The 144179-nt window shown below is 42.3% G+C and overlaps 1 protein-coding gene, 18 non-coding genes and 4 pseudogenes across 19 annotated transcripts; 13 read left to right on the top strand and 10 right to left on the bottom strand.

Moving 5' to 3' along the window:
- Positions 1-3762: 3762 nt before the first annotated feature.
- trnal-aag (transfer RNA leucine (anticodon AAG)) lies at positions 3763-3844 on the bottom strand. Its single transcript has one exon. It is a non-coding gene; the product is annotated as a tRNA-Leu (tRNA).
- Positions 3845-6606: 2762 nt separating this feature from the next.
- On the bottom strand, positions 6607-6688 carry trnal-aag (transfer RNA leucine (anticodon AAG)). Its single transcript has one exon. It is a non-coding gene; the product is annotated as a tRNA-Leu (tRNA).
- Positions 6689-27719: 21031 nt separating this feature from the next.
- LOC148807429 (5S ribosomal RNA) lies at positions 27720-27838 on the top strand (annotated as a pseudogene).
- Positions 27839-28375: 537 nt separating this feature from the next.
- LOC148807428 (5S ribosomal RNA) lies at positions 28376-28494 on the top strand (annotated as a pseudogene).
- A 537-nt stretch (positions 28495-29031) lies between these two features.
- On the top strand, positions 29032-29150 carry LOC148807427 (5S ribosomal RNA; annotated as a pseudogene).
- A 7219-nt stretch (positions 29151-36369) lies between these two features.
- On the top strand, positions 36370-36488 carry LOC148807426 (5S ribosomal RNA; annotated as a pseudogene).
- A 38052-nt stretch (positions 36489-74540) lies between these two features.
- Positions 74541-74622, top strand: trnal-aag (transfer RNA leucine (anticodon AAG)). The gene has a single exon. It is a non-coding gene; the product is annotated as a tRNA-Leu (tRNA).
- Positions 74623-75636: 1014 nt separating this feature from the next.
- On the bottom strand, positions 75637-75710 carry trnat-agu (transfer RNA threonine (anticodon AGU)). Its single transcript has one exon. It is a non-coding gene; the product is annotated as a tRNA-Thr (tRNA).
- Positions 75711-77388: 1678 nt separating this feature from the next.
- trnal-aag (transfer RNA leucine (anticodon AAG)) lies at positions 77389-77470 on the top strand. The gene has a single exon. It is a non-coding gene; the product is annotated as a tRNA-Leu (tRNA).
- Positions 77471-78484: 1014 nt separating this feature from the next.
- trnat-agu (transfer RNA threonine (anticodon AGU)) lies at positions 78485-78558 on the bottom strand. The gene has a single exon. It is a non-coding gene; the product is annotated as a tRNA-Thr (tRNA).
- A 1678-nt stretch (positions 78559-80236) lies between these two features.
- Positions 80237-80318, top strand: trnal-aag (transfer RNA leucine (anticodon AAG)). Its single transcript has one exon. It is a non-coding gene; the product is annotated as a tRNA-Leu (tRNA).
- Positions 80319-81332: 1014 nt separating this feature from the next.
- On the bottom strand, positions 81333-81406 carry trnat-agu (transfer RNA threonine (anticodon AGU)). Its single transcript has one exon. It is a non-coding gene; the product is annotated as a tRNA-Thr (tRNA).
- A 3842-nt stretch (positions 81407-85248) lies between these two features.
- trnal-caa (transfer RNA leucine (anticodon CAA)) lies at positions 85249-85361 on the bottom strand. Its single transcript has 2 exons — positions 85324-85361; positions 85249-85294 (listed from the first exon to the last, which is right to left on the bottom strand). It is a non-coding gene; the product is annotated as a tRNA-Leu (tRNA).
- Positions 85362-87350: 1989 nt separating this feature from the next.
- On the top strand, positions 87351-87422 carry trnaa-ugc (transfer RNA alanine (anticodon UGC)). Its single transcript has one exon. It is a non-coding gene; the product is annotated as a tRNA-Ala (tRNA).
- A 4388-nt stretch (positions 87423-91810) lies between these two features.
- Positions 91811-91884, top strand: trnah-aug (transfer RNA histidin (anticodon AUG)). The gene has a single exon. It is a non-coding gene; the product is annotated as a tRNA-His (tRNA).
- A 9094-nt stretch (positions 91885-100978) lies between these two features.
- On the top strand, positions 100979-101050 carry trnap-agg (transfer RNA proline (anticodon AGG)). Its single transcript has one exon. It is a non-coding gene; the product is annotated as a tRNA-Pro (tRNA).
- A 758-nt stretch (positions 101051-101808) lies between these two features.
- Positions 101809-101881, bottom strand: trnaa-cgc (transfer RNA alanine (anticodon CGC)). Its single transcript has one exon. It is a non-coding gene; the product is annotated as a tRNA-Ala (tRNA).
- Positions 101882-105353: 3472 nt separating this feature from the next.
- trnap-agg (transfer RNA proline (anticodon AGG)) lies at positions 105354-105425 on the top strand. Its single transcript has one exon. It is a non-coding gene; the product is annotated as a tRNA-Pro (tRNA).
- A 758-nt stretch (positions 105426-106183) lies between these two features.
- On the bottom strand, positions 106184-106256 carry trnaa-agc (transfer RNA alanine (anticodon AGC)). The gene has a single exon. It is a non-coding gene; the product is annotated as a tRNA-Ala (tRNA).
- Positions 106257-107541: 1285 nt separating this feature from the next.
- On the top strand, positions 107542-107613 carry trnap-agg (transfer RNA proline (anticodon AGG)). Its single transcript has one exon. It is a non-coding gene; the product is annotated as a tRNA-Pro (tRNA).
- A 2115-nt stretch (positions 107614-109728) lies between these two features.
- trnap-agg (transfer RNA proline (anticodon AGG)) lies at positions 109729-109800 on the top strand. The gene has a single exon. It is a non-coding gene; the product is annotated as a tRNA-Pro (tRNA).
- A 758-nt stretch (positions 109801-110558) lies between these two features.
- On the bottom strand, positions 110559-110631 carry trnaa-agc (transfer RNA alanine (anticodon AGC)). The gene has a single exon. It is a non-coding gene; the product is annotated as a tRNA-Ala (tRNA).
- A 5153-nt stretch (positions 110632-115784) lies between these two features.
- On the bottom strand, positions 115785-120147 carry LOC148807409 (uncharacterized). The gene is made up of 2 exons (XM_088909519.1): positions 119525-120147; positions 115785-117942 (listed from the first exon to the last, which is right to left on the bottom strand). Exons 1-2 carry the CDS (start codon positions 119892-119894, stop codon positions 116642-116644), a joined length of 1671 nt encoding a protein of 556 aa, XP_088765645.1. The 5' UTR covers positions 119895-120147; the 3' UTR covers positions 115785-116641.
- Positions 120148-144179: the final 24032 nt, after the last annotated feature.

Genomic DNA, 144179 nt, shown 5'->3' with positions numbered 1-144179 from the left:
GCTCCTATTCTTTTTATGCTCAGGCACTAAGTAAAAGGAGATGCTTCATATTGCTTGACTAATTTTAAAAACTAAGTTATAAATGCAGACGCTCCCTCGGTGCGCTGCTCTGGTGCGCCGGCTCTTACACAGTGCCTGTCTGCCGTAAGCGTTACAATATACATACCCAACACTGCTTGTACCCATCTGTCATGCAAATAAAACACCTTGAATTGAATTGAATTGAGGGGAGAGGGGGGGAATACTAAAGCCAATACTGCCGACGTGCTAATGCGTTGGTTTAACAGTCCGGGTGTGGCAGGCTTCCAATGTCAACTCGACTCGATTGGAAGACACTGAACGTATTTTAGCCCTAAATGAATTAATAGCAAACATGGTTTACATAAAATACATTTTTCCAAGAAAGTTTATAATAATACGATCTATAGTTGAAATCTGAGCCTACTTTAAAAATAAAGGAAAAGCATTTTCAGAGAGCAATCACGCTGTGTTTATGTAGAAAAAGTGATTAGGTTTATGAGCAATCTAATTACCTATTCGCTTAAAACGCTATATAAAATAAAGTTTATTTAGAGATGAATGATCAGTGTCGCAGTTTAAATAATGGGAGTCAGGAAACTAACACACAGCGCCACCGGATTTAATAACGCAATAAAAACGCTATAAAATAATGTGACTAGGCACAGAAAAAGTTTACAGCACAGTACAATAATAAATGCTGACCATGACTTTAGAAGCAAAAATTACCTTACACTCAATTTAAACACAAGCTGTCTTTCTGTATGAACCTCTAAGCTGGTTCATACAGAAAATGTAGAAATGCATTAGCCTGATTATGATTAAAAAACACATAATTAAACATGCGTTGGCGATTTAAATCAGAACACGATTTAAATCAATATAAATGTTTATATTGTAACGCATACTGTCCAGCCTCCATTTCTCTATAAAAATTTACTCTGTTGCACACACACACACAATAGAAGCAGGAACCGCTGTCAGAAGGGAAGATATGTTCAAAATATCGCAAATATCGATCATGTTGCGATATTTTGAAATATAAAAGTCAATTGATTGTCCATAATATCGCTATTCTATTTTTTCGAAGAAATGTTTGTTAACAGAAAAGCCCGGCACCAGCTGAATTCGAACACACAACCTGCCAGTTGGTAGTCACGCACCTAGACCAGTCGGCTACAAGACAGCTCACATGAACAGGCAGGCGAAACAGCCCTACACAGCCCTGTCGCAGCACACGAATACCGTTATTAAATTCTTTAGATACGCGATTCCATATTATATTAGCAGAAAAGCTTAAAACTACCACTTTTTCACACGCTATTTCACATGCTAGTTAAATACTTCGATGCTTAAAATCATTAGGGAGAAATGGAATACCGGTGTGTATTTTTCCTTTAAAGTGCCAATTCCTGGAATCTGACTGGCTGACACCCCTCTGAAGTGGTTCCATAAAATCTGGTATACGGAAAAGAAAGCGTTGATAAATACAAGTGTCTTTTAATACACTCTTTGCTGTGCTCTTGAGGATCCTTGTGATATTTTAAGCTCTAGTTGAATGATAGGTGTCGCATTTTAAATCATTTTCGTAGTTAGAAATTATGAAACGCCCTGTTAAAAGCAAGGAAGTTTTTATGCCCGTTGAAGTAAAACAAAATGCCTGACAAAGTATGACTTGGACAGATTCCAAGTGCTTGTACAAATGTGCTAAAGAAATTATACTTTGAGTATACAGCTTGTCCAAAGTCATCCATTATTAATACTATTAGTAATATCTTCAGTAAAGGCTTTGATGCATAAATATTTCTGATAAAGGTAGGTTGTGTACTTTTGTCCAACTGAGCAATCTTGCTTTCATAAACTATACCAACATTTTAATGACTGATGATTAACATGCTGTAATACACAGTTCAAAATTAAAGGCTCAAATGCTGTACATGAGAGGTTAAGCTCCCCCTGGCGGTTTTACAAGGCGACGCCGGATAGTTAACCACGTGACACCACGTAAACTGCGTCATACCGCGTGAAAATGCGACACGCCCACCGGGGTATGCCGCGAAATACCTCACGCATTTTGAATGGCTGCATCTGTAGACGAAGGAAGCTCTCTTATCTTGGGCTGCTGACTCCTGGATTTAAAGCGCTCTGGGTGCCAGCTAAGTCTCTAACAAGCACACTATAAAGACAGGAATTACACTTTGCTCACGTCACGCATGGAATGGCGAGGCTACTTGTTCCAATATTATCTAGTCACACCTCATATGGTGCCGATTCCTGGTTTTCATTTAAGAAAGAGCACGGCAAACACCGTAAACTGTGCAAAACGTGTGATGAAAGAAGTCTTTTCCCCCCTTTGTCTAAAGCAGAACACAGCGGAGTCATGCCGAGGGTTGTGAGATCAAGATTTCAGCGGAGCACTGTCGTCTACGTCTTTAGCTACATGAGTTGGACATCCTCTTGTACACGGAAAGCAGATTGAGATCCTCTGACATGAAAAGTGCCAGATAAAAGCCATTTCTCATCCTTTCTCTTAGTGCTGGAGCTATCGCACGTAAATGAGGCAACTTGCAAGGCGAGCAGGCTCGGTGCACCCCGAACGCAGATGTCTCAGAGCAGTTGAGAGGTGTCCAAGTGGCTGTCAAAGGACGGCACTTTGCTGGCGCCGTGGCTTAGTTGGCTAAAGCGCCTGGCTAATAAACAGGAGATCCTGGGTCCGATTCCCAGCGGTGCCTTTCTTCCTGTCTTACTGTACAGAATTTATCCTTATGGGCAAATCCCATGCCTTTTAATTCAGGTGAATGCAAGTGTTCGTTTCCTTTCTGGAACAACTTGTTTTGAAAGAAATCTATACAGCTTGCGAAAGATGAAACACAAATCTTGCTTATCAGTGAAGAAGAGGTACTCCCAGCAGGCCAGCTAATACCAGCAGTGTTTTTTTTCACCCTAACCCAGAGAATGGAGAAAAGCGAAGCGCCTGTGGCTCTGCAGTGTAATCAGTTCGCGAGTTCGGCGTTTAGCTGAAAGAGTGGTAAATGCAGCTCGCCCCAGCCCGTCCTTATTCTTTTAAAGAGGATAAAAAATTAACTTCGCCGCCATTACTACCAGCTCTAAAAGACTGCCATGGGCACGGAAAAAAACACACTACAGATGACTTTTCTGGAACCGAAGCAGAGATTCCTTTACGAACCAACTGATAAAGCTCAGCCAGTGAATACTGTTTACAGAATATGAAAGCACGATCAACTTTGTAACTGCAACCACAGGAAAAACAGCAAGAAGCAGGCTCCATTCCCCATTTAAATCTGTCGTGCGAGGCATGCTTCTTGAACGCATGAAGTAAATCCCACGATTGCTTTTGAACTTGGATAAAGTACTTCCAAAGGAGCGCTATGCGCAAAGATTTAACAAGCTCAACCCCCGCCAACGATTCGGTGTGAAGAAGCAGAACATTCAAGTTTCACAGACAGAAGCGGCACGCCAGCACAGCCAACATTAAAACGGAGGGCACACTACGATTTGCATTGACACAAAAGTGATCTGGGCAGACGTCGTTCCCTGCATAACGCAAAAAGTGGCAAAGCGCTTTTGGGTGGAGAGGACGCAAGAAGGTTTTTGTTTTGTGCCTTGATGTCAAGCTGAGAAAGTATCTTTAAACACTTTGCTTAGTTTCTCGAGAGACTGCCAAAAAGCAGTTCCCTCCCTTTCGTCTGAAGTCAGCTGAAAGGAGGTGGCGACAGAAGCACCTGGCAGCGGTGGGATTCGAACCCACGCCCCCGAAGAGACTGGAGCCTTAATCCAGCGCCTTAGACCGCTCGGCCACACTACCCGCTGTGCGCTGTCTCTTTGTCTCATTACTTGCTCGGAGGAGGTCGGGTGGGTTTTGCTCTTGTCGCCCGACTTAGTGGCGTTATGACCGTGGAACCGACTGCACCTGCTTTTTCTGAGATGCTTCCCCTCTCATGGCGAGATCTCGACTTCTTTAACACCTCTGGATAAAGATCTTCTGTGGAGCAGGTTTCAGACCTCTGCGTAAAGCACCCTTGATGTCATTTTATTTTTACAGCAGCCGCATCCGGAAAGTTGTGTCTTTTACGTTTTATTTGAACAACAAAACTACATACAATACAAACAAGAACACATATAACGTATCAAGAAAATCATCAGGGGCACATGCTATAATACAATTACACTTTATGAAAAACGATTACAAAAGGTAAATAAAGATAAGGTCCGCACAGCTTGTTCTTACATTTCGAAAGAGTCCGTAAATACCCCTTTACGTCTATTTTGAACTGTTCAAACGTAGGACTCTTCCCAGACCATTTCACTTTATACCACATTCCTAAACGAGGATGCATCTCCTGTTTTAGAACTATTTTGGCCGTGTGGCTTATACAACACACCCACAGTATTCTAATGGTGGACTGCAGATCTGTGCTATAGTTCAGTCGAATTCGAAGGATCCAGCAATCGTACTGGATTTGACTGGGATTCTGAAATGTCTCTTGCAAAAGTATTCGGGTTTGCTTGAACCTTTGATAAAAAAAGTGACCTGATCTGAAACTACCCAGCTTACAATCTCTGAGGTAGTTGTCACTAAACTCGGACGTGATGTGGCACACGTGCCGTGTGCCTTTACTTTTGTAAAAAACTGGTATCGGGAAAAGTTTCTTAATATTTCTTTTGATTAGCATGCAAGAAAATGTGATCATTACCTATGGAATTTCCCGCCAGCGTGGAGCTTGAATTCACAACCTTGAGATTCAGTGTTCTAGAGTCACAGAAGAGGTCGGCCTGGTCTTCAGTTTGCCAACGATAAGCTCCGGCAGTGCTCCTCTGTAAAGCAGATTGTTTGGATCGGTTATGTGGGACGGCACTTCGATACTAAGATCGTTTGCAGCACACGCACGGTTTCCCCCCTTCACGCAAAAAACAGAGACGAAGGAAGCTCTCTTGTCTTGTGCTGCTGACTCCCGGATTTAAAGCGCTCTGGGTGCCAGATAAGTCTCTAACAAGCACACTATAAAGACAGGAATTACACTTTGCTCACGTCACGCATGGAATGGCGCGGCTACTTGTTCCAATATTATCTAGTCTCACCTCATATGGTGCCGATTCCTGGTTTTCATTTAAGAAAGAGCACTGCAAACACCGTAAACAGTGCAACACGTGTGATGAAAGAAGTCTTTTCCCCCCTTTTTCGAAAGCAGAACACAGCGGAGTCATGCCGAGGGTTGTGAGATCAAGATTTCAGCGGAGCACTGTCGTCTACGTCTTTAGCTACATGAGTTGGACATCCTCTTGTACACGGAAAGCAGATTGAGATCCTCTGACATGAAAAGTGCCAGATAAAAGCCATTTCTCATCCTTTCTCTTAGTGCTGGAGCTATCGCACGTAAATGAGGCAACTTGCAAGGCGAGCAGGCTCGGTGCACCCCGAACGCAGATGTCTCAGAGCAGTTGAGAGGTGTCCAAGTGGCTGTCAAAGGACGGCACTTTGCTGGCGCCGTGGCTTAGTTGGCTAAAGCGCCTGGCTAGTAAACAGGAGATCCTGGGTCCGATTCCCAGCGGTGCCTTTCTTCCTGTCTTACTGTACAGAATTTATCCTTATGGGCAAATCCCATGCCTTTTAATTCAGGTGAATGCAAGTGTTCGTTTCCTTTCTGGAACAACTTGTTTTGAAAGAAATCTATACAGCTTGCGAAAGATGAAACACAAATCTTGCTTATCAGTGAAGAAGAGGTACTCCCAGCAGGCCAGCTAATACCAGCAGTGTTTTTTTTCACCCTAACCCAGAGAATGGAGAAAAGCGAAGCGCCTGTGGCTCTGTAGTGTAATCAGTTCGCGAGTTCGGCGTTTAGCTGAAAGAGTGGTAAATGCAGCTCTCCCCAGCCCGTCCTTATTCTTTTAAAGAGGATAAAAAATTAACTTCGCCGCCATTACTACCAGCTCTAAAAGACTGCCATGGGCACGGAAAAAAACACACTACAGATGACTTTTCTGGAACCGAAGCAGAGATTCCTTTACGAACCAACTGATAAAGCTCAGCCAGTGAATACTGTTAACAGAATGTGAAAGCACGATCAACTTTGTAACTGCAACCACAGGAAAAACAGCAAGAAGCAGGCTCCATTCCCCATTTAAATCTGTCGTGCGAGGCATGCTTCTTGAACGCATGAAGTAAATCCCACGATCGCTTTTGAACTTGGATAAAGTACTTCCAAAGGAGCGCTATGCGCAAAGATTTAACAAGCTCAACCCCCGCCAACGATTCGGTGTGAAGAAGCAGAACATTCAAGTTTCACAGACAGAAGCGGCACGCCAGCACAGCCAACATTAAAACGGAGGGCACACTACGATTTGCATTGACACAAAAGTGATCTGGGCAGACGTCGTTCCCTGCATAACGCAAAAAGTAGCAAAGCGCTTTTGGGTGGAGAGGACGCAAGAAGGTTTTTGTTTTGTGCCTTGATGTCAAGCTGAGAAAGTATCTTTAAACACTTTGCTTAGTTTCTCGAGAGACTGCCAAAAAGCAGTTCCCTCCCTTTCGTCTGAAGTCAGCTGAAAGGAGGTGGCGACAGAAGCACCTGGCAGCGGTGGGATTCGAACCCACGCCCCCGAAGAGGCTGGAGCCTTAATCCAGCACCTTAGACCGCTCGGCCACGCTACCCGCTGTGTGCTGTCTCTTTGTCTCATTACTTGCTCGGAGGAGGTCGGGTGGGTTTTGCTCTTGTCGCCCGACTTAGTGGCGTTATGACCGTGGAACCGACTGCACCTGCTTTTTCTGAGATGCTTCCCCTCTCATGGCGAGATCTCGACTTCTTTAACACCTCTGGATAAAGATCTTCTGTGGAGCAGGTTTCAGACCTCTGCGTAAAGCACCCTTGATGTCATTTTATTTTTACAGCAGCCGCATCCGGAAAGTTGTGTCTTTTACGTTTTATTTGAACAACAAAACTACATACAATACAAACAAGAACACATATAACGTATCAAGAAAATCATCAGGGGCACATGCTATAATACAATTACACTTTATGAAAAACGATTACACAAGGTAAATAAAGATAAGGTCCGCACAGCTTGTTCTTACATTTCGAAAGAGTCCGTAAATACCCCTTTACGTCTATTTTGAACTGTTCAAACGTAGGACTCTTCCCAGACCATTTCACTTTATACCACATTCCTAAACGAGGATGCATCTCCTGTTTTAGAACTATTTTGGCCGTGTGGCTTATACAACACACCCACAGTATTCTAATGGTGGACTGCAGATCTGTGCTATAGTTCAGTCGAATTCGAAGGATCCAGCAATCGTACTGGATTTGACTGGGATTCTGAAATGTCTCTTGCAAAAGTATTCGGGTTTGCTTGAACCTTTGATAAAAAAAGTGACCTGATCTGAAACTACCCAGCTTACAATCTCTGAGGTAGTTGTCACTAAACTCGGACGTGATGTGGCACACGTGCTGTGTGCCTTTACTTTTGTAAAAAACTGGTATCGGGAAAAGTTTCTTAATATTTCTTTTGATTAGCATGCAAGAAAATGTGATCATTACCTATGGAATTTCCCGCCAGCGTGGAGCTTGAATTCACAACCTTGAGATTCAGTGTTCTAGAGTCACAGAAGAGGTCGGCCTGGTCTTCAGTTTGCCAACGATAAGCTCCGGCAGTGCTCCTCTGTAAAGCAGATTGTTTGGATCGGTTATGTGGGACGGCACTTCGATACTAAGATCGTTTGCAGCACACGCACGGTTTCCCCCCTTCACGCAAAAAACAGAGACGAAGGAAGCTCTCTTGTCTTGGGCTGCTGACTCCCGGATTTAAAGCGCTCTGGGTGCCAGATAAGTCTCTAACAAGCACACTATAAAGACAGGAATTACACTTTGCTCACGTCACGCATGGAATGGCGCGGCTACTTGTTCCAATATTATCTAGTCTCACCTCATATGGTGCCGATTCCTGGTTTTCATTTAAGAAAGAGCACTGCACACACCGTAAACAGTGCAACACGTGTGATGAAAGAAGTCTTTTCCCCCCTTTTTCTAAAGCAGAACACAGCGGAGTCATGCCGAGGGTTGTGAGATCAAGATTTCAGTGGAGCACTGTCGTCTACGTCTTTAGCTACATGAGTTGGACATCCTCTTGTACACGGAAAGCAGATTGAGATCCTCTGACATGAAAAGTGCCAGATAAAAGCCATTTCTCATCCTTTCTCTTAGTGGTGGAGCTATCGCATGTAAATGAGGCAACTTGCAAGGCGAGCAGGCTCGGTGCACACCGAACGCAGATGTCTCAGAGCAGTTGAGACGTGTCCAAGTGGCTGTCAAAGGACGGCCCTTTGCCGGTGCCGTGGCTTAGTTGGCTAAAGCGCCTGTCTAGTAAACAGGAGATCCTGGGTCCGATTCCCAGCGGTGCCTGTCTTACTGTACAGAATTTATCCTTACGGGCAAATCCCATGCCTTTTAATTCAGGTGAATGCAAGTGTTCGTTTCCTTTCTGGAACAACTTGTTTTGAAAGAAATCTATACAGCTTGCGAAAGATGAAACACAAATCTTGCTTATCAGTGAAGAAGAGGTACTCCCAGCAGGCCAGCTAATACCAGCAGTGTTTTTTTTTTCATCCTAACCCAGAGAATGAAGAAAAGCGAGGCACCTGTGGCTCTGCAGTGTAATCAGTTCGCGAGTTCGGCGTTTAGCTGAAAGAGTGGTAAATGCAGCTCGCCCCAGCCCGTCCTTATTCTTTTAAAGAGGATAAAAAATTAACTTCGCCGCCATTACTACCAGCTCTAAAAGACTGCCATGGGCACGGAAAAAAACACACTACAGATGACTTTTCTGGAACCGAAGCAGAGATTCCTTTACGAACCAACTGATAAAGCTCAGCCAGTGAATACTGTTAACAGAATGTGAAAGCACGATCAACTTTGTAACTGCAACCACAGGAAAAACAGCAAGAAGCAGGCTCCATTCCCCATTTAAATCTGTCGTGCGAGGCATGCTTCTTGAACGCATGAAGTAAATCCCACGATCGCTTTTGAACTTGGACAAAGTACTTCCAAAGGAGCGCTATGCGCAAAGATTTAACAAGCTCAACCCCCGCCAACGATTCGGTGTGAAGAAGCAGAACATTCAAGTTTCACAGACAGAAGCGGCACGCCAGCACAGCCAACATTAAAACGGAGGGCACACTACGATTTGCATTGACACAAAAGTGATCTGGGCAGACGTCGTTCCCTGCATAACGCAAAAAGTGGCAAAGCGCTTTTGGGTTGAGAGGACGCAAGTCAGCTGAAAGGGGGGTCGCGACAGAAGCACCTGGCAGCGGTGGGATTCGAACCCACGCCCGCAAAGAGAGTGGAGCCTTAATCCAGCGCCTTAGACCGCTCGGCCACGCTACCCGCTGTGCACTAGCTCTTTGTCTCATTACTTGCTCGGAGGAGGTCGGGTGGGTTTTGCTCTTGTCGCCCGACTTAGTGGCGTTATGACCGTGGAACCGACTGCACCTGCTTTTTCTGAGATGCTTCCCCTCTCATGGCGAGATCTCGACTTCTTTAACACCTCTGGATAAAGATCTGTGGAGCAGGTTTCAGACCTCTGCGTACAGCACCCTTGATGTCATTTTATTTTTACAGCAGCCGCATCCGGAAAGTTGTGTCTTTTACGTTTTATTTGAACAACAAAACTACATACAATACAAACAAGAGCACATATAACGTATCAAGAAAATCATCAGGGGCACATGCTATAATACAATTACACTTTATGAAAAACGATTACAAAAGGTAAATAAAGATAAGGTCCGCACAGCTTGTTCTTACATTTCGAAAGAGTCCATAAATACCCCTTTACGTCTATTTTGAACTGTTCAAACGTAGGACTCTTCCCAGACCATTTCAGTTTATACCACATTCCTAAACGAGGATGCATCTCCTGTTTTAGAACTATTTTGGCCATGTGGCTTATACAACACACCCACAGTATTCTAATGGTGGACTGCAGATCTGTGCTATAGTTCAGTCGAATTCGAAGGATCCAGCAATCGTACTGGATTTGACTGCGATTCTGAAATGTCTCTTGCAAAGGTATTCGGGTTTGCTTGAACCTTTAAAAAAATCTGAAACTACCCAGCTTACAATCTCTGAGGTAGTTGTCACTAAACTCGGACGTGATGTGCCACACATGTGCCGTGTGCCTTTACTTTTGTAAAAAACTGGTATAGGGAAAATTAAAGTCGAAACCCAAAACAGTTATATACTTAAGAGTAAATGCCTCCTAATAGCTAGCAAGCGCTCCTAGTTAGTAAAGTTGTTTGTGTCCCTGCCTGTCACGCGGGAAACTGGGGTTTGATTACCGACGGGGAGACAGCTAGTTTTTTATGATCAGATTCCAATCTTTAATGCTGTGTGTGAGAGTTTACGTAACTTTCCTTTTCTCACATTTTCTGACGACTATTCCGAAGGAGCGCCCTGTCAACTCCTAATACTTTTAAAAAATTCTACCTGCATGTTTGATTATTTTTGTTTTATTTAGAAAAAGTTCAATATTGATCATAACTAAAGAAAATAATGATCAGAAACAAAAACAAAATGTTGAAGATGCGACTCAATCTTGAATCAGAGCTGGGTGACACGGGCTTCTGTTCTGATATGGTTGTACGAGAAACAGGAGAAATCTTTTCTCTCCTATGGAGCATGAGCTAAATCGGGAATGAGACATTTCATGTGTTTGTGCATATGTCAACGCATGACCTACATCGTAAAACTAAAACTAAATTAAAAACTAACATTAGATTTCAGAGACATTCATTTATATACAAACAAGAGATAGACAAAGCAATAATTCTACATTAACTTGTCCTGCACTGATCAGACTAATTGAAATGGTCTGATTCAGAGCCTGTGCAGCTCGTGCTAATACAATATTTTCCTTTGATTTCCTTTGAGGGCGGAGTTGTCTTTAAAATCTGGATTAAATAAAAAGGAGTGACGTCAGTGTAAAACAGCTTTCCTTCTTGGGGAACAACGGTTGTGTTCCATATTTCTAATTATTTTGGTTTCAAGATAGCAATTTAGTATGAAACATAAAAGCCAGCTGGATAAAGCTGTTACACGTCATTTACAATGGTCTTTCAACTAATAGCCCGTGCAGGGATCAAACCCCAGCTGTTGGTACGAGTTGCGTAAGGCTCTGCAACATGCAGATGAGAAACTAACCTCTGCTTCTTCATTATATACACAGTGAGCTATATATGCGGGTTTACTGCCCCCTACGGGCTCTGTATTTGATTGCGGTACAAGACTGGCCGTGGAGAAATGAAGTGAAGAGGGTGTGTTCATTAAAAGGCTCATTGCATCCCTGGATGGTCTCAAACCACCACCCTTTTGGTTAACAACCGAGCCACAAAGACTCATGTACAGCTTAACACTTCTCGCTCTCGGTGTAAGTGATACACTCCGTAAAATTTCTGGAGAATCATTTGTTTTTAAAGGAAAATCGCCAACAGTGGCCGAGATCTATTGGAGTTTTTTCATTCTATACTGCAATTTCTGAAGGGTACCCTGTGAAAATACGAATTTTGACGAGAAGGGACGGACATATAAGGTCAGTAGGCTTGGGGAATTGGACCTTATGGTGAAGGCTGCGGGCTCGGCATCAGCAGAACCTGATCAATATCGGTTGACTCCGATATACTTTGACAACTTAACTTCTGGATTTAGAGACATTTACCTTAGTGTCGGTATACTAAGATGTTTTGGTAACGAGGAAGGAGGGACAAAGCAAATTGGCAGAATGTGTGCTATTTTGTTGACTACAAGTCCTCACATGCCGGAGGGTCAATATTAAAAAAAAACGTAACAGTATAATCTCTTGTACTTCACAATTTAATAGTGTCTGTTACATTGTGTCTCACACCTCAGTGTCAGAATTGTGAGACGAGTTTGTAATCAGGAGGGAGGGCCATAGCAATTCAGCAGAAATTGCATTCACCTTTTCCCAATGCATTCTCACATGCCATTTTCTCACATGCCATGCTCAGAGGGTCATATTTTTAAAATGGTATCATAAAATGTCCTGAAGTTCAGGATTTTGACAGTCTGTTATATTGTGTCTCACACCTTGATGTCAGAAATATGAGACGATTTTAAAATCAGGAGGGAGGGCCCTAGCAATATAGCAAACATTGCATTTACCATTTGACAATGTATTCTCTCATGCCATGTTCAGAGGGTCGTATTTAAAAAACGGTACAGTACAATGTCCTGAAGTTCAGGATTTTGATAGTCTTTTCCATTGTCTCTCACACATCTGTGTCAGAATTTTTAGACATTTTTATAACCAGGAGGTAGGTTCGATCACCCTCTGCTCATCCTCAGTTAACCATATAGTCTCATATGCCATGTTCTAAATGTCCCATTTAAAACTGCTATATTAAAATTTCTTGTAAAATGCAAGAGTTTGAGACTTTTTATGATCAGAAGGCAAAGTCGTGGAAAATATGCAGAAAGTGCCAGTGAATTTATGTTTTGCCTTTGTCTTATTTACTCGTGGTATAACATGCCAGTTTGTTTTATTGTGAGTTGTGTTTCTGAAATGTGTTTCATACAAAAATGCAATTTGGACAGTCTCTACTTACATATTCCCCTTTACTGAGGAAATGTACAGTAAGACATCCGGATAAGTATTTTTAAAAATGACTGTAGAGAGCCATCTACAGGCGAAAGACGACATAACATCACAGCAGCAGCATTTAAGATGGAACGAAAAACGCAAAGCAGCAGCTGGCGAATAAGAAGCCAACTTCAGCCTCGTTAATGCAATAGCATTAGGTGAGGTGGAAAAATATTTCTTGCTCTGAATCTTAAAATTTTTATAGGAGGTGTTCTAGGACTTCTTGCCTCAGAAAAAAAAAACTGCCAGTACATCAGTTATTTCTACTCCATCAATAGCAGCAGTGTTATCAGTACTGAGCCCTAAATGTAGGTCCTATCATCACATAAAAAGTTGAAAGTATCGACTGCATTCAACTGATAAAATGTATCTTCTATGAGAGTTATATCTTTATCCAAAATACATCGGAAACAAATTTGCACGTTTTTTGGGGGGGATCCTGAAGACTGAGACTCAAAACTTTTTTTTCCTTCTTTCCAGGAGGAAGGATTATTCAGATGCAAACATTGTCCCAAAATCAATGTACTCTCCATTGATATTCAAATCCTCAAATTCTTCATCTGAACGTCGATATTGAAATATGATATCGTACAAATTGTGGTTTTCTTTTTAAAGCAAATTTTGTGCTTTAAATTAAATAAATTGTATTTATTATGAATGTGCCGGAAATTTTTCAGTACTTTAGAGGGTTCTGCCATTTTAGATGTTATGCTGTTCCTGTCTGATTTATCAAATGTGTCATTTAAATCACCAGTCATTTCTATATCAGTCTGAAGGCCTTGCAGTAAAGATTGCAATTCATCCAAAAATGCCAAGTTTCCCACTGGTGATACATACAAGGAAATGAATGTATATTTTCCCCCCAACTCAACAAATTTAAGATCAAATACCTCCCTCATCTGCAGGTGGAGATAATAATGTCAGAATAAATACAGGTTTAAAAGTCAGGAGCATTGATAGTCCTATTTTAAAATGACACTAAAATGCTCACAATATATTAAAAAGCTCTGTAAAATGCAAAAATAATAAAAAAAATATTAAAACAAGGTAAAAAGAAATAATACACAGTTATAAAGCTCAGGAATTATCAATGTGAAGTTACAATGGGTTGATTGTGTTTCATGTGATTTAAAAAATAAAATGTTTGCAAAAAATCCACTTACAATATGCTAAAAATGGCAAGAATACTTAACTTTTTACTACCAGTGACATATTTAGCCAATGTCCGCCTGGAATTTCCTTCCCCTTAAACATTTGTTATATCTCTGCAGCAGAACATAGCAGGAGCCTGGTTCAGGTCTTAAATTGAAGCTAACCCCCTTGGCTTTGAGTGTGAAAAGTCAAATTTCTTATATTTCTTAATGTGTCCACTCAGCAGACAAACATATGAAAAAAAACAAAAAAAACAGCTGGCGAACATTTTTTTTTTGATCTTCAGAGGTCAGATTTTTCAACTATATGCATGTCAAGGGCCTGGGAATGATTTGAAAACCTTGTTCTAGGTGGCTACAAGCTTGGATAAAAATTTGGGACAAATTGATCAATTAGAAAAAATTCTACATCATGTTTTGTGAAGACTGGACCTGGAATGAAATTTCACGCCTATAATAAAAAATCATAAAAATATTGAAAATAATAAGAATAAAAACCATTGCAATTGCTATAAAAACCTTAAGACACTGCTAGAGAGCCTTTACCTGCTGTTATGCAATGAAAAAAAACCTCAGAGTTGCCTTCTGGTGTGAAAAAAAGGAGCACAGATAAGAAACTGATAAAAAACTGATTGATTATCTCTTCTGAGTCAATGATTGACAGCTAAAAATGCAGCCTGAAGCTTCTAGAGGAAGTCTCACCCCCTAAGGGTGGCTGAAAATACAAAGAATGACAGCGGTTTTTACCAATCAAATCGCCTTATTTCTGGCGCTCGTTCTTCAAACATTTACTACGTAATCAGTAACGTTTACTAGTCTCTAGCTCTTGAGATAAACTAGTCTGGGTTATTTTGGATATATATCATGCTCCAGAATAAGGTAAAAACATGGGATATATATATATATATGCTGGTTTTTGCTTTTGCGGTTTTGTTGGTAAAAATGTATGATATTGACATGCTGGGCTGGCCAGGTGATCTGGTGTTTTTATTGGGATTCTGCTAGTTCATTAATTTATTGGTTTATTGCATAATAGTGTCATGTCTGTGGAAACAAACTTTATGATTTTGTTGTGGTGATATTTGAGAATACGTGCATGTGAGAAAATTTGTGGAGCGGTTTCAAACAAACGTTGTTTATCTCGCGTTTATCTTAAAAATAAAAAGTGTTATCTGGGGAGACAGGAGTGGTCCTCGGTGACCGCGATCCGGACTAAGTTAACAGGTGTGTAATTTAAAAAAAAAACAAGTTAAAAATAATTGCTAAATGGGTTTAACATTCAGGAATGTAATTGGTCAGATGCTTACGATAAGTGATGCTGGTGTTTCGTGTGATTTAGCGAATTCAAAAAAATATTCATTTTAAAAACGGCAAGAGCTCGTATGAAAAAAAAGTTCGTAAGTATCTTTGTTACAACAGCCGCGCCAGAACTATTCAGATACTGTACATCAGAAAAGTACCTGAACTTGACTGGTTTATATTCAGTTATGTGCATTAGGAACGAAAGGGAGACTTAGATGGATTTTATTAGGGGTTTAGTAATCAGAAAATTTATTTTTACACGTTTATGCCTACGAGCAGAAATAACTTCCTGCTTTCAGCGCTTTTTTTGTTTCTGCTTGTAACCTCGAACAGAGAAACCCAGTACTGACTCACAGAAACACCCCGGAGTTTCTGTGTTTCTGGGATTTAAGAGGGATGTATGCAGCGGTGTTACGAGTCTGGAAGGAGGAGACGCGCATTCCGCACGGGGAGCGTAGAGCAATGAGCCGCACCTGCTGCGCGCTGAGTCCTGTCCTACAGTATATAACCGCTGAGCACGGACACACAGAGTCTCCAGCCAGTTTTGGAGATTTATGATTTCAATGTTTTTTTTCCTTTTGAGCAGAAGCTGGGTTTCTTCCTCTAGTTAAAGTTATTGGAGTTGTGGTTACTGTGCTAGACCGTCGGGAATAGCGCTTTTATTTATTTTTTTTTGTCAAGCAGTCTGCTGTATACTGTACGTGAAATAAAGATAAGAGTGCTTTCTTGATACTTCACAAGAGTATATATAATTCACGAGCTGTATTAAAAAAAATGAACTGGAAGAAAAGCAATAGGGCTGGAGTTTATAGACTGTGATGCAAATACGAGAGTAGGAGAGGAGGGGACTAGTTCAGGAGCACAACCGGCCCTCTCCTGCCCATTCTCCCACCAGGGTCTGTTGTAACCCAGTGTGAAATTCAGCTCCTTGCAGTTCAGCTTTTGATCACTCAGCTGCTTTGCCCTGGGAATATGGGGCAAATAAAGGAGATAGCAACCAGACTAGAGGGAGAGTTTTTATTCCCAAGGGATGACTTGTTTTACAACAGCAGGCAACTTAAAGAAAAAGAAAACCTGTGTTCTGCTGCTCCAGGTTGGTTCCACTGGGAACAAGTGTGGCCAGGAGCTCATGAACAGTAATTAGGGGTTGTTTCCACAAGGGGGGCTGGAGTAAGTTAGATGTCAAGGGCAATAAAACTCATTAGACCTAATTGACCAGTTAAAGTGAGTTGTTCTGCTTTCCGCACAGAAACCAGTGCTCTCTTCTCAATGTGTGGGTGAGTCTGTCAGTGATATAACAGCTAGGCAGGACTGCCACTGTGGTCATCACCTTTCATCACCTGTGACCCCATCTTCCAAAGACAACAGTCCAATCTAGCATAGAGTGTCCCGGACTGCTCCGTCAGTGACAGTGAGAGGTTTATCTTGTCTCTTGTTCTGCCAGAATGTAACAAAAAGTGACCCCTTAATGGAGGAAACTTTAGCTTTTGTAGGTAATTATACCACTTGACAATGTTACAGGTGTTGGGGGGGGGGGGGGGGGAAACCCCTAGTGATTCCACAGTCTCACATAGACAATGGCCAGTCTACACAAACCTCCAGTCAACACAGCCCTGACCCCTGTTATGTCACCCAGGTCTACACTGTGAGACAATGATTATTTAGGAAAATTGTAAGGAATGCATTCCAAAGCAGTCAATGGAAGTATGGAATTAAAATAGTCAAGTCTTGTAAAATAGAGTATATTATCTATTTATTATACCTTAACATTGTGACAAAAACAAATTTCAAGTCCATTATGAGCACACACAGCATATTAAAGATGGGTCTCTGCACTGTAAAGGAATCTCAGTAACTTTAGCTAATAAACCTGAAATGTCATTTCTTTTACTGCTTGTTCTTTAAGGTACTAACTCATTGACATTATGTAGATTAAAATAAGACTATTCACAAAGAAAAAGCATTTATCACAAATGTATCATGCCAAATAAACTCTAGTAATCAAGAGGAATTAAGAAAAGGAAACAAAACCATCTTTTGAGGATGCCAGATAGAAATGTAAACACACACTCAAACGTGGGGCCAATCTTACCAGAAATCAATTAACACACCAATGATCTTGGACTGATGTCTGAAAACCAGAGCAAACAGTACAATATTAAGGTACTAAAGCTATTAGTAGAACAGATCTAGCTTCTCAACATAATACTTATGTCTGAACTTCATTGAATAGTGACACTTCAATCTTTCATATTCAATATTTTTCACAAAATCAACAGCTGAGAACAGACCGCCATATACAGTGCCTTGCGAAAGTATTCGGCCCCCTTGAACTTTTCAACCTTTTGCCACATTTCAGGCTTCAAACATAAAGATATAAATTTTTTATTTTATGTGAAGAATCACCAACAAGTGGGACACAATTGTGAAGTGGAACGAAATCTATTGGATTTTTGAAACTTTTTTAACTAAAAAAAAATGAAAAGTGGGGCGTGCAAAATTATTCGGCCCCCTTGCGTTAATACTTTGTAGAGCCACCTTTTGCTGCGATTACAGCTGCAAGTCGCTTGGGGTATGTCTCTATCAGTTTTGCACATCGAGAGACTGAAATTCTTGCCCATTCTTCCTTGCAAAACAGCTCGAGCTCAGTGAGGTTGGATGGAGAGCGTTTGTGAACAGCAGTTTTCAGCTCTTTCCACAGATTCTCGATTGGATTCAGGTCTGGACTTTGACTTGGCCATTCAAACACCTGGATACGTTTATTTGTGAACCATTCCTTTGTAGATTTTGCTGTATGTTTGGGATCATTGTCTTGTTGGAAGATAAATCTCCGTCCCAGTTTCAGGTCTTTTGCAGACTCCAACAGGTTTTCATCCAGAATGGTCCTGTATTTGGCTGCATCCATCTTCCCCTCAATTTTAACCATCTTCCCTGTCCCTGCTGAAGAAAAGCAGGCCCAAACCATGATGCTGCCACCACCATGTTTGACAGTGGGGATGGTGTGTTGAGGGTGATGAGCTGTGTTGCTTTTACGCCAAACATATTGTTTTGCATTGTGGCCAAAAAGTTCGATTTTGGTTTCATCTGACCAGAGCACCTTCTTCCACATGTTTGGGGTGTCTCCCAGGTGGCTTGTGGCAAACTTTAGACGAGACTTTTTATGGATATCTTTGAGAAATGGCTTTCTTCTTGCCACTCTTCCATAAAGGCCAGATTTGTGCAGTGTAAGACTGATTGTTGTCCTATGGACAGACTCTCCCACCTCAGCTGTAGTTCTCTGCAGTTCATCCAGAGTGATCATGGGCCTCTTGGCTGCATCTCTGATCAGTCTTCTCCTTGTCTGAGCTGAAAGTTTAGAGGGACGGCCAGGTCTTGGTAGATTTGCAGTGGTCTGATACTCCTTCCATTTCAAGATGATCGCTTGCACAGTGCTCCTTGGGATGTTTGAAGCTTGGGAAATCTTTTTGTATCCAAATCCGGCTTTAAACTTCTCCACAACAGTATTACGGACCTGCCTGGTGTGTTCCTTGGTCTTCATGATGCTCTCTGCGCTTTCAACAGAACCTTGAGACTATCACAGAGCAGGTGCATTTATACAGAGACTTGATTACACACAGGTGGATTCTATTTATCACCATCAGTCATTTAGGACAACATTGGATCATTCAGAGATCCTCGCTGAACTTCTGGAGTGAGTTTGCTGCACTGAAAGTAAAGGGGCCGAATAATTTTGCACGCCCCACTTTTCATTTTTTTATTAGTTAAAAAAGTTTCAAAAATCCAATAGATTTCGTTCCACTTCACAATTGTGTCCCACTTGTTGGTGATTCTTCACATAAAATAAAAAATTTATATCTTTATGTTTGAAGCCTGAAATGTGGCAAAAGGTTGAAAAGTTCAAGGGGGCCGAATACTTTCGCAAGGCACTGTACCTTTATCCAGTGGTTTTCAGAGCAGAGACATCCGTGTGGGCAAGAGTTCTTTCCCTGAGGTCCACTGCACGTCAGATAGCCACGTTCTGGCTGGGTCGTGTGTACTCCTGGGAACGTCGCCTGTAATGAATATTGGGGACTTTGTACAAATTAATAATGTGAGTATATTAATATGATTTGTGTTGAAGCCAAACATAGACAATCACTGTTAAAACTTGAATTCAACCTCCAGTGTCTGCTTTTGAAATGCTGATCATCACCCGTCTTCTGGCTTCTAGATGCACGTGTTAATGGATATTTCTTGTCTTCTTTTTTTTCCCCCCATATGCTCTTCTCTGTATCATTAAGTACTTCTGGGTCATTTCATGTACCTCGTGGCATCTTGGCTGGTGGTGAATGGCAGGCAGCTGCTCTAAAAATAACATGCCTATTAATATGATGTTGAAGACAAAACCAAAACAATACAACTTTGTTTTGCACTTTAAAATTTATCACAAGCTTGTCATATTTACAGTCATCAACTGATTTAGGCTGCTGTTCCTGTGAAAAATGTCCTTTGTTTAAGAAAGATTCAATTTAAAATCTTTAGGTTTTAAATATAAACCACTGGCAATATGGTAATCACTTTTACAACTTTTAAGAAGTTGCAAGATAGCTCTACAACTATGTTGTCCTTAACCTATTCAGAAACTACCACAAATATTGTAAGAAATTGTTCTCTAGACTCTAGATCTTGTGGGCTCTGTTCTCGATGAATTGGAAAGGTGTCGTTCATGAAGTCCAGTACTCTGTTGATCTCTCTCTTACCAAGAGACTACCCATCTAATGCTGCAGGAAACTCCAGTGCCTGGTCTGGGAATGCTGTGCTATTCAGATTCTGTCAATAAATTTCAATAATGGTTCACCTTTTTGTTTACACTGTGGCATTTCTTTGCAGTAACAATTGAGAGGGATAGTTATCTGCCTTCTATACTCTTCTAAAAATCATGTATCTTTTTAGCAGTCCCATATCCCTTCCTTATATCCTTGCTGATGAGAATGAGAAATGCTATTTTCAAGACATTAACACGAATATAATTTTTACATTAATTCCAAGGTACAAGAAAATGAATATCTTCAAAATATGCACTTTAATATACTTACTTAGTTTCTTTTTTGGAAATGGTCAGTGAACCAACCACTCCAGAGCTTGTCCTTCACCTTGAAATTATTTCCTGGAAATGCTGAAATCACAGAGGAGCTCTTCTCCCCTCAACAATGTCCCTTTTTGTCACAGACAGAATTATGACAGACTGTTCGTTGATTATAAATGACTTTCTTACAGCCCTTACATTGTCTTTTCTCTTTGATGGATTTATCCATCTTCCGATTTGCCTCCTTATCCGGGAGGCAGGCTCAGTGTTTTTCACGAGCATCAATGCACAGTTTTTGTGCAGGTTCATCTGAAAAGAAAAGACATCTCATGTCTCCCTCTGTCATCTGTGAGCTTCAGCAGTTGTCTTTGTGGTGACATTGCCATTGTAATCACACACCACCTCTCCCTTCTGGAAACACTTGGAAGTCACAAACTTCTTCCCCTTCACAGTGTAGTGTGCTCTCACGAGGCACCAGTTCTGTAGGGTTTGGGCATTTACGGGGACAATTATTAATTGTAGCCGTAAATCACAAAATTGATTCTTTTGATGGCTTTAGAATCCAACCATGCGATATAACTCAAACAACGCGCACACACACAGGTACTAATACACGAGGATACATTTATTAATACATAGAATATGCATGTAAACCTAACAGATCTTATCGAGAGGGTTATCAGAATACAAAAGGTATATATTCAGTCAGTTACGAAGAGTTACATATATCAAGAGGACATAAGTTCAGTATATCATTCATTTAGACCGTTTCGTAAATGAACTTGGTTATAACTTCTACATTAGATACTCAAAACAAGTACATAACTCTTAGGAATTAAATTGATATCAACTGGTTGGGATAACAATTGAATTCTCAAGCTGTAATGCATTGAAGTTGAATACTCATCCAATCTCTGGGGATTCAGATCTCCTGCGGGCTCTCTGGCTCCGTGCCAGGCTGTGCTGTGCTGCAGATGATCACTGACCGGCTAGTTAGTGTTGGCTTTAACTAGCAGAGTTTGTGCACAGGAGAAAAGATGAATGTGGGTCCCAGCAAGTCATGAAGCGCTAGTTCTGTATAGTGATTCAGCTGTCCACAGTTCCGACCTGTTCACGAGGCTTGCTGCTGATGCTAACCTCGGGTGAATCCTTTGGTTACTCTCTGTCAACCTCCGCTCTCGACTCTTACAACAGAGGAAAGTTCTGGCACTTGGACACACTGGCCGTTCCGTGGTTGTCCAGGCTCAGGATGGTCAGGAGGCGCGCTGCGAGAATGTCCTGCCCTTGGGAGCCTTCTGCTCCTGGGCCGTCCTGCCCTGGAATTCTCCTTTAGAATTCTCCTTAGAAAAGTCTTTAGAATAGTCTTGGAGCTCTGTGTTGCCTGTTTTTACCTGGAGGAACTTCAGCTCATTCATTGGCTGAAAGTTCCATGGGCATCAGAATCCCACGTGGGTTACTCGGCCCTACCAGTCCCTGATTGGTTGATCAAGGTGAGATATGAGTCACTTACTCCTGACACTTAGGAATGTAGTCCAGATGTCCATCTGGCACTCCCTAGACAGATAGGCGCCAATGGATGACCATTGATCATGATAGCCAGGCTTAGCTAAGTGCATCCCCATATGGGAGCTGTCCCTTATCAAAAGAAAACATCTTTAAATCAGCCTGCATGAATAGCTTCTCTGTGGCTGCACCACAGATTTGAAGAGAGAGATGGGGCCTCATTTGGGAAAGCACAGCAACACTTAATTCTGTCTTATTAATAAGCATTGCCGCTACATATCCCCCCTTTTTGAAGGTCACGAGGTCCTGAGGCGTTGTTGCCTTCAAAACAAAAGAGAGTTAAGTGATGTCCCTTGTCATTAGACCATTAACCTTAAATGTCCACATTACTCCTCGAGAATTCATACCGGAACCAGCATTGGGAACAAACAGGATGAATAAAATCTGGAGTATGTATAAACACGGTAGGAGACAACATCTCAGTCTAGGCATTACACATCAGGAAGTTCACTGTCAATATCTGATACCTCTGTAGGCAGATATTTGGGAAGAAGTAACTTCCTTTCTTTTGACATGCTACCTTTGACTCATTCATGCTACCCGGAGTACATCTTGATGTAAGAGTACAGCATTCAGAGTACACTGTCAGTCATGACCCAGCTACCCGGCAGTAGTGTTACAATAACAACAGTTCCTGTTCCCAGCCCCCCTGATAAACCACGACACCTGTGTTGGGCACCTGCCAGGGTGGGTTGGAGGTTTGTTCCATTAAAGCAAACGAACTACCTGTACCTCTTCAGGGCGTAGCGTTTCTTGGATTTCTATCCAATTCAATAGTGTGGCACCTGAAGGCATCCACGACCTCCAGCTTGGTCTTATGTTGTCTGGTTCCAGACCGTACAGTGTTAAGTTACCATGCTGTACTATGGCCTCCTTGGGAACTTGCAGGAAACTGTTGGTTAGGTAGCTGCATTGTGGTAGCTGTATCATGCCTGTCACAAGTCATAGTGACAGTTAAGTGTGGTGTGCTGACCAGCCATTTACTTCCCACCTGCTCTTCATGGGGTTCATTAACCTCCCTCTGCTCGTTAGTAGCTTTACACCCTTCATTGGTGAATAATTTAGACACAGCCAATGGATAGCTTTGGTAGCCATACCCATCTCAAGATTTGGAACCAAATTCAATCTTGGATTGCCTTCTGGGTGAGCTATGAGCGATGGGGTGGTTAATGTCACATACTCCTCTACTGAGAAGAGTGGAATCAAGTGGGTTGGGAATTGTGCCATGGCTAGACTGGCTACAGTGGCACTGAACTCCCTTAACAGGTCTTGTGTCAACATTCTGGCCTGTTGCACACAAGCATAAACCCACTGTATAACACCGGCAATCATGTCCACTGGTTGGGGGATAAGGTTTAACCCTGTTGCATAGGAAATTGCCTGTAGGGTTTTCCCTAGGCTTTCCAACTTTTGCTGCTGTTGATACAGTCTGTCACTACCCTCTGGCATCTCTGACACCTGCCTTCTTGGGGCAGTCAGGGTGAGAGTGCCAGTAGCAAACAAACCTACCAGAAATAGCAAATGCACAACATTGGGTGGCTGATCCCAGTCATCTCCTTCTGAGTGACTGTTGCCTTTCTAAGCTGGCGCAGCGTGTACATGGTGTCTTTCTCATTATGCCATGTGGCATTTTGGGCACCGACATCCTGGAAATCTGGGGAGATCTGACGCAGCTGCTGATGTTGCTCCTCCATTTCCAGGGCATCTAGTTTTTCGATTTGTTCATGCCTGTGCTCTAGGAACCCTGCAGGGGGCGGTGCAGCGGTGGAGCATGCCTGACCCCCGGCTGAGTGGTCATCTGGAGCACCTGAGTGATCTAGAATTGTTACCCCATTCTCTCTGTTCAGGTCCACCCTGCACACTTCCTGATTGAGGAATCCCTCAATCGGCATGTTTACAGTCGTTCGCTAGGGGCCGGTGTAGGACACCTGCTCGCTCCCCCCTTCCCTCGCTAGGGGTTCAGGGAGCTGCCCCAGCACTGGGATAGCCAGTTCACAGTCTTCGAACTCGCTATCACCCACCAGGCCCATGTCAGTGCAGGCGGGGATTCTGACACCCCACTTTTCCGTGTTCTGCACTGGCAGGCGGGTGGCTTGATAATCCAGCTCCAGTCTGGCTGAACCACTGTTGGTCAGACTCAGACTGACAGACTGAGCTGGTGGCTGTAGGAAAACCGGCTTGGCTTTCATTCCCTGTCCCTTCTGGGGGACTGGGTGTGTTGGAAACCCTGCTGTTGAGGCAGGAAAATCAGGTCGGTCTCACTCACTACCTGGTAGTTGTGAGAAATAATGTTACCTGTCTGCAGGTTCCCTGGGTCACAGCAGAGGGAATCGGCATCTGGGATCATGTGTGTCCACAGCGCAGTAGTCTCAGCGTCCAGCTGGACCTCCTGTCTAACCTGTGAATGTTGCACCAGGGGCACCTGGCGGTGGCCCTGTGACAGCTGCTCAAGCAGATCCTCACTAATATAGGACCTCTCAGGGCTAAGGGTGAGGGCTACATAACCTACCTGCTCTCCTGCCATCTGGATCCCTTCCACCACTGCAGGTTGGTGGTCCTGACCCCTCTTGGGTGCCAGGGTGCACAGGGAAAGCTCCTTTTCATCGCCAGGTGGGGAGATCTGCTCCTCTTTAGGGATGTAAAAGGCGTGTGCTTTACCTGGTGGATCAGGCGGCTGCTTGGAGCACCGCTCCTGTGGCATGGAGGCTGTTGTGACCTCAGCCGGGACATGACTTCCCTGTATATCCGGGGAACAAGAAAATATTTTTATTTCTTGTCCAGAGGGAACAGAAGGAATCTCCACATAGGCTTCTGTGTTCGGTGGGCACTGTGTGAGCACAGTCTGCCTCTTGGCCCCCCTTTCCTTCTGTACAGAAGGCTTAGGAGACTTGACCTGTTTCCACACCTTGCCTTTCTGGTGATCCACCAAAGGTTCATCTCTGAGTCGCATGCCCTTTTCTTTTTCTACCCGTTTGAGTTTGCTGTATGACATCAAACACCTTTCAACCTCAGTGTCAATCAGTGTCTCACTGTGTAAGACATCTCCCATGGCAGCCTTGAGGTAAAAGCTTCCTGCTTTTCCTCTCTGTTTTACTGCCTGCTCTGTGACTTCAGGGGTGGAGTCAGCACTCGCTTGGGAGTGGCTGATCTCATCCAGGCAGGAACCCTTCCGCTCAATCAGATAGACTGAGGGAGGGAGAGGGGGCGGGTCTCCGCCTCCTCCAGTGGAGAGTATCAGCTCATTCACACTTCCGGCAGCCTTGGGGAGCTGTTGTCTCTGTCCTAATAAAACTTGTTCAAGCCTGGCCAGGCGGGCGGCTACTGAATACTTTTGTTCAGCTTTATCTAGCTCTTTCCCTTCCCCAGTGTTCTCATGGCACTTAGGACGCTGGGTGCGGTCCTGTGTGCCTGCTTTGGAACGGGGCTTAGCCAGCTCAGGAGCCTGTGCTCCTTCGAGCAGGGGGGAATTAACCCTGCTGGCTCTGACGGCGAACACAGTCGCTTTAACAGCTTTTTGCTCAGAGTGACTTTGGACATCATACTCCCAGGCTTTCTGCACGAATCTCTTAATATCAGTCATTTTCATGGTCTGTGCATCTGTATGCATTAAGATCATCTTTCTGACTGACGGGTGGAGATTCGCAATGAATAAACCCTTGAAATGTGTGTTCTCTTCGCAACCCTCATCATTTCCCCTGCAAAATAAGTTCGTCTAAGTCTCTCGTACTATTCGCGAGGGGACTCTGCTCTCTCATGCTTAATGTTAAGGGCGGCGGCTATCGCGGCAGTCGTGTCAATAAACGCACTGTATTCTCGGATAAGTGCTTGACACAGCTCTTCAAAGTCATCACAGACTTTCTTCATCTGCCTAGCCATCCACTCATGTACAGCTCTGCTGCTAGTTTTCCTGACCAGAAACACTTTCTCCTGTTCTGTGGCGTTTGGCAGGTACTGCAGGGTATACCTGAGGTCTTGAATATAACTCTCGATATTATTCTCTGACACTGCAGAGTCAAATCTCTCCATCTCCTTCACTTGTCACTAGTCCTTCACTCTCAGAGAATGGAGGTTTATTCTCCTAGCTTCTCCGCTGACGGAGATATGACGGAGATCATGGTCAGACCTGTCGCTGCTAGAGAGAGTCCTTAATAGCGACTCGAATTCAGACCTTTTAGCAACCATCGTTAAACTTAAAGAGTATTACTTTTAAGTACGAAATCACAGTTCTACCACAGAAAACCACAAGATCAAGTATGCAATCAACCCAGTAGATCGCAAAAGATCACAAAACAATCAAGCACTGCTTAAAGAGCAAGGGGAACTTTTTTCCTTTCGGCTTTCAGCACACTGTATTGTCGAGTATGAAACCCGTGGTGTTTTATATTGAATTATTCCGCTTGGTTGACTCATTTCAGTCTTACCATAGCCCGTCCAGGGACGCCAATAAATGTAGTGTGCTCTCTGAAGGCACCAGCTCTGTAGGGTTTGGGCATGTACGGGGACATTTATTAATTGTAGCCGTAAATCACAAAATGATTGTTTTGATGGCCTTAGAATCCAACCATGCAATATAACTCAAACAACACACACACACGGGTACTAATACACGAGGATACATTAATTAATACATAAAATATGCATATAAACCTAACAGATCTTAACGAGAGGGTTATCAGAATACAAAAGGTATATATACAATCAGTTACAAAATGTTACATATATCAGGAGAACATACGTTCAGTATATCATTCATTTAGACCGTTTCATAAAGTGAACTTGGTTACAACTTCTACATTAGATTCTGAAAACAAGTACATAACTCTTAGGAATAAAATTGATATCAACTGGTTGGGATAACAATTGAATTCTCAAGCTGTAATGCATTGAAGTTGAATACTCATCCAGTCTCTGGGGATTCAGATCTCCTGCGGGCTCTCTGGCTCCGTGCCAGGCTGTGCTGTGCTGCAGATGCTCACTGACCGGCTAGTTAGTGTTGGCTTTAACTGGCAAAGTTTGTGCACAGGAGAAAAGATGACTGTGGGTCCCAGCAAGTCAGGAAGAGGACCAGTTCATTCCTGATGAAGCGCTAGTTCTGAATAGTGATTCAGCTGTCCACAGTTCCGACCTGTTCACAAGGCTTGCTGCTGGTGCTTACCTCAAGTGGATCCTCTGGTTACTTTCTGGCAAGCTCCGCTCTAGACTCTTAGAACAAAGGAAAGTTCTGGCACTCGGACACAGTGGTTGTCCGGGCTGAGTCTTAGGATGGTCAGGAGGCGCGCTGCGAGAATGTCCTGCCCTTGGGAGCCTTTTGCTCCTGGGCCGTCCTGCCCTGGAATTCTCCTTTGAATTCCCTTTAGTAAAGTCCAGGAAATAGTCTCTCAGGCCCTCTGTGTTGCCTGTTTTTACCTGGAGGAACTTCAGCTCGTTCATTGGCTGAAAGTTCCATGGGCATCAGAGTCCCACGTGGGTTACTCGGCCCTACCAGTCCCTGATTGGTTGATCAAGGTGAGATGTGAGTCACTTACTCCTGACACTTAGGAATGCAGTCCAGATGTCCATCTGGCACACCCTAGACAGATAGGCGCCAATGGATGACCATTGATCATGATAGCTAGGCTTAGCTAAGTGCATCCCCATTTGGGAGCTGCCCCTTATCAAAAGAAAACATCTTTAAATCATCTGCATGAATAGTTTCTCTGTGGCTGCACCACAGAGATGAACAGAGAGATGGGGCCTCATTTGAAAAAGCACAGCAACACTTAATTCTGTCTTATTAACAACCATTGCCGCTACAAGTGAAAGGCTGAAGTGAAATAGAGCGGGGACGAAGGCAGTGAAGAGAGAGAACGTGGGAAGAAGAGAAAAACGCAAGGGAAAAAAAGCAGCGTCGTAAAAGAGGTGACGGAGCTGTCCTCTCTATAAGAAGGGTGCCAGCGAACCTTGTTTTTGCTTATGGCCACACCCCCTTGAGCACGCCTGATCTTATCTGATCTCGGAAGCTAAACAGGGATGGGCCTGGTTAGTACTTGGATGGGAGACCGCCTGGGAATACCAGGTGCTGTAAGCTTTTAAGCGCAAGAGGCGCCCTATCCCCGCTCGCTCGCTCATTCCCCTGTTCACACGTGCAGTGCGGCTTTTCCGTCTGTTTATTTGTCAGCTTTGGCGAGACACGGGTGCTTGTGTATTGGCGTGAGCGTTTTTTATTCTGATTATGAACAGTTTTACAAGTCCGCAAAGGATCGAGGAAAGGTTTATCGCCAGCTGAAAAGAGACACAGCGCTTCGGCTGTGGAGACTTGTTCGGCTGGCGTTCGGGGAGTCGCGTTTTTCAGAATTGTATTGAGATCGTTTTCCACAGAGCTCAGATGTCAAAGCACAGCAGCAGCTCTCCACAGCGATCCTCTATAGCGCCCTTTCTCTCGCAGCTCCGTCCTCATTGGAAGGAAGCAAGAGTGAAAGGCCGAAGTGAAACAGAGCGGGGACGAAGGCAGTGAAGAGAGAGAACGTGCGAAGAAGAGAAAAACGCAAGGGAAAAAAAGCAGTGTCGTAAAAGAGGTGACGGAGCTGTCCTCTCTATAAGAAGGGTGCCAGCGATCCTTACTCTCGCTTATGGCCACACCCCCTTGAGCACACCTGATCTCGTCTGATCTCGGAAGCTAAACAGGGATGGGCCTGGTTAGTATTTGGATGGGAGGCTGCCTGGGAATACCAGGTGCTGTAAGCTTTTAAGTGCAGGAGGCGCCCTATCCCCGCTCGCTCGCTCATTCCCCTGTTCACACGTGCAGTGCGGCTTGTCCGTCTGTTTATTTGTCAGCTTTGGCGAGACACGGGTGCTTGTGTATTAGCGTGAGCGTTTTTTATTCTGATCATGAACAGTTTTTCAAGTCCGCAAAGGATCGAGGAAAGGTTTATCGCCAGCTGAAAAGAGACACAGCGCTTCGGCTGTGGAGACTTGTTCGGCTGGCGTTCGGGGAGTCGCGTTTTTCAGAATTGTATTGAGATCGTTTTCCACAGAGCTCAGATGTCAAAGCACAGCAGCAGCTCTCCACAGCGATCCTCTATAGCGCCCTTTCTCCCGCAGCTCTGTCCTCATTGGAAGGAAGCAAGAGTGAAAGGCTAAAGTGAAATAGAGCGGGGACGAAGGCAGTGAAGAGAGAGAACGTGGGAAGAAGAGAAAAACACAAGGGAAAAAAAGCAGCGTCGTAAAAGAGGTGACGGAGCTGTCCTCTCTATAAGAAGGGTGCCAGCGAGCCTTGCTCTCGCTTATGGCCACACCCCCTTGAGCACGCCTGATCTCATCTGATCTCGGAAGCTAAACAGGTATGGGCCTGGTTAGTACTTGGATGGGAGACCGCCTGGGAATTTCAGCTGCTGTAAGCTTTTAAGCGCAGGAGGCGCCCTATCCCCGCTCGCTCGCTCATTCCCCTGTTCACACGTGCAGTGCGGCTTGTCCGTCTGTTTATTTGTCAGCTACAGATGCAGCCATTCAAAGTGCGCGTTACAGACACGTACCGCAGGTGGCGTCGCTCAGTGCGACGCAAGATGACGCGTGGCACCGCAGTACGTGATTGGTTGACCAACAGGGGCACTCGTGGTCCGTTGGTCTGTCGTAGAAAGACTTACAGTAAACGTCTTTGCTGTGCCCGTTGTAGATATTGAATTTTACCACTGAAGGGAAATCTTAGTAGCTGAGCATAAAAAGAATAGGAGCATACTGCAACGGGTGTGAAGTCCATAAACGATATTAATTTTGGAACTTAAACATACAGTATATGGCTGGTCTCGGTACTTTAAAGAAAACATACACACCAGTATTCCATTTCTCCCTAAACATTTTAAGCATCGAAGTCTTTTACTAACGCGATACCGTAGTCAACAAGCATACTTTTAGAATTTGATTAAAAGGGAATATAATATGGAATCGCGTATCTCAAGAAATTAATAACGATATAATTATATTCATGTTGCAAAAGAACTGCAACGGACATAAAAACTCCCTTGCTTTTAACAGAGCGTTCCATAATTTCTAACTACGAAAATGCCAGGTGAAAGGATTTGTAAACATATTTTGTTAAAGCGAGTCAGTTTTTTCCGCAACACATAAAAGACATTTTTCCAAGAAAGTTTAGCCTTTGTCACTAATGAAACCACTAAATAAAGACATAAATATAGAAATCTTAAGATTTGTTTTATTTAATGTTGGTAGCAGGATGAACTGTCAGAGTGTATATTTTGTCGCAGAGTTGCTGCAAGATGTTAACAGTGAAAAAGGTATTTAGAAATGAGTTATTTCAAGATGAAAATTTTCAGAATAATTGCAAATCTAGCAGGATAGAGAAAGCACAGAAAACTGGCAGTTAGATTGATCAGATTAGTATGAAAAGTCATTTAGCAAAGGGAATGAGAAGAGTGACAAACTAGTATACTTTAGATTTTTTTAAATCTGATCATGTTTCCCTATAACAATAATAAAAAACTTTATTTGATATATCACCATTAAAGGTGGCATCTCAAAGCAATACAGTAGATGTAAAAACAGATAAAAGGACCACAGATTACAAAGTAAATGCATGTAAGAAAGACAAGCAGTTAGAGGTGCTACCAAAATTAGAAAATGAAGCAGATACAGACACTAAGTCTTCTGAAAAGAAAGGTTCTGAGGTTAGATTTTAACTGGCCCTGGTGTGTGTGTGTTTGTGTCTGTCTGTCCTGTGATGGACTGGCGCTATGTCCAGGGTGTATTCTGCCTTGTGTCCGTCGCTTACTGGGATAGGCTCCAAATCCTCTGTACTGGATAAAGAGATTAGAAATGGATGGAAGTAAAGGCACTGTGTGGATGGAACTATACACAGTGTTAGAAACCCACTATGAAATGGCAGCATCTCACTGAGAATAAAACATTTTATAGTGCTGGCTTAAGGAAACAGCCTTTCCACCTCTCTTGCACATCAGTATCCATACCTAGTTATTTAAACAAATTGCCTCTAATTATAAACATCTTAATATGCTGGCTCTGTGGATCCGCATCAGCTATGTTTGCCCATTCCTTCAATTCATGTGCATCCAACACAGAGTTCAACGCTAGCAACTACACAAAATCTAAAATATGAGCTCTACTTGCCACTTACAATACCAACAGTACCAGCTAACTTTAGTAGTGACATTTTCATGGATCTTTTTAACAATAAAATTTACAACATCAGACTTCAGACACAATTAAACAGGCCTCAAAAAAGTCTGGTACAAACATTTTCAGCATGGAATAAACCTTTACTTTAATGGTATAAACCTTAAATGGATTCATATTCTCAATAAGATTTGGTGCTCAGTAACATGACTTAGAAAATGACAGAAGACATACGTATCATGCTTATCCTTCTATTTTTCATAATCGTAAACTCCTTAAGGCAGTTACATTTTCTCTGTTCTGACCTGGAGTTACAGAGAAATTTAAATTCTAATAAGAGATTTGTAATGAGGAAAGTCATACCAATCACTCATACCAGGATTTGCAATTACAATACAAATACTTTCTTTCTGTATGTGTTTATTTTGCAGTTTGAGTCTATGGCATTCCTTTGGGGGTCTATACTCCAAGGCATGACTTTTTTATGGGAACATGACATTTTTTTAAAGTCTTTTAATGCAAGCTTCATATAAACCCTTAGCAGTGGTTACTGTCTGGAGCAGGTACTTGAATGGCACAGATTAATTGAAATGATTCAATTTCTTTTGAAAATATTTGGGATAATACATATTCCAGAAATCACAGCCGTTGAATTATCCAGAAATTAATTTCTCTCAGGGTGTATTTAACCCCTCATGGATGGCATTGTATGAAATGAGTTTGTAGTTCCCCATTTGCCTCTATTATGAGATGCTGTGGACACTATTTTATACATTTTAGGAGTGTCCATAGGAAGGTATGTTCTAGAAAGAGTGAACTTCTGTTTTGCCATTATTTTTAATAGGGGCATTACATGTTTACACTTGGTGCTCCTACTAGAGGAGAGGATATGATTAATCTAGGCTTATCACAGAAACTGAAACACATCTGGTTGGTGAGTCTACTGTGGGTAAAATGTTACTGGTACCGCATGTTGTAAAGCTCGGTATTTTCTCTCTTGGCCTGACTTTTTTTAATGTCTGAGTGTTAGAATCCATGTTGTTGCTGGTAAGGGAATGGTAGGTGCTGTGATTGACACAGTCAAAGCCTTGTACAGAGATACCATTGTAGCTGTTTGACAGTATTTTAGATGCCCTTAGTTAAAAGCATGGGAGGAAGTACTGCCAAGGGAAGGGGGGGGAGTAAGGATTTTTTCTTTGAGTTTGTGAGGTTATTTTTTGTTATATTGTGTTTCAGAAAGCAAGAAAATAAAATCTACTGTATGATAAAAAGAGAAAGAGCTGGAGTAGATCCTCAGATCAGTTTGCTACCAGCAATCAAACAAAAAAAATGGAAAGAATTGTCTCCTCCTGATTGGAACCTTTCTTACTGTCTTATTATAATTTATCAGGCTACCTTTTAATTTCCACTGAGAGAAGGAAGTCACTTGTCATGCAGCTATTTTATTCTTCATTGCACAATATGCTCTAAGTTAGCAAATGAAACATGAACACTTATTGAAATGAATCAAGAATACGATTAACATGAATGTATAAACATCCAAACTATACTTTATCACATTAAATTATTGGGTTAGCTTTTTATTGAGCCAAAATGTTATAAATGTGTGAACGTCTGTAAAATGGAAATATTTATATTTTTCTCTTTTCTGTTACCTGCCTGACAGCATTTTGTATCCCATTCTGTATATTACTGGAAAATATTAGACCCAACCTAAAGAATTCATGGGGGTAGTGGGACACAGTACTGCAAAGAGTCTCCTAAAGGGACAGAGCTATTAGTACTTATGTGTTTGAGTCTGGAGAATATAGTAAACTCTAAACATTAAGGGAATGCATGGAATCGGAAAATATAAATTGCATAGTACACAAGACTTAACTGGTTTTATTCTAGGAAAGCAGACAAGACTGAGTCATGGGACTCAGAGGATCCAAGGCTAGACTGAGTATAATAGGCTTCGGGCTTCTATTGTGACATCTACTGTAAATTACAGAAATGTTAAAAGTAAACAAAATAAAGTAACTAAAATGTAGTCTGAAATCACCCCTTTAGACACCCCTTTTACTTCACTGGTGTCAGATATGAAAGGCAATAGTCTCCCGTTCTGTCTGCTGTGTGTTGCAGCAGAGGGACTCCCTGCAGCTGAAAGGGGCAGAGTAACTTGCATGCCCTCTAGTACAGTTTACACATGCACGACTTTAAAAGCTAGCAAGACAGGTTTCGATTCATATTAGCTGGCGAGCCTTGTTAAAAAAACCAATGATAATGTAACATGCCACTGTTCATGAACAAAGTTATACTGAGATTTCCTAAGATACGCGATTAAAAAATAAATAAATAAAAATTTGAATCTCCTGCGGAACACATTCCATAAGAATCAGCGGTTTTACAGTATATATCGCCTTTAAAGGTGGCTTCTCAAAACGCTTTACGGGATAAAAACAACCAGAACAGCAGCAACAACAATATTGTATTTCGTTGCACTTTGAAAACCAAGTAATAACTTAACTATACAGTACGTGCAAACGTTTCGTATGTTGCTGTCGTGAATGCCTGCGTACCCATAAGTATCTTATTTGCCTTGAGTCTGTCTACAGTATCTCTGTCCCACTACCCCCCTCTCTCCCTCAATTCAATTCAATTCAAGGTGTTTTATTTGCATGACAGATGGGTACAATTCTTGTTGGGAATGTATACTTTGATATTTACACCCGGCGCGGCACCGAGGGAGCGTCTGCATTTATAACTTGGTTTTTAAAATTAGTCAAGCAGTATGAAGCATCTCCTTTTACTTTTAAGTCCCTTAAATACATTGAGCACAGCTTTCTCACCATCCTTACACAAAGCAGAAACTGTCCGATGACTCACAGTACAAGTGGAAGGATTACAGATTTTAATCGTCTTTAATTTTGTCTTTAATTTTGCCTGTGGAGTGTATCTTATTAAGCTCTAAATTGCATTTTGAGCGCGGTTTTTGACTTTTTTTTAATTGCATTTTGGGCGCGGACAGCACATACAAGGGTTAATGAACTGCGCCAAGAAATTTAAAATAGTATTCTTTAGGTGTGAGGGTAGGAGTGGACCGCAGCAGGCATAATCAGCAAACCAGGAAAACAAAGAACAGGACAGGTGAGATGTGTATCCAGAAAGCGAGTGATCAGAAAAAGGAAATGGAAAACGCAGAAAAAGGAAATGCTTTACAGGATAAAAACAATAACAACAGTAGTGGCTGGGCAAACGATTTTTTTTATCAAAATACAAATTGAGATACTGTACTGTATAATGATGTGCATGAACAAAGGTATACTGCAATTTTCCTTAGATACGCGATTAATGCTTCGTAGGAGGAGGCGGTCTTTTCCTCTTGTCTAACAGTCTGTCCACAAACAAAACATTCCTGTTAGACAAGAGGAATTGGAAAAAAAACAATTTTGTCAATGAAAACCGGTGTGTGTGTCTCTCCCTGCTGGATGTCCCTCTCACAAACTGCTGAATGAATAAAATAATTTTATTGAAAACGCGTTTGCGATTGTCTGGTATTTAATTTGGTCCCTTTTAACTGTTTTTCGATCTACTGTATTGCTTTGAGATGCCACTTTTAAAGGCGATATGTAAAATAAAGTTTTTTATTATTGTTATAGAGAAACATGATCAGATTTTCCCTGGTTCAGAAAAAAGATCTAAAGTGCTACACATAACTTTCTTAATTCGATGTATTTAAAGCAGTGAACTAATGTAGGTGTCACATAACATTCAGAAATACAATCACGTATTTGACAAATAAAAACGATTATAATCTAATCCTTCCACGTTTGTTCCCAAAATCCCAAGAAATATAAATCTTGATGGGTAGAAAGCTATGCTGAAAGTTTATTAAGATACTTAGAAGACAAAGATACTGTATCAATTTATGTTGCATTAGCCTGATTATGATTAAAATATATAAAACACATATAATTAAACACGCGTTTGCGATTTAAATCAGAACACGATTTAAATCAATATAAATGTTTATATTGTAACGCATACTGTCCAGCCTCCATTTCTCTATAAAAATTTACTCTGTTGCACACACACACACAATAGAAGCAGGAACCGCTGTCAGAAGGGAAGATATGTTCAAAATATCGCAAATATCGATCATGTTGCGATATTTTGAAATATAAAAGTCAATTGATTGTCCATAATATCGCTATTCTATTTTTTCGAAGAAATGTTTGTTAAATGAAAAGTCCAGCACCAGCTGGATTCAAACACACAACCTGCCAGCTGGTAGTCACGCACCTAGACCAGTCGGCTACAAGACAGCTCGCATGGACAGGCAGGCAAAACAGCCCTACACAGCCCTGTCGCAGCACACGAATACCGTTATTAAATTCTTTAGATACGCGATTCCATATTATATTAGCAGAAAAGCTTAAAACTACCACTTTTTCACACGCTATTTCACATGCTAGTTAAATACTTCGATGCTTAAAATCGTTAGGGAGAAATGGAATACCGGTGTGTATTTTTCCTTTAAAGTGCCGATTCCTGGAATCTGACTGGCTGACACCCCTCTGAAGTGGTTCCATAAAATCTGGTATACGGAAAAGAAAGCGTTGATAAATACAAGTGTCTTTTAATACACTCTTTGCTGTGCTCTTGAGGATCCTTGTGATATTTTAAGCTCTAGTTGAATGATAGGTGTCGCATTTTAAATCATTTTCGTAGTTAGAAATTATGAAACGCCCTGTTAAAAGCAAGGAAGTTTTTATGCCCGTTGAAGTAAAACAAAATGCCTGACAAAGTATGGCTTGGACAGATTCCAAGTGCTTGTACAAATGTGCTAAAGAAATTATACTTTGAGTATACAGCTTGTCCAAAGTCATCCATTATTAATACTATTAGTAATATCTTCAGTAAAGGCTTTGATGCATAAATATTTCTGATAAAGGTAGGTTGTGTACTTTTGTCCAACTGAGCAATCTTGCTTTCATAAAATATACCAACATTTTAATGACTGATGATTAACATGCTGTAATACACAGCTCAAATGCTGTACATGAGAGGTTAAGCTCCCCCTGGCGGTTTTACAAGGCGACGCCGGATAGTTAACCACGTGACACCACGTTAACTGCGTCATACCGCGTGATACTGCGACACGCCCACCGGGGTATGCCGCGAAATACCTCACCCATTTTGAATGGCTGCATCTGTATAGCGAGACACGGGAGCTTGTGTATTAGCGTGAGTGTTTTTTATTCTGATCATGAACAGTTTTACAAGTCTGCATAGATCCTCTATAGCGCCCTTTCTCCCGCAGCTCCGTCCTCATTGGAAGGAAGCAAGAGTGAAAGGCTGAAGTGAAAAAGAGCGGGGACGAAGGCAGTGAAGAGAGAGAACGTGGGAAGAAGAGAAAAACGCAAGGGAAAAAAAGCAGCGTCGTAAAAGGTCCTCTCTATAAGAAGGGTGCCAGCGAGCTTTGCTCTCGCTTATGGCCACACCCCCTTGAGCACACCTGATCTCGTCTGATCTCTGAAGCTAAACAGGGATGGGCTTGGTTAGTACTTGGATGGGAGACCGCCTGGGAATACCGGGTGCTGTAAGCTCTTAAGCGCAGGAGGTGCCCTATCCCCGCTCGCTCGCTCATTCCCCTGTTCACACGTGCAGTGCGGCTTTTCCGTCTGTTTATTTGTCAGGTTTGGCGAGACACGGGTGCTTGTGTATTAGCGTGAGCGTTTTTTATTCTGATCATGAACAGTTTTACAAGTCCGCAAAGGATCGAGGAAAGGTTTATCGCCAGCCATTTATTCTTATCATGAACCTTATATACTGTATCTCTACATCCCATAACCTTTAACGGCAGGTGCCTGGGTGTGGACATGTTGTGATGTAATATTTATTTTAAAAGTAAACATTTTAGTAAAGTCTGTTATATTGTTAAAATCTATAAGCGTTATAAAGATCAATTTTTGCTCGTGCTTATAAGTTATCGCTGCTAAATGTCTTATTCAATTATTTTAACACTTTTATGACCTATCCACTAAAATATAAAGACCCGCCCTACAATGCTCTTCTCAAAAGATAAAATAAGTTTTACATTTTTTGATTCAATGTAATTTCTTTTCTAGAGAAACACACATCATTTGAGGCTTGGGTTGCATGTTAATATTTTTAAGGTTTAAAGACTTTACGTTCACGGTACGTGGAAAATCATTTCAAACTTTTGAAAAGTTGTTGAGAATTTGTCATTGAAATAAGCTTACATATTTTAATTCAACGTGATTACCTTTCACTCTCGATAAAACACGTGTGATTTTGGGGCGGGGGGATATGGTGGGGAGTTCTAAAACATCACAACCATTTGAAAAATGTCTTGAGCATGGTTACAAATTTGGAGTTTATGCTTAAATTAGCCGACTTGCCAGTTTTGAAGTGTGACACCTGAGCTGTGAGGCCCCGATATTGACTGCTGCGAAGATGGCTTCTTTGAGTAGTGAATCATCGGATTCCTCTGCTATGCAAACTGAAGAAGTAGGTTGCTAAAATATTTTTTCTGATAGTGGAATTGTTGTTTCAATCTGCGTTTAGCGTATTTCGTTTTCAACACTTTGTCTTCTTTTTAGCAAAAGCTGACCCAGTACTCAGTGGTGTGTGACAGTGGCTGTCATGTGAACTCTGATGGTGATTCAGGTGTTGGGGGTCCGTCAACGACTGATGAAGAGTTGCTACAAATGGTAAATATTAAACCACAGCAAGTTCGAAGCAAACAAAGAACTCTAACACAAAAGAGGCATTACAATTTAAATATTTTAGGTAAAAAGCATGCCTATTTATTTTGTTAAGCCTTCCTTTTCTTTTTTCCTTTAATAGAATAACGAAGAGGTCGACGCATCAATCTTCAAACTACCATCAAGCTTGAATGTTTCTTGTCTGTTCATGTGTGTTCGCCAAAATGTGATTAATGATGATGTTCAACCTAGTTTAGCTAACGATGGCTCTAATGAGCCCGATGCTATGGATCAGATTTTAAAGTCGGTGGTATGTTGCACCTTCAACCATTGTTTAAAGGGGGTTGTGGTTGATGAATGTGCGGCCTGTTTGATTAATCATCCAGGTCAACGGGGTCACACATGCCTGGTTGTCGGGTGCGCGGATGGGTACTGTGGTGTCTCCGGGGGAAAGTTTATGTAAATGAAAGTAGTACTCACACCACACTTTTCTTTCCTGAGTTTCGTGGCTTTTCTTCCTCCAACTATCTTCCAAATACAGTCCGTAATCCGTTCCCTTAATCCTGATCCGATCCGAGTTCCAAAAGTCCGTAATAAAGCCAATCCGCGATGTATCCTTATCCAGTGTCCGTAATCCAAAAACCATAAACCTTTTCTCCTTTCAGTAGTCCGTTATTCTTTAGCCCGATCTTTAACATACACCTCTTTCCTCTCTTTTCCTCCAAACCGCATTCACCTTATCGGCTTCCGCCCTGTTCACTGCCTCCGGGGCACTTATATTTCGGTTCCTGATGCGGCTCAGCTGTGTCTCATTGTTTCTCAGGGTAGACCCTTTCCATGTACCGGTCAGCTGATTCTTTTTGGCAGCCATTTTGCTAAGGTCCATATCTAGTATTTTAAGTAGGTCATTCCGAAAATACCTGTTATGAATGACCCTTCCCCTGGTCATGTTACAGTACAAAGATGTGTTGTTTGCCGCATTAGAAATATTTAAGTGTCTCAGTTTAGCCCGAATTTTATCGGCTGTTCTGTACATCGCCAGTGGCCTGGGTGCCTATACTTTTACAGATGATACTGAGCGGAGTATAAAGCACTTGCTGAGAAAAATAATTGACGACCGCTCGCCATATGAGTATGTACGCTCCTTACTTGTAAAGGTAGATGGAAAAATACTACACGTGACTTTTGGTGCGTTGCAAAACTTGTATTTTATTTTATACTTATTTATACTTATTTATACTTATTTTTACAGAAAAGAAAAAAGATCTCTGTAAAACCAGGGCTGTGAAATACTCGCAATGTGAATAGAGCTTTCACTCTGTTTTATAGACACAGGTGTGCCATCGTGAGAAGAATGAAAAATTTCGAATGTATACGTAAGAATTCTTACAAAAAGTGCTTTACACTCTTCTTTCTGCAAAGCTTGAAATGAAAATCAATTAACTGAATGCTAATGTCCTTGAATTTGTTAAAGAGATAGATGTGCATGTAAAGAACATGAGTGAAATTACTGCGATTCTGATGTTTTCAGATCAGAAACTGAAGCCTGGCGGATTCAGCGGTGTGTATTCCAAAACTACAACGTATTTTACATAGAACCTGTGGTAACACCGTCCCTCTGATCACTCAGGCTAATTTATTTGCTCTGTTAGGGTCGCCCAGTTCGGTGTTCACGGCTATAGAAATGGCGAGAGAAAGGGCGTTATGAATGCTTTTTCAGATGCTGCTGAGTTTCTGAACAATGTTGGGGCGATAGCTACAACTAATTTTCTGCACCAACATTTAATTGGCGATTGCAAGCAGTAGTCTGTAATGTGTGTGAAAAGTTTAAAAGTGTATACTGGGATGTTTCTGTAATTTAAAACCTACTGATGAAATAAAGTGGTTCACATTTCACATGCTATTTGTCCTGCGAGTTCTTTCTGTGACACTTTACTCAGTCAGTCAGTCAGTCAGTGTGCGTGTGTGCGTGCGTGCATGCGTGCGCTCACATCCCAGAAACTCGCGGCACTCACCAGACTTCCCACACCGCCGATTCCCTAGGGTTATAATAGATTGCATTCAAACCTGCAGCAGACATGATCACCTTCCATCCCTCGTTGCTAATACGCTCTTTCACACACTTATTTATAAATCGAAGGGGATGTGGTGGTGGGCATTTGGACCCTGAGGCCTGGGGCTGCTAGGGGTGGAAGGCGGGACAACAACACTCATTATGACACACCATTGGCTCTCGAGGGGGCGGGACATCCGCCCATAACATTGCACCATTGGCCGATAAGGGGGCAGGACATCTGCCCATGGCGGCCTCCCATTGGCTGAAAAAGGGGGCGTGGTACCTGTCAAAATGTTTGATGAAAGGTGTCGCTTTATTCTACTCCCGGGCCAAAAACAGCCCTCGGATCATCAACTCAATCAGGAACTCCCAGTCTCACAACTGCATTCCCTCGGTGCTTCCCTACCACCCTAACCCAATTTCTATCCCCAGGACCATCATTAACAATGACTACATTTTACAGGACGATCCCTCCATTGGTACTCTTTTTTCCGACCGCCCAATCATCTCTTATCGCTGACCACCACATAAGCTTCTTGTTCACAGCTCCCTCACACTCAGCACCTTCCCCTGCAATAGCACTCGCTGCATCACTGGCAAATACATATCTAACGACATTCAGGGCATCACAGGACAATTCCAGATAACCCTGACAACATCCTGTATCTCATTTACTGTATCTCTTGCAAAAAATGCCCAGCTATCTACATTTGGGAAACCGAAAGGAGACTAGGAGAATGCTTCAGAGAACATATTAGGGCTGGGAAGGTTAAAGATTTCTCCAAGCCCATAGTTTTTCTTTTCACCTCAAATAGCCAGGATCTCTCAATGACTGACTTATTTTAATGTAATCTTCTCTATTCTCTTGCAGGTTTTGACTTCACACCTTTCTTCACCTCTCTCCATTTTGCACTTCCTGTGTGGCCTCTCTGCTGCTCCTGCCTCCTCCCCTCTCCCAGCTTTTGTTCTTCTGTGCTATTTAATCTTTGTAATCTGCCTTGTCTTTCTCACACCTGAAGAAGGCTTCACAGCCGAAACATTGAGTTTTCTCTCTTCTCTTTTCAGTATGGAATAAACCTATTACTTGTTCCTTTGCAGACTACACATGCTGACATAGTTTAGTTCAGGTGGGTAGCTGCTTCAATATACATTTGTAAATGTCAATTTAAAACTGTAAAAATAGTAAGATTGTAACTCCACTTTAAAACGTGGCAAGAAATAGACACATGGGAGGCTACACCCTGGAAAGGACATCAGTCCATCCCAGGGCAAAGATATAAAAAATAAACATATAGGCAGCACATATCAAGCCTTACAAGAAATCATTAACAGCCTCAACACACACCACAGGTCCATTAAACTCAAATACACCAAGCATGGTAGCCTGATAGACTTCCTAGACACCACCACATACAAGGTTTCTTCCTTCAACAACACAGACAAACTGGACATCAAGGTATTTTTCAAAGACACATTCACACGGCTTACTGCACAAGGATAGCTTCCACCCAAAACATACTTTAAAAGGACTGGTAAAATCACAACTCCTACACTTCCACAAAATCTGTACACAACAACAAGACTTTGAGGAAGCCAAATACACACTCTTCCCAGCTTTATGCCAGAGAAGATACACACAAAGTTTCCTCAAAAATGTGGCACAAACATTTCTAAATAGAAAAACTCCAGATGACAGAAAAATACCCCTCAACACATCATATTCTCAACTCAGCATAAAAACCAACCAAAAACCATGATATTAGAAAACACAAACATACTAAGGGAGCACAAAATCATATCTGCACACAGAAAAAAACAAAAACCTTCAGCATTAATTAGTCCAAAGCAAGCTAAAACCTGTACAAAACAGATCATATACACCAAGAGCCAAACATTTCATAACAGAAAACAATGATCCAAAACAAAGAAACTAAAGAAATCTTCCAGTTGCAAAGGGCACTCTCAGAAAACATCAATAACGCCATCTACAGCATCCAGTGCAAAAAGTGCGGGGTGACCTATGTGGGGGGAACGGGTAACTCCATCCGAACCCAGCTGACACAACACAGGTACATCAGGAACCACGGGACTGGAAAGCAACCCCAACTGGACAGAGATAGAAACAAAGAAAAAGGAAAGGGAGTGGATCAAAAGACTTAATACTATCTTTACACAAGACCTGAACATCAGAAAAACCGGGAGGGTTTTAGTCGTTGGAAGGAGAGTGCTCTCCTTGTCCCAGATGGTCCCCTCTCGGATAAAATCTGGGAGAAGGAGCTTTGTTCCCCTCTCCTAACTAGCCAGATCCTACAGGGACTGGAACTCTTCACCATACTAACACGCAACAAACAGAAGAATAACTGAAACCAATCAGCTATGGAAACTCGCACAGCTTGCACAGTCCTACTAGGGAGGAAAACAAAAGACCCTGATTGCCTATTGAGATGTTAATGGTCCATGCATAATCCCCACCAGGGAAAGCAGAAACCCATTCACCAACTGAAACTGCACCTACTCATACAGAAACGTACAGAAGGAACACAGACCATAGGATACAAACTAGCCCCCTAGGAGGAACTACAACACACTGCCCCTTACAAAACAGGATAAAAACAGGCCAGCATGGACACAGTGTTCCAGAACAATGCCTGAAGAAGACCCAGGCAAAAACATAGCGACACACAGAAAGGCAAGATTGTCTTCCTATGGAGCCACAGATTCTACAGAGGTAAAGCTGCCTAACAGTGGAAACCTAACGGTGTCAACGAAGCTTTAGGCATTTAAATGGTAAGTATGGATCAATCCAGAGTTGACAACGCACGCAACCGTACGGTCACCCTCCACACTGCCTACACAACAAACATGTCAAACAGACAGGATACCTTCCAACAAGGAACCAGGATCATCTACAAAATGATCCAAACAGTCCACCATTTACAAAACACAGCAGTTTTATTGGACGGGAGAACCGAGCACCCGCCAGCCTACGACGGAAGACCGAGGAACTCATAAAACCTGCCAAGCCACCCAAACTCACATATTTGAAGCTGGTAAGCAATGCCAAAAATTGGCTTCACACCACACTGCAGATCCTCGAAGAGCAAAATCTGTCATACAACTAGAGGATCTTGAGCTTCCCCACTGGGAGGAAGCTTTCACACTTGCTTCCAACTGATCAAAGAAACATTATGGGAGGAAATTGCAGAACACCACCTTTGGACCCTACAGTACACAAGCTATCAATACTGGGTTAGGGAAGGACACTCGGGCAGACCAAATTATCACAGCAGTTTTTAAATTCTACAACGACTTCTACTGGAAAGACTGCGAACAAGACCAAGTAAGAGTTAAGTTGTTTTATAAAGTCATTAATTTAGAGCAAGGTATAATTCTGATAAAAATACAATAAACAATATGGTGAAGCTATTGGAGAGAAAATTAAGGCTCGGTTAAGAAACTGAAACAGTCTTGACTTGTTCCTTTACACAAAAGTTATTTATTTTCAAAAGAGACCCATGAGGATTCCTCTGGTGTGCAAGACCTGCCTGAAGACATTTGACCAGTTTCCTCTTCACCTAAAGAGGGTGTGTATGAAATGAGCCTCAGCAGAGGAGATCAGCAAGTTCCTTCTCCAGGCCAGGAAGGACTTGTTGAATCACCTGAGGAATGGGCAGGTCGGGGATTGCAAGAGCATAGGGCTCATGTGTGGTGAGAATGTGAGACTGGCGGAATCCATGGACTGTTTTATGTGGAATCCTGAAGACACATCAGCAAGGTAAGATATTTATAATTTATAAGGCTTCTTCTGTTTCATTTCTAACCTTTACCTTTATGTAAGGGTATGTTAAAATGATATACCAGTGGTCCAGATGCCCGGAGCAAGAGGCTGCTGTCCAGGAGGAAGAGATGCCAGAGACTGAAGTGGAAGAGGAAGGGGAAGATGTGAGTTCTGGAGAACTTTCTATTTTTTCCAAATGTATCTTTTGTTTTATACTTGTATTCTAGTTTGTCTTAGAAGTAAAAATGTTTAAATGTGTATTTTGTATTCCTACTGTCCCCCCAGTTCTTAAAAGCCATCAGCAGGCTCTCAGGAAGACGGTGACCCAGGCTGGACTGGACAGAACGCACTCCCTGGATGCTCCTCACCTGGCTGGGTTTAAACAGGACCTTACCAAGGATCTTGGAGTGGCAGATTGCTCTCAGGAGGTATTTATTTTTAAAGGCATTTAAAATTGAGCAGTGATATTTCCATAGCACATGTTTTTACTCCTTAGCTTAAAATTCACCCATGTGAAATCTCAGCCATAAACATAGTGACTCTACATTTGTCAGGTAGAAAATGTTTCCAGATTCCTGTTTTTATGGATCCATCTGCATCTTCCTTAAACTTTGTAAAGGGCCTATCCAAAACAACAATTATTGTAACCAAATGAAGACCACTGGACTGTCTCACCAAATCATTGCTAATTATATTAAGAACATAAACCATTTTCCAGGCTACATCCTAAATGATATCAGTGTGAAAGTAGAGGATCCCAGCCTGGCTAACCTCATCATCAACTTCCAAAGTATCCTAAAGGATATTCAGAAGAAGAACAGTAAGAATGTTGCCAAGAGATTACTAAAAATAGGTCATTTTCATTTTAAAACTTCTTTCAGTTGTACTTTTAATCTGAATACAAAAAAAGTTGATGAGTATTAATTTCTCCCACAGATATAGACAGTTGCAGAGTCCAGAACCAAGTACGAAGGATTGCTGGAAGGTGTTGCAAAGTGTTGCAAAGAGAGATGTGTTGCACAGACTGGGCAAGACATCACCTTGCCTGAGCAGCTTCTTGTACTGTATTACCTGCAGGCCTTTCTCCAGCTGAAGCACCTGTAGCACCCAGGGGTGGTAAAGAACATGACAGTAAGAATACTTTCATACAACAAAAGTAAGAAATTCCATATATGGGATTTTTACAGTTTGGTGTATTCATTTTTATTTTCTCGCTATTACAGGTTGAGGAATGGGTGCAAAGAAAGTGTTGTTTCAACAAGTGGGCACAAAAATGGTCATAATTCCTATTAAAGAGCACAAAACCTCAAACAACAGCTGGCTTGAGTGAAGAAGAGGAACATGCAAGTTGATGGCTACATTGATATACCCATCCACTCAATTCAGGGTTGTGGTAGAACTGGAACCATCCTGGCAAGCAGTGGATGCAAAGTACTGTATCACCCATAATGTGACACCAGTCCATCACAGGACTCACTCACACCATGGCCAATTTTCATAGAAGCCAATTAAAATCCATGTTAATACCGAACAAAAGACCTCCACCTGCATAGCTCCAATCATGTACGGTATTTAAGAAAATCTGGAATGTACCTTAATTGCATTTTATTTGTGTTTTATCAGCCGTTTCATCTTTACTTCACTAAACTGCGCTGTACTGCCCAGGTCAGCAGCTGTGAAAGGAGACGGAGAAGATGGACTGGTCAGCCAATGTATCAACAGTGTCTGAAGTGCTTGAGAAGTGGAAGCCCAACACAGGACTGCCACCAAATGGCATGCAAATTAAAAAGTTGATAAAGTATCAAATCTGGGAAGGCCTGAGCATCACTGACGATCCTGTGAAGGGGAAGAAGTTTGTGACTTCCAGGTGTTTCCAGAAGGGAGAGGTGGTGTGTGATTACAACGGCAAGGTCATCACAAAGACAACTGCTGAAGCTCACAGATGACAGAGGGAGACATGAGATGTCTTTTCTTTTCAGATGAACCTGCACAAAAACTGTGCATTGATGCTCGTGAAAAACACTGAGCCTGCCTCCCGGATAAGGAGGCAAATCAGAAGATGGATAAATCCATCAAAGAGAAAAGACAATGTAAGGGCTGTAAGAAAGTCATTTATAATCAACGAACAGCCTGTCATAATTCTGTCTGTGACAAAAAGGGACATTGTTGAGGGGAGAAGAGCTCCTCTGTGATTACAGCATTTCCAGGAAATAATTTCAAGGTTGAAGGACAAGCTCTGGAGTGGTTGGTTCACTGACCATTTCCAAAAAAGAAACTAAGTAAGTATATTAAAGTGCATATTTTGAAGATATTCATTTTCTTGTACCTTGGAATTAATGTAAAAATTATATTCGTGTTAATGTCTTGAAAATAGCATTTCTCATTCTCATCAGCAAGGATATAAGGAAGGGATATGGGACTGCTAAAAAGATACATGATTTTCAGAAGAGTATAGAAGGCAGATAACTATCCCACTCAATTGTTACTGCAAAGAAATGCCACAGTGTAAACAAAAAGGTGAACCATTCTTGAAATTTATTGATAGAATCTGAATAGCACGGCATTCCCAAACCAGGCACTGGAGTTTCCAGCAGCGTTAGATGGGTAGTCTCTTGGTAAGAGAGAGATCGACAGAGTACTGGACTTCATGAACGACACCTTTCCAATTCATCGAGAACAGAGCCCACAAGATCTAGAGTCTAGAGAACAATTTCTTACAATATTAGTGGTAGTTTCTGAATAGGTTAAGGACAACATAGTTGTAGAGCTATCTTGCGACTTCTTAAAAGTTGTAAAAGTGATTACCATATTGCCAGTGGTTTATATTTAAAACCTAAAGATTTTAAATTGAATCTTTCTTAAACAAAGGACATTTTTCACAGGAACAGCAGCCTAAATCAGTTGATGACTGTAAATATGACAAGCTTGTGATAAATTGTAAAGTGCAAAACAAAGTTGTATTGTTTTGGTTTTGTCTTCAACATCATATTAATAGGCATGTTATTTTTAGAGCAGCTGCCTGCCATTCACCACCAGCCAAGATGCCACGAGGTACATGAAATGACCCAGAAGTACTTAATGATACAGAGAAGAGCATATGGGGGAAAAAAAGAAGACAAGAAATATCCATTAACACGTGCATCTAGAAGCCAGAAGACGGGTGATGATCAGCATTTCAAAAGCAGACACTGGAGGTTGAATTCAAGTTTTAACAGTGATTGTCTATGTTTGGCTTCAACACAAATCATATTAATATGCTCACGTTATTAATTTGCACAAAGTCCCCAATATTCATTACAGGCGACGTTCCCAGGAGTACACACGACCCAGCCAGAACGTGGCTAGCTGACGTGCAGTGGACCTCAGGGAAAGAACTCTTGCCCACACGGATGTCTCTGCTCTGAAAACCACTGGATAAAGTTATAGGGCGGTCTGTTCTCAGCTGTTGATTTTGTGAAAAATATTGAATATGAAAGATTGAAGTGTCACTATTCAATGAAGTTCAGACATAGGTATTATGTTGAGAAGCTAGATCTGTTCTACTAATAGCTTTAGTACCTTAATATTGTACTGTTTGCTCTGGTTTTCAGACATCAGTCCAAGATCATTGGTGTGTTAATTGATTTCTGGTAAGATTGGCCCCACGTTTGAGTGTGTGTTTACATTTCTATCTGGCATCCTCAAAAGATGGTTTTGTTTCCTTTTCTTAATTCCTCTTGATTACTAGAGTTTATTTGGCATGATACATTTGTGATAAATGCTTTTTCTTTGTGAATAGTCTTATTTTAATCTACATAATGTCAATGAGTTAGTACCTTAAAGAACAAGCAGTAAAAGAAATGACATTTCAGGTTTATTAGCTAAAGTTACTGAGATTCCTTTACAGTGCACAGACCCATCTTTAATATGCTGTGTGTGCTCATAATGGACTTGAAATTTGTTTTTGTCACAATGTACAGATGCAGCCATTCAAAATGCGCGGGCGATACCGCATTATTTTCCGGTATGCTGTACGCAGTCTACCGCAAGTTACCGGTAAATACCGCAAGTTACCGGTAAATACCGCTAGCAAAATAATAGTATCCGGAATTTCCGCAAGGTGGAGCTAATAAAGCTCAACCTCTCATGTTTGAGCTGTAGCCATCAAAGTCTTTAACGAAGATATTAATAATAGTATTAATAATAAATGACCTTGGACAAGCTGTAAACTCAAAGTATTGCCCTGGTCCACATTCTTTTTTTCATTGACCGTCTTTGTAAAAGTAACACCACAGCATTTCGCAATCACGCATTTGTTTCCAATCATGCAAAGTACAGTAATTTTTGAGAATCGATTCACCATGCCTTACACATGCTCATAAAAGAGATTGATTTAGGAACATAAGCATATTACCGTATGCAAACTGTACTGTATACCGTATGTATATGTATATTAAATGTCTTGATTTTGATTCGTGTTTTGATTTAAATCGCAAACCTTACAGCGTACACAGATTTCTAAACTGATCAGGATCGTTATCTTTGTCTTATGCATAATAATGTTCACCGCTCTGTCCAGCAAATTAATAATAAACTTTATTTTATATAGCGTTTTAAACGAATAAGTAATTAGATTGCTCACAAACCTAATCACTTGCTTTTTCTTTTTATTTAGGCTCAGATTTCAACTATAGATCGTATTATTAATAACCATAATAACAACCAACCAACAAAAACAACCATATAAACATAATACCAACCAAAAACATAGATAACGACCACAATACAAAATCAAATATATCAAACCATTATACTCTCGCAAATTCCTCCAATTATCATAATCCCGCCCCTTATGCAAAACCAAACCCTCCTCCCATCTCAGTTTCTCCTCTTTATCATAAACAAAATCCACTTCAATTTTCAACATAAAGCCTTACTGCTTGCTGGGTTTTTGAGGGGGGGTGTCTTTCGCTGGAAATCTCACCTGCTTCTACTTTACGAGTACAACCCCCTCTCTGCAGGAGTGCTGGCTGTGACGAATTAAACCGGTTTCACAAGTATTGTAGGAAGTACAGTGTTAACTGGTAGATGGGCACCTCAATTAAGTCGCTTTAACATGCTAATGCATTGGTGTAACAGTCCGGGAGTGGCAAGCTTCTAATGTCAACTCGACTCGATTGGAAGACAATGAACGTATTTTAGCCCTAAATGAATTAATAGCAAACATGGTTTACATAAAAGACATTTTTCCAAGAAAGTTTATAATAATGCGATCTATAGTTGAAATCTGAGCCTAAATATAAAGGAAAAGCATTTTCAGAGAGCAATCACGCTGTGTTTATGTAGAAAAAGCGATTAGGTTTATGAGCAATCTAATTACCTATTCGCCTAAAACGCTATATAAAATAAAGTTTATTTAGAGATGAGTGATCCGTGTCGCAGTTTAAATAATTTTCGTAGGAGGGCTTGGACAGATTCCAAGTGCATTTTTGCAATTTACGTTGTAATACAGTTTAGAATACAGTTAGTCTAAGCTTTATCAGCTTTATTTATGGGTTGCAATTTAGAAAAAGTCAAAAACCGCACTCAAAATGCAATTTAGAGCTTTCTGGCAAGGGGAGACACCCAAATTATAATGTAACATGCCACTGTTTGTGCATTAACAAAGTTATACTGCAATTTTCCTTAGATACACGATTAAAAAAAATAAATTTTTGAATCCCCGGCGGAACACACTCCATAAGAATCAGCGCTTTTATACAGTATATCGCCTTTAAACACATATATTTAAACACGAGTTTACGATTTAAATCAAAACGCAATTCAAATCAATATAAATGTTTATTTTGTAACGCATATGTGACTGTTCATTGTTATTAAAAAGACTTAAATTCGATCATGTTGTGATATTTAGAAATATAAATTTGTTTGGTGCGAGTGAGGTTTTATTTAATCTCTGACCAAGGGAAACGTTTAATTTTTTCAAAGAAATGTTTGTTAAAAAATAAAGTGATACACCAATGCATTAGCATGTTAAAGCGACTTAATTGAGGTGCCCATCTACCAGTTAACACTGTACTTCCTACAATACTTGTGAAACCGGTTTAATTCGTCACAGCCAGCACTCCTGCAGAGAGGGGGTTGTACTCGTAAAGTAGAAGCAGGCGAGATTTCCAGCAAAAGACACCCCCCCTCAAAAACCCAGCAAGCAGTAAGGCTTTATGTTGAAAATTGAAGTGGATTTTGTTTATGATAAAGAGGAGAAACTGGGATGGGAGGAGGGTTTGGTTTTGCATAAGGGGCGGGATTATGATAATTGTAGGAATTGCGAGAGTATATTGGTTTGATATATTTGATTTTGTATTGTGGTCGTTATCTATGTTTTTGGTTGGTATTATGTTTATATGGTTGTTTTTGTTGGTTGGTTGTTATTATGGTTATTAATAATACGATCTATAGTTGAAATCTGAGCCTAAATAAAAAGAAAAAGCAAGTGATTAGGTTTATGAGCAATCTAATTACTTATTCGTTTAAAACGCTATATAAAATAAAGTTTATTATTAATTTGCTGGACAGAGCGGTGAACATTATTATGCATAAGACAAAGATAACGATCCTGATCAGTTTAGAAATCTGTGTACGCTGTAAGGCTGTGTTGACTGGAGGTTTGTGTAGACTGGCCATTGTCTATGTGAGACTGTGGGATCACTAGGGGTTCCCCCCCCCCAACACCTGTAACATTGTCAAGTGGTATAATTACCTACAAAAGCTAAAGTTTCCTCCATTAAGGGGTCACTATTTGTCAGTCACTATCAGTCCGGGACACTCTATGCTAGATTGGACTGTTGTCTTTGGAAGATGGGGGCACAGGTGATGAAATAGACCACAGTGGAAGTCCTGCCTAGCTGTTATATCACTGACAGACTCACCCACACATTGAGAAGAGAGCACTGGTGTTTGTGCAGAAAGCAGAACAACTCACTTTAACTGGTCAATTAGGTCTAATGAGTTTTATTGCCCTTGACATCTAACTTACTCCAGCCCCCCTTGTGGAAACAACCCCTAATTACTGTTCATGAGCTCCTGGCCACACTTGTTCCCAGTGGAACCAACCTGGAGCAGCAGAACACAGGTTTTTTTTTTCTTTAAGTTGTCTGCTGTTGTAAAACAAGTCATCCCTTAGGAATAAAAACTCCCCCTCTAGTCTGGTTGCTATCTCCTTTATTTGCCCCATATTCCCAGGGCAAAGCAGCTGAGTGATCAAAAGCTGAACTGCAAGGAGCTGAATTTCACACTGGGTTACAACAGACCCTGGTGGGAGAATGGGCAGGAGAGGGCCGGTTGTGCTCCTGAACTAGTCCCCTCCTCTCCTACTCTCGTATTTGCATCACAGTCTATAAACTCCAGCCCTATTGCTTTTCTTCCAGTTCATTTTTTTTAATACAGCTCGTGAATTATGTATACTCTTGTGAAGTATCAAGAAAGCACTCTTATCTTTATTCCCGACGGTCTAGCACAGTAACCACAACTCCAATAACTTTAACTAGAGGAAGAAATCCATCTTCTGCTCAAAAGGAAAAAAAAACATTGAAATCATAAATCTCAAGCACTGGCTGGAGACTCTGTGTCCGTGCTCAGCGGTTATATAGGACAGGACCCAGCGCGCAGCAGGTGCGGCTCATTGCTCTACGCTCCCCGTGCGGAATGCGCATCTCCTCCTTCCAGACTCATAACACCGCTGCATACATCCCTCTTAAATCCCAGAAACACAGAAACTCCGGGGTGTTTCTGTGAGTCAGTACTGGGTTTCTCTGTTCGAGGTTACAAGCAGAAACAAAAAAAGCGCTGAAAGCAGGAAGTTATTTCTGCTTGTAGGCACAAACGTTTAAAAATAAATTTTCTGATTACTAAACCCCTAATAAAATCCATCTAAGTCTCCCTTTCGTTCCCAATGCACATAACTGAATATAAACCAGTCAAGTTCAGGTACTTTTCTGATGTACAGTATCTGAATAGTTCTGGCGCGGCTGTTGTAACAAAGATACTTACGAACTTTTTTTTCATACGAGCTCTTGCCGTTTTTAAAATGAATATTTTTTTGAATTCGCTAAATCACACGAAACACCAGCATCACTTATCGTAAGCATCTGACCAATTACATTCCTGAATGTTAAACCCATTTAGCATTTATTTTTACCTTGTTTTTTTTTAAATTACACACCTGTTAACTTAGTCCGGATCGCGGTCACCGAGGACCACTCCTGTCTCCCCAGATGACACTTATTATTTTTAAGATAAACGCGAGATAAACAACGTTTGTTTGAAACCGCTCCACAAATTTTCTCACATGCACGTATTCTCAAATATCACCACAACAAAATCATAAAGTTTGTTTCCACAGACATGACACTATTATGCAATAAACCAATAAATTAATGAACTAGCAGAATCCCAATAAAAACACCCGATCACCTGGCCAGCCCAGCATGTCAATATCATACATTTTTACCAACAATACCGCAAAAGCAAAAACCAGCATATATATATATATCCCATGTTTTTACCTTATTCTGGAGCATGATATATATCCAAAATAACCCAGACTAATTTATCTCAAGAGCTAGAGACAAGTAAACGTTACTGATTACGTAATAAATGTTTGAAGAACGAGCGCCAGAAATAAGGCGATTTGATTGGTAAAAACCGCTGTCATTCTTTGTATTTTCAGCCACCCTTAGGGGGTGAGACTTCCTCTAGAAGCTTCAGGCTGCATTTTTAGCTGTCAATCATTGACTCAGAAGGGATAATCAATCAGTTTTTTATCAGTTTCTTATCAGTGCTCCTTTTTTTCACACCAGAAGGCAACTCTGAGGTTTTTTTTTCATTGCATAACAGCAGATAAAGGCTCTCTAGCAGTGTCTTAAGGTTTTTATAGCAATTGCAATGGTTTTTAATCTTATTATTTTCAATATTTTTATGATTTTTTATTATAGGCGTGAAATTTCATTCCAGGTCCAGTCTTCACAAAACATGATGTAGATTTTTTTCTAATTGATCCATTTGTCCAAAATTTTTATCCAAGCTAGTAGCCACCTAGAACAAGGTTTTCAAATCATTCCCAGGTCCTTGACATGCATATAGTTGAAAAATCTGACCTCTGAAGACCAAAAAAAAAATGTTCGCCAGCTGTTTTTTTGGTTTTTTTCATATGTTTGTCTGCTGAGTGGACACATTAAGAAATATAAGAAATTTGACTTTTCACACTCAAAGCCAAGGGGGTTAGCTTCAATTTAAGACCTGAACCAGGCTCCTGCTATGTTCTGCTGCAGAGATATAACAAATGTTTAAGGGGAAGGAAATTCCAGGCGGACATTGGCTAAATATGTCACTGGTAGTAAAAGGTTAAGTATTCTTGCCATTTTTAGCATATTGTAAGTGGATTTTTTGCAAACATTTTATTTTTTAAATCACATGAAACACAATCAACCCATTGTAACTTCACATTGATAATTCCTGAGCTTTATAACTGTGTATTATTTCTTTTTACCTTGTTTTAATATTTTTTTATTATTTTTGCATTTTACAGAGCTTTTTAAAATATTGTGAGGATTTTAGTGTCATTTTAAAATAGGACTATCAATGCTCCTGACTTTTAAACCTGTATTTATTCTGACATTATTCTCTCCACCTGCAGATGAGGAAGGTATTTGATTTTAAATTTGTTGATTTGGGGGGAAAATATACATTCATTTCCTTGTATGTATCACCAGTGGGAAACTTGGCATTTTTGGATGAATTGCAATCTTTACTGCAAGGCCTTCAGACTGATATAGAAATGACTGGAGATTTAAATGACACATTTGATAAATCAGACAGGAACAGCATAACATCTAAAATGGCAGAACCCTCTAAAGTACTGAAAAATTTCCGGCACATTCATAATAAATAAAATGTATTTAATTTAAAGCATAAAATTTGCTTTAAAAAGAAACCACAATTTGTACGATATCATATTTCAATATCGATGTTCAGATGAGGATTTTGAGGATTTGAATATCAATGGAGAGTACATTGATTTTGGGACAATGTTTGCATCTGAATAATCCTTCCTCCTGGAAAGAAGGAAAAAAAAAAGTTTTGAGTCTCAGTCTTCAGGATCCCCCCCCCCCCAAAAACGTGCAAATTTGTTTCTGATGTATTTTGGATAAAGATATAACTCTCATAGAAGATACATTTTATCAGTTGAATGCAGTCGATACTTTCGACTTTTTATATGATGATAGGACCTACATTTAGGGCTCAGTACTGATAACACTGCTGCTATTGATGGAGTAGAAATAACTGATGTACTGGCAGTTTTTTTTTCTGAGGCAAGAGGTCCTAGAACACCTCCTATAAAAATGTTAAGATTCAGAGCAAGAAATATTTTTCCACCTCACCTAATGCTATTGCATTAACGAGGCTGAAGTTGGCTTCTTATTCGCCAGCTGCTGCTTTGCGTTTTTCGTTCCACCTTAAATGCTGCTGCTGTGATGTTATGTCGTCTTTCGCCTGTAGATGGCTCTCTACAGTCATTTTTAAAAGTACTTATCCGGATGTATTACTGTACATTTCCACAGTAAAGGTGAATATGTAAGTAGAGACTGTCCAAATTGCATTTTTGTATGAAACACATTTCAGAAACACAACTCACAATAAAACAAACTGGCATGTTATACCACGAGTAAATAAGACAAAGGCAAAACGTAAATTCACTGGCACTTTCTGCATATTTTCCACGACCTTGCCTTCTGATCATAAAAAGTCTCAAACTCTTGCATTTTACAAGAAATTTTAATATAGCAGTTTTAAATGGGACATTTAGAACATGGCATATGAGACTATATGGTTAACTGAGGATGAGCAGAGGGTGATCGAACCTACCTCCTGGTTATAAAAATGTCTAAAAATTCTGACACAGATGTGAGAGACACAATGGAAAATACTATCAAAATCCTGAACTTCAGGACATTGTACTGTACCGTTTTTTAAATACGACCCTCTGAACATGGCATGAGAGAATACATTGTCAAATGGTAAATGCAATGTTTGCTATATTGCTAGGGCCCTCCCTCCTGATTTTAAAATCGTCTCATATTTCTGACATCAAGGTGTGAGACACAATATAACAGACTGTCAAAATCCTGAACTTCAGGACATTTTATGGTACCATTTTAAAAATATGACCCTCTGAGCATGGCATGTGAGAAAATGGCATGTGAGAATGCATTGGGAAAAGGTGAATGCAATTTCTGCTGAATTGCTATGGCCCTCCCTCCTGATTACAAACTCGTCTCACAATTCTGACACTGAGGTGTGAGACAACGTGTAACAGACACTATTAAATTGTGAAGTACAAGAGATTATACTGTTACGTTTTTTTTTAATATTGACCCTCTGGCATGTGAGGACTTGTAGTCAACAAAATAGCACATATTCTGCCAATTTGCTTTGTCCCTCCTTCCGAGTTACCAAAACATCTTAGTATACCGACACTAAGGTAAATGTCTCTAAATCCAGAAGTTAAGTTGTCAAAGTATATCGGAGTCAACCGATACTGATCAGGTTCTGCTGATGCTGAGCCCGCAGCCTTCACCATAAGGTCCAATTCCCCAAGCCTACTGACCTTATATGTCCATCCCTTCTCGTCAAAATTTGTATTTTCACAGGGTACCCTTCAGAAATTGCAGTATAGAATGAAAAAAACTCCAATAGATATCAGCCACTGTTGGCGATTTTCCTTTAAGATAGATAGATAATACTTTATTAATCCCGTAGGGAAATTGACAAATGATTCTCCAGAAATTTTACGGAGTGTATCACTTTCACTGAGACCGAGAAGTGTTAAGCTGTACATGAGTCTTTGTGGCTCGGTTGTTAACCGAAAGGGTGGTGGTTTGAGACCTCCCAGGGACGCAATGAGCCTTTTAATGAACACACCCTCTTCACTTCATTTCTCCATGGCCGGTCTTGTACCGGAATCAAATACAGAGCCCGTAGGGGGCAGTAAGCCCGCATATATAGCTCACTGTGTATATAATGAAGAAGCGGAGGTTAGTTTCTCATCTGCATGTTGCAGAGCCTTATGCAACTCGTACCAACAGTTGGGGTTTGATCCCTACACTGCTATTAGTTGAAAGACCATTGTAAATGACGTGTAACAGATTTATCCAGCTGGCTTTTATGTTTCATACTAAATTGCTATCTTGAAACCAAAATAATTAGAAATATGGAACACAACTGTTGTTCCCCATGAAGGAAAGCTGTTTTACACTGACGTCACTCCTTTTTATTTCATCCAGATTTTAAAAACAACTCCGCCCTATCAAAGGAAAATGTTACACAAAAGTTGGAAAGCACACTCTGAATCCAGATGTATATTTGATTTCCGCAATCCGTTCAAGGCTGCCTATGTTAATCGTAAGTGTATAGAAGAAACATTTAATATATTGTTCAGTTTAAATCAAAATGCTTTACTACTACAAGAGAGAAGTATAGTATGGAGGATGCGACAAAAGTGTGATTTCTTGGAATAAAACTACTTTTCTTTGCGTTCGAAATTAATCGAAACAATTGACACACAAACCCTTTGTCTTTTTTAAAGAGATTATATCTTTAAGCAGACAAATGTATAAAATGTGTTTTTTTTACCTAGAGATTTTGGACAGGGGCGATGTATTACTAGTAGAGGCTGCTGACTAATTAACACTGTACTGTCTGGAGATCAGCTCCATTTGCAATAAAAAAACGTGCGTAACAAAGCTGGAGAGCAGCTGAACTTGTGCTCAGTAGTCAGTATGGTGCTGAGGGTTCAATACTGGCGTTGTTGTATTAGCACAAGCTGCACAGGCTCTGAATCAGACCATTTCAATTAGTCTGATCAGTGCAGGACAAGTTAATGTAGAATTATTGCTTTGTCTGTCTCTTGTTTGTATATAAATGAATGTCTCTGATAACTTAATGTTAGTTTTTAATTTAGTTTTAGTTTTACGATGTAGGTCATGCGTTGATATATGACATGTCTCATTCCTGATTCAGCTCATGCTCCATAGGAGAGAAGAGATTCCTCCTGTTTCTCGTACAACCATATCAGAACAAAAGCCCGTGTCACCCAGCTCTGATTCAAGATCGAGTTGCATCTTCAACATTTTGTTTTTGTTTCTGATCATAAATTTCTTTAGTTATGATCAATATTGAACTTTTTCTAAATAAAACAAAAATAATCAAACATGCAGGCAGATTTTTGAAAAGTATTAGGAGTTGACAGGGCGCTCCTTCGGAATAGTCGTCAGAAAATGTGAGAAAAGGAAAGTTACGTAAGTTCTCACAGCATTAAAGATTGGAATCTGATCATAAAAAAACTAGCTGTCTCCCCGTCGGTAATCAAACCCCGGTTTCCCACGTGACAGGCAGGGACACAAACAACTTTACTAACTAGGAGCGCTTGCTAGCTATTAGGAGGCATTTACTCTTAAATATGTTACTGTTTTGGGATTTGACTTTAATTTTCCCGATACCAGCTTTTAACAAAAGTAAAGGCACATGGCACATGTGTGCCACATCACGTCCGAGTTTAGTGACAACTACCTCAGAGATTGTAAGCTGGGTAGTTTCAGATCAGATCACTTTTTTTATCAAAGGTTCAAGCAAACCCGAATACTTTTGCAAGAGACATTTCAGAATCCCAGTCAAATCCAGTACGATTGCTGGATCCTTCGAATTCGACTGAACTATAGCACAGATCTGCAGTCCACCATTAGAATACTGTGGGTGTGTTGTATAAGCCACACGGCCAAAATAGTTCTAAAACAGGAGATGCATCCTCGTTTAGGAATGTGGTATAAAGTGAAATGGTCTGGGAAGAGTCCTACGTTTGAACAGTTCAAAATAGATGTAAAGGGGTATTTACGGACTCTCTCGAAATGTAAGAACAAGCTGTGTGGACCTTATCTTTATTTACCTTGTGTAATCGTTTTTCATAAAGTGTAATTGTATTATAGCATGTGCCCCTGATGATTTTCTTGATACGTTATATGTGCTCTTGTTTGTATTGTATGTAGATTTGTTGTTCAAATAAAACGTAAAAGACACAACTTTCCGGATGCGGCTGCTGTAAAGATAAAATGACATCAAGGGTGCTGTACGTAGAGGTCTGAAACCTGCTCCACAGAAGATCTTTATCCAGAGGTGTTAAAGAAGTCGAGATCTCGCCATGAGAGGGGAAGCATCTCAGAAAAAGCAGGTGCAGTCGGTTCCACGGTCATAACGCCACTAAGTCGGGCGACAAGAGCAAAACCCACCCGACCTCCTCCAAGCAAGTAACGAGACAAAGAGACAGCCCACAGCGGGTAGCGTGGCCGAGAGGTCTAAGTTGCTGGATTAAGGCTCCAGTCTCTTCGGGGGTGTGGGTTCGAATCCCACCGCTGCCAGGTGCTTCTGTCGCCACCTCCTTCAGCTGACTTCAGCCGAAAGGGAGGGAACTGCTTTTTGGCAGTCTCTTGAGAAACTAAGCAAAGTGTTTAAAGATACTTTCTCAGCTTGACATCAAGGCACAAAACAAAAACCTTCTTGCGTCCTCTCAACCCAAAAGCGCTTTGCCACTTTTTGCGTTATGCAGGGAACGACGTCTGCCCAGATCACTTTTGTGTCAATGCAAATTGTAGTGTGACCTCCGTTTTAATGTTGGCTGTGCTGGCGTGCCGCTTCTGTCTGTGAAACTTGAATGTTCTGCTTCTTCACACCGAATCGTTGGCGGGGGTTGAGCTTGTTAAATCTTTGCGCATAGCGCTCCTTTGGAAGTACTTTGTCCAAGTTCAAAAGCGATCGTGGGATTTACTTCATGCATTCAAGAAGCATTCCTCGCACGACAGATTTAAATGGGGAATGGAGCCTGCTTCTTGCTGTTTTTCCTGTGGTTGCAGTTACAAAGTTGATCGTGCTTTCACATTCTGTTAACAGTATTCACTGGCTGAGCTTTATCAGTTGGTTCGTAAAGGAATCTCTGCTTCGGTTCCAGAAAAGTCATCTGTAGTGTGTTTTTTTCCGTGCCCATGGCAGTCTTTTAAAGCTGGTAGTAATGGCGGCGAAGTTAATTTTTTATCCTCTTTAAAAGAATAAGGACGGGCTGGGGCGAGCTCCATTTGCCACTCTTTCAGCTAACCGCCGAACTCGCGAACTGATTACACTGCAGAGCCACAGGCGCCTTGCTTTTCTCCATTCTCTGGGTTAGGGTGAAAAAAAAACACTGCTGGTATTAGCTGGCCTGCTGGGAGTACCTCTTCTTCACTGATAAGCAAGATTTCATCTTTCGCAAGCTGTATAGATTTCTTTCAAAACAAGTTGTTCCAGAAAGGAAACGAACACTTGCATTCACCTGAATTAAAAGGCATGGGATTTGCCCGTAAGGATAAATTCTGTACAGTAAGACAGGAAGAAAGGCACCGCTGGGAATCGGACCCAGGATCTCCTGTTTACTAGACAGGCGCTTTAGCGAACTAAGCCACGGCGCCGGCAAAGGGCTGTCCTTTGACAGCCACTTGGACACGTCTCAACTGCTCTGAGACATCTGTGTTCGGTGTGCACCGAGCCTGCTCGCCTTGCAAGTTGCCTCATTTACATGCGATAGCTCCACCACTAAGAGAAAGGATGAGAAATGGCTTTTATCTGGCACTTTTCATGTCAGAGGATCTCAATCTGCTTTCCGTGTACAAGAGGATGTTCAGCTCATGTAGCTAAAGACGTAGACGACAGTGCTCCACTGAAATCTTGATCTCACAACCCTCGGCATGACTCCGCTGTGTTCTGCTTTAGACAAAGGGGGGAAAAGACTTCTTTCATCACACGTTTTGCACTGTTTACGGTGTTTGCAGTGCTCTTTCTTAAATAAAAAACCAGGAATCGGCACCATATGAGGTGAGACTAGATAATATTGGAACAAGTAGCCTCGCCATTCCATGCGTGACGTGAGCAAAGTGTAATTCCTGTCTTTATAGTGTGCTTGTTAGAGACTTAGCTGGCACCCAGAGCGCTTTAAATCCGGGAGTCAGCAGCCCAAGACAAGAGAGCTTCCTTCGTCTATTTTTTTTTGCGTGAGGGGGGAAACCATGCGTGTGCTGCAAACGATTTTAGAATCGAAGTGCCGTCCCACATAACCGATCCGAACAATTTGTTTTACAGAGGAGCACTGCCGGAGCTTATCGTTGGCAAATTGAAGACCAGGCTGACCTCTTCTGTGACTCTTGAACACTGAATCTCAAGGTTGTGAATTCAAGCTCCACGCTGGCGGGAAATTCCATAGGTAATGATCACATTTTCTTGCGTGCTAATCAAAAGAAATATTAAGAAACTTTTCCCGATACCAGTTTTTTACAAAAGTAAAGGCACATGGCACATGTGTGCCACATCACGTCCGATTTTAGTGACAACTACCTCAGAGATTGTAAGCTGGGTAGTTTCAGATCAGATCACTTTTTTTTTATAAAAGGTTCAAGCAAACCCGAATACTTTTGCAAGAGACATTTTAGAATCCCAGTCAAATCCAGTACGATTGCTGGATCCTTCGAATTCGACTGAACTATAGCACAGATCTGCAGTCCACCATTAGAATACTGTGGGTGCGTTGTATAAGCCACACGGCCAAAATAGTTCTAAAACAGGAGATGCATCCTCGTTTAGGAATGTGGTGTAGCGGCGAGGCTTAATAATAAGGCAGAATTAAGTGTTTCTGAGCTTCCCAAATGAGGCCCCATTTCTCTGTTCATCTCTGTGGTGCAGCCACAGAGAGACCATTAGTGCAGGGTGATTTAAGGTCCTAGGACAGCTCCCAAAGGGGGATGCACTTAGCTAAGCCTGGCTATCATGATCAATGGTCATCCATTGGCGCCTATCTGTCTAGGGAGTGCCAGATGGACATCTGGACTACATTCCTAAGTGTCAGGAGTAAGTGACTCATATCTCACCTTGATCAACCAATCAGGGACTGGTAGGGCTGAGTAACCCACGTGGGATTCTGATGCCCATGGAACTTTCAGGCAATGAATGAGCTGAAGTTCCTCCAGGTAAAAACAGGCAACACAGAGCTCCAAGACTATTCTAAAGACTTTTCTAAGGAGAATTCTAAAGGAGAATTCCAGGGCAGGACGGCCCAGGAGCAGAAGGCTCCCAAGGGCAGGACATTCTCGCAGCACGCCTCCTGACCATCCTGAGCCTGGACAAGCACAGAACGGCCAGTGTGTCCAAGTGCCAGAACTTTCCTCTGTTCTATGAGTCAAGAGCGGAGGTTGACAGAGAGTAACCAAAGGATCCACCCGAGGTTAGAATCAGCAGCAAGCCTCGTGAACAGGTCGGAACTGTGGACAGCTGAATCACTATTCAGAACTAGCGCTTCATGACTTGCTGGGACCCACATTCATCTTTTCTCCTGTGCACAAACTCTGCTAGTTAAAGCCAACACTAACTAGCCGGTCAGTGAGCATAAGCAGTGCATCGTCGCAAGCCGCACAGCACAGCCTGGCACGGAGCCAGAGAGCCCGCAGGAGATCTGAATCCCCAGAGATTGGATGAGTATTCAACTTCAATGCATTACTGCATTACCCAACCAGTTGATATCAATTTAATTCCTAAGAGTTATGTACTTGTTTTGAGTATCTAATGTAGAAGTTATAACCACGTTCATTTACAAAACGGTCTAAATGAATGATATACTGAACGTATGTCCTCTTGATATATGTAACTCTTCGTAACTGACTGAATATATACCTTTTGTATTCTGATAACCCTCTCGATAAGATCTGTTAGGTTTACATGCATATTCTATGTATTAATAAATGTATCCTCGTGTATTAGCACCTGTGTGTGTGCGTTGTTTGAGTTATATCACATGGTTGGATTCTAAAGCCATCAAAAGAATCAATTTTGTGATTTACAGCTACAATTAATAATTGTCCCCGTAAATGCCCAAACCCTACAGAACTGGTGCCTCGTGAGAGCACACTACACTGTGAAGGGGAAGAAGTTTGTGACTTCCAGGTGTTTCCAGAAGGGAGAGGTGGTGTGTGATTACAATGGCAAGGTCATCACAAAGACAACTGCTGAAGCACACAGATGACAGAGGGAGACATGATATGTCTTTTCTTTTCAGATGAACCTGCACAAAAACTGTGCATTGATGCTCGTGAAAAACACTGAGCCTGCCTCCCGGATGAGGCAAATCAGAAGATGGATAAATCAATCAGAGAAAAGACAATGTAAGGGCTGTAAGAAAGTCATTTATAATCAACGAACAGCCTGTCATAATTCTGTCTGTGACAAAAAGGGACATTGTTGAGGGGAGAAGAGCTCCTCTGTGATTACAGCATTTCCAGGAAATAATTTCAAGGTGAAGGACATGCTCTGGAGTGGTTGGTTCACTGACCATTTCCAAAAAAGAAACTAAGTAAGTATATTAAAGTGCATATTTTGAAGATATTCATTTTCTTGTACCTTGGAATTAATGTAAAAATTATATTCGTGTTAATGTCTTGAAAATAGCATTTCTCATTCTCATCAGCAAGGATATAAGAAAAGAAGGAAAGATGGCGATGGTTTACAGAAAGCTCTCTCGTTGTGTGTCTGTTTTAATGTTTATTTATACGTTAATACTCTTGTTTTGTGTTGGACGCTCAATGTCTGTCATTACTTATGATAGACAAACGCTTTTAAACCTGAGGACAGACTCCTTAATGTCATCAAACAACTTTTTTCACGTACCGGACCCCACCTGCTTGATCGGACAAAGATGCGGCAAACAACAACAACACGTGGGCAGACGCCGGGGGAGACGAGGCGGCGTACTAGCGCGACTACGAAGGCGTCCGCACAGACCACCGCTGCCGTCTATTTTGTTAGCTAATGTTCAGTCACTGGACAATAAGATAGATGAGCTACATTGTCGGATCAACGCGGAAAGGGACCTGAGGGACTGCTGTGTTTATGCCTTCACTGAAACCTGGCTGAATGCATGCGTCCCGGACACCGCCATCCAGCCAAAGGGGTTCACCGTTTACCGCATGGACAGAAACCACCAAGCAACCGGCAAAAACAAAGGAGGAGGTGTCTGCTTCCTGGTCAACAGCAAGTGGTGCACCGACGTGAAGGTAATCTCTAAATCCTGCTCGCCGAATCTAGAACACCTGACCATAAAATGTCGACCCTTTTATTTGCCGAGGGAGTTTTCCGCCACTATCATCACAACCGTTTACATTCAACCTCAAGCCTGCGTGGAAGCAGCACATAGCGAACTCCACGACATTATCAACAAGCACGAAAACTCCCACCCAGAAGCCGTCTCAATTGTAGTTCGCGACTTCAACCACTGCATTCTGAGGAAAGTACTGCAAAAATACATTCAGCATGTCACAGTACCGACAAGAGGAGGCAATATTTTGGATCACTGCTACACAACAATAAAAGGAGCATACAAAGCGCTTCCCAAACCGAGTTTCGGTAAGTCGGACCACATCGCTCTCCTGTTGCTTCCTGAGTACAAACAGAAGCTGAAGACCTCCCCCATTGCGAACAGGTCAGTGCGTTGTTGGTCTGAGGAGGCGGAAAGCAAGTTAATAGACTGCTTTGATAGTATAGACTGGGACGCATTCAGAGCTCCCGACACAGATTTTTATGAGTATACGGACGCGGTCACCAGCTATATTAAATACTGCACCGACATTTGTGTACCAGAAATGAAAATTAGGTCATTTCCCAATCAGAAACCGTGGTTCAACAACGACATTCGCAATAAAATAAAAGATAGATCCATCGCGTTCAAATCGGGGGACAAAGAGCTGTACAAGAAATCACAGTATGCATTAGAGGAAGCCATAAAAAACGCCAAACGGAGCTACAGAGTGCGGCTTGAAACGCAGTGCGCTGACACCCGGAGGCTGTGGCAGGGATTACAGTCAATCACAGGCTACAAGGGCTGCAGCCAGGAAATTGACACGAACAACGCATCCCTGCCTGACGAGCTGAACCATTTCTATGCCCGCTTTGATGCTCTGAACACGGGCAATGCTGAGAAGACCCCAAGTGTGCAGGGCGAGTTTGTTCTGAAACTCTCAGAGCAGGACGTGCAGAAGACTCTGAGCAGGGTGAAAATCCGTAAGGCTGCAGGGCCTGATGGGATACCACCTCGAGTCCTAAGGACATGTGCAGCCCAGCTGACCACAGTGCTTACGGACATCTTTAACTCCTCCCTGTCACAGTCCATGGTCCCCACCTGCTTCAAAAAAAACACTATTGTTCCAACCCCCAAAAAGGCAAAAGTGACATGCCTGAATGATTACCGCCCAGTAGCATTAACATCTGTGGTGATGAAATGCCTGGAGAAGCTGGTGTTGTCACACATCATCCATCACAGAGTCCCTGGACCCCTTGCAGTTCGCCTACCAGAACAACAGATCGGTGGATGATGCTGTCTCCCTGGCTCTGTATACAGCCTTGGAACACCTGGACACTAAGAACTCGTATGTGAGAATGCTGTTTGTGGACTACAGTTCAGCATTCAATTCCATCATACCCAGTCAACTGGTGACAAAGCTCAGGGGATTAGGTCTGTGCAACTCTGTCTGCAACTGGCTGCTGGACTTTCTTATCGAGAGACCACAGGTGGTGCGGATAGGCAATAAAACATCAACACCACTCACCCTGAGCACTGGAACCCCACAAGGCTGCTTGAGTCCAAGGTTGTACTCCCTATTTACTCACGACTGCACAGCAAGACACAGCAACAACCGCATCATTAAGTTTGCCGATGATAATCCACTATAATAGGACTGATCAGTGATGATAACGAGTCCACTTACATGGATGAAGTTGTACAGCTGCTTAGGTGGTGTCATAGCAATAACCTGGACTTGAACATAAAGAAAACGAAAGAGCTAATAGTGGACTTTCGGAGACACAAGCCATACACTCACAGCCCACTCAGTATTGATGGAATGGAAGTGGAAACAGTCACCAGCTTTAGGTTTTTCGGAATTCACTTCTCTAAAGATCTAACCTGGACTGTGAACACTGACTCTATCATGAAGAAGGCTCAGCAGCGCCTTTATTTCTTGAGGTGCCTCAAGCGATGGGGGATGCCAATACATGTGTTGGTGAACTTCTACCGCTGCACCATCGAGAGCGTCCTCACCAACGGGATCACCGTGTGGTATGGCAACACCTCTTCGCGAGAAAGAAAGGCACTGCAGAGAATGGTCAATATGGCCCAGAAGATCATCGGCTGCGGTCTCACCGAGATTAAACAGCTCTATGAGGACCGCTGCCGTGGTAGAATTCTGGCAATCACAGAGGACAGTCACCACCCCGGGTATGAGCTCTTCACCCCACTGCCCTCAGGCAAGAGATATAAGAGCATACGGACACTTACCACCAGATTCTTCAATAGCTTCTATCCACAAGCAGTGAGACTGGCGAACACATTTAGCCATCCCCCTCGGACCTCACCTACACCATCACCATCTACCTCTTTATGATTTCTTATCTATTGCACATCTCCAGTCATTGTTTACACGTCTGTATTGTTTACATTCAAACTGTCTACATGTTTACTTGCACATTGTCTATTGTTTGTTTGTACATTGTCTTGTTGCACTGTTTGCACTTTGTCTTGTTTTTTACACTTGTTTTACAATCGAGAGACTTTCTGTAAGTAAGAATTCCATTGTACCAGTACCGGTTACATATGGCAATAAAGTTCAAGTTCAAGTTCATAAGGAAGGGATATGGATCTTGCAACTTCTTAAAAGTTGTAAAAGTGATTACCATATTGCCAGTGGTTTATATTTAAAACCTAAAGATTTTAAATTGAATCTTTCTTAAACAAAGGACATTTTTCACAGGAACAGCAGCCTAAATCAGTCGATGACTGTAAATATGACAAGCTTGTGATAAATTTTAAAGTGCAAAACAAAGTTGTATTGTTTTGGTTTTGTCTTCAACATCATATTAATAGGCATGTTATTTTTAGAGCAGCTGCCTGCCATTCACCACCAGCCAAGATGCCACGAGGTACATGAAATGACCCAGAAGTACTTAATGATACAGAGAAGAGCATATGGGGGAAAAAAAGAAGACAAGAAATATCCATTAACACGTGCATCTAGAAGCCAGAAGACGGGTGATGATCAGCATTTCAAAAGCAGACACTGGAGGTTGAATTCAAGTTTTAACAGTGATTGTCTATGTTTGGCTTCAACACAAATCATATTAATATGCTCACATTATTAATTTGTACAAAGTCCCCAATATTCATTACAGGCGACGTTCCCAGGAGTACACATGACCCAGCCAGAACGTGGCTAGCTGACGTGCAGTGGACCTCAGGGAAAGAACTCTTGCCCACACGGATGTCTCTGCTCTGAAAACCACTGGATAAAGGTATATGGCGGTCTGTTCTCAGCTGTTGATTTTGTGAAAAATATTGAATATGAAAGATTGAAGTGTCACTATTCAATGAAGTTCAGACATAAGTATTATGTTGAGAAGCTAGATCTGTTCTACTAATAGCTTTAGTACCTTAATATTGTACTGTTTGCTCTGGTTTTCAGACATCAGTCCAAGATCATTGGTGGGTTAATTGATTTCTGGTAAGACTGGCCCCACGTGTGAGTGTGTGTTTACATTTCTATCTGGCATCCTCAAATGATGGTTTTGTTTCCTTTTCTTAATTGCTCTTGATTACTAGAGTTTATTTGGCATGATACATTTGTGATAAATGCTTTTTCTTTGTGAATAGTCTTATTTTAATCTACATAATGTCAATGAGTTAGTACATTAAAGAACAAGCAGTAAAAGAAATGACATTTCAGGTTTATTAGCTAAAGTTTTTATAAGTGAACTGAGATTCCTTTACAGTGCAGAGACCCATCTTTAATATGCTGTGTGTGCTCATAATGGACTTGAAATTTGTTTTTGTCACAATGTAAAGGTATAATAAATAGATAATATACTCTATTTATCAAGACTTGACTATTTTAATTCCATACTTCCATTGACTGCTTTGGAATGCATTCCTTACAATTTTCCTAAATAATCATTGTCTCACAGTGTAGACCTGGGTGACAGAACAGGGGTCAGGGCTGTGTTGACTGGAGGTTTGTGTAGACTGGCCATTGTCTATGTGAGACTGTGGGATCACTAGGGGTTCCCCCCCCCCCGCCCCAACACCTGTAACATTGTCAAGTGGTATAATTACCTACAAAAGCTAAAGTTTCCTCCATTAAGGGGTCACTATTTGTTACATTCTGGCGGAACAAGAGACAAGATAAACCTCTCACTGTCACTGACGGAGCAGTCCGGGACACTCTATGCTAGATTGGACTATTGTCTTTGGAAGATGGGGTCACAGGTGATGAAATAGACCACAGTGGCAGTCCTGCCTAGCTGTTATATCACTGACAGACTCACCCACACATTGAGAAGAGAGCACTGGTTTCTGTGCAGAAAGCAGAACAACTCACTTTAACTGGTCAATTAGGTCTAATGAGTTTTATTGCCCTTGACATCTAACTTACTCCAGCCCCCCTTGTGGAAACAACCCCTAATTACTGTTCATGAGCTCCTGGCCACACTTGTTCCCAGTGGAACCAACCTGGAGCAGCAGAACAGAGGTTTTTGTTTCTTTAAGTTGTCTGCTGTTGTAAAACAAGTCATCCCTTAGGAATAAAAACTCTCCCTCTAGTCTGGTTGCTATCTCCTTTATTTGCCCCATATTCCCAGGGCAAAGCAGCTGAGTGATCAAAAGCTGAACTGCAAGGAGCTGAATTTCACACTGGGTTACAACAGACCCTGGTGGGAGAATGGGCAGGAGAGGGCCGGTTGTGCTCCTGAACTAGTCCCCTCCTCTCCTACTCTCGTATTTGCATCACAGTCTATAAACTCCAGCCCTATTGCTTTTGTTCCAGTTCATTTTTTTAATACAGCTCGTGAATTATGTATACTCTTGTGAAGTATCAAGAAAACACTCATCTTTATTTCACGTACAGTATACAGCAGACTGCTTGATAAAAAAAAATAAATGAAAGCGCTATTCCCGACGGTCTAGCACAGTAACCACAACTCCAATAACTTTAACTAGAGGAAGAAATCCATCTTCTGCTCAAAAGAAAAAAAAAAAACATTGAAATAATAAATCTCCAACACTGGCTGGAGACTCTTGTGTGTCCGTGCTCAGCGGTTATATAGGACAGGACTCAGCGCGCAGCAGGTGCGGCTCATTGCTCTACGCTCCCCGTGCGGAATGCGCGTCTCCTCCTTCCAGACTAGTAACACCGCTGCATACATCCCTCTTAAGTCCCAGAAACTCCGGGGTGTTTCTGTGAGTCAGTACTGGGTTTCTCTGTTCGAGGTTACAAGCAGAAACAAAAAAAAGCGCTGAAAGCAGGAAGTTATTTCTGCTCGTAGGCATAAACGTGTCAAAATAAATTTTCTGATTCCTAAAACCCTAATAAAATCCATCTAAGTCTCCCTTTCGTTCCCAATGCACATAACTGAATATAAACCAGTCAAGTTCAGGTACTTTTCTGATGTACAGTATCTGAATAGTTTTGGCGCGGCTGTTGTAACAAAGATACTTACGAACTTTTTTTTTTCCATACGAGCTCTTGCCGTTTTTAAAATGAATATTTTTTGGAATTCGCTAAATCACACGAAACACCAGCATCACTTATCATAAGCATCTGACCAATTACATTCCTGAATGTTAAACCCATTTAGTATTTATTTTTAACTTGTTTAATTTTTTTTTAAATTACACACCTGTTAACTTAGTCCGGATCGCGGTCACCGAGGACCACTCCTGTCTCCCCAGATGACACTTTTTATTTTTAAGATAAACGCGAGATAAACAACGTTTGTTTGAAACCGCTCCACAAATTTTCTCACGTGCACGTATTCTCAAATATCACCACAACAAAACCATAAAGTTTGTTTCCACAGACATGACACTATTATGCAATAAACCAATAAATTAATGAACTAGCAGAATCCCAATAAAAACACACGGCAACCCGGCAAGCACAGCATGTCAATATCATACATTTTTACCAACAAAACCGCAAAAGCAAAAACCAGCTAACCTGCTATCACAGGGAAGGGCGGTGACGTCACCTGCTCTGGTACGCCGGCTCTTACACATTACCTGTCGGCCGTAAGCGTTACACTATATATATCCCATGTTTTTACCTTTTTCTGGAGCATGATATATATCCAAAATAACCCAGACTAGTTTATCTCAAGAGCTAGAGACTAGTAAACGTTATTGATTACATAGTAAATGTTTGAAGAACGAGCGCCACAAATAAGGCGATTTGATTGGTAAAAACCGCTGTCATTCTTTATTTTCAGCCATTCAGAGCCCTTAGGGGGTGAGACTTCCTCTAGAAGCTTCAGGCTGCATTTTTAGCTGTCAATCATTGACTCAGAAGGGATAACTAATCAGTTTTTCATCAGTTTCTTATCAGTGCTCCTTTTTTTCACACCAGAAGGCAACTCTGAGGTTTTTTTTTTATTGCATAACAGCAGATAAAGGCTCTCTAGCAGTGTCTTAAGGTTTTTATAGCAATTGCAATGGTTTTTATTCTTATTATTTTCAATATTTTTATGATTTTTTATTAATTTTTTAAAAAATAATATTTTTTTATTATAGGCTGGAAATTTCATTCCAGGTCCAGTCTTCACAAAACATGATGTAGATTTTTTTCTAATTGATCAATTTGTCCCAAATTTTTATCCAAGCTAGTAGCCACCTAGAACAAGCTTTACAAATCATTCCCAGGCCCTTGACATGCATATAGTTGAAAATCTGACCTCTGAAGACCAAAAGAAATGTTCGCCAAAAATTTTTTTTTGTTTTTTTTTCATATGTTTGTCTGCTGAGTGGACATATTAAGAAATATAAGAAATTTGACTATTCACACTCAAAGCCAAGGGGGTTAGCTTCAATTTAAGACCTGAACCAGGCTCCTGCTATGTTCTGCTGCAGAGATATAACAAATGTTTAAGGGGGAGGAAATTCCAGGTGGACTTTGGCTAAATATGTCACTGGTAGTAAAAGGTAAAGTATTCTTGCCATTTTTTGCATATTGTAAGTGGATTTTTTGCAAACATTTTATTTTTAAGATCACATGAAACACAATCAACCCATTGTAACTTCACATTGATAATTCCTGAGCTTTATAACTGTGTATTATTTCTTTGTACCTTGTTTTAATATTTTTTTTATTATTTTTGCATTTTACAGAGCTTTTTAATATATTGTGAGCATTTTAGTGTCATTTTAAAATAGGACTATCAATGCTCCTGACTTTTAAACCTGTATTTATTCTGACATTATTCTCTCCACCTGCAGATGAGGGAGGTATTTGATTTTAAATTTGTTGATTTGGGGGGAAAATATACATTCATTTCCTTGTATGTATCACCAGTGGGAAACTTGGCATTTTTGGATGAATTGCAATCTTTACTGCAAGGCCTTCAGACTGATATAGAAATGACTGGAGATTTAAATGACACATTTGATAAATCAGACAGGAACAGCATAACATCTAAAATGGCAGAACCCTCTAAAGTACTGAAAAATTTCCAGCACATTCATAATAAATAAAATTTATTGAATTTAAAGCATAAAATTTGCTTTAAAAAGAAAACCACAATTTGTACGATATCATATTTCAATATCGACGTTCAGATGAAGAATTTGAGGATTTGAATATCAATGGAGAGTACATTGATTTTGGGACAATGTTTGCATCCGAATAATCCTTCCTCCTGGAAAGAAGGAAAAAAAAAGTTTTGAGTCTCAGCCTTCAGGATCCCCCCCCAAAAAACGTGCAAATTTGTTTCTGATGTATTTTGGATAGAGATATAACTCTCATAGAAGATACATTTTATCAGTTGAATGCAGTCGATACTTTTGACTTTTTATATGATGATAGGACCTACATTTAGGGCTCAGTACTGACAACACCGCTGCTATTGATGGAGTAGAAATAACTGATGTACTGGCAGTTTTTTTTTCTGAGGCAAGAAGTCCTAGAACACCTCCTATAAAAATGTTAAGATTCAGAGCAAGAAATATTTTTCCACCTCACCTAATGCTATTGCATTAACGAGGCTGAAGTTGGCTTCTTATTCGCCAGCTGCTGCTTTGCGTTTTTCGTTCCATCTTAAATGCTGCTGCTGTGATGTTATGTCGTCTTTCGCCTGTAGATGGCTCTCTACAGTCATTTTTAAAAATACTTATCCGGATGTATTACTGTACATTTCCTCAGTAAAGGGGAATATGTAAGTAGAGACTGTCCAAATTGCATTTTTGTATGAAACACATTTCAGAAACACAACTCACAATAAAACAAACTGGCATGTTATACCACGAGTAAATAAGACAAAGGCAAAACGTAAATTCACTGGCACTTTCTGCATATTTTCCACGACCTTGCCTTCTGATCATAAAAAGTCTCAAACTCTTGCATTTTACAAGAAATTTTAATATAGCAGTTTTAAATGGGACATTTAGAACATGGCATATGAGACTATATGGTTAACTGAGGATGAGCAGAGGGTGATCGAACCTACCTCCTGGTTATAAAAATGTCTAAAAATTCTGACACAGATGTGAGAGACACAATGGAAAATACTATCAAAATCCTGAACTTCAGGACATTGTACTGTACCGTTTTTTAAATACGACCCTCTGAACATGGCATGAGAGAATACATTGTCAAATGGTAAATGCAATGTTTGCTATATTGCTAGGGCCCTCCCTCCTGATTTTAAAATCGTCTCATATTTCTGACATCAAGGTGTGAGACACAATATAACAGACTGTCAAAATCCTGAACTTCAGGACATTTTATGGTACCATTTTAAAAATATGACCCTCTGAGCATGGCATGTGAGAAAATGGCATGTGAGAATGCATTGGGAAAAGGTGAATGCAATTTCTGCTGAATTGCTATGGCCCTCCCTCCTGATTACAAACTCGTCTCACAATTCTGACACTGAGGTGTGAGACAACGTGTAACAGACACTATTAAATTGTGAAGTACAAGAGATTATACTGTTACGTTTTTTTTTAATATTGACCCTCTGGCATGTGAGGACTTGTAGTCAACAAAATAGCACATATTCTGCCAATTTGCTTTGTCCCTCCTTCCGAGTTACCAAAACATCTTAGTATACCGACACTAAGGTAAATGTCTCTAAATCCAGAAGTTAAGTTGTCAAAGTATATCGGAGTCAACCGATACTGATCAGGTTCTGCTGATGCTGAGCCCGCAGCCTTCACCATAAGGTCCAATTCCCCAAGCCTACTGACCTTATATGTCCATCCCTTCTCGTCAAAATTTGTATTTTCACAGGGTACCCTTCAGAAATTGCAGTATAGAATGAAAAAAACTCCAATAGATATCAGCCACTGTTGGCGATTTTCCTTTAAGATAGATAGATAATACTTTATTAATCCCGTAGGGAAATTGACAAATGATTCTCCAGAAATTTTACGGAGTGTATCACTTTCACTGAGACCAAGAAGTGTTAAGCTGTACATGAGTCTTTGTGGCTCGGTTGTTAACCGAAAGGGTGGTGGTTTGAGACCTCCCAGGGACGCTATGAGCCTTTTAATGAACACACCCTCTTCACTTCATTTCTCCATGGCCGGTCTTGTACCGCAATCAAATACAGAGCCCGTAGGGGGCAGTAAGCCCGCATATATAGCTCAATGTGTATATAATGAAGAAGCGGAGGTTAGTTTCTCATCTGCATGTTGCAGAGCCTTATGCAACTCGTACCAACAGTTGGGGTCTGATCCCTACACGGCTATTAGTTGAAAGACCATTGTAAATGACGTGTAACAGATTTATCCAGCTGGCTTTTATGTTTCATACTAAATTGCTATCTTGAAACCAAAATAATTAGAAATATGGAACACAACTGTTGTTCCCCATGAAGGAAAGCTGTTTTACACTGACGTCACTCCTTTTTATTTCATCCAGATTTTAAAAACAACTCCGCCCTATCAAAGGAAAATGTTACACAAAAGTTGGAAAGCACACTCTGAATCCATCTGTATATTTGATTTCCACAATCCGTTCAAGGCTGCCTATGTTAATCGTAAGTGTATAGATGAAACATTTAATATATTGTTCAGTTTAAATCAAAATGCTTTACTACTACAAGAGAGAAGTATAGTATGGAGGATGCGACAAATGTGTGATTTCTTGGAAGAAAACTACTTTTCTTTGCATTCGAAATTAATCGAAACAATTGACACACAATCCCATTGTCTTTTTTAAAGAGATTATATCTTTAAACAGACAAATGTATAAAATGTGTTTTTTTTACCTAGAGATTTTGGACAGGGGCGATGTATTACTAGTAGAGGCTGCTGACTAATTAACACTGTACTGTCTGGAGATCAGCTCCATTTGCAATAAAAAAAAACGTTCGTAACAAAGCTGGAGAGCAGCTGAACTTGTGCTCAGTAGTCAGTATGGTGCTGAGGGTTCAATACTGGCATTGCTGTATTAGCACGAGCTGCACAGGCTCTGAATCAGACCATTTCAATTAGTCTGAGTAGTGCAGGACAAGTTAATGTAGAATTATGGCTTTGTCTGTCTCTTGTTTGTATATAAATGAATGTCTCTGATAACTTAATGTTAGTTTTTAATTTAGTTTTACAATGTAGGTCATGCGTTGATATATGACATGTCTCATTTCTGATTCAGCTCATGCTCCATAGGAGAGAAGAGATTCCTCCTGTTTCCCGTACAACCATATCAGAACAGAAGCCCATGTCACCCAGCTCTGATTCTAGATCGAGTTGCATCTTCAACATTTTGTTTTTGTTTCTGATCATAAATTTCTTTAGTTATGATCAATATTGAACTTTTTCTAAATAAAACAAAAATAATCAAACATGCAGGCAGATTTTTGAAAAGTATTAGGAGTTGACAGGGCGCTCCTTCGGAATAGTCGTCAGAAAATGTGAGAAAAGGAAAGTTACGTAAGTTCTCACACACAGCATTAAAGATTGGAATCTGATCATAAAAAAACTAGCTGTCTCCCCGTCGGTAATCAAACCCCGGTTTCCCACGTGACAGGCAGGGACACAAACAACTTTACTAACTAGGAGCGCTTGCTAGCTATAAGGAGGCATTTACTCTTAAATATGTTACTGTTTTGGGATTTGACTTTAATTTTCCCGATACCAGCTTTATATAAAAGTAAAGGCACACGGCACATGTGTGCCACATCACGTCCGAGTTTAGTGACAACTACCTCAGAGATTGTAAGCTGGGTAGTTTCAGATCAGATCACTTTTTTTATCAAAGGTTCAAGCAAACCCGAATACTTTTGCAAGAGACATTTCAGAATCCCAGTCAAATCCAGTACGATTGCTGGATCCTTCGAATTCGACTGAACTATAGCACAGATCTGCAGTCCACCATTAGAATACTGTGGGTGTGTTGTATAAGCCACACGGCCAAAATAGTTCTAAAACAGGAGATGCATCCTCGTTTAGGAATGTGGTATAAAGTGAAATGGTCTGGGAAGAGTCCTACGTTTGAACAGTTCAAAATAGACGTAAAGGGGTATTTACGGACTCTTTCGAAATGTAAGAACAAGCTGTGCGGACCTTATCTTTATTTACCTTGTGTAATCGTTTTTCATAAAGTGTAATTGTATTATAGCATGTGCCACTGACGATGTTCTTGATACGTTATATGTGCTCTTGTTTGTATTGTATGTAGTTTTGTTGTTCAAATAAAACGTAAAAGACACAACTTTCCGGATGCGGCTGCTGTAAAGATAAAATGACATCAAGGGTGCTGTACGCAGAGGTCTGAAACCTGCTCCACAGAAGATCTTTATCCAGAGGTGTTAAAGAAGTCGAGATCTCGCCATGAGAGGGGAAGCATCTCAGAAAAAGCAGGTGCAGTCGGTTCCACGGTCATAACGCCACTAAGTCGGGCGACAAGAGCAAAACCCACCCGACCTCCTCCGAGCAAGTAACGAGACAAAGAGACAGCGCACAGCGGGTAGCGTGGCCGAGCGGTCTAAGGCGCTGGATTAAGGCTCCAGCCTCTTCGGGGGCGTGGGTTCGAATCCCACCGCTGCCAGGTGCTTCTGTCGCCACCTCCTTTCAGCTGACTTCAGACGAAAAGGGAGGGAACTGCTTTTTGGCAGTCTCTCGAGAAACTAAGCAAAGTGTTTAAAGATACTTTCTCAGCTTGACATCAAGGCACAAAACAAAAACCTTCTTGCGTCCTCTCAACCCAAAAGCGCTTTGCCACTTTTTGCGTTATGCAGGGAACGACGTCTGCCCAGATCACTTTTGTGTCAATGCAAATCGTAGTGTGCCCTCCGTTTTAATGTTGGCTGTGCTGGCGTGCCGCTTCTGTCTGTGAAACTTGAATGTTCTGCTTCTTCACACCGAATCGTTGGCTTGGGTTGAGCTTGTTAAATCTTTGCGCATAGCGCTCCTTTGGAAGTACTTTGTCCAAGTTCAAAAGCGATCGTGGGATTTACTTCATGCGTTCAAGAAGCATGCCTCGCACGACAGATTTAAATGGGGAATGGAGCCTGCTTCTTGCTGTTTTTCCTGTGGTTGCAGTTACAAATTTGATCGTGCTTTCACATTCTGTTAACAGTATTCACTGGCTGAGCTTTATCAGTTGGTTCGTAAAGGAATCTCTGCTTCGGTTCCAGAAAAGTCATCTGTAGTGTGTTTTTTTCCGTGCCCATGGCAGTCTTTTAAAGCTGGTAGTAATGGCGGCAAAGTTAATTTTTTATCCTCTTTAAAAGAATAAGGACGGGCTGGGGCGAGCTCCATTTGCCACTCTTTCAGCTAACCGCCGAACTCGCGAACTGATTACACTGCAGAGCCACAGGCGCCTCGCTTTTCTCCATTCTCTGGGTTAGGGTGAAAAAAAAACACTGCTGGTATTAGCTGGCCTGCTGGGAGTACCTCTTCTTCACTGATAAGAAAGATTTGTGTTTCATCTTTCGCAAGCTGTATAGATTTCTTTCAAAACAAGTTGTTCCAGAAAGGAAACAAACACTTGCATTCACCTGAATTAAAAGGGATGGGATTTGCCCGTAAGGATAAATTCTGTACAGTAAGACAGGAAGAAAGGCACCGCTGGGAATCGGACCCAGGATCTCCTGTTTACTAGACAGGCGCTTTAGCCAACTAAGCCACGGCGCCGGCGAAGGGCTGTCCTTTGACAGCCACTTGGACACGTCTCAACTGCTCTGAGACAACTGCGTTCAGTGTGCACCGAGCCTGCTCGCCTTGCAAGTTGCCTCATTTACATGCGATAGCTCCACCACTAAGAGAAAGGATGAGAAATGGCTTTTATCTGGCACTTTTCATGTCAGAGGATCTCAATCTGCTTTCCGTGTACAAGAGGATGTCCAACTCATGTAGCTAAAGACGTAGACGACAGTGCTCCACTGAAATCTTGATCTCACAACCCTCGGCATGACTCCGCTGTGTTCTGCTTTAGACAAAGGGCGGAAAAGACTTCTTTCATCACACGTTTTGCACTGTTTACGGTGTTTGCAGTGCTCTTTCTTAAATGAAAACCAGGAATCGGCACCATATGAGGTGTGACTAGATAATATTGGAACAAGTAGCCTCGCCATCCCATGCGTGACGTGAGCAAAGTGTAATTCCTGTCTTTATAGTGAGCTTGTTAGAGACTTAGCTGGCACCCAGAGCGCTTTAAATCCGGGAGTCAGCAGCCCAAGACAAGAGAGCTTCCTTCGACTATGTTTTTTGCATGAAGGGGGGAAACCATGCGTGTGCTGCAAACAATCTTAGTATCGAAGTGCCGTCCCACATAACCGATCCGAACAATCTGTTTTACAGAGGAGCACTGCCGGAGCTTATCATTGGCAAATTGAAGACCAGGCCGACCTCTTCTGTGACTCTTGAACACTGAATCTCAAGGTTCTGAATTCAAGCTCCACGCTGGCTGGAAATTCCATAGGTAATGATCACATTTTCTTGCATGCTAATCAAAAGAAATATTAAGAAACTTTTCCCGATACCAGTTTTTTACAAAAGTAAAGGCACATGGCACATGTGTGCCACATCACGTCCGAGTTTAGTGACAACTACCTCAGAGATTGTAAGCTGGGTAGTTTCAGATCAGATCACTTTTTTTATCAAAGGTTCAAGCAAACCCGAATACTTTTGCAAGAGACATTTCAGAATCCCAGTCAAATCCAGTACGATTGCTGGATCCTTCGAATTCGACTGAACTATAGCACAGATCTGCAGTCCACCATTAGAATACTGTGGGTGTGTTGTATAAGCCACACGGCCAAAATAGTTCTAAAACAGGAGATGCATCCTCGTTTAGGAATGTGGTATAGAGTGAAATGGTCTGGGAAGAGTCCTACGTTTGAACAGTTCAAAATAGACGTAAAGGGGTATTTACGGACTCTTTCGAAATGTAAGAACAAGCTGTGCGGACCTTATCTTTATTTACCTTGTGTAATCGTTTTTCATAAAGTGTAATTGTATTATAGCATGTGCCACTGACGATGTTCTTGATACGTTATATGTGCTCTTGTTTGTATTTTATGTAGTTTTGTTGTTCAAATAAAACGTAAAAGACACAACTTTCCGGATGCGGCTGCTGTAAAGATAAAATGACATCAAGGGTGCTGTACGCAGAGGTCTGAAACCTGCTCCACAGAAGATCTTTATCCAGAGGTGTTAAAGAAGTCGAGATCTCGCCATGAGAGGGGAAGCATCTCAGAAAAAGCAGGTGCAGTCGGTTCCACGGTCATAACGCCACTAAGTCGGGCGACAAGAGCAAAACCCACCCGACCTCCTCCGAGCAAGTAACGAGACAAAGAGACAGCGCACAGCGGGTAGCGTGGCCGAGCGGTCTAAGGCGCTGGATTAAGGCTCCAGCCTCTTCGGGGGCGTGGGTTCGAATCCCACCGCTGCCAGGTGCTTCTGTCGCCACCTCCTTTCAGCTGACTTCAGACGAAAAGGGAGGGAACTGCTTTTTGGCAGTCTCTCGAGAAACTAAGCAAAGTGTTTAAAGATACTTTCTCAGCTTGACATCAAGGCACAAAACAAAAACCTTCTTGCGTCCTCTCAACCCAAAAGCGCTTTGCCACTTTTTGCGTTATGCAGGGAACGACGTCTGCCCAGATCACTTTTGTGTCAATGCAAATCGTAGTGTGCCCTCCGTTTTAATGTTGGCTGTGCTGGCGTGCCGCTTCTGTCTGTGAAACTTGAATGTTCTGCTTCTTCACACCGAATCGTTGGCTTGGGTTGAGCTTGTTAAATCTTTGCGCATAGCGCTCCTTTGGAAGTACTTTGTCCAAGTTCAAAAGCGATCGTGGGATTTACTTCATGCGTTCAAGAAGCATGCCTCGCACGACAGATTTAAATGGGGAATGGAGCCTGCTTCTTGCTGTTTTTCCTGTGGTTGCAGTTACAAATTTGATCGTGCTTTCACATTCTGTTAACAGTATTCACTGGCTGAGCTTTATCAGTTGGTTCGTAAAGGAATCTCTGCTTCGGTTCCAGAAAAGTCATCTGTAGTGTGTTTTTTTCCGTGCCCATGGCAGTCTTTTAAAGCTGGTAGTAATGGCGGCAAAGTTAATTTTTTATCCTCTTTAAAAGAATAAGGACGGGCTGGGGCGAGCTCCATTTGCCACTCTTTCAGCTAACCGCCGAACTCGCGAACTGATTACACTGCAGAGCCACAGGCGCCTCGCTTTTCTCCATTCTCTGGGTTAGGGTGAAAAAAAAACACTGCTGGTATTAGCTGGCCTGCTGGGAGTACCTCTTCTTCACTGATAAGAAAGATTTGTGTTTCATCTTTCGCAAGCTGTATAGATTTCTTTCAAAACAAGTTGTTCCAGAAAGGAAACAAACACTTGCATTCACCTGAATTAAAAGGGATGGGATTTGCCCGTAAGGATAAATTCTGTACAGTAAGACAGGAAGAAAGGCACCGCTGGGAATCGGACCCAGGATCTCCTGTTTACTAGACAGGCGCTTTAGCCAACTAAGCCACGGCGCCGGCGAAGGGCTGTCCTTTGACAGCCACTTGGACACGTCTCAACTGCTCTGAGACAACTGCGTTCAGTGTGCACCGAGCCTGCTCGCCTTGCAAGTTGCCTCATTTACATGCGATAGCTCCACCACTAAGAGAAAGGATGAGAAATGGCTTTTATCTGGCACTTTTCATGTCAGAGGATCTCAATCTGCTTTCCGTGTACAAGAGGATGTCCAACTCATGTAGCTAAAGACGTAGACGACAGTGCTCCACTGAAATCTTGATCTCACAACCCTCGGCATGACTCCGCTGTGTTCTGCTTTAGACAAAGGGCGGAAAAGACTTCTTTCATCACACGTTTTGCACTGTTTACGGTGTTTGCAGTGCTCTTTCTTAAATGAAAACCAGGAATCGGCACCATATGAGGTGTGACTAGATAATATTGGAACAAGTAGCCTCGCCATCCCATGCGTGACGTGAGCAAAGTGTAATTCCTGTCTTTATAGTGTGCTTGTTAGAGACTTAGCTGGCACCCAGAGCGCTTTAAATCCGGGAGTCAGCAGCCCAAGACAAGAGAGCTTCCTTCGACTATGTTTTTTGCATGAAGGGGGGAAACCATGCGTGTGCTGCAAACAATCTTAGTATCGAAGTGCCGTCCCACATAACCGATCCGAACAATCTGTTTTACAGAGGAGCACTGCCGGAGCTTATCATTGGCAAATTGAAGACCAGGCCGACCTCTTCTGTGACTCTTGAACACTGAATCTCAAGGTTCTGAATTCAAGCTCCACGCTGGCTGGAAATTCCATAGGTAATGATCACATTTTCTTGCATGCTAATCAAAAGAAATATTAAGAAACTTTTCCCGATACCAGTTTTTTACAAAAGTAAAGGCACATGGCACATGTGTGCCACATCACGTCCGAGTTTAGTGACAACTACCTCAGAGATTGTAAGCTGGGTAGTTTCAGATCAGATCACTTTTTTTATCAAAGGTTCAAGCAAACCCGAATACTTTTGCAAGAGACATTTCAGAATCCCAGTCAAATCCAGTACGATTGCTGGATCCTTCGAATTCGACTGAACTATAGCACAGATCTGCAGTCCACCATTAGAATACTGTGGGTGTGTTGTATAAGCCACACGGCCAAAATAGTTCTAAAACAGGAGATGCATCCTCGTTTAGGAATGTGGTATAAAGTGAAATGGTCTGGGAAGAGTCCTACGTTTGAACAGTTCAAAATAGACGTAAAGGGGTATTTACGGACTCTTTCGAAATGTAAGAACAAGCTGTGCGGACCTTATCTTTATTTACCTTGTGTAATCGTTTTTCATAAAGTGTAATTGTATTATAGCATGTGCCACTGACGATGTTCTTGATACGTTATATGTGCTCTTGTTTGTATTGTATGTAGTTTTGTTGTTCAAATAAAACGTAAAAGACACAACTTTCCGGATGCGGCTGCTGTAAAGATAAAATGACATCAAGGGTGCTGTACGCAGAGGTCTGAAACCTGCTCCACAGAAGATCTTTATCCAGAGGTGTTAAAGAAGTCGAGATCTCGCCATGAGAGGGGAAGCATCTCAGAAAAAGCAGGTGCAGTCGGTTCCACGGTCATAACGCCACTAAGTCGGGCGACAAGAGCAAAACCCACCCGACCTCCTCCGAGCAAGTAACGAGACAAAGAGACAGCACACAGCGGGTAGCGTGGCCGAGCGGTCTAAGGCGCTGGATTAAGGCTCCAGCCTCTTCGGGGGCGTGGGTTCGAATCCCACCGCTGCCAGGTGCTTCTGTCGCCACCTCCTTTCAGCTGACTTCAGACGAAAAGGGAGGGAACTGCTTTTTGGCAGTCTCTCGAGAAACTAAGCAAAGTGTTTAAAGATACTTTCTCAGCTTGACATCAAGGCACAAAACAAAAACCTTCTTGCGTCCTCTCAACCCAAAAGCGCTTTGCCACTTTTTGCGTTATGCAGGGAACGACGTCTGCCCAGATCACTTTTGTGTCAATGCAAATCGTAGTGTGCCCTCCGTTTTAATGTTGGCTGTGCTGGCGTGCCGCTTCTGTCTGTGAAACTTGAATGTTCTGCTTCTTCACACCGAATCGTTGGCTTGGGTTGAGCTTGTTAAATCTTTGCGCATAGCGCTCCTTTGGAAGTACTTTGTCCAAGTTCAAAAGCGATCGTGGGATTTACTTCATGCGTTCAAGAAGCATGCCTCGCACGACAGATTTAAATGGGGAATGGAGCCTGCTTCTTGCTGTTTTTCCTGTGGTTGCAGTTACAAATTTGATCGTGCTTTCACATTCTGTTAACAGTATTCACTGGCTGAGCTTTATCAGTTGGTTCGTAAAGGAATCTCTGCTTCGGTTCCAGAAAAGTCATCTGTAGTGTGTTTTTTTCCGTGCCCATGGCAGTCTTTTAAAGCTGGTAGTAATGGCGGCAAAGTTAATTTTTTATCCTCTTTAAAAGAATAAGGACGGGCTGGGGCGAGCTCCATTTGCCACTCTTTCAGCTAACCGCCGAACTCGCGAACTGATTACACTGCAGAGCCACAGGCGCCTCGCTTTTCTCCATTCTCTGGGTTAGGGTGAAAAAAAAACACTGCTGGTATTAGCTGGCCTGCTGGGAGTACCTCTTCTTCACTGATAAGAAAGATTTGTGTTTCATCTTTCGCAAGCTGTATAGATTTCTTTCAAAACAAGTTGTTCCAGAAAGGAAACAAACACTTGCATTCACCTGAATTAAAAGGGATGGGATTTGCCCGTAAGGATAAATTCTGTACAGTAAGACAGGAAGAAAGGCACCGCTGGGAATCGGACCCAGGATCTCCTGTTTACTAGACAGGCGCTTTAGCCAACTAAGCCACGGCGCCGGCGAAGGGCTGTCCTTTGACAGCCACTTGGACACGTCTCAACTGCTCTGAGACAACTGCGTTCAGTGTGCACCGAGCCTGCTCGCCTTGCAAGTTGCCTCATTTACATGCGATAGCTCCACCACTAAGAGAAAGGATGAGAAATGGCTTTTATCTGGCACTTTTCATGTCAGAGGATCTCAATCTGCTTTCCGTGTACAAGAGGATGTCCAACTCATGTAGCTAAAGACGTAGACGACAGTGCTCCACTGAAATCTTGATCTCACAACCCTCGGCATGACTCCGCTGTGTTCTGCTTTAGACAAAGGGCGGAAAAGACTTCTTTCATCACACGTTTTGCACTGTTTACGGTGTTTGCAGTGCTCTTTCTTAAATGAAAACCAGGAATCGGCACCATATGAGGTGTGACTAGATAATATTGGAACAAGTAGCCTCGCCATCCCATGCGTGACGTGAGCAAAGTGTAATTCCTGTCTTTATAGTGTGCTTGTTAGAGACTTAGCTGGCACCCAGAGCGCTTTAAATCCGGGAGTCAGCAGCCCAAGACAAGAGAGCTTCCTTCGACTATGTTTTTTGCATGAAGGGGGGAAACCATGCGTGTGCTGCAAACAATCTTAGTATCGAAGTGCCGTCCCACATAACCGATCCGAACAATCTGTTTTACAGAGGAGCACTGCCGGAGCTTATCATTGGCAAATTGAAGACCAGGCCGACCTCTTCTGTGACTCTTGAACACTGAATCTCAAGGTTCTGAATTCAAGCTCCACGCTGGCTGGAAATTCCATAGGTAATGATCACATTTTCTTGCATGCTAATCAAAAGAAATATTAAGAAACTTTTCCCGATACCAGTTTTTTACAAAAGTAAAGGCACATGGCACATGTGTGCCACATCACGTCCGAGTTTAGTGACAACTACCTCAGAGATTGTAAGCTGGGTAGTTTCAGATCAGATCACTTTTTTTATCAAAGGTTCAAGCAAACCCGAATACTTTTGCAAGAGACATTTCAGAATCCCAGTCAAATCCAGTACGATTGCTGGATCCTTCGAATTCGACTGAACTATAGCACAGATCTGCAGTCCACCATTAGAATACTGTGGGTGTGTTGTATAAGCCACACGGCCAAAATAGTTCAAAAACAGGAGATGCATCTTCGTTTAGGAATGTGGTATAGAGTGAAATGGTCTGGGAAGAGTCCTACGTTTGAACAGTTCAATATAGACGTAAAGGGGTATTTACGGACTCTTTCGAAATGTAAGAACAAGCTGTGTGGACCTTATCTTTATTTACCTTGTGTAATCGTTTTTCATAAAGTGTAATTGTATTATAGCATGTACCGCTGACGATTTTCTTGATACGTTATATGTGCTCTTTTTTGTATTGTATGTAGTTTTGTTGTTCAAATAATAAATAAAGGACACAACTTTCCGGATGCGGCTGCTGTAAAAATAAAATGACATCAAGGGCGCTGTACGCAGAGGTGTGAAGCCTGTTTCACAGAAGAACTATATCCAGAGGTGTTAAAGAAGTCGAGATCTTGCCATGAGAGGGGAAGCATCTCAGAAAAAGCAGGTGCAGTTGGTTCCACGGTCATAACGCCACTAAGTCGGGCGACAAGAGCAAAAGCCACCTTGTTTTGTCCGGGCAGGTAATGTGACTCAGTGGTTTATGTCTCTGGCTTAAGGCTTCAGTCTTTTCGGAGGTGTGGGTTCCAATCCCATTGCTGCCTGGTGTTTTTGTTTTAGAACCACCTTCCTACTGTTTAGGAATCCAATGGGGGACATGTGTTTTTTGATAAATGGAGCAAAAGCTATTTTATCAGCTTTACATCAAAGCAGGGAAAAAAAAATGTTTCGTCTTCTCAACACAAATTCTCGTTTCCACCTTCAGCAGGGAAGTTTGTCTACCAAGATCACTTTTGAGTCAGTGCAAATCACAGTGTGCCCTCAATTATGATATCGGTTGTGTTCCTTTTATCGTTCTGCGTCTTCAAGTCGAGTCGTCCTCAGAGGTAGAGCTGATAAAGTCTTTCTGCATAGCGCTCTATCAGAAATAACTTGTCCAAGTTCAAAAGAGATCGTGGGTTTTACTTCAAGCGATCACAAAGCATACCTCACATGTCAGATCTAAGTGTGGAATTGATTCTGTTTTTTTTTATGTTCTGCTAGAGTATCTATTGGCTTGCCTTTATCAGCTGTGTTGGAAAGATAATCTGTGCTTCGTCTCAGGAAAAAATCATCAGTACTGTCATTTTATTCTGTGCGTATGGCCGTTATTTAAAGTATATAAAAATCACGAGTTCATAGATTTCTCCAAATATCAACGACACCTTGTAAACCTGTGATAAGAATTCCTTCAATCCTATAGTTTCACTCCAGGGAAAAGGCAGGGAAACATAGAGAATTCTTATTTAAAGACAACATCCGTATTGGATTGCATGTAAGCAGGCATCACTCAGAATTCCTAATATGATTCTGAATTCAGTTTTGCAGTTCTTTAGTGTTTTACTACTTTCAGAGAGTCCTTTATTGACCTTGCTGAAGCAGAGAAGCGACATAATCACAAATGTGACCAGTTTTTTTGCTGTTTCTGGTTAATAATGATTATTATTTTGTATTTTGATTAGTATTTTTTGTAGCATTCTTCTTCAGCTTTTAAGTTATTTGGTGAGCAAGAACCACTGAGAACGAATCTGAATGTGTGAGCCCATTTCAAAAAATAAAAAAAATAAGTTATATAAATCAAACCTTTTCTTCTGTAGTAATTTCATTTGATATTAAAATTAGTCCTGATTTACAATTTTTGGACATGGTTCATCTTAAATAATTTTGTAATAAGTTTCAGTTTAGGAAAATCATGCCCAGAAGCTACCAAAACTGGTAATGTTCACATAATGTGTAATGCAATAGCAGCAGTTGGGGTGGGAAACAAAAGGCATCTTTTGGTATGAATCCTAAAACTTCATAGATGGCGTTCTAGGATTTCTTGCTTCAGATAAAGCTGTCAATACAACATAGATTTCTACTCAGTCAATATCAGCAGTGTTATCACTACCAAACGCTAAATATAGATCCTGGCAATACTTCATGAGTTGTTCATTAGAAAATTGTTTATGTTTTTTTTTAACATATTTTCAATACCAGACAAAAAGTCGAAAGTTTCAATTTCATGCAACTGATGAAATCTCTCTTCGATGGAAGTTATAAGTACAGTACATCCAAAATACTGCGGAATCAATCAAATTTACATGTTTCTTGTGGATCCAGAAGATCATTTTGAGACTCAAAACATGCCTGTCTTTTCTTTTTTCGAGGACGAAGGAGTAGCAGCAGGAGTAGCAGTAATGGCAAGAACATGTTTAGAGTTCAGCACTTCTCATTTCTAATGCGGAGCCATCGACTTGCAAAGCACCAGCCCCGATAAAAGAAATTGCAGAATTGCTGCCTACACGCTTTGAATTGCTGGCATTCTCTGAAAGCGTTCCTTTTTGAGGGTTCATGAAATTCCTCACATTTGAGCCAACACTAAAATATTTCATTCGGGGTCGCCTAATTCATAGTGCAAACCGAATCTACAGGGGAATGCTGTGGCACATGAAGCCGTTTGTTATTCTGTTGCGAGGTGTGAGGGGCGGAATGCAAATCGAGTTGGTGAATAGAAAATGAAACAGGAGTCACTTCTTGAGCTACAAATTCCAAAAAGTATGAAAACCTGTGCATTTTAACAGTGCAGAATACTCACAAATTGCACTGAGTTGCTTCCTTTCTTCTGCTGCTTTTATATTTCAGTCATTCACTGTCAGCTAGCACTGGAACAATTCAAGAGAGGTAAAAACAGAAGCAGTCAGGAGTGGGATTTGAACCCACACCTCCATTTGGAGACCAGAACACCCAAGCCAGCTGAAAAAACACACATCTTTGAGTCTGGCGCCTTAGACCACTCGGCCACCCTGACAAGCAAAAGCAAAGGGTGTGCTGAATGCACCAGTAGTTGACTAAACTGAGATTCTTCCCTGAAATTATTTGCTTGCGAAGAGCCAAGTTGCCTTGAATGGATCTTGGAAATCAAATATACGGATGGATTGTTATTCGTTTGTGAGTTTTGAGGGGCGTATTATAAATTGAGTTGGTGAAAAGGCGCTTTTTGTTAGTCTGTCGGGAGGCTGCACAAGGTGTTTAGAGGGAGAACTTCTAAAAGACCGGCTCTCTATGTTTAACGTCAAGGCAGATTTTTTTTTTCTCAATGGAAATGCTCTTTGGCGCTTTCAGCTTTACGTAGGGAACAACGTCTGCCGAGATCACTTTTGAGCCAGTGCACATGGTAAAGTGCCACCAATTACATTTAATATTGGCTGTGGTAGCGAGCTGCTTTTGTTTGTGAAGCTTTTACTTCTTTAAGCTGAATCATCGGCAGGACTAGCTTATTAAATCTTTGCTCATAGCGCTCCATCAGAAATACCTTGTCCATGTTCAAAAGAGATCAGGGGATTTACTTCATGCTTTCACATAGCATACCTTACACGAAAGATTTAAATGGGGAATTGATTGTGCTTCTTGATGTTGTTCCTGTGGTTGCCTTGGTTACAATGGTGAACGTTCTTCCATGTTCTGCTAGAGTATCCACTGGGTGGGCTTTATCAATTGGCTCGGATAGGTCATCAGTGCTCCGTCTCCAGAAAAATAATCAGCACTGTCTTTTTTCTGTGCACATGACTGTCTTTTAAAACGTGATTATGAAATCACGAGTTCATTGATTTCTCCAAATAACAACAATACATTTGAACCCAGCGGTTAGCATTCCTCCAATCCAATAGTTTTACTCCAAGTAAAAAGCAGCGCAATATATAGAGAGATGATATTCAAAGATTTCAACATTCTTATTGGATTGCCTGTATGCAGATATCGCTCAGAATTGCTAATATGATTTTAATTCAGTTTTTCTCTACTACTTTCAGAGTCTTTTATTGACCTTGCTGAAGCAGAGAAGTGACATAACCACAAATGCGACCAGTTGTGCAGCTGTTTCTGGTTAATAATGATTAATGCGGAAAAAAAACAGCTCCTTGCATTAAGAGCAAGAGCAACCAACGCGCTTGCTTGTTGAGTTGGGTATTTTCCGAGCTACTCTTTTGCTCCCTTTTTGACCAAGACACAGATGTGTGCTGATTGGTTGAGAGTTTGGCGGGCATTGGAGACCCACGTGGTGTTACCACGCCCTGGCAATCCCTGATTGGTTGATGAAGGTGAGATATGAGTCACTTACTCCTGACACTTAGGAATGCAGTCCAGATGTCCATTTGGCACTCCCTAGACAGATAGGTGCCAATGGATGACCATTGATCATGATAGCCAGGCTTAGCTAAGTGCATCTCCGTTTGGGAACTGTCCCTTATCAAAAGAAAACATCTTTAATCAGCCTGCATGAATACTTTCTCTGTGGCTGCACCACAGAGAGGGAGAGTGAGATGGGGCCTCATTTAGGAAAGCACAGCAACGCTTAATTCTGTCTTATTAACAAGCATTGCCGCTACAGCTGTAAACTTATTTGGCGAGCATGGACCTCTGAGAAGGAGTCTGAATCCATCAAGAAGACAGGAATTCTAATATCGCACTGCCGTCTTGTGTACAAAATATTTGTTCAGCTCTAACGTCTGTGTGCGTTGACAAGGCATCTCAAAAGGATGTATTAAATAAGAAAATGATCCTTTCTGTTACCATTCCTGTAGTTGGAGCATTGTTTCACCCTTTTACGTTCTACAATATTTACAGACAAGGTTTTATCACTGGAGTTGTACAGAACAAGTGTGCATCAGTCCATGAAAATCATCAGTACTGCTGTTTTTCTATGCATAGTTTAATCAAGAGCACTTAAAAGATACAAAAGATGGATTGTGTTCTGTGAGCACCTGCACATCTCTAAGTCACTTCCAGGGCTTTTTATGTGGGGGATGTAGCTCAGTGGTAGAGCACATGCTTTGCATGTATGAAGTCCTGGGTTCAATTCCTGGCATCTCCAAGTGCTTTATGTTACTGTGCTCACATCGCAGTCTTCTGTTGAATGAGAACTCTTTGCTCGTGCTCATAGAGAGCCAGGTTTACACAATTAAGCTCGAAGTGCTACAGTGTTCTCTGCAGTTTCAAATGTACCTCCAAAGCATTTAGTTCTGTTAACTACCAAAGAATGTGAACTAATTTAAAGTCACATTCAGGAAATCCAGAGAACGTCTTCACACTTGTCATGGCTGTTGCAGAAAAACCTCACCCAGGATGTTGAATCTCACCCGGGATTTCCTGAGAGATCATTCACCGAGCGAGTCTTCCCTCTGGACTCCGCACTGAGCTGAAAGCTGTGCGAATTCGTCCTTGCGTGTCCTGTACTGTGTAGCACAGTGACAAGAACGCCTTGAGTTTTTTTCCGTATGTGAAGGAAAATGCAAAAGAGCATGAAAAGTATTGATGGCATAAAATATCCATGGTACAACTCGAGAAGGAACTGACGGACAAAACAATGCCATTTGATGATTACAAGAGAAACACAACCGTCCGAACATGGGCTTGGATCCTGAATGCTTGCGTTAAAAGACAAAGCAAAGGATATAACCTGTAAATGTCTTCATGTCTTACAGTTTATGAAATAACACAATTGCTTCCTTTCTTAATAATTTCTTACTATTGATAGATGCTTTTTTGAATTTTAACAGAATCACAATTACAGACATTTGGGGTTAAACTGTTATTCACATACTCTAACGAAGAGAAACGTTAGTGTCTTCCGGTTTGTGAGCCCATTTCTCAAAAAATAAAAAATAAGTTATAAATATTGAATTGTTCTATTTTGTAGGCTTGCATAGTCTTATTCATATTTCAGTTAAACATTTTCTTCTGTAGTAATTTCATTTGATATTATATTAATCCTGATTTACAATTTTTGGACATGGTTCATCTTAAATAATTGGTAATTAGTTTCAATTTTGGAAAATCGCGCCCAGAAGCTACTAAAACTGGTAATGTTTGCATAATGTGTAATGTAATAGTAGCATTTTGGGTGGGAAAACAAAAGGCATTTCTAGGTATGAATCCCAACACTTCATAAGCAGCGTTCGAGGATTTCTCGCTTCAGATAAAGCTATCAATACATCATAGATTTTTACTCAATCAATATCAGCAGTGTTATCGCTACCGATCACTAAATATAGATCCTGGCAATACTTTGTGAGATCTTCGTAAGAAAATCCAAAAAAGTACAGAAGCAATCAACGTTTCTTTTGGATCGAGAAGAGGATAATTATGAGACTCAAAATATGCCTGTCTTTTCTTTTTTTGAGGACAAATGGATTATTGAGGTGTAAAGTTGGGTTCAAAACCAAAGTCATCTGCTATTGCTGCTGTTTCTTTGATAGTTTCTTCAAATCCTTCAATTGATCATTGATATCGAGGAATAATATTATACAAATTGTGGTTTTCTGTTAATTGCCAATTTTATTGTTACATCTTCGTTTACAGATGTCTTCCATGTATCACAAGGTATAATAGTCGCCGTGTGTCCTCAGCTAAAATGTTTTAAAAAGTACGACAAAAGTACATGCTTAATAACATTTATGGTTATATCTATATTAAAATGAAGGTAAATATACCAAGATATTAAAATACAATTTTACAGTCCTAACCTAATTATGCTTGTGAAGTTTTCCAATAAATCCGAACTGTAATTTTGAAATATTATTGCTGAGAATGCAACGAGAATACAAAGATCAAATTCAATAAGTGAAAATACAAAAGTAGTTCACTAAACTGAGTTTCTTCCCTGAAATGATTTGATTTGCTTGCAAAGCACTAAGCAGCTTTGAACGGATCACGGGAATCAAATATACAGATGGGTTCAGAGTGTGCTTTCCAACTTTTGTGTAACATTTTCCTTTGATAGGGCAGAGTTGTCTTCACAATCTGGGTTACATAAAAAGGAGTGACGTCAGTACAAAACAGCTTTCCTTCTTGGGGAACAACGGTTGTGTTCCATATTTCTAACTATTTTGGTTTCAAGATCTCAATTTAGTGTGAAACATAAAAGCCAGCTAGATAAATCTCTTACACGTCATTTACAATGGCCTTTCAACTAATAGCCCGTGCAGGTATCAAACCTCAGCTGATGGTACGAGTTGCGTAAGGCTCTGCAACATGCAGATAAGAAACTAACCTCTGCTTCTTCATTTTATACACAGTGAGCTATATATGCGAGCCTACTACCCACTGCGGGCTCCGTATTTAATTGTGGTACAAGACCGGCCGTGGAGATGAAGTGAGACGGGTTTGTACATTAAAAGGCTCATAGTGTCCCTGAGAGGGCTCAAACCACCACCCTTTTGGTTAACAACCGAGCCACAAAAACCCATGTACAGCTTAACACTTCTCAGTCTCGGTGAAAGTTATACACTCCGTAAAATTTCCGGAGGTTAATTTGTTTTTAAAGGAAAATCACCAACAGCGGCCGAGATCTACTGGAGTTTTTCATTCTATACTGCGATTTCTGTAGGGTACCCTGTGAAAATACGAAATTTGACGAGAAGGGATGGACATATAAGGTCAGAAGGCTTGGGGAATTGAACTTTAAGGTGAAGACTGCGGGTTCAGCAGCAGCAGAACCTGATCAGTATCAGTTGACTCCGATATACTTTGAAAATTAACTTCGGGATTTAGAGTCAGACGTGCTACCGTTGCACCATGGGGTATTTAATTAAAAAAATAGAAAAACAGTCAGTGTTCCTGGATCTGTTATCGAGAACAACACCTGCACAAGAGCTGCGCAGGAAGAATGAAATGTGTCTGGGATGAAGAGACTCTCTTCGGAAGAGCGGCGCGCTTCACAGGAGAATTTTTTGTGAAGCTGATTTGTCTCCTTTGGGGAATTCAAAAGTGCTAATTGTTGTGGCGCAAAGGTAGCATATCTGACTCCACATCAAAAGGCTGCGTGTTCAAATCACGTCGAGGTCTGCTATTAGTTTTTCAGGTTCTGCTGGTCCTGAACACGGAATTCACACCATGTAGTTGAGTTCTATCTGTACACCACATAGATAATCTAAACAAAACAGAGCCCTACTGGACATGCAGTTAGCATCTCACACAGCGAGTACCCTTGAACACAAGAGAGAAGGCACAGTTCACATCTGCGAAACATCACCTCTGTCTTTAGAGACAGCTACATCAGAGAATGGAATCCCGGAAGTTTAAAATAACTTCTTTTAATACAGGTTCAAGCAAACCTGAAAGTTAGGGAGTTTCCGGACACTTTTGTTTTATTAAAAAGTGTCTGAAGCCTGAAAATGTAATTTGAAAAAAAAACCGCTATTGGACAATAGCAGGTACTTTTTGTAACGATTTGCTATTTCATGCTGGAAAACAAAGGAAACAGACCCAATGTTTGCTTTCAGGTGCGGTTCATTACATAAAAGATATTACTGAGGAGCTCGAATAAAATTTAAACGAGCCAATCTTACGATCCGAAATCAGATGCGTTATTTATTAAATCGCTGGCATTTCACATAACCTGAATTCCCTCATAGTGTGCTCAGCGTCGCTACTAGTAATCCACCGCCACGTCTAAAATTTCGATTCCGATTCCGAAATTCCGATTGATTGAGAATTCAAAGAAAGACTGTTTTCTTCCACAACACCGTATAATTATCACATCCCCCAGACTCTCCAACTTCTCCAGACCTTGCTGGGTGAGCATTTGCTCCGATAAATTAGGTCACGTATCATGTTAAATCACTTCTTCTCAACACAACATTTCCTGGTGCACATTTTCTCTATGAAAAAAATACATTTTTCCCTTGCACGATTTTTCGTTTTTTATCAAAACGTACAGCAAGAAAAAAGAAGAAGAAATAGTGTCGCAAAAGAACTCTGTCGCCCTTGGGAGATGTCAAACGCATTGGACATGAAAAATGCCCAATAAAAGCCATTTCTCTTCGTTTCTCAGTGTCGGGGCTGCTACTGTATGTAAAAGAGGCAATTTTCTCTGAGAGCAGTTTCAGCGCTTTCTGAACGCAGATGTCTCAGAGCGGTGTGTCCAAGTAGCTGTTAAAGGTGATGGTTATCTTGTCACCATAGCTTCGTTGGTTAAAGCACCTTTCTATTAAACAAAAGAACCTATGTTCAAATCCCAGCCGTGTATTTCTTCCTATCTTGTAGTATAGATCTTACCATTTTGGGCACTCACAAAGGGCTTGATTTCGTTAAATGCATGTGTTCATTTCCTTTCTGGAAAACTTGTTTTTTGATGAAATTCACACAGCTTGCGAAACATGAAATTCAGTTCTTGGTTATCAGTGCAGAAGAAATATTACCGGCTGGCAAAAAGAACGGTAAGAGATTTTTTTTTGATTCGAGAAAAGACTCCACCAGTCAGTCTCTGTGGTGCAATCGGTTAGCGCGTTCGGCTATGAACCGTAAGGTTGGTGGTTCAAGTCCACCCAGGGACGTGTTTTTTTTTGCGATGTAAACATTGTTTTTGCATAGGTCGATTGGATTTCTCAGCTAAACCATAGCCATTTTAATATTTGTAGGAGATGCGACTGTTCAACACGTGTCAAAAATGTCCAATAATGCCCAACATCGCAACTCCCCAGAAAACCATATTCACCCAAGGAAAATGATCGTCTAATCGTCATTTATACTCCCCTCACATCCTCTGCTGAAATATTTTAAAAATACAACGCAGATTTGTTTGAGAGCTTGACAAGCATTGTTTTGTTAGCACTGTGCATCTGGATTTTGATATTTTGACATATTTACCCTAATTTTAAACTGTAAATACTGTACAATCTGTTGTAATTGTGTTGTAATATTAAAATATGTTAGCTGAGGATGCAAAGGGGTGAAAGGGAAAGGTCAGAGGGTATAGTAACAACAAGGTTAGGATTGGTGGAGGTGGTAGGGGTGTTGATGGTTTTTCTCTGTAGAGGATGATTGAGTTTTTTATCCTTCTCTGAAGTGAGAAACTGGAAGAGTTGGGAGTTGAGAGATCTGATGAGGTTAGTTATAGAAGGAAGTTGATGTGGAGCTGTTAGCCGTAAGAATTCCTTAATGTCTTTGATGTTGTCATCAAAGATAAACTGCAGTCAGCAAAGATAAAAAGAAAATGATCTTTGCATACTGCCTTGTCTTTCTCACACCTGAAGAAGGCTCCACGGCCAACACGTTGTGTTTCCTTTCTTCTCTTTTCAGCATGGAATAACCCTTTACTTGTTCCTTTGCAGCCTACGCATGCTGACGCAGCTACTCACCTGATATTTAAATTTCCTATAATCACAAATATGAATGTCTACTGTGGGTATTTTTTCCATGATTATTTATTCTGTCATTGAAGCATATTTTATGTCATACCGAAGTGTCATAATCACTGAAATTTTTTTTTTTTCATTTAGAAAGTAAGAAAATGATAAATCACTATGAATTGCATTTAGCCTGTTCTGATCTAGATTTTCTATATACTTTAACATGCCATGTTCACAATGTCACAACTCAGAAATGCAACAGTGAAGTGTTGTAATTACCAATGTACATAGTGTCGGAACATTGAGATGTTTTGGTAATGAGGAAGGAGGGACATGCCAGGTTCACAGGGTCATATTTAAAAAAAGTTCAGGATTTTGATAGTCTGTTCCATTGTCTCTCACACCTCACTGTCAGATTTTTTAGATGTTTTTATAACCAGGGGGTAGGTTTATAGCAAGAAGCAGAAAGTGCCATCACCCGTTGCTCATCCTCGGTTAACCATATATTCTCATATGCCATGTTCTAGACGTCCCATTTATATTAAAAAGTTCTTGTAAAATGCAAGATTTTAAGACTTTTTATGGTCAGAAGGCAAGGTCGTGGTAAATATGCAGAAAGTGCCTGTGAACTTCTGTTTTGCCTTTGTCTTATTTACTTATTGTGTTTGTGTTATTATGAGTTTTGAAAATTGGTTTACAATTTTCTGAAATGTGTTTCACACAAAAATGTTATTTGGATAGTCACTACTTACATATTCCCATTTACTGAGGATAAATACAGTAATCCATCCCGATTAGTACTTTTAAAAATTACTGTAAAGAGCGATCTACAGGCGAAAGGCGGCATAACATCACAGCAGCAGCATTTAAGGCAGAAGAAGAAGCTGGTGAATAAGAAGCCAGCTTCAGCCTCGTTAATGCAATACCATTGGGTGAAGTGGAAAAATATTTCTTGCTCTGAATCCTAACATTTTTATAGGAGGTGTTCTAGTACTTCTTGCCTCAGATAAAATTGCCAATACACTTATTTCTACTCCATCAATAGCAGCAGCGTTATCGGTACTGAGTCCTAAATGTACGTCCTGTCATCATATAAAATGTCAAAAGTTTCAACTGCATTCAACTGATCAAATTTCTCTTCGATGACAGTTATAATTTTATCCAAAATACATCCGAAACAAATTTGCACTGTTTTTTTTTATCCAGAAGAGCATCATCATGAGACTCAAAACATACCTGTTTTTTCTTCTTTCCAGGAGGAAGGATTGTTCAGATGCAACCATTGATCCAAAATCAATGTACTCTCCTATCGCTGTTGCTTCTTTAAATCCTTCATTTGAACGTCGATATTGAGGGATGATATCGTACAAATTGTGGTTTTCTTTTAAAGCAAATTATATTAAAGTATGAGCCTCTGTTATACTGTAGTTGTCTTGGAAGTTTCGGAAGGTATAATATACCCCCCTGTGCCCTCAGCTAAAATATGATAAAATACAACCAAAATTTATTTACATAGAACAGCACTTATGGTTACATGTATATTAAAATTAAGATAAATATACAAAAGTATTAAAATACAAATGTACAGTCCTAACATAATCATGCTGTCCAACTGTCTTTTTTGCTTGTCAAGTTCTCCAACAAATCTGTGTCGTAATTTTAAATATTCTAACTAAGGATGCATCGAGAGCATAAATGAATTCTTCTGCCAGCCGTTCGAAGATCAAAGTCCTTGGCTGAATATGATGTCCTTGAATGTTGGTCATTATTGGCCATTCCCAGTGATATTGACTTACGTACTTAATTGTTTAACAAAAACATTCACATTTCTTGCAAATATCAAGTGGGTTAAGGTTTTGCTAAGAAATCCGAATAAGTAGAGATGAGGTTTACATTGAAATAATGAGAAGTGCATTTCTGGGTGGGCTCAAACCACTAACCTTTCAATTAACAGAGACTCACGTGTGTCCCTTTTCTCCATTTGCAAGCTTAAAAAAAGAAAATAATGCTTTTTTCTTACCAGCCTGCGATATACAAGGCAAGATTTGTATTTCATCTTTCACAAGCTGTATGAATTTCATGAAAAGCAAGTTGTTCCAGAAAGAAAATAAAAACTTGCGTTAAACAAAATCAAGCTGTACGTAATCATCCATAGTGATTCATTTTATAAGACAAGCACTACTGGGATTTGAACTCAGCATCTCCTGTTTAAGAGGAAAGCATGTTAACCAAATCAGCCAAAGTGCCATAAATGGATCAACACCATGTCTGAGTCAGTGATTGCAGCTGACTGTCACTGGAGGACAGTTCATCGTTCAACAAGTCAGCCTGCATAATGAGGGGGAAGAGACTGACTTCTGTGATGCAGTATCGACAAATACTAAACTCTGTCCAACTGTTCTCTGCTGCATTCTGGATTAGCAGGTAAATATTGGTTTCCATGAATGTGTAGGGGTTTTGTGTATTTACTGGGACAATTATTAATTGTAGCAGTAAGTCACAAAATGATTCTTTGATGGCTATTAGAAAACCGACCTTGCGGGTTAACTCATTAACGCACACACACAGATACTAATACACTTATTAATACATAAAATGTGCATATAAACATAACAGATCTTAAGAGTGTGGGTTAGCAGAATACAAAAGGTATATATTAAATCATGAAGAGTTCCAAACCAAGAGGGCCATACATTCAGTATACCATTCATTTAGACTGTTTCGTAAATGAACTGGGATTACAACTTCTACACTAGATACTCAAAAGCAAGTACATCACTCATAGGTATTAGATTGATATCAATTGTGGTTGAGGTAACAATTGAATTCTCGAGCTGTAATGCAGAATGTTGAATACTCATCCGATCTGTGTGGATTCAGATCTCCCGCAGACACAAAGAAGCAGTGGCAGGCTGTTGCTGTGTGCAATCGGCGCTCTCTGGCTCGGTGCCAGGCAGTGGCCGGTGTGGCTGGCGAGAAGGAGAGGAGGGAGAGGTTCCTGCTGCGATGCGCTGCTGATGCTCTTTGAAGACCGGCTAGTTAGTGTTGGCTGAAACTAGCAGAGCTTGTGCACATGGAAAGTGACTGCGGGTCCAAGCCAGTCACACTCTTTAGATGGGAAGAAGACCAGTTCGTTCCCAATGTAGCGCTAGTCCTGAATCCTGAGATTCAGCTGTCGACAGTTCCGACCGTAGTTCACTCGTTGATCAGGCGACCTTTGGCGGTGGAGTACCGGTGGTTCACGAGGCTGTCAGCTGGGCTAACCTTGGGCAGATCTTTTTGTTAGGGGCACCTTCTGGGCATTGTGCTGCCTGTTTTATCTGGAGGAACTACGGTAGTTCAGTGGCTTAAAGTTCCGCGGGCATTCGAGACCCACGTGGGGTTACCCTGCCCTACCAGTTCCTGATTGGCTGATTGAGGTGGAGGATGAGTAACAGTGACCTCTGACCTTAGGGTTGTAAACCTTGGGATGAGCCTCTCCCATGGAATCTCCCAGACAGTAAGGCGCCAGAGATGACCATTTATTAGGGTGGCTGGTGAATCTCAGCCTTGGGAGCTGTTCCTTATCAGGAAACTCTATCAGCTAGCAAAACACCTTAAATGTGAACCAGATGGAATGGCCTCTCTGTATCCAGCTGCACTGAGATGAGGGAGAGAGGGACTGGCAAGGGAGCAGCAAACTTAATTCCTGTATTTTAAATACGCCTTGCCGCTACATAAGTGTCCTTAGAAGAAAAATATCTTCTATGATAGTGGTACAGTCCATCAAACCCCTCCTATAGCCTTTCAAAGAGAAAAAAAAACTGACAACAAAGTATGTCTATGTGTGGTAATCAACCAGGTCTTACAAACATTCTTAAACCCTTCCACCTCCTTTCACTGCAAATGATTTGTACATGTTAGAAGGTTAATTTTGGCTTCTGATATTATGGTGGATTAAGAGTCCTGAAATCTTTGTAGAAGTACAAAGATGAAAGAAAGGGCAGTGTAATCATGGCCAAGAAAAGGCAAATGTTGGACTATCTGCTTGGATTGAATGGAGCAAAACGTAGGCAACTCCTTGAGCAGAACCTGCTTCATCCTTCAGACTGGGGTTTCTGAAGATCTGTACATTTGAACTTTCAAAGTGACTAAAGTAAAGGAGTTTTCCCTTTTTACCACATAATTCCCACAGATCAACACTAACAGAGAGCCTAATTCCAGCCAGGATTCAATCACTGTCTCTCAGGCATCCCAGCAGTGGATTTCATGACTTCAGAAAGCCATCTTCACCAGTGGAGAACTCAATGCTCTGAGGTTTACTGGCAGAGTCTCACACTGGGTAATGTTAGATGTTGATAAATAATGTCCTATGGAATTCTACTGTTGATAAACACTACTATGGAACTGCGATGTGTCTTGAAAAAAATCTTCTATGATAGTGGTACAGTCCAGCACAGCCTTTAAAAGAGAAAAAAAAACTAGCTAAGTCTGTGGTGTAATCAACTAGGTCTTGCAAACATACTTAACCTCTTCCAGCTACCAACATTACAAATGCTGTTTACACATTAGATGGTTATTTTTGGCTTCTGATATTATGGTGGATAAAGAGCCCTGGAATCTTTGTAGAAGGACAAAAGATGGAAAGAAAGGGCAGTGTAACCATGGCCAAGAGAAGGGAAATGTTGGAGAGATCTTTTTTCATTCACTTTTTATCATTGTTTTTACAGCCCAACAAAGATCAACATATATGAGCAGGCGTCCTGTGCCAAATCCAATCTGCCTTCCTTCCAAGCATAAAGGAATGTGAGTGAATTAAATATTGACATATGAAAATACACAAAAATATGCAATCACACTGTAGTGTGCTCTCTGAAGGCACCAGTTCTGTAGGGTTTGGGCATTTACTGGGACAATTATTAATTGTAGCAGTAAATCACAAAATTGATTCTTTTGATGGCTTTAGAATCCAACCATGCGACATAACTCGAATAACGCACACACACAGGTACTAATACACGAGGATACATTTATTAATACATAGAATATGCATATAAACCTAACAGATCTTATCGAGGGGGTTATCAGAATACAAAAGGTATATATTCAGTCAGTTACAAAGTGTTACACATATCAAAAGGACATACGTTCAATATATCATTCATTTAGACCGTTTCGTAAATGAACTTGGTTATAACTTCTATATTAGATTCTCAAAACAAGTACATAACTCTTAGGAATTAAAGTGATATCAACTGGTTGGGATAACAATTGAATTCTCTAGCTGTAATGCAGTGAAGTTGAATACTCATCCAATCTCTGGGGATTCAGATCTCCTGCAGACTCAAAGAAACAGTTGCAGGCTGTTGCTGTCCAATCCGCGCTCTCTGGCTCGGTGCCAGGCTGTGCTGTGCGGCTTGTGATGGTGCGGTGCTGATGCTCACTGACCGGCTGGTTAGTGTTGGCTTTAACTAGCAAAGTTTGCGCACAGGAGAAAAGATGACTGTGGGTCCCAGCAAGTCAGGAAGAAGACCGGTTCGTTCCTGATGAAGCGCTAGTTCTGAATAAACACTGTCCACAGCTGTCCACAGTTCCGACCTGTTCACGAGGCCTGCTGCTGGTGCTAACCTCGGGTGGATCCTCTGGTTACTCTCTGGCAACCTCCGCTCTAGACTCTTAGAACAAAGGAAAGTTCTGGCACTCGGACACACTGGCCGTTCCGTGGTTGTCCGGGCTGAGTCTCAAGATGGTCAGGAGGTGCGCTGTGAGAATGTCCTGCCCTTGGGAGCCTTCTGCTCCTGGGCCGTCCTGCCCTGGAATTCTCCTTTGAATTCCCTTTAGAAAAGTCCACAGAATTCTCCTGAATCTTACTACAGGCTCTCTGTGTTGCCTGTTTTTACCTGGAGGAACTCCAGCTCGTTGATTGGCTGAACGTTCCATGGGCATCAGAGTCCCACGTGGGTTACTTGGCCCTACCAGTCCCTGATTGGTTGATCAAGGTGAGATATGAGTCATTTACTCCTGACACCTAGGAATGCAGTCCATCTGGCACTCCCTAGACAGATAGGCGCCAATGGATGACCATTGATCATGATAGCCAGGCTTAGCTAAGTGCATCCCCCTTTGGGAGCTGTCCCTTATCAAAGGAAACCTTAAATCAGCCTGCATGAATAGTTTCTCTGTGGCTGCACCACAGAGATGAACAGAGATGGGGCCTCATTTGGGAAGGCTCAGAACACTTAATTCTTTCTTATTAATAAGCCTCGCCGCTACAACACATATGCAGTTTGAGCAAACATAAGACAATAACCAAGTACCACAAACTACCAGGCATCTAGTATCATTAGCAGTTCAGGTGGGGAGCTGCGTCACCATGTGTAGGCTGCAAAGGAACAAGTAATAGGTCTATTCCATGCTTAAAAGAAAAGAAAGAAAACACAACATTTCAGCCGTGGAGCCCTCACACCTGAAGAAGGCTCCACGGCTGAAACGTTGTGTTTTCTTTCTTCTCTTTTCATCTAGTGTCATTAGCCTTTTAACAGTTCCTGTCAAAATAAAATAGAAATGGATAACATTCTAGAGAGAGTTTGAAATACCAAGGTACAATTTAAAACATATCTCTTCCACTACAACCACAATATTTTGGAGAGATCGTTGAACCTCACTGTTCTGACATGTCCGTTAGCCTACGTCCTGCTTCAGCAATGAATGTGGCGGGGCATATTCTGAGGGAGATGAGGTCAATCAGGTGGCAGGAAATCCACGCTATGCTTTTTGCTTTTTTTGAGATCCTGAAAAGGACAGAGGGGCCATGTATATGTGTGCAGCTGGATATGTAATTGCAGGTGGTGTAGCAAATTCTGCTGAAGCCCCACTGCCTGGTGTGGACGGTAGCTGTGCATGTTGCAGCAGAATTGTGCATGTGAGATCAAGGGGGCATGTCATGTGTTTCAGCACTTCACTTCCTTCAGTAGCACATGATTCCCTGAGTTCTTTGGATGACCTTTGGACCGATCTTTCACGATGAAGAATTCCTTAAGAAGAATAGGTCTCAGCCCACCATCCCAATGCCTCCGTCTCAAAACAGCAACCTCCCACTGCCCTTAGTCTGCAAGGCAGTCCTTTCAAGTGTGATGACGACGCTGGGACCTTCGTTGCCTATTGTACGAGCTGAACTTTTGTGCTCATCAATTCAACGCTCTTTCCATCAACTCATCTTGTCTTTTGACGCTTCGTGTTTTGCGCTCCTTTGACTATCGGCATATCGGGTGACTGCAAACACTGAAGTTCTTGCTTACGGAGTGTGGAACATTGTTTTCAAGTGATCGCTGTTCTGTCATGTTGACGCCGAGTGAATCTTTCTTTGGCAACATGGGCAGGCCGACAGCAGCGCGAGCGAAAGTAATGGCAAATTTCTTGACTTATTTCTGAATGTGAATGTTCTTTAGGAAAGGGATGCGGCGTTGCTTCTCGCCCGTGTAAAGGTCACGCATTCCAGACGTGGTTATGAGTGAACAGTTGGCACAAGTGTCTGAAAAGAGCAAGAGAGGAAGCAACCCTGCCCCATGTGAGGAACAAACTCACGACCTTCAGATTATGAGATTGACACACTACCTACTACGCCAATGAGGCCGGCTGCAGTGCATGTGTCGGAAAGTTTGCCTCACGTGAATTACAGTCACCTGTACACTAATCTTGCGACGCCCTCTGCTGGATGTTGCATTTGCCTTTTGATCTCACCGATACTATTTTGGTCTGTTTCTGTTGCGAGTCCGTCTTTCAGATCTCACCTAGCACAAGTCTCTCTGGCTGAAGTGGCCTCTCTGCTTCAGCATCGTGCCCTCACTCAGCCATTAAAAATGTCACTCGGACTTCTGACATGCTGACATGAAATGTCAAGAGAGAGTGGCGGAGACGCTTAAGCCAGAGAGAAGATGAAAAGGGGGCATGGCTGCGAAATGCTTGACAGCTGCACGATGCTCTCCATGAAAGGCGTGACCACAGGCTAAAAGACACCTTTCAGCACATCAAGCTCTAAGCACACGCCTAGAGGACGCAGGAATTGATGCTGCTACTTCCCACATGCAAAGCAAGCGCTGTACCATACAAGCCAAACCCGCTTGCTGGGGCTTATGCCTCGGCGTCACCTAGTGCCGCTTGTTCCCCTCTTACCAGGCAAAGTTCACTGCCCTTCGTCTGCAAGGCAGTCGTGTAATTGCGGCTTTCTTGACTTATTGATGAAGGTCTGACTGGACGAGCGAATGACGCCTCTCCCCCATCCTCAAGCTCGCTGACAGATTGAAATAGCCAATGTTGCCGTGGCTCGTTTGTCTAGTGGTATGATTCTCGCTTAGGGTGCGAGAGGTCCCGGGTTCAACTCCCGGACGAGCCCTCGTGTGCTCTTTTTCTCCTCTTCCACAAGACTGGGAACTGATATCCACATCACTTCGCAGCGTCTGCTTATGGCAAATGATGGAATGTGACTAATGACTGAACGAGCCTGGCGAATTCTCATCACGTGGCACAATGAGAGCGTGCAGTCAGCTGTCCAAGGCGGCAACCTCATTGCTCGTTCAAAAGAACACGTACTGAAAACTCATCACCACTATGTTGTAGATGAGCACCGCGATCGCTTGTTGTCATACGTCCTTACTTGGGAAATGCAGAAGCAAAAACTGCCCTCTCTCAGCCACCGAAACGTGTGCGGCTCGCCTTGCGCTCTCTGCGCCTCGCATATTTGTGGAGCTGTCTGCTCTTCTTTCTGTTGAAGTACTCAAGTTACGGGACGTCCTGCAGCCTATGATGTTCTCACTGAGAGCTTTCAAGATTTGAAGGAAAACTACGAGCTTGATGGCTCAAGTCGAACAAATGTGATTGTTAAGCAATCGATGATCAAAAGCACATCTTCTAACAATTTGTGAGAGTATTATCAGCACTGTTTTCACTCGGATATACTTCTCACTTGCTAAGCTGACAAACTGGACGAGAAAATGCTGGAGACGCACTCAGTGCAGACTGAGGTTGGGAAGGAGGTGTGGCCCTTCAACGCTTGACAACTGAAGGACATTCTCTCCACAACGGAGGAGCACCTATCAGAAGTCGCAGAGGCTAAATGAGAGCACTGGGCTCCTAGAGCTCCAAACTCAGACCTGGAGGATGAGGGAATCGATCCCGCTACCTCTCGCATGCGAAGCGAGTGCTCTACCATTTGAGCTAATCCCCCTCGCTTCATGTTTCTCGGCATCACGTCTTACCGTCCCTGCCCCTCTTGCCAGGCACCGCCCACTGCCCTTGGTCTGCAAGGCAGTCCTTTCAAGTGCGATGACGACGCTGGGACCTTCGTTGCCTATTGTACGAGCTGAACTTTTGTGCTCATCAATTCAACGCTCTTTCCATCAACTCATCTTGTCTTTTGACGCTTCGTGTTTTGCGCTCCTTTGACTATCGGCATATCGGGTGACTGCAAACACTGAAGTTCTTGCTTACGGAGTGTGGAACATTGTTTTCAAGTGATCGCTGTTCTATCATGTTGACGCCGAGTGAATCTTTCTTTGGCAACATGGGCAGGCCGACAGCAGCGCGAGCGAAAGTAACGGCAAATTTCTTGACTTATTTCTGAATGTGAATGTTCTTTAGGAAAGGGATGCGGCGTTGCTTCTCGCCCGTGTAAAGGTCACGCATTCCAGACGTGGTTATGAGCGAACAGTTGGCGCAAGTGTCTGAAAAGAGCAAGAGAGGAAGGAGCCCTGCCCCATGTGAGGAACAAACTCACGACCTTCAGGTTATGAGACTGACACACTACCAATTACGCCAACAAGCCCAGCTGCAGTACACACACTGGAAAGTTTGCCTCACATGGATTTCAGTCGCCCGTTCCCTAATCTTTAGACGCCCTCTGCTGAATGTTGCATTTGCCTTTTGATCTCACCGATACATTTTTGGTCTGTTTCTGTTGCGAGTCCGTCTTTCAGATCTCACCTAGCACAAGTCTCTCTGGCTGAAGTGGCCTCTCTGCTTCAGCATCGTGCCCTCACTCAGCCATTAAAAATGTCACTCGGACTTCTGACATGCTGACATGAAATGTCAAAAGAGAGTGGCGGAGACGCTTAAGCTAGAGAGAAGATGAAAAGGGGGCGTGGCTGCGAAATGCTTGACAGCTGCACGATGCTCTCCATGAAAGGCATGACCACAGGCTAAAAGACACCTTTCAGCACATCAAGCTCTAAGCACACACCTAGAGAACGCAGGAATTGATGCTGCTACTTCCCACATGCAAGGCAAGCGCTGTACCATACAAGCCAAACCTGCTTGCTGGGGCTTATGCCTCGGCGTCACCTAGTGCCGCTTGTTCCCCTCTTACCAGGCAAAGTTCACTGCCCTTCGTCTGCAAGGCAGTCGTATAATTGCGGCTTTCTTGACTTATTGATGAAGGTCTGACTGGGCGAGCGAATGACGCCTCTCCCCCATCCTCAAGCTCGCTGACAGATTGAACTAGCCAATGTTGCCGTGGCTCGTTGGTCTAGTGGTATGATTCTCGCTTAGGTGCGAGAGGTCCCGGGTTCAACTCCCGGACGAGCCCTCGTGTGCTCTTTTCCTCCTCTTCCACAAGACTGGGAACTGATATCCACATCACTTCGCAGCGTCTGCTTATGGCAAATGATGGAATGTGACTAATGACTGAACGAGCCTGGCGAATTCTCATCACGTGGCACAATGAGAGCGTGCAGTCAGCTGTCCAAGGCGGCAACCTCATTGCTCGTTCAAAAGAACACGTACTGAAAACTCATCACCACTATGTCGTAGATGAGCACCGCGATCGCTTGTTGTCATGCGTTCTTACTTGGGAAATGCAGAAGCAAAAACTGCCCTCTCTCAGCCACCGAAACGTGTGCGGCTCGCCTTGTGCTCTCTGCGCCTCGCATATTTGTGGAGCTGTCTGCTCTTCTTTCTGTTGAAGTACTCAAGTTACGGGGCGTCCTGCAGCCTATGATGTTCTCACTGAGAGCTTTCAAGATTTGAAGGAAAACTACGAGCTTGATGGCTCAAGTCGAACAAATGTGATTGTTAAGCAATCGATGATCAAAAGCATGTCTTCTAACAATTTGTGAGAGTATTATCAGCACTGTTTTCACTCGGATATACTTCTCACTTGCTAAGCTGACAAACTGGACGAGAAAATGCTGGAGACGCACTCAGTGCAGACTGAGGTTGGGAAGGAGGTGTGGCCCTTCAACGCTTGACAACTGAAGGACATTCTCTCCACAACGGAGGAGCACCTAGCAGAAGTCGCAGAGGCTAAATGAGAGCACCGGGCTCCTAGAGCTCCAAACTCAGACCTGGAGGATGCAGGAATCGATCCCGCTACCTCGCGCATGCTAAGCGAGCACTCTACCATTTGAGCTAATCCCCCTCGCTTCATGCTTCTCGGCATCATGTCTTACCGCCTCTGCCCCTCTTGCCAGGCACCCCCCCACTGCCCTTGGTCTGCAAGGCAGTCCTTTCAAGTGCGATGACGACGCTGGGACCTTCGTTGCCTATTGTACGAGCTGAACTTTTGTGATCATCAATTCAACGCTCTTTCCATCAATTCATCTTGTCTTTTGACGCTTCGTGTTTTGCGATCCTTTGACTATCGGCATATCGGGTGACTGCAAACACTGAAGTTCTTGCTTACGGAGTGTGGAACATTGTTTTCAAGTGATCGCTGTTCTGTCATGTTGACGCCGAGTGAATCTTTCTTTGGCAACATTGGCAGGCCGACAGCAGCGCGAGCGAAAGTAATGGCAAAATTCTTGACTTATTTCTGAATGTGAATGTTCTTTAGGAAAGGGATGCGGCGTTGCTTCTCGCCCGTGTAAAGGTCACACATTCCAGACGTGGTTATGAGCGAACAGTTGGCGCAAGTGTCTGAAAAGAGCAAGAGAGGAAGCAGCCCTGCCCCATGTGAGGAACAAACTCACGACCTTCAGGTTATGAGACTGACACACTACCAATTACGCCAACAAGCCCAGCTGCAGTACACACACTGGAAAGTTTGCCTCACATGGATTTCAGTCGCCCGTTCCCTAATCTTTAGACGCCCTCTGCTGAATGTTGCATTTGCCTATGATCTCACCGATACATTTTTGGTCTGTTTCTGTTGCGAGTCCGTCTTTCAGATCTCACCTAGCACAAGTCTCTCTGGCTGAAGTGGCCTCTCTGCTTCAGCATTGTGCCCTCATTCAGCCATTAAAAATGTCACTCGGACTTCTGACATGCTGACATGAAATGTCAAGAGAGAGTGGCGGAGACGCTTAAGCCAGAGAGAAGATGAAAAGGGGGCGTGGCTGCGAAATGCTTGACAGCTGCACGATGCTCTCTATGAAAGGCGTGACCACAGGCTAAAAGACACCTTTCAGCACATCAAGCTCTAAGCACACGCCTAGAGAACGCAGGAATTGATGCTGCTACTTCCCACATGCAAGGCAAGCACTGTACCATACAAGCCAAACCCGCTTGCTGGGGCTTATGCCTCGGCGTCACCTAGTGCTGCTTGTTCCCCTCTTACCAGGCAAAGTTCACTGCCCTTCGTCTGCAAGGCAGTCGTGTAATTGCGGCTTTCTTGACTTATTGATGAAGGTCTGACTGGACGAGCGAATGACGCCTCTCCCCCATCCTCAAGCTCACTGACAGATTGAAATAGCCAATGTTGCCGTGGCTCGTTGGTCTAGTGGTATGATTCTCGCTTAGGGTGCGAGAGGTCCCGGGTTCAACTCCCGGACGAGCCCTCGTGTGCTCTTTTCCTCCTCTTCCACAAGACTGGGAACTGATATCCACATCACTTCGCAGCGTCTGCTTATGGCAAATGATGGAATGTGACTAATGACTGAACGAGCCTGGCGAATTCTCATCACGTGGCACAATGAGAGCGTGCAGTCAGCTGTCCAAGGCGGCAACCTCATTGCTCGTTCAAAAGAACACGTACTGAAAACTCATCACCACTATGTCGTAGATGAGCACCGCGATCGCTTGTTGTCATGCGTCCTTACTTGGGAAATGCAGAAGCAAAAACTGCCCTCTCTCAGCCACAGAAACGTGTGCGGCTCGCCTTGCGCTCTCTGCGCCTCGCATATTTGTGGAGCTGTCTGCTCTTCTTTCTGTTGAAGTACTCAAGTTACGGGGCGTCCTGCAGCCTATGATGTTCTCACTGAGAGCTTTCAAGATTTGAAGGAAAACTACGAGCTTGATGGCTCAAATCGAACAAATGTGATTGTTAAGCAATCGATGATCAAAAGCACGTCTTCTAACAATTTGTGAGAGTATTATCAGCACTGTTTTCACTCGGATATACTTCTCACTTGCTAAGCTGACAAACTGGACGAGAAAATGCTGGAGACGCACTCAGTGCAGACTGAGGTTGGGAAGGAGGTGTGGCCCTTCAACGCTTGACAACTGAAGGACATTCTCTCCACAACGGAGGAGCACCTAGCAGAAGTCGCAGAGGCTAAATGAGAGCACCGGGCTCCCAGAGCTCCAAACTCAGACCTGGAGGATGCGGGAATCGATCCCGCTACCTCTCGCATGCTAAGCGAGCGCTCTACCATTTGAGATAATCCCCCTTGCGTCATGCTTCTCGGCATCATGTCTTACCGCCTCTGCCCCTCTTGCCAGGCACTGCCCACTGCCCCTGGTCTGCAAGGCAGTCCTTTCAAGTGCAATGACGACGCTGGGACCTTCGTTGCCTATTGTACGAGCTGAACTTTTGTGCTCATCAATTCAACGCTCTTTCCATCAACTCATCTTGTCTTTTGACGCTTCGTGTTTTGCGCTCCTTTGACTATCGGCATATCGGGTGACTGCAAACACTGAAGTTCTTGCTTACGGAGTGTGGAACATTGTTTTCAAGTGATCGCTGTTCTGTCATGTTGACGCCGAGTGAATCTTTCTTTGGCAACATGGGCAGGCCGACAGCAGCGCGAGCGAAAGTAACGGCAAATTTCTTGACTTATTTCTGAATGTGAATGTTCTTTAGGAAAGGGATGCGGCGTTGCTTCTCGCCCGTGTAAAGGTCACGCATTCCAGACGTGGTTATGAGCGAACAGTTGGCGCAAGTGTCTGAAAAGAGTAAGAGAGGAAGCAACCCTGCCCCATGGGAGGAACAAACTCACAACCTTCAGGTTATGAGACTGACGCACTACCAATTACGCCAACAAGCCCAGCTGCAGAACAGACACTGGAAAGTTTGCCTCACATGGATTTCAGTCGCCCGTTCCCTAATCTTTAGACGCCCTCTGCTGAATGTTGCATTTGCCTTTTGATCTCACCGATACATTTTTGGTCTGTTTCTGTTGCGAGTCCGTCTTTCAGATCTCACCTAGCACAAGTCTCTCTGGCTGAAGTGGCCTCTCTGCTTCAGCATCGTGCCCTCACTCAGCCATTAAAAATGTCACTCGGACTTCTGACATGCTGACATGAAATGTCAAGAGAGAGTGGCGGAGACGCTTAAGCCAGAGAGAAGATGAAAAGGGGGCGTGGCTGCGAAATGCTTGACAGCTGCACGATGCTCTCCATGAAAGGCGTGACCACAGGCTAAAAGACACCTTTCAGCACATCAAGCTCTAAGCACACGCCTAGAGGACGCAGGAATTGATGCTGCTACTTCCCACATGCAAGGCAAGCGCTGTTCCATACAAGCCAAACCCGCTTGCTGGGGCTTATGCCTCGGCGTCACCTAGTGCCGCTTGTTCCCCTCTTACCAGGCAAAGTTCACTGCCCTTCGTCTGCAAGGCAGTCGTGTAATTGCGGCTTTCTTGACTTATTGATGAAGGTCTGACTGGACGAGCGAATGACGCCTCTCCCCCATCCTCAAGCTCGCTGACAGATTGAAATAGCCAATGTTGCCGTGGCTCGTTGGTCTAGTGGTATGATTCTTGCTTAGGGTGCGAGAGGTCCTGGGTTCAACTCCCGGACGAGCCCTCGTGTGCTCTTTTCCTCCTCTTCCACAAGACTGGGAACTGATATCCACATCACTTCGCAGCGTCTGCTTATGGCAAATGATGGAATGTGACTAATGACTGAACGAGCCTGGCGAATTCTCATCACGTGGCACAATGAGAGCGTACAGTCAGCTGTCCAAGGCGGCAACCTCATTGCTCGTTCAAAAGAACACGTACTGAAAACTCATCACCACTATGTCGTAGATGAGCACCGCGATCGCTTGTTGTCATGCGTCCTTACTTGGGAAATGCAGAAGCAAAAACTGCCCTCTCTCAGCCACCGAAACGTGTGCGGCTCGCCTTGCGCTCTCTGCGCCTCGCATATTTGTGGAGCTGTCTGCTCTTCTTTCTGTTGAAGTACTCAAGTTACGGGGCGTCCTGCAGCCTATGATGTTCTCACTGAGAGCTTTCAAGATTTGAAGGAAAACTACGAGCTTGATGGCTCAAGTCGAACAAATGTGATTGTTAAGCAATCGATGATCAAAAGCACGTCTTCTAACAATTTGTGAGAGTATTATCAGCACTGTTTTCACTCGGATATACTTCTCACTTGCTAAGCTGACAAACTGGACGAGAAAATGCTGGAGACGCACTCAGTGCAGACTGAGGTTGGGAAGGAGGTGTGGCCCTTCAACGCTTGACAACTGAAGGACATTCTCTCCACAACGGAGGAGCACCTATCAGAAGTCGCAGAGGCTAAATGAGAGCACCGGGCTCCTAGAGCTCCAAACTCAGACCTGGAGGATGCAGGAATCGATCCCGCTACCTCTCGCATGCTAAGCGAGCGCTCTACCATTTGAGCTAATCCCCGTCGCTTCATGCTTCTCAGCATCATGTCTTACCGCCTCTGCCCCTCTTGCCAGGCACCCCCCACTGCCCTTGGTCTGCAAGGCAGTCCTTTCAAGTGCGATGACGACGCTGGGACCTTCGTTGCCTATTGTACGAGCTGAACTTTTGTGATCATCAATTCAACGCTCTTTCCATCAATTCATCTTGTCTTTTGACGCTTCGTGTTTTGCGCTCCTTTGACTATCGGCATATCGGGTGACTGCAAACACTGAAGTTCTTGCTTACGGAGTGTGGAACATTGTTTTCAAGTGATCGCTGTTCTGTCATGTTGACGCCGAGTGAATCTTTCTTTGGCAACATTGGCAGGCCGACAGCAGCGCGAGCGAAAGTAATGGCAAATTTCTTGACTTATTTCTGAATGTGAATGTTCTTTAGGAAAGGGATGCGGCGTTGCTTCTCGCCCGTGTAAAGGTCACACATTCCAGACGTGGTTATGAGCGAACAGTTGGCGCAAGTGTCTGAAAAGAGCAAGAGAGGAAGCAACCCTGCCCCATGTGAGGAACAAACTCACGACTTTCAGGTTATGAGACTGACACACTACCAATTACGCCAACAAGCCCAGCTGCAGTACACACACTGGAAAGTTTGCCTCACATGGATTTCAGTCGCCCGTTCCCTAATCTTTAGACGCCCTCTGCTGAATGTTGCACTTGCCTATGATCTCACCGATACATTTTTGGTCTGTTTCTGTTGCGAGTCCGTCTTTCAGATCTCACCTAGCACAAGTCTCTCTGGCTGAAGTGGCCTCTCTGCTTCAGCATTGTGCCCTCACTCAGCCATTAAAAATGTCACTCGGACTTCTGACATGCTGACATGAAATGTCAAGAGAGAGTGGCGGAGACGCTTAAGCCAGAGAGAAGATGAAAAGGGGGCGTGGCTGCGAAATGCTTGACAGCTGCACGATGCTCTCTATGAAAGGCGTGACCACAGGCTAAAAGACACCTTTCAGCACATCAAGCTCTAAGCACACGCCTAGAGGACGCAGGAATTGATGCTGCTACTTCCCACATGCAAGGCAAGCGCTGTACCATACAAGCCAAACCCGCTTGCTGGGGCTTATGCCTCGGCGTCACCTAGTGCCGCTTGTTCCCCTCTTACCAGGCAAAGTTCACTGCCCTTCGTCTGCAAGGCAGTCGTGTAATTGCGGCTTTCTTGACTTATTGATGAAGGTCTGACTGGACGAGCGAATGACGCCTCTCCCCCATCCTCAAGCTCGCTGACAGATTGAAATAGCCAATGTTGCCGTGGCTCGTTGGTCTAGTGGTATGATTCTCGCTTAGGGTGCGAGAGGTCCCGGGTTCAACTCCCGGACGAGCCCTCGTGTGCTCTTTTCCTCCTCTTCCACAAGACTGGGAACTGATATCCACATCACTTCGCAGCGTCTGCTTATGGCAAATGATGGAATGTGACTAATGACTGAACGAGCCTGGCGAATTCTCATCACGTGGCACAATGAGAGCGTGCAGTCAGCTGTCCAAGGTGGCAACCTCATTGCTCGTTCAAAAGAACACGTACTGAAAACTCATCACCACTATGTCGTAGATGAGCACCGCGATCGCTTGTTGTCATGCGTCCTTACTTGGGAAATGCAGAAGCAAAAACTGCCCTCTCTCAGCCACAGAAACGTGTGCGGCTCGCCTTGCGCTCTCTGCGCCTCGCATATTTGTGGAGCTGTCTGCTCTTCTTTCTGTTGAAGTACTCAAGTTACGGGGCGTCCTGCAGCCTATGATGTTCTCACTGAGAGCTTTCAAGATTTGAAGGAAAACTACGAGCTTGATGGCTCAAGTCGAACAAATGTGATTGTTAAGCAATCGATGATCAAAAGCACGTCTTCTAACAATTTGTGAGAGTATTATCAGCACTGTTTTCACTCGGATATACTTCTCACTTGCTAAGCTGACAAACTGGACGAGAAAATGCTGGAGACGCACTCAGTGCAGACTGATGTTGGGAAGGAGGTGTGGCCCTTCAACGCTTGACAACTGAAGGACATTCTCTCCACAACGGAGGAGCACCTATCAGAAGTCGCAGAGGCTAAATGAGAGCACCGGACTCCCAGAGCTCCAAACTCAGACCTGGAGGATGCGGGAATCGATCCCGCTACCTCTCGCATGCTAAGCGAGCGCTCTACCATTTGAGATAATCCCCCTTGCTTCATGCTTCTCGGCATCATGTCTTACCGCCTCTGCCGCTCTTGCCAGGCACCGCCCACTGTCCTTGGTCTGCAAGGCAGTCCTTTCAAGTGCGATGACGACGCTGGGACCTTCGTTGCCTATTGTACGAGCTGAACTTTTGTGCTCATCAATTCAACGCTCTTTCCATCAACTCATCTTGTCTTTTGACGCTTCGTGTTTTGCGCTCCTTTGACTATCGGCATATCGGGTGACTGCAAACACTGAAGTTCTTGCTTACGGAGTGTGGAACATTGTTTTCAAGTGATCGCTGTTCTATCATGTTGACGCCGAGTGAATCAGTGTTCTGATGTGTGACAGTGACAGTGAAGCTCTGCTCTGTGTGCTTTAGGAGAGCTGATGTCCTCTGTGAAAGAAGAGGCCCCAGAGTACTATGACGATGCTGTAACTATACCTCAGAGTCCAGATGCCTTGTCAGGTGGGTTATTTCAGTCCAGTCCCAAAGAGAAACCTTGTACCAATCCCAGAAACTCTGAGTCTCTCTCCTCTATGTACTGCAGACTACATCACACTGAGTCTGTTTATTCTGCTGCCAGTGTCCAGCTCCTCTTCAAATATTTCACAAGGATACAAAGCATTGCCTTCTCTGTTCTGATACAGGCTGCACTGTTGTCAGTCACCATCTCAATTTAAAAAAATGGAATGGGTTTGAAATGTATTATATAATCAGGTTGCCTGATCCCCTGTATTTTAAATCTGATGTGTAACAGTAAAACTGTCTCTGTGTGCTTCAGGAGAGCTGATGTCTTCTGTGAAAGAAGAGGCTCCAGAGTACTATGATGATGCTGTAACTGTGCCCCAGAGCCCAGACACAGTGTCAGGTGAGTTATCATAAATAAGACTTGGTAGTACACTCTGTACCAGCCTGCATTAGCCTTTGTCATTAGAAATAAACACTACCTGGAAGAGAAATAGTCTCTGACAAGCCAGTATGTGTCAGAATGACAGCGAGATTACTGACCTGCTCTTCTGTTCACAGGGAGACTCCTCTCTGATGCGGCACCTTCTGGATACAGTGTGGATGACAGTGAGGGAGACCCCACTTTAGGTAAAGGGGACTACAGCCAGGGATCTCGGTGTGAGTGAGGTAGTTCAGGGATGAAGAAGATGATCCCCAGTAATCAATCGCTGTGCCACTCTCATCCAAGACAAGAGGGCACCAGGTCTAAGTGGTGGCTCAAATTGTGCTGTGTCCTGCATGGATCAATAGTAGCTAATACAGAGTCCTGATTGCCACAAGATTTAAATGCTTAGATCAGGGTCTCAGCTAAACCCACCCACTGTCACACCCAGCCAATCGTATGCTTTCAGTATTGTTTTCTGACCATAGTCCAGCCAATCCCTGACCAGGAGTCCTGAACTCTACATGTCAGCCTAGTGTTTCCCTGTCCTGTGTGGCCCTGCTAGAGACCTGAGGTCTTTACACCTGGATCAGCTACTGATCTGACCACAGAGAGGTCTTCAGAAACTCAAACAGAATTACTTATTTTAGAAAATACTGTCAAAGCTTTTCTGCACTCTGGTTTTAGAACACTGGTAAATTTTTGGTAAGTAAAATCTGAAGTACTAAAAGTTGTTCTAAAAGATAATTTTTTAATTTTAATTAAAATTCATTCCTATAAAGGCTTTTGGATTATAATATGCTTTCAATAACGTATTCATCTGACAAATCGTATTCACCTGTCTTAATTATAACATTATTTTTTGTGATCCTGTCTAAGATTATTTGTTTATATAATTAATGGTTGTTAAAATCACACATATACAACTTAAAAAAAAAACAACATACTATACCCATGCATAAAAATTCATGGGTCCAATTCTAAACCAAAAATATCATCTAAGAGAGTCATCCCTGTCCATCAGCTGTCCACTGCCAGTCTCTTAGTCTGTGTCTCTCTATCAGGTGTCCTCCAAACTGGCCCTGGAGTGGACAGGGTCCTGCCCACATTGCCATCTGAGGAAGGAGTCTCTACCCCTGACAGGACTGACTATGATGATGTTGAGGACGAGTCTCAGGGAGAGGATGGGTGCTGTGGGACTGACAGGGCTGTCTGGGAGAAGCTCCTCCTGCAGATCTAGACAAAGAAGAGCTTCACCAACAGAGTCACACAGTCTTAGAGCAGCTCTGAGCACTGAGACTGTCTGTGACCTGAGTCCACTTCACTCTATTGTTTCCACACTGACACTGTCTGTGACCTGAGTCCACTTCACTCCACTGTTTCCACACTGTCCTCACTGTCTGTGTTTGCAGGACCTGCAGCTTGTTTTTTATAAAAGGAAGACCCTGAAAATTCTGTTTCTGCTTCTTTCCACAATGTGTATTTCAGGTATGAATAGATCCATTGATGTACGATTCTGAAAGTAATATTTTTGATACACATTTGTATGCATCTTATTAAAATTTTGGTTTGCAATAAACTGTTTAAAGTCATTTTTGTCATTTTATTCTGACGTGCAATATTAAAAGATTGTCTATAAAAACATGACGTAGCCCTTGGCCAATCAAACAATAAATTCAACCCCAGAGAAAAAAGGAAACATGAATGTAACACTGTACACTGTAGACAAAGCCAGACACAGCATCTCCAAAGAGACACACCTGACTGTATTTTATTAGAAATGACAACACCCAAGATTAAAGCGTCATGAAAGGAATATGGAGCAAAATTCTGGCTTAACCCGCTCGGCTGAGGGCTGACCTGCTGGCCATAGGACGAGGAGTCAGGGCCCCCATGCAGGGTGACCAAGGGCCAGCTGCAGAGGTGGGATGCAAGAGACATGCAAGAGAGAAAGATAGGGATCCCGTAGGGATTTATAGCGTTTTGGGAGAGAAATGGATGTGTTGTTACAAACAAATAAGTTCTGGACCCCGTAATGAAGCTGAACAAGTGAGTTTTATTGCATGCAAAAAACATCTTGATAGAGCCAATCCGAAATAAAGGCTGAGTTTTCAATAGGGTCTACAGATATGTGCAGCAAAATAAGATCAGGCCTCCAGGAGTTTAGCAAAAATAATTTTTGAAAGAAAATAGCTTTCTCTATATTCATCTAAAATATCTGATTCAATCACTTTCTAATTTATTATTTAGCTAAAATTGCTGATTCAATCACCGCCATGTGGGTAAAATGTCTGCACAGCCACGCAGCATGATGACGTCATTAGTTGGCACTGCAGCGGCTTCAAAACAACTGAGGAGCTGAGCTGAGAAAGAGGAGATTCTGCAGCTGGATATAAACCTCACTGCATCTGCTAGTACCACCTAGTCGGGAGAAGTGAATCGCCATCAAACTAAACTGTGTGTGAATTCCATGTAATTATAAATGTATTTCCACAGGTTAAACCTACATAATTGTGTACATTATTCTCAGTGCAATTCAGATTTGGTTACTGTTTCTATCGAACTGATTAGAAAATCTGCACACCCGTGCAAAAATAAAAATGGAGGAGAAAAATGTTTATCCAGGGAAATTACTTTTGCAGTAAAAAGTGATACTCCATTTTCCATTTCTTATGATCAACCTGTTCATCATCATCCCCATTCTGTTGACAACTGATTCTGTGACTACTGGAGGCCCGAACGGGACTACTCAGTTTCTGAAAAGCAGACAGAAGAGAGAGGTTGTTTCCCCACTGGATTAGCTGAATGAGACTGATCATGCTGATTTCCAGGATAATTTGTGGTATCATTACATGAACTATACTGTGAAAAGTATTCGACCAAATGCGTCCTGTTAGGTGTGTAGCTTGATGCCTCATTCTACTGCCTCTCCTGGTAGGTTGAGTCCGCATCCTGTGGCGGGACTCTTCTCGAAATGTATAGGTCTAAGTCTCCAATCTGTAGCTAATGCTCGCTGGCTGCAAATAACCCGCTATGAAATGTACACCTTTATTAATATAACGCTGGATGGCCTCGACGCAATTAAACAAGAATTAAGAGGAGTCAGGCTTATGGCATTGTAAAATAGGTTTATGCTAGGCCTCCAGAATGCAGCCTCTGAAGGAGTGTGTGCTCTGATAGGCGATTTGTGCTGTACCTACAGTATATCCCTGCTAATGCTGATGACCATGGTAACCTCACCCTCGCAATACACCAGCTGAAAGAACTTAAGGACAAAGTAAATCAAGAGCGGGGCATTGGCAATGAGTTCCCCTTCTTTTCATGGTTAAAATTGTTATTCGGGTCATGGGGAATGTTTTTCTTGAAACTATTCATGTCTGTTATTATAGTGTTTTTGCTGCTCTGTTGTTGTATAACTTGTATTATCCCTATGCTTCAATCTATGGTAAAGACTCATTAATATGCACTGATTAGAATAGACTCCCATGAGCCCTGGGACCCTCCAGGTGACCCCTACGAGGACTCCATAGTGAAAAAGCATTTTAAGGATAAAAAGGAGGGAATGTAATGGAAAGTTACTAAAGAAAAGTGTTTAATCCTAAAAATGTTGTTTACGGGCAATATTAAAGCAGCTGGATTCTGTGAACAAAGTGTGATAGTACCCAGCGGGTCAAGGGCACGGGATGTTCGAAGAATATGTTTATCTCTGCACCAGCAAAAAGGCGATGCAAAACTGCATGTAGCTGTCTTCTCTGTCCTTCAAGGCTTAGACCTATAAGTACTGGAAAATTACTGCCTCGCCTGTCTTTGTATTACTAACCAACCATAATGAAGTAAACAAGTTGAGCTGTTGCATCAGCTAAGTGTGTAAAATAAGGGACCTTTCCCTATTTTACTTTGGAAATCAGCCCCCACTTGCTGCACAGACTAGTGGTTGCTGTTGTGCAATATTATTTTTCATTTTGTTACAATGGACTTCACAGTGCTCCTAGGAAGGTTCAAAGCTTTGTAAATCTTTTTATAACCTTCTCCAGCTTTTTTCCTCCTAACAACTTCATCTCGAAGTTCCATAGGCAGCTCCTTGGTCTTCATGACAGTAGGACTGATCTGATCTGCTGTTTTAGTTGTGAGACCTCACAGTCAGTGATATTTATTGTGCAGTCAAGCAATTGAATACAGGTGTACCTTGTTAACATTTAGTGGGATCTCTCAAGATAACGGACCCAAATTAGGTTGCTAAAACAAAGGGAGTGAATACTTATCAATTAAGTAATTTTCCATTTTATTTTTAATAGATGTCTTCAGAATTTTAAATACTTAATTTCATTTGAACATTATAGAGAATTGCTTCTACAGGAGAGAAAAAAAATTAAACATTTTAATATGATTTAATTTGACCTTGCAACACAGCAGAATGAGAAATAAACAATGGGGTGTGAATACGTTCTGAAGGCACAGTATATATTGCTGTCCTGTCTCGTTTAAAAAAATAGTTGCATTGAAAAAAAAAACAAAGATATGGAATTATTAGTGATGGTGCCAAAATAGATTTTCTACTTAAAAGAGATTCATACAATATCGTATTCTTTTCGCAAGTACTTTGAGCTTTTTTGTAGAATTTAATCAGATGTGTGACTTTTATTTTTCCTGTGACAGTTAAGAATCCTTATCTGTTTTATACACATTTCTTGCTTAACATGGTAAGTTAAAAGCTGTTACAAAATTACAAGCCTATTCAATGAGAACAGTCTTAACTGTAAATTAAACTTAACATCCCAAGACTATAAAGGAATAAAACATTAATTCAATTTAGACCTAATTCATTTTAAAATTGAAAAAAACTAAAAGTAAAAAGCATTATATATTTTAGTATACAAATAAATTTAACTGTGTGACAAGAACTATTTCTGTTTTAGTCAACCATAAGGAAGAATACAGTCAAAATTTAGTTGACTAGACAAACTCAACAGTGGGTGACTACAAAGTGACTATGACTAAAAGACATCTTAGGAACAAGTAAAGGTTTATTCCATGCTGAAAAGAGAAGAAAAGAAACATTTCGGCTGTGGAGCCTTCTTTGGATGTCACATGCTGACGCATCTACCAACTTGAACTAAAAGACATTTTAAGTCACCTGACTGGATAAAACTCTTTCCACACTGACTGCAGCTGAATTATCTCCTGCATGAATATGCTGGTGGGCTCTCAAGGTACCTGAATGACTAAAACTCTTCTCACACTGACTGCAGCTGAATGGTCTCTCTCCTGTGTGTATGCGCTGGTGGGTTAGTAAGGTACTTGAATGACTAAAACTCTTCCCACACTGACCGCAGATGAACGGTCTCTCTCCTGTGTGAATGCGCTGGTGTGAATGTAAGTGGCTTATCTGACTAAAATTCTTCCCACACTGACTGCAGCTGAATGGTCTCTCTCCTGTGTGAATGCGCTGGTGGGTTATTAAGGTACATGACCGACTAAAACTCTTCCCACACTGACCGCAGATGAACGGTCTCTCTCCTGTGTGTCTGTGCTGGTGTAATTGTAAATGGCGTATCTGACTATAACTCTTCCCACACTGACTGCAGCTGAATGGTCTCTCTCCTGTGTGAATGCGCTGGTGGATTATTAAGCTACGTGACTGACTAAAACTCTTCCCACACTGACTGCAGACGAACGGTCTCTCGCCTGTGTGAATGTGCTGGTGTGATTGTAAGTGGCTTATCTGACTAAAGTTCTTCCCACACTGACTGCAGCTGAATGGTCTCTCTCCTGTGTGAATGCGCTGGTGTCTTTTTAAGTCACCTGACCTATTAAAATTCTTACCACACTGACTGCAGCTGAAAGGTCTCTCTCCTGTGTGAAGGTGCTGGTAGGGCTGTGAAATGCTAGACTGACAGTAAGGCTGCTCCCCCATGTGCCATAATGGTAGTTTGTCCACTCCATCTGAGCAAGGCCTTGACCGATTCTTCCTTTTCCTCTGATCGTGCTGCTGTAACTCAGTACTGTTCTCTTCACCAGATACATCAGTCTGCTGCTCTGCATGGTCAATCAACTGGGGCTCCGTGTCATGCTCTGTAAGATTAAACTCACCCAGTTCTTCTTTGTGCTCTAGTACAGAGACACTTCCCAGTTCATTACAACCTTGTGTAATATTTTTTGTGTCCAGATTATTAATCTTCTCTGTAAAATCATCACATACTAAGAGCCCAGGTGTCTCACTCTCAGGCTCAGTCTTCATCATGGGCACAGAGCCCAGATCCTCCACACTCTGTCTGCTCTCTGTGTGCTGCTCACTGAATGTCTCTTTCCCTTCTGCAGCAGTAAGCTCTGTCTCCTGCATCAAACTGGAGCCCCACTCCTCCTCACTGTGCTGCTGTTCAAGAGGAGCCCTGTCCCCAGCATTAGGGAGAGCACTGGTCTCTGAGCCTGTAAACACAGGACAAGAAAACAAGGCCTTCAAAATAATAATACATTTTATTTTAGTAGCAGCTTTAAAGGTGGCTTCTTAAAGCGCTTTACCAATAACAAAAAATACATCATATAAGCACGATGAGAATACACAATTTGAGGAGACAGTAGATGGTGGTACTGAGTACAGTAGGAACAGAGGGGTCAAGAACAGAACCAGTTAAATAAAGGCTGTTCTAAAGAATAAGGTTTTGAGTCTGGATTTGAAGGAGTTTAGAGAAGGTGACTCAATTATATCCTTGGGAAGAGAGTTCCAAAGCTTGGGGGCATAACAGGAGAACGCCCTGTCACCCAGAGAGTGTAGACGGACTGGGGGACAGATAGGAGACCAGAATTAGAAGAACGAAGACGGCAAGATGGGGAGTAGGATGATAACTCAGACAGGTACTGAGGTGCAAAGCGAGCAGGAGGATTTTTAAGTCGACACAAAACATGACAGGAAGCCAGTGCAAGGACTCCAGTATAGCAGTAACGTGAACACTTGTACTAGACTTGGTCAGGATTCTGGCTGCCAAATTTTGGATATACTGGAGTTTGTTCAATGTGGACTTAGAAACCCCAGAGAGTAGAGCGTTACAATAGTCGATTTGGGAGCAGCCAAAACTTTTCAGCCACTGATAACATGGGGCGTAGTCGTGGTTTTCGAGGTGAAAGAAATATGTTTTGACAACATACTACATATGTTGGTTGAAAGTCAAACATCCCCAAAGTTTTTCAATTTAGACTGAAGCTCAATTACAGGACCATCTACAGATAGAGTTACAGCAATGGTTTTACAAAGTTGATGGGTGGTGCCAATAAGCATGACTTCAGTCTTGTCACAGTTAAGATAAAGACATTTTGAGTCATCCAAGTTTTTATATATTTTATAATTTTATAAGAGGGGTTAATACAGAGACTGACTAGACACTTCAGCACATTAACACTGCACTGAGAGAGAGAGGGGTTAATACAGACACACTGACTAGACACTACAGCACATTAACACTGCAGTGAAAGATAGAGGGTTTAATACAGACTGACTGACTGGACACTACAGTACTTTAATAGTGTAGTGAGGGGGGGGGTGAATACAGACAAACTTACTGGATTCATACAGACAAAATCCCTGGAGAACTGAGATATAATTAGTATACATATAAAAATCTAAACCAAAACAAGTTAAATACAATATGTGTAAACCGTGTTTCCTAATGACGTCGGATTACACACTGATTCAGTGAAACAACTGAATCTGAATGAGGTGTTTTCAGCACCGTAACCGGCCAAAATAGTTCAGTTTTCAGTAAAGAATCGCGTTGCTACATCACACAAGTCTTTCCCACTTCACTCTGCAATCTCTCCATCTCTCCACTATATTCTCACATCTTTCGGAAAGTTTTTTAAAGACAGTTTGATAGTTTGTTAGAACGCGTACTGATAATGAGAATGTTTACTCTTGTGAGATGTTTTCTTTAAAATGAAGCGTGTTTTTTTAAAATCTCACGAGGAAGTTAAAAATACTGGTTTTAAACGCACTCATACAAGTCACCACACTGACCTGACAGCTCCAGTTTCGTGTCCATTTCTTTTTTTATTTCTGCAGTGACTTCACATGGAAGCGCCTGGGTACCCTGATCTCCTCCTGCTCCCGACTCCTCCCACAGCTGCAATCTCCACTTCAGGCTCTCGTTTTCCTTCTTCAGCTGCGCCATTTCACTCCCGACACTGTCTTCCACACACTGTGTGATTTTAATCACGGCCCGTCTCACCAGAATCTGGGAGACGCCGCGGAGTTTGCCTTGAAACTCGTCCTCGGTGTCAGACATCCTGTTTCCAAAAAGTTCTGAAACTTCATACACGATCGATTTGAGCAAAACCTGCATGAACGAGTCAAGCTGGGTTTGCAGATTTAACAAGCACTCCGCCATCCTTCTTCAGAGTCGGTCAGAAACAAAGGCAGACTTGCGAAGTTTAAACAGAATAACTTTCTTCTTTATTTTTATTCTTCACAGATCCTGTTGTCAGGGCTGTGATCAGTTCAAGCACGAACACAGCCGACAAGACGCTACGTATTCAGAAACTAAAGCTATTAAAAAAAACAACAACTTTCTTATTTATGTAAAGAAAATGATTCAATCGCCAACACGTGGGTGAAAGATATGCAGTGTCGCGCAGTATGATGACATCATCCACTAGCGCGGCCGCGACTTCAAAACAACCGAGAAGCGGGGCTGAGAAAGAGGAGTTTCTGCAGCCGGATATAAACTTCACTGCACCTCCTAGCGCCACCTAGTCAAGAGGAGTGAATCACCTGCGACTTGCGCCGTTCGCAAGCCTGAATTTTGTGAAACGGAACAAATTTATTTTTTTGCCCTTGCACAACGAAAACGTCTCAAGTGGATCTTTATTCTACATCTCCCTATGCAGGTTTTTTGTAAAAGAAAAAAAATGCTGTCATTTTCTTGCCAGCTGACAGTATTTATTCTTCACCGATAAGCAAGATTTGTATTTCTTATTTCGGAAAAAATAATTCTTCGAAAAACAAGTTGTTCCAGAAAGGAAATCAATACTTGCATTTAACAAAATCAAGCTATATGTGATTGTCCTTAATTATGTATGGAGTCTGGCAAAGAATAGTGTGGTCTGTGTCTTTAGGTACTGAAAGCAACTGACGAGTTTAGGTGCTCTTAGGTATTTCCTGGAGATCAGGTCTAAATTAACATCAAAGGAACCAAGTAAAGGTTTATTCCCTGTCACATAAGAAGGCTCCACAGCTGGAATGTTGTGTTTCCTTCTCTTGTGGGATTCACTTTACACCTTAACACCTTATCTAGGGGGATTGTAGTCTGTTATGTGTTTGCTGGAGATCTGGTCTAAATTAACATCAAAGGAACATTTAAAGGTTTATTCCACGTCACACCCGAAGAAGGGTCCACGTTGTGTTTCCTTCTCTTTTCAGCATGGAATAAACCTATACTTTTTCCTTTGCAGCCCACGCATGCTGATGCAGCCCTCTACGTAAATTACCTTCGGCTGTGGACCTCCAGCTGACCTGCACACAAATATATGAGGAGGTCTACTGAGACAAGAGGAGTACGATAGAGTACCGAAGACTTGAAAAAGCTCTTGCATTAGATTCTGTGTTTTTGTTGTTCCCCAGATTTGTTTTCAATGTTCTTTTTCTTTTGAAGCTGTTGTGTTTGGCTGTTTTTGTTTTAGTTGTTAAACTACTACAGGGATTAACCTAGGTAAAATTGTGTAGCCTGGCAAAGAATAACCAGCACAGGACACAAATATATTTTTGGGGTTCTTTATTTCCAGGTTAGTATGGTGTCTAATCTGTTTTGTTAGTTTGGAACATAATAAAAAGCAAAATAAATGACATATAATGATATATTTGACTACACAAACTATGGTAGTGGTTCTTTCTACCGTGAGGGAAAACGGTAAAAAAAACACATTTCAGTTTGACGGTTTCAACATTCCATCTAACCGTTACAAAATCACACTGAACAAAAATAAATTACATTACAGTTTAAATTTAAATAACTCACCATGCAGTGCGTGCAGAAATAGGCCTCCTACAGGCTGCACAGGTCACCTCTCAGCACCACCCTCACTGAGAACTACATTACATTACAACAATAATTAGTATAATACTCTTACATTGACATGCACTTAACAAACGGTGCTTGTCTTAATCCTATGAAATACCCCTTTATACTGGTTAATACGTTTTATTTGAGACTCATTTAGGGTGTAAATAGGAAAACAACCCAGTATTTACTGTTACAACTCTCTGCAGTAATTTAGTTTTTTTCAACTGATACACACTGCTTCTTAATCCTACTGCACATGCACAGACCATGCAGTGTGTGCAAAAATTGACCCTGTTCTCATTGGAACAGTGAGAAAGGCATACCTGGGTGCCCTCGAACCAGCACCTTACTTTCATCTTAGTCCCAACCTTACCACACTAAGCAATTGTACCACAGAGACTCCAACAAATTGGTTTTCTCCATTTGCAGTATTGGGGTAAAAAAAAATCTGCACTTTTAAGCAAGTATTGTATTTCAAATTTCGCAAATTGTAAGAATTTCTTGAAAAATGTTGTTTCAGAAAGAAACTGAGTAGACGGGAATAGCCCAGTCAGTAGAATATTGAACTTTTCATCTCAGGGTCCCTATTCAGGTGGCTGATTTTCTTGCAAATGCTGTGAACCTGCAAAATAGATGGTCTTTTGTCCCTCAGTTTTTCAAGCTGTTCTATGAATGTTTAAAATGTTCAATATTTTTCATGCTTATAAGCACTTTCTATCACAAAGTTTATGGTGTTCTTGACGCTGTGCTGCACGTAGATAATGTAGACGAGAGCACAGGTAACAGTACAGGACAAGCAGTGAGGAGCGCGCATAGCTTTCAACTCAGTGCGGAGTCCAGAGGGAGGTCTCGCTCGCTGAACGATCTCTCAAGAAACCCCCGTTGAGATTCAACAAATGTCTAACAATCACGTTCAAAAAGATGACGATACGTTTTTTTAACATATCCTTACATTTGCCCGTACAGTACAACATATTTTCTGTACCCTCAAATCCCCAATGTTACTACTTTCTCCTGAATCACAATAAATTATACAACAAATCTACTTAAAAGAACAGATATGACAGAACACATTTAAGACTTACACCCCCTTTAAATATGCATTTGCTTTATTTGAGTTTTCTTACCTCCCTGGGGTACCTGAAAATTCACTATCGCATATTAAAGGCTGTACATGTAATACAACTACTAATAAAGATAGACATTAAAGTTAAGTACTAATAAATTACACTTTTATTGAGACATGTATTGATAAAATTCATTGTGAATAGTTGTGGTGTCTGAAAAACAATTTCAGTTAAATATAACAATTATTTTCAAGCTAGTGGTGCATAAGCTCGTTATTTAGTGACTATATTATTTCTACTATATTCACGACAGTTCTAATGTGATCGCTTGTTCCGCTTAGTCCGCTACTGAGTTGCTTAAACCCTGTGAAGAGGCTTCAGTAACATCTAATGGGCAGCAGCTGTTATTTTAGGTTTGTTGCAATTGAGGACACAGCTGCTGACAAATTTCAGTGGCCACGTTTGTTGCAGCTGACCCGTTGTAGATACCAATCAGCTGCAAGAAAAAAAACAAACATCACCTGTGCCTTTTAAAAAAATAAAAACAGAGTAGTAGTTATTGAGGTAATTTCAGGTAGAATGTAAGAAGTAAAGTTAACTAGTCCCACAGTAATGCTTGGGGTCCTATCAATAAAATAGTTGTAACCCGAAAACACAACAACCACAAAGCGAGAAGTCCTCCAGGAACCTATGTAAATCAGTGTAGTAGTCTAACAACTATAAAAAAGCATTCAAAACAAAAAGAAAAAGAACATTAAAAACATATCTGGGGAACTCATCTATCTGTGTAAAGCTCAGCTGCAGGTCCACAGCTGATGGTAATTTAAGTAGCTGTGTCAGCATGCATGGGCTGCAAAGGAACGAGGGAAGGTTTATTCAATACTGAAACGAGAAGGAAACAATGTTTTGGGCTTGTAGCGACATTCTTTGGTGTCAATCAGCAGACGGATTTTTCTTCATGTTCTGCTGTGCAGTTTGAACATATATCTGATTTTTGAGGCAAATAACCTTTGTACATGATCTGGAATGTGACTGGTTAAATTACATTAATTACAAGGCGCCCTGCTTATCTGTGGAACATCACGTTCAAGTCTAGTGACAGCCACATCATAGATTGGAAGCATGAAAGTTTCAGGTTACTTTTTTATTATAGATTCAAGCAAATGTGAAGAGCATTATTTTATTTCTCATCGTTGTTGTTTATGGGCAGGATCCGAATTTTTTTGTTGTTTTTATCTTTTCCCGTGGCAAAATTCTTAAGATTTCTTCTGTTTCTAAAGGTAGTTTTAGCTCAGGTTACTTTCAAGGTCAGTTTCTTTATTATAGGTTCATGAAAGCCTGAATTCCTTTGCAATAAATATTTCAGAATCCCAGTCAAATCCAGTACAATTTTTGCTCAGTTCTGCAGTCTACTGTTTGTGCGTTGTATATAAGATGCCGCTTAAAGCATTTCTGAAACGGGAGACACGTTGCAAATGCATCTTCCTGTAAAAATAAAATTACTTCAAAGGGGCTGTACATTGAGGTCTGAAGCCTGCTCCACAGGAGAACTATATCCAGAGGTGCCAAAGAACTAAATATTTCACCAAGAGAGAGGAAGAATCACAGAAAACGAAGGAGCAGTCGCTTCCATGCTTTATAATACTTCAAGTTCAGATAATAAGAGCCACTGTCAGGAGCTGGATTAAAGCTGTAGTCTCTTTGGGGGAGTGGGTTGGAGTCCCACGGCTGCCAAATATCTCCTTGTTAAGAATCACTTTTTTTTGTTGCTGTCTGCATGAGAATTAAACCAGTTTAATTAATTTGAACAACATAATAGTCACATTTGAGTGTGTTATATTCTCCTTCTCATTGTAATTTATACTCAAAGATTTATAGATTTTCTTCTTTATTTTTAAAACATACACAAAGTTTGCTGTTAAAAAACGTGCTGCATATAAAACAATTTCGAGGGGTCAATGCATCCTTGAAGGTGCGGTGGCCAAGTGGTAAAGCATTGGTCTCATATACTCAAGATCAGTGGTTTAAACTCTGTCTGTGCCTTCTTCTTTCACTGCCATGTTTCATTATCTAGGTCTTTATCTAAGAACTTTATTGTCTTTTCACAAATAAATACAGAATAATACAAAGAAGACATTTTACAGTCCTATATAAACCAGTAACAGCATCAACGTACACATTCAGAAGAGGTCACAATGCCAATAGAAAAACACATTTGCTCTGGTAAATTAGATCACATATCATGTTAAATCACTTCTCCTAACTTCTTGCTCATGCTGTTTTCAGCAATGAAATAAAATGCATGTGTTTACCTTGCAAGATTTCTTGTTTACTTATCAATGAGTTTACAAAGAAAGAAAAAGGCATTTTCACAAATAATACACAGGTCTGTCACCCAGTTGACAAGCACATTGAGCTCCATGGACATGAAAAGTGCCAGATAAAAGCCATTTCTCATCCTTTCTCTTAGTGTTGGTGCTGCTATCGCAGGTAAAGGAAGCAAGTTGCACAGCAAGCAGGCTCAGTGCACACTGAACGCAGTTGTCTCAGAGCAGGTGAGACATGTCCAAGTGGCTGTAAAAGGACAACACTTTGCCGGCGCCGTGGCTTAGTTGGTCAAAGCGCCTGTCAAGGAGACCTAGAGAACAGGAGATCCTGGATCCGATTCCCAGCAGTGCCTTTCTTCCTATCTGACTATACAGAATTTATCCTTTTGGGCAAATCACATATGACTTGTTTGAGTTGAATGCAAGTGTTCATTTCCTTTCTGGAACAACTTGATGTTCAAGAAATCCATACAGCTTGCTGTAGTGGCAAGGCTTATTATAATACAGGATTTAAGTTTGCTGCTCCTTTGCCAGTCTCTCTCTCCCTCATCTCAGTGGCGCTGGACACACGGAGACCATTCCATGTGGTTCAGATTTAAGGTGCTTTTCTATCTGATAGAGTTCCCTGAAAGGAACAACTCCCAAGGCTGAGATTCTCCAGCCACCCGAAAGAATGGTCATCCCTGGCGCCTTACTGTCTGGTTTACAATCCTAAGGTCAGACAGCATTGTTACTCATCCTCCACCTTGATCAGCCAATCAGGAACTGGTAGGACAGGATAACCCCACGTGGGTCTCAAATGCCCGTGAAGCTTTCAACCGATGAATGACCTTCCTCCAGATAAAAGAGGCAGCACAGGGCCCAGAAGGTGCCCCTGCAGGACATTCTCAGACTCAGCTTGGACAATCACATGACATCCAGTGTGTCCAAGTGCCAGGACTTTACTTTGTTCTAAGAGTCAAGTTCTAAGCAAGTTCGAACCACTGGTAACCGTGAATGCTCGCCTGATCAACGAGTGAACTATGGTCGGTAATGTCAACAGCTGATTCTCAGTAGTCAGGACTAGCGCTAAATCAGGAAAGTACCGGTCTTCTTCCCATCTAAAGAGTGTGACTTACTCAGACTCGCAGTCACTTTTCACGTGCACAAACTCTGATAGTTCAGCCAGGTCTAACTAGCCGGTCTTCAGAGAGTCACTGCCAGTGCGCTGCAGCAGGAATCTCTCAATCCTTCTCCTACAACTCCAGCCGCAACAGGACTGCTTGGCACCGGGCCAGAGGATGCCGACTGGATGCACATTCCTTGTGTCCACAGGAGATCTGAATCCACATAGATTGGATGAGTATTCAACATCCTGCATTGCAGCTTGAGAATTCAAGTGTTACCTCAATCCCAGTTGATGTCAAATTAATTGCTATTGCTTTTGAGTATCTAGTGCAGACATTGTAACCAAAGCTCCTTAAAAAACACCTTTTGTATTCTGCTAACCCTCACTATAAGATCTGTTATGTTTATAAGCACATTTTATGTATTAATAAATGTATTCTCATGTCCGTGTGTATGCGTTGCTGAGTTGTTTGGGAAGGTCGATTTCTAGCCATCAAAGAATCATTTTAATATTTTTTTAATTTTAATCATTAATAATTGTCCCAGTAAATGCACAAAACACCTACAAAGGTCACGTTTGTCTCTGTCGAGACCTGTCAGCAAGTTGACTGCTTTAGTCTCACCAGCACAAGCCAACCAAGATCATGTGTCTCAGTGCAGGTATCTTCTTATTCAAACAGTATTAAACACTTCAGGAAGAACAAATTAATTTAAACTGACAGCAGTAGGCACTTCTTTACACAGAAGGTTTTGGGGGTGTGGAACAAGCTGTCTAGCCATATTGTGGAAGCTGATAGCCTGGCTTATCTCACAAGACAGCTGGATGAGACCCTACAGTCAGGATAGGAGGCACTACTGTACATAGAAGGTTGGGGGGGAGTGGAGCAAACTACCCAACCATGTTGTTGAAGCCAATATTCATGTTCCTCTGGGATCTGCCCCAGGCATCAGTGTGACGCCACTCTCCCTGCTTGGCCATTCCAAGTCTCTCCCAGCGGCGTTGGGGAGTTACCAGCCAGTCACAGAAACACATCTTCATCATCATGGACCAAGATGACCCTACATCACAGTGGCCTCCCATCCTTAATCCTGAAGCAGTGTCCAGCCCTCGGCTATACAGCTTCATGATCCCCAACATCCCTGCCAAGATCTGTTGAGGGGCCAGTTCTGCTAGACCAGGAGTCTCAAGCCCTTTTCCAGTCACTGGAGGGCCAAGTGCATCTTCAGGTTTTCTTTCCAAATGGGTCTAGCCAATTAAACAATTAAGCTAATTATTTTCTAAGTAAGATATGAAAATAATGTGCTTAATAATAAATTTTAATGTCTCTTACTGTTGAAGACTCAAAATATTCAAGGCACAGTTTAATATTTTAGGCCAGGATAAAGGTATTAGAATGATTTTTGTTTAATTAAAGAAATTGATAATATTTGTAACCAAGAGCTCTGGTCAGAAAACCAGGAGATGCACCAGACCCTCTTTGAATGGAGATTGAGACCCCCTGTCTCTCACACTCACCCTCTCTCACACTCACTGTCTCAAGCACACACCCTTTCACTCCTAATAATAATAATAATAATAATAATAATAATAATAATGCAGACTCACTGCTCCTGGGGTCTTGGGTCTGGCTCCACAACTTGTGTCGGATGGGTCTCCTGTTACCTCTTTCCTGATCTGGGGACGTCAGACACAGTTCTTTTATAGACACGGTCTGAACAAGACTCACAAGCACACACACCCAAAGACACACACTCCCACATACTCACACATGCAGATGCACACACTGTCAGGTAGAGCCTTCTCTTCCCCATAAAAAGGACAGCAGGGCCCTGCTACTGCGATATGTTTTAATTTCAGGGAAAGTAGAAAAAAGAAGAAAAATCAGAATAAGTTCAGGGACAGCAGTGGACTCTTAGCTCTCTGGGCCTGGGACCTGAGTCTTAAGCACATCTCCGGTTTCTGTTGGGTCTGGACAGCTTCTCTGGTCACCTCTGTTGACATCTGTGGACAGGACGGTTCTGTTAGACAAATGAACTCTACCTGACGTCACTCCCACACTCAATCAATCAATCGTATTTTTTTCTTGTATTGTGCCTTCAGAGCATCAAGGCACTTTACAAAACATATCTAGAAAAACAGAATTAAAATGTGTAGTATTGTAGTTTCTAAAGTAACTGCTTGAATAATCCAACAACCACTGCTGCTACTGCTGCTATTGCTGCTATTACTACTACTACAACCATGGCTACAACTTCTAATACTAATTCTGATACTAATACTCCGCTACTACTAATCAGCTGTCATTACTACTAAGAGTGATAAAAACAGAGCACTCACATCTCTGTAGACATTGGTCTGGACTCTAGAAAGTGATTCCATTCACAAGCAGCTCTGGACCTCAACACCTGTTGATGGGTCACTTCTGTCAGACACAACAGTGGAGCCCAAGCCCACCTACACACACATTCACACACACTGACAGATATACACCCACACACTCACACACATGTGTAGTGTCTGTGCGTGATATTAAGCCACGCACAGACACTACACATACTGACTGACACCACACACATTTATACACACAATCATGACTAACACTAACACAAATACTGCTAACTGCCATTATGTATTACACTATCATTATTACTAACAATAACACAAACTAACTACTACACTAATAATACTAATAATAACAGTAATGCTATAAAAAGAACTAAAATGACGAAGAGTGTTAATATTCTGACACTAACGTTATGATTATCATTAATATTAACATTCATACTAACATTAAAACTAAAATTAATAGTAGCTCTATCATCTCTAATTCTCACATGAATACTAGTATTATTAGTAAAACTACTAGATATACTCTCAGTAATATTAACACGAATGCTAGTATTGAAATTAATCAGTTGTGCTATCATCATTAATACTCACATAGGCACACAGACACTACACACACCCACACACTCACCCACATCACACACACTGAAAAATACCAAACACTCACAGACACAAATCCACACACTCACAGACACCACACTCTTACCTACACTATAACTAACACAATACTACTGATATTACAACAGTAACACTATCACTACGACTAACACTATCATTATCACTACCATTGATACAAACTACTACTACACTACTAATACTAATAATAACAGTAATCCTATCACTAAAACTAACATGACTACTAATGTAAATACTCTAACAGTAACTCTATAATAATCACTAACATTAACAATAATAATAGCATTAATAATTAAACTACCAGTTGTACTCTTATTAATATGAACATGAAGACACTAGTATCAGTATTAGTTGCTGTCCGTGACGTCACATCGCTCACTTTGACGAAGGCGAGACACCTAGCACAGTGACGTGAAGCGTGTCACCATGGTTACCATACTTATGATTTGTAAACAAATGGAAAATGCATTTAAACTGTTGCTTACACAAATTTATCAACTTGGAATATAATTTTCTAGCTCTAGGGTGAAATTTTTAAATAATAATTTGAATAATCATTCTTTAATTTCGGATTGAACATTATTAACACTTAACGAACTATGGTTATTGATCGATACAGGCTGTATTGACTGTTTTCTAGATATTTAAAACAGGGTCAAATACGGGAAAATAATCAGTACTTACCAATCGGTGAAATTAATCGATTATTCTACGGTTCTTCAGTTGAATTAATTGGTTGACGATAGATACAGTAAGTGATCAATAACTCGGCTCCATGCACTCAGCGCGCCTCCCGCGGTCTCGCCCTCTGATAACCGGCGCTCTGGCTCGTGTCTGTGACGTCACAGCCGTCTTTCTGACAGTGCAGAGCGCGTCTCCGCTGGGGGAGACTGCTGTCCGGAGCTCGGGGGGCTTTTCTTACAGATACAACAAATCCAAAAAAAAAAAAACACACCGCCTGTGAAGAGAGGCGAATCATAACAACTGGAGAAGTAGAGCGACGAAGCGAGGAATGAAATTAATTAAACAGAAAAAAAGCTTGCTTCACAGACTAATTTGTTGTATAGCGTACTCCCGTAGAGCAGAAGAGAAAGAGCACAAGTCTGTGTACTGTAATGAGCACTTTTAAGCGTTTTACACGAATCTCCACGGAACAGAAGCCAGGAGGATCAGACTCCTGATCCTGGAGGCTTAAAGTGATATCCTGGTTTTATTTCCACTCGAGCTCTCAGTTCCTCAGCTGGTGTGATTATTTAATTATCTGTATAATTGTTATCAGACACTGTTTAACTGTATATTTATAAGACTCTCCATGAGAGACGTGTGGGAGACGCTCAGTCCCAGAGCGTGAAATCACACACAGACAGGTCTTCTGTGTGATCTGAGTCCCACTGCTCAGAGCTACAGACTGGTCAACTGGTCACTATTGTAGACACGACCATCGGTCTGCTGCTGCTGATAATCATAATACACTGGTAAGAGCGACAACACTGATGTTCATTAAATAAGTAAAAATAATAATAAGAGATAATCACATATTGTTCAATTGTCAGTCAAACACTTCTGTCAGAGGTTTGTAAGCTGACGTACAGTACAGACAATGAATCAGGACAGTAATACTGAAGGGCTGGAAGTCCTGGAAAGGTTAATAGAAGCTTCTTGCTTCTGACCTGGAATAGAGCCCACAGCTGCCAGATCAGTGACCCCCTGAGCCCAGATCCAGGAGCTCTTCTCTGTCTCTAAGACGGCTGTGAGGAAGGTGAAAAGGGGGAGATGTGACCTGAGTCCAGGCTGTTCTGTCTGATATTATTCGTGTAGCAGCTCCGATTGTCTGAATATCCTCTGGTTCTGGATTGTCAGGATGGAGATGAGCTTCAGGAGGTAGGAGTCTGAGTAAACTGCTGAGGGACCCAGACCTCTGTGTGTGAGTCTGAGCTGTGAAGTTGACTGAGAAGAGTTTTTTTTATTCTGCTTCTGAGAATTTTTTTTCCTTTGCCAAGTAATGTTACATCCCCTTCAGATACTCTGCACAGATTGTCAGAGTGAGAGAAGAGGAGAGAGAGATGGACAGATAAGTGCACACACAGCAAGAGAGACAGGAAGGGGGAGAGAGAGGAGAAGGAGCAAGAAGACAGTGCAGGTGTTCAACCACACTGTGACCACAGGAGACAGGAGGCTTTTCTCAACTCCTGAGGAGCTCAGTGCTCATGGCCACTCAGGCTCAGAGGCTCTGGCAGCAGTCAGGTCTGAGAGCTACTCCTCATACTGACAGTGGAGCTCTGAGAGTCAGCCTCCATTCTGACAGGAACAGCCCCTCCTGTTCAGCCCTGAGAGACACACTGAGAGAGCTGTGTGGGGAGAGGACCTGTCACCCTGTAGAGCTCTATGCACTGGGCTCTCCTGTGTGCCTCACTGTACAGCAATAGAGCTCTGAACACTGGGCTACCTGTGTGTCTCTGTACAGCACTAAAGATCTGAACACTGGTCTCCCCCGTGTGTCTTCCTGTACAGCTCAGCTCTCAGCCGCCTCATCACAGTGCACTGCACATCACAGCACAAACCATAGACTCATTGCTGACCTGCAGTTCCAGTAAAGCTCTGACGAAACAGGCCCATTTTCTAAAGACAGGGGAGTGAAGAGATAGAGCAGTTTTACTGAAGATAATATGTCCCTCTGTAAAAATATGCTGTCATATCATGATATGAACATTTTTCATGCTAGCCCAGCAGGAATTGTGGCCTTAAATCACAGCTGTTTGGTTGTATTAACTAGGACTGATTGTTTCTAGTTAATCATTTTGTTGTTTTTTAATACTTTGAAACAGACTCCTGCTCCTGAAGTTATTATGGTGAAGCTGCAACAAATACTACTGCTGCTATTACTACTACTGCAAATACTGCTACTATTACTACACTTACTACTGCTACTACAACTATAACAGCTACAGTACTACTATTGCTGCTACAGATACAATGGCAACTAGTAATATTTTACTGCCACTACTAATGCTACTAAAGGTACTAGTACTACTGTTACTACTGCTGCCACTGCTACTACTTCTACTACTATTAATAAGAAGGATGTGAGCTGTGTTCTCACTGTTCAGCCTCGGTCTATTAACAAGTACTGATGTTTTCTTTTTGTTTTTCCGATTTTGAAACTAACTCCTGCTCTTCTGCTCCTGCTGCTGCAATTATTATAGTGAAGCTGCAACAAAGCTCTAGTATATTGTTGAACAAAAGATTTTAAATACAGCATAACTACTACTACTGTTACTATTGCTCATGGTTCTAGTGCTACTACTGCTACTACAGCTACTAGTACTGCTGCCACTGATACAACTGCAACTAATAACATTTTACAGCTACTACTAATGTTTCTAAAGCTACTAGTAGTACTGTTACTGCTACTAATACTGCTGCCACTGACACTACTGCTACTACCACTACTACTAATAAGGAGCTGCACTGTGTGTCTCCCTGCTCAGCTCTCAGCTGCCTCTGAGAGTCAGCCTCCATTCTGACAGGAACAGCCCCTCCTGTTCAACCCTGAGAGACACACCAAGAGAGTTGTGTGGGGAGAGGACGTGTCACACTGTATAGCACTGGAGCTCTGAACATTGGGCTCCCTGTGTGTCCCTGTACAGCACTGGAGCTCTGAACACTGGGCTCTCCTGTGTGTCTCCCTATACAGCTCAGCTCTCAGCTGCCTCATCACACTGACAACTACAGCCTCACAGTACAGCCTGGCTTCCTGTGCTGGAAGAGCTCAGAAGAGCACAAACCACAGACTCACTGCAGAGTCTGACCTGAGGCTCCAGTAAAGCTCTGCCTTAAATCAGTTCAAATTATGAACTTTTTTTTTCATAATTCTGTTGCTTTTTCAAATTTGAAACTGACTCCTGCTCTGCGGCTCCTGCTGCTGCAGCTATTATTGTGAAGCTTTAACACAAGAACTTTGCTATATTGAACAGGAGAGTTTAAATACAGCATAACTGCTAATACACACCTACTGCTACTACTGCTGCTACTAATATTTTACTGCTGCTCCTACTGCTACTATTACCTATAATAATAAGGAAGGGGATGTGAGCTGCACTGTGCTGTTAGAGAGTCTCAGTAATGCAGTCAACTCCACACAGAGTGACACTGGGGTCACAGCTGGAGGGGTTGGAACATCTGTTTGGATTGTAGCTGCACAGAGACAGACTCAGGGTCTGAGGGAGTCAACTGGGAGAGCTGCTGTCCAACAGGCTCAGTACAGACGGGACAATCACTGCTGAGCTTTTCTTTCTTTTTCATTTAAATTATTGATCACAGTCACACAGCCAGTTCTTATTCAGTCCACCTTGTCTCTGTATTCCTGTGCTGACCTGAGTGACCTCACTGCCACCTTGAGGACAGGCTTTTCTCACACTGTCCTTGACCAGAACCAGAAGACATAACTGTCTGGAGACACAACAACTCTGTGACTCACTGCAGGACACCAGTCACTGGACACTGCCTGACACAGACAGCAAGGCACACAGGACCATATTCAGGACACCAGTCACTGGACACTTCCTGAAACAGACAGCAAGAATCACAGGACCATATATAGATAATTGATTATCTTGATACTGATTTAAAAATATAATACTTATCTACAATTTTTTTTAGTTCAATATCTGATCTCTTCCTGACCCTGCAGCACCTGCAGCCCTGCTGTCTGTATCTGTATCTGTGTTTCCTCCAGTGAGACACAGAGCTGCTCCTGTCTCTCCTCCCGTCCGCACTGCTGGGAATGTCTTCAGGAGAGGAAACAGTGATGTGGCTCTGATATATTTGGAGAAGACTGAAAGGGCCCTGTCTGATTGGCTGTCCCGCCTGTTTGAGAGGTTCCTGCTGTCAGTTGTTACTGGGGGTCCGGGTTGCGGAGCAGCAGCTCAGTTGCCCTGTGGGTTCAGGGGTGAAGACAGGGGTCTCAGCTGCGCTCTGTCCTGATGACAATGGAGAGCTGCCTGTCCATCTTCTCTCTTGCTGTCCTGGTGCTGCAGAGCTCAGCCAGTAAGTGTTCACTCTTCTCCTGTCCAGCTCTTCAGATAAGGCCCTGATTTTTTTAGTGAATTGGAAACAGAATCAGGGGTGTTTAAAGTTTCTTACAGAGTGGATTGATAGTGTAGGATTGTGATTTTTGTTACTGTATGTCTGTGTGTTTCTGGGTGACACAGCAGAGCAGCAGATGTCAGTTGACAGACAGATGCTCCAGCTGTTCTCTCAGTCTTGAGTTCTGAGGGTTCAGTAGGAGAGAGAAGTAGAGAAAGGGCTAAGACTGAGGACCTCAGGTCCCTCCTGAACTCCTGGCATCTGGACCGAGGAATTAGGCAGAGAGCGTTCAGTGTATTTCTTACTGAATCGGGCACTGCTTTGCTGTACATGAGCAGAACATTTCAAAATCGTTTTCTTTTACAATACCTGACCCATAGCCAGGATTAAAAACATTGAACAGCAAGTAATAAAAATGATTAAAATAATGACGCTGGGAATTTTTAAAGGTCATCTCCGATGTTCTAGAACAGGGGTGGGGAACCTTTTTCTGCCAAGGGCCATTTGGATATTTATAACATCATTCGCGGGCCATACAAAATTATCAATTTAAAAATTAGCCTGCTATATTTGGTCAAACATTTAATTAACTCACCCCTAATGTGATGGCTGGAACTGCTTCTCTTTGGTGAGGCGTGTGATGTTAGCTGGTATTGATGATGTTGCTACTCGCAACTGCTTTTCCAGGTTTGGGTCGGTCAGTCTGGAGTGCAGTCGACTCTTTGTGATGGTAAGTTTTGAAAAAAACTGCTCGCAGAAGTAAGTTGTTCCGAACACAGATGCATATTTCAATGCACCTAGCCTTCAGCTCATCATCGCTTTGCAGCTGAATGATTTTGTGTTGTTGGTTATCAGGCACATCAGCTGGTTCCACATTGAGAGATGTAGCAAAGATGTTCAATTCCATTTGTTTACTTTTCACGTCCTTGAATCTTTCATTAAATGCCTCAATTAGTTTTGCACATTCACCAGCATATTCAAGTGAAGTAGAAGGCTTTTGTCCTTCCAGAGTGGGGAAATGCACCGTGTTATTCCTTTCGAGTTGCACTTTCCACAGTTTTTTTTCGGCTTTTTCATTACTGCTAACGCATCGCCACAAACTAGGCACACAGGTTTGCCTTTGACTTCAACAAAAAATAATAATTTGTCCATTTCTCTTGGAAAGAACGACAATCTGCATAAACTTTTCTTTTCTTTGTAGTCGCCATTTGTAGGATGTCACACCACTTACTGTAAGTTTTAATAACTATCCAGCGTGTGTGTCGCCAGCGACGCAATTATTTTGCTTTGATCGCTGTTCTAATCCTCCATCTTGGATTTGGAACATATCCAACATTCGTATCATCGACTCTTGAGGTCTTTTCTGTGTACTGTAATTTCCTTAATCTTCATCTGAGATTCAGTTTTTGCGAGGATTGTTGATCATAGACGTGTGGGTAAAGGTTGGATTGGAGTAATCGTCTGTGTCGACAAAGAAGTCGACAACATCGTTGTCAATCATCAGAGGCAAGGTCATCAAGGTCGCGAGGAATCATCTCATCGCATCTCGTCTCATCATCACCGGATCGCCGTAGTTTCGCCAGTGTGTTAACACTTTCGCAACGTGTACACTCCCAGCCTGACCAGACCAAATGATTTAGTGGGCCTTATACGGCCCGCAGGCCGGATGTTCCCCACCCCTGTTCTAGAAGATGGGTTAACTATTTATGACTGATTATCTTATATGAGTTTTCATTATTTGTTTTATTTCATATAAAATAGTTTATTTAGATATCTACTTTGCTGTTAACAATTAAGACCTAAAATGTCTTCAAATTCATTTCTGTAGTGCCTCACATACTACTATTAATGGTGTTCGTTGTAGCCTAGAGAAATGTAAGGAAACATTTAATAATTTTTTGGTTTAAGTTGTGACAGCTTTTCTTTTCCTAAAACACTTTTAGGTTTTATTCTCAAAACATTTTTCAAATATGACTGGTGTGCATTATATTTATGATACTGTTATATTTGTGAAAACACAACATGTTTTCTTTGCACAGTAGCATGTAACTGTGTGCATCTGTCTGGTTTAATTTAAGGCTACAGGTTACTGCTTAGCTGGTGTTTGTTGCCTTGTAGGCAAACAGAATTCTTGCACTCTTTGCACATATACCTCTGCTGTTATTTATTTAAAAGACTTGGTTTTGCCTTGTGGTTAGCACTGCTGCCTCTATATTCTGAAGGCTATGTGTTTGATTCCAAACTGCGTCCCATTCTTTGTGGAGTCAGAAAATATTTTCTGTTTTTTATTTTAAATTAATTTAGTAAAATGTCTGGATATTTCTTTTTCTTTTACATTATAGAGTACTTTGTGTTAATGAGGGGCAAACATTCTCAGTTAAATACATCATGGTTCCATGCTGTTACACAATAAAATGTGAAAAAGTCCAAGGTGGATGTAGACTTTCTTTAGGCATTGTATGTGGGTTTCAGATGTTCTTGTATCAGACTGGGTGTTCTTGACTTATGCACTTTCTGTGTGGAGTTTGCATGTTCTTCACATGTCTTACTGTTTTTTTGTTTCTGTGGCTGTTCCAGTTTCCTCCATAAAATCATCCAATTACATTAAGAACATGTACCAGTGCTGCAACCTGTAATCCAAATACAGTCCACACAATTCTGATTGATTATATACATGTACTATGCTAGTTTTGGAGTCTTAAAGTCAATTTGAGGTATAGAATTTAAGGGACTGGTCTGAATTATGTACAGTGTGACTATTAACACCAAACCTGGAGGCATTTATATTCTCACTTTGTCAAAGTTGCACTTCTTATTTCGATGGTGTATCGTTTTAATGGTATATTTTGTTTAAAAGTATAAAATTGTCTTTCATGGGAAAAAAAGAATCTGAATTTGGAATGGAATAAGAAATGCCTACTTCTTTAGAAATTTACATTCTAATTGAAACTAGTAATAACATCATCCCTTTGCAATTTTATGATAAGGTACAAAGGTACATTTGGAATACAGTGGCACTCTTAAAAATCAGAATTTACATTTGTGTACAATTTCACACATTCTTTAGAAATGCACGGTTTCATATTAATGATGTTAGTTTAGTCTATGAAAATACTGACTTCTGTAACACAAACAGCTCTGTAACAGCTCTGTTGCACCTGCAGCCCTGCTGTCTGTATTTGTGTGTTTCCTCCAGTGAGACACAGAGCTGTTCCTGTCTCTGGGAGTGTCTTCAGGGAGAGGAAACAGTGATGTGGCTCTGATATATATGGAGAAGACTGAAAGGGCTCTGTCTGATTGGCCGTCATGCCTGTGTGAGAGGTTCCTGCTGTCAGTCTGAAAAGGCGGAGCTGTGTGTGATTGGCGGGGCGGGGAGCTGTGTTGTTGCTGGGGGTCTGGCGAGCAGAACAGAATGTAATTCTTTTTAATAATTAAGACCTCCTAAACTATAATTAGAAGTAGTAGTACTACTACCCATTGCAGTCACTTCAGTAGTAGTAGTAATAGCAGCAGTGTAGTAGTAGTATCTAGTATAGTAGCTAGAGTCCAAATTCAGTGACCAAAACAATCATAAAGTTTACCTTGGTTTACCTTATTAAATAAAATTTGTGGTAAATGATTAATTGTCAACAGTCCAGGAACAAAGCTTAAAACAATTACAGAAGAAGATGGGGGTATAGACTGAAGAAGGAGTAAAAAAAAACAGGTGAAGAGGGAAGGCGAGAGCTCCTTGTCCAGATTAGACAAAAAGATCAGATTGGAATTAATAGTCAGCAATAATTGTGGTGTCTCACCTGTACCTCTACTTGGAAGAAGACGACGTTGTAGGAAGAGGGGTAAACAGGCAGGCGTTCTGGCTAGATTGAGACAGCACAGCAATCGTGGCTTGCTCCCAAGTATAATTCTTGCTACTGGACAATAAGATGGATGAACTGAGAGCAAGGCTTGCTTTCCAATGGGACATCAAGAACTGCAATATGCTGGCACTTACATATGCTGACTTACATTATTAGTCATATTATCACAGCTCCAACACACGGAACATGTGTAGTGGTATATGCACAATTACAGACTACAAAGCGCAACCCAGCTATATCAAACAATAGTCTGCCTCTCTTCCTGATGAGCTAAATTCATTCTATGCTCAGTTTGAGGTCAGTAATGCAGATCCAGCCAGGAGGATTCCAGAAATCCAGGGCGAACACCCACTGATCATACCTAGAGCGGATGTGTGTAAAGTTTTTAAAAAGACCAATCCACTCAAGGCTCCTGATGCTATCCCTGGCCGTGTTCTGAAGGCATGTGCAGACAGCTGGCAGGTGTCTTCTTGGACATATTCAGTCTCTCTCTAGCTCAGTCTATAGTTCTTTCCTGCTTTAAGAAAACCACCATTGTCCCTAAAAAACCAAGAGTCAGTAGCCTGAATGACTATTGCCCCATTGCAGTCACATCAGTTATCATGAAGTGCTTCGAGCGGTTGGTCAAAGCATATTTCACCTCATCACTGCCTGACACCCTAGACCCACTGCAATTTGCGTATCGCCAGAGCAGGTCAACAGAAGATGCTATTGCCACTGCCCTCCATACTGCCCTCTCACAACTGGATAAGAAAGGAACATATGTGAGAATGCTGTTTGCTGATTACAGCTCAGCATTCAATACCATAGTGCACTCAAAGCTTTTCATCCAGGTCCAGGACCTGGGACTGAACATCTCCCTCTGTAATTGGATCCTGGACTTCTTGATGGAATGTCCAAATGTGGTGAGGGTGGGCACCAACATATCCTATACCCTGTCTCTAAACAATGGAGCCCCTCAAGGCTATGTGCTTAGCCCTCTCCTCTACTCCTTATTTACCCATGATTATGTCGCTAGGCATAACTCAAACTCCATCATCAAGTTTGCGGATGATACAACAGTCATCGGCCTGATCACAGATGGTGAAGAGTCTGCGTACAGGGAGGAGGTTGAAACCCTGGCAGCATGGTGCCAGGAGAACAAACTATCTCTGAACATTAGTAAGACTAAGGAGATGATAGTGGATTATAGGAAGCACCAGATCACATACTGTACCTATTTATTTCACAGCTTCTACCTCCAGGCAATACAACTGCTAAAGAGCCAGTTCCTTCAGCAAATCACCGTAATGGCTACATGGTGTAGCTGCAATGGTTGTTAATAAGACAAAATTAAGTGTTGCTGTGCTTTCCCAAATAAGGCTCCATCTCTCTCTTTATCTCTGTGGTGCAGCCACAGAGAAGCTATTCATGCAGGCTGATTTAAAGATGTTTTCTTTTGATAAGGGACAGCTCCCAAAGGGGGATGCACTTAGCTAAGCCTGGCTATCATGATCAATGGTCATCCATTGGCGCCTATCTGTCTAGGGAGTGCCAGATGGACATCTGGACTGCATTCCTAGGTGTCAGGAGTAAGTGACCCATATCTCACCTTGATCAACCAATCAGGGACTGGTAGGGCTGAGTAACCCAGGTGGGACTCTGATGCCCAGGAAACTTTCAGCCAATGAACGAGCTGAAGTTCCTCCAGGTAAAAACAGGCAACACAGGAGAACTATTCGTAGGACTATTCTAAGGAGAATTCCAGGGGTGTGAGACAATTCCAGGGCAGGACGGCCCAGAAGCAGAAGGCTCCCAAGGGCAGGACATTCTCGTAGTGCGCCTCCTGACCATCCTGAGACTCAGCCCGGACCACCACGGAACGGCCAGTGTGTCTGAGTGCCAGAACTTTCAACTGTTCTAAGAGTCTAGAGCGGAGGTTGCCAGAGAGTAACCAGAGGATCCACCCGAGGTTAGCATCAGCAGCAAGCCTCATGAGCAGGTCGGAACTGTGGACAGCTGAATCACTATTCAGAACTAGCGCTTCATCAGGAACGAACCGGTCCTCTTCCTGACCTGCTGGGACCCACAGTCATCTTTTCTCCTGAGCACAACTTTGCTAGTTAAAGCCAACACTAACTAGCCGGTCTTCAGAGAGCATCAGCAGCGCACCGTCGCAAGCCGCACAGCACAGCCTGGCACCTAGCCAGACAGCGTGGATTGGACAGCAACAAGCCTGCAACTGTTTCTTTGAGTCCGCAGGAGATCTGAATCCCCAGAGATTGGATGAGTATTCAACTTCAATGCATTACAGCTAGAGAATTCAATTGTTATCCCAACCAGTTGATATCACTTTAATTCCTAAGAGTTATGTACTTGTTTTGAGCATCCAATGTAGAAGTTATAACCAAGTGCATTTACGAAATGGTCTAAATGAATGATATACTGAACGTATGTCCTCTTGATATATGTAACTCTTCGTAACTGACTGAATATATATCTTTTGTATTCTGATAACCCTCTCGATAAGATCTGTTAGTTTTACATGCATATTCTATGTATTAATAAATGTATCCTCGTGTATTAGTACCTGTGTGTGTGCGTTGTTTGAGTTATATCGCATGGTTGGATTCTAAGGCCATTAAAAGAATCAATTATGTGATTTACTGCTACAATTATTAATTGTCCCAGTAAATGCCCAAACCCTACAGAACTGGTGCCTCGTGAGAGCACACTACAGTACTCTGGGTGAGAGATTGTGTGATTGTGTCCTGTGAGTGTGCTTGTGTTATAGTACTCTGTGTGTGAGGTGGTACCCTGTGTGTGTGTTTGTGTCCTGTGTGTGAGATTGTGTGATTGTGTCCTGTGGGTGTGCTAGTGTTATAGTACTTTGTGTATGACGTGGTACCCTGTGTGTGTGATTGTGTCCTGTGTGAGATTGTGTGACTTGAGTCTTGTGTGTGTGAGGTTGTATGATTGTCCTGTCAGTGTGTGTAATAGTACCCTGTGTGTGTGCTGGTGTTATAGTACTCTGTGTGATTGTGTCCTGTGTGTTGAGATTGTGTGATTGTGTTGTGTGTGCATTACATTGTGCCTTGTGTGTGAGAGATTGTGTGACTGAGTCTTATGTGTGTGAGGTTGTATGATTGCGCCCTGTGTGTGTTTGCTTGATTGTGCCCTGTATGAGAGACTGTGCCCTGCCTATGTGCATGTGTAAGAGTATTAAATGTGCATGTAACAGTACCCTGTGTGTGCATGTGTCTGTGTGATTCTGCTATGTGTGTGTGTTTCTTAGATTGTGCCCTCTGTGTGTGATTGTGCCTTGTGTGCGCCTATTCCCTGTGTGCATGTGTCTGGAATTGTGCTGTCTGTCTGTGTTTGGATTGTGTCCTGTGAGTGCTTGTGGGATTGTGCCCTGTCTGTGTGTGTGATTCTATACAATGTCTATAGATATGTCTGTTTGTAATATTTAATATGCACTCTGTGTACATGTGTGATCCTATTACAGTGTTTGTAGGTGTTCATGAGTGCATATACATGTGTCTGATTGCAATGTATCCTGTGTGTGTGTCTGTGTGTGAAGTGTAATGGGGAGAGATGGAACAGAAAATGTAATATTAAGTACTTTATGTAAGTAACACACACACAACAAACACAGTGTCACAGTATCCCAACTCATTTTACTGTAGTTTGATTAAAAACAAAATCAGAAGCAGAAGCTGCAGGTAAAGAGAGTGCCAGCAGAGGGCGCTGACCCCAGGACTCAGCAGAACTATCAGACTCCACTGTTCTCCTGCGCCCAGGTCCTGTAGCTGGAGACCCGGGTGTAGACCCTAGGGGAGTTGTGCCAAGCGCAACCTCTTCCAGAGCTCACAGTCCCAGCCAAGGCCCGTAACTGGCTCAGTTCAGCCCCTAAGAGCCCCAGTCCTTCAGTGCTCTAGTGTCTCCAGTCAGGGGTTAAAGGTCACTGTGACTCTGGGCTCATGAAGACAGTAACTGGCTCAGTTCAGCCCCTGAGAACCCCAGTCCCCAGTGAGAGTGAGATAAGAATTATTGATTCCCTGAGGAGAGGGATTCACATCAGAAAAAATAATGCTACTGACAGGATAAAGGTCCTCTTGATATGAGCTTGTATTATCAGTCCACCTGGAGTCCTGATTTCTGTATCTGAGCTCTATTAACACAAACCACAGCAGGTGTGTTACGGGAGCCAGATTGGTCTCCCATGTAGAGGTCGGTTACACCTGATGGTTTTTCTGGAGAAAACACTAGACGGACTTCAGGGAAAGACACACTAGGTTTATTTGTGAGGACAGTTTGTGATCCAGTTCACAGGGGAACAGCCAAAGGCAACCGAGCCCAGGCAGATCCAGGTTGGTAGTCAGGGAACAGTCCATAATCCATAACAAGGTAATCCATCCGAGACGAGCACATGATAAAACCCCCAGAAGAGGGAAAACAAGACGAGGAACAGTCACGGAACAGGAACAGGACTGGAATCGCTGGGTCCCGTGCTCAGAGGACAGGACATCTGGGGATAAGGCCTATGTCCTCAGGCTCCTCCAGGTGGTGTCCCACCTGGAGTCCTGATCCCTGAGCTCCACTAACACACAACAGCTACCACTCTCCTCCCTCATGCCCCAACCTGTGGCTATTTCATCACTTACTTTTAGTGTCTAGGATCAGAATTAAAAACAGCAGCTGCAGGAGAAGCACCTTCAGTCTCTGATTCTCTCAAAGGACACAAGACTGTCTCTCCTTCACAGTGCTGGGCACTAGAATAGAGGACTGACCCTCCTCAACTACTGCTGGGCAAAGAGCACTGACCTTCCTCAACTACTGCTGGACACAGAGCACTGACCCTCCCCCAACTACTGCTGGACACAGTGCACTGACCCTCCCCAGCTACTGCTTGGCACAGAGCACTGACCCTCCCCAGCAACTGCTTGGCACAGAGCAGTGACCCTCCCCAACTACTGCTGGACACAGAGCACTGACCCTCCCCAAATAATGCCGGGCACAGAGCACTGACCTTCCTCAACTACTGCTGGAGACAGAACACTGACCCTCCCCAACTACTGCTGGACACAGAGCACTGACCCTCCCCAACTACTGCTGGGCACAGAGCACTGACCTTCCTCAACTACTGCTGGACACAGAGCACTGACCCTCCCCCAACTGCAGCTGAACACAGAGCACTGACCCTCCCCAACTACTGTTGGGCACAGAGCACTGACCTTCCTCAACTACTGCTGGACACAGAGCACTGACCCTCCCCCAACTGCAGCTGAACACAGAGCACTGACCCTCCCCAACTACTGTTGGGCACAGAGCACTGACCTTCCTCAACTACTGCTGGACACAGAGCACTGACCCTCCCCAACTACTGCTGGACACAGAGCACTGACCCTCCCCAGCTACTGCTTGGCACAGAGCACTGACCCTCCCCAACTACCGCTGGACACAGAGCACTGACCCTCCTAACTACTGCTGGACACAGAGCACTGACCCTCCCCAGCTACTGCTTGGCACAGAGCACTGACCCTCCCCAACTACTGATGGGCACAGAGAACTGACCCTCCCCAACTACTGCTGGACACAGAAGACGGACCCTCTCCATTTACTACTGGACACAGAGCACTGACCCTCCTAACTACTGCTGGACACAGAGCACTGACCCTCTTAACTACTGCTGGACACAGAGCACTGACCCACCCCCAGCTACTGCTGAACACAGAGCACTGACCCTCCCCAACTACTGCTGAACACAGAGCACTGACCCTCCTTACTACTGCTGGACACAGAGCACTGACCTTCTCCAGCTACTACTGGACACAGAGCACTGGCCCTCCTACTTACTGCTGGACACAGAGCACTGACCCTCCCCAACTACTGCTGGACACAGAGGACTGACCTTCTCCAGCTACTATTGGACACTGACCCATAGGACTGGGCCTTCACTTTCTATAGGCCTGGCTGCCACACAGTTTTGCAGAAAGACTCACCCCACTCACAGTGGGATTGCAGGTGCTCTGTGATCTAGAGCTCAGACTGCAAGCTTGCTGGAGCTCCCACCCACAGGCACGGTAGGGCTGTCATGAAAGAATGACTCTGGAGGGGCCCCAGAGAGAGACAGGGCCCCCCGCACCTCGTGCTCCAGTCGCACTCCAACCCGCTCCTGCCTGGAAGATCGGGGCAGGCTTTATAGC

The sequence above is a fragment of the Atractosteus spatula genome, unplaced genomic scaffold (genome assembly GCF_055471065.1).
Source record: "Atractosteus spatula isolate fAtrSpa1 unplaced genomic scaffold, fAtrSpa1.hap1 Scaffold_31, whole genome shotgun sequence".
NCBI lineage: Eukaryota > Metazoa > Chordata > Actinopteri > Semionotiformes > Lepisosteidae > Atractosteus > Atractosteus spatula.
This window is presented reverse-complemented; position numbering and strand designations above follow the sequence as displayed.

Bases quoted from the DNA above. Each gene is read 5' to 3' on its own strand.
- LOC148807409 (XM_088909519.1), bottom strand. From the start codon at position 119,894: ATGGCGGAGTGCTTGTTAAATCTGCAAACCCAGCTTGACTCGTTCATG. The intron at 117,943-119,524 runs GTCAGTGTGGTG...CTGTGTTTACAG, and splicing joins CACGAAACTGGAGCTGTCAG to GCTCAGAGACCAGTGCTCTC.